This window comes from Protomyctophum bolini, assembly GCF_963924005.1.
Source record: "Protomyctophum bolini genome assembly, chromosome: 3".
Taxonomy (NCBI): domain Eukaryota; kingdom Metazoa; phylum Chordata; class Actinopteri; order Myctophiformes; family Myctophidae; genus Protomyctophum; species Protomyctophum bolini.
The window spans coordinates 39,418,940-39,557,596 of NC_137864.1; the positions used below are offsets into that span (position 1 = coordinate 39,418,940).

General features: G+C 43.2%; 10 protein-coding genes across 15 annotated transcripts in view; 5 read left to right on the forward strand and 5 right to left on the reverse strand.

The window, feature by feature from the left end:
- The window catches only part of LOC308312428 (putative ATP-dependent RNA helicase DDX5), a 26,663-nt gene extending 6,246 nt beyond the window's left edge, over nucleotides 1-20,417 (reverse strand). The window contains exons 1-11 of the mRNA XM_080759034.1: nucleotides 20,190-20,417; nucleotides 18,599-18,770; nucleotides 17,767-17,863; nucleotides 17,268-17,401; nucleotides 17,082-17,147; nucleotides 16,054-16,195; nucleotides 11,874-12,034; nucleotides 8,805-8,977; nucleotides 7,038-7,148; nucleotides 5,640-5,701; nucleotides 4,538-4,597 (exon numbers count right to left, since the gene is read on the reverse strand). Of these exons, the coding sequence (XP_080615160.1) occupies nucleotides 4,538-4,597; nucleotides 5,640-5,701; nucleotides 7,038-7,148; nucleotides 8,805-8,977; nucleotides 11,874-12,034; nucleotides 16,054-16,195; nucleotides 17,082-17,147; nucleotides 17,268-17,401; nucleotides 17,767-17,863; nucleotides 18,599-18,770; nucleotides 20,190-20,239 (1,228 nt within the window). The 5' untranslated portion in view covers nucleotides 20,240-20,417. The remainder of the gene's footprint in view (nucleotides 1-4,537; nucleotides 4,598-5,639; nucleotides 5,702-7,037; nucleotides 7,149-8,804; nucleotides 8,978-11,873; nucleotides 12,035-16,053; nucleotides 16,196-17,081; nucleotides 17,148-17,267; nucleotides 17,402-17,766; nucleotides 17,864-18,598; nucleotides 18,771-20,189) is intronic.
- A 1,661-nt stretch (nucleotides 20,418-22,078) lies between these two features.
- On the forward strand, nucleotides 22,079-37,920 carry ntan1 (N-terminal asparagine amidase). 2 transcript variants are annotated; one of them, XM_080756663.1, is made up of 11 exons: nucleotides 22,079-22,283; nucleotides 23,209-23,314; nucleotides 24,300-24,365; nucleotides 25,092-25,200; nucleotides 25,728-25,801; nucleotides 26,436-26,489; nucleotides 26,583-26,636; nucleotides 32,986-33,083; nucleotides 33,478-33,591; nucleotides 34,214-35,303; nucleotides 35,336-37,920. In XM_080756663.1, the coding sequence occupies exons 1-10, from the start codon at nucleotides 22,200-22,202 to the stop codon at nucleotides 34,379-34,381; spliced, it is 927 nt and encodes a 308-aa protein (XP_080612789.1). In that variant the 5' UTR covers nucleotides 22,079-22,199; the 3' UTR covers nucleotides 34,382-35,303; nucleotides 35,336-37,920. The 2 variants fall into 2 exon arrangements, with proteins under 2 accessions (XP_080612789.1, XP_080612790.1); XM_080756664.1 differs by having other exon boundaries at nucleotides 34,214-34,335; nucleotides 37,105-37,920.
- A 636-nt stretch (nucleotides 37,921-38,556) lies between these two features.
- LOC308313047 (mpv17-like protein) lies at nucleotides 38,557-46,266 on the forward strand. The gene is made up of 4 exons (XM_080759928.1): nucleotides 38,557-39,044; nucleotides 40,904-40,974; nucleotides 42,087-42,116; nucleotides 43,429-46,266. Exons 1-4 carry the CDS (start codon nucleotides 38,741-38,743, stop codon nucleotides 43,801-43,803), a joined length of 780 nt encoding a protein of 259 aa, XP_080616054.1. The 5' UTR covers nucleotides 38,557-38,740; the 3' UTR covers nucleotides 43,804-46,266.
- A 3,231-nt stretch (nucleotides 46,267-49,497) lies between these two features.
- Nucleotides 49,498-56,297, forward strand: bmerb1 (bMERB domain containing 1; the record flags this gene model as incomplete). The annotated part of the gene is made up of 6 exons (XM_080759538.1): nucleotides 49,498-49,591; nucleotides 52,949-53,069; nucleotides 54,971-55,044; nucleotides 55,205-55,319; nucleotides 55,422-55,504; nucleotides 56,173-56,297. 6 exons carry the CDS (start codon nucleotides 49,498-49,500, stop codon nucleotides 56,295-56,297), a joined length of 612 nt encoding a protein of 203 aa, XP_080615664.1.
- A 6,705-nt stretch (nucleotides 56,298-63,002) lies between these two features.
- Nucleotides 63,003-71,407, reverse strand: ppp3r1b (protein phosphatase 3 (formerly 2B), regulatory s1ubunit B, alpha isoform, b). Of its 2 annotated transcripts, none has more exons than XM_080759473.1 (6): nucleotides 71,275-71,407; nucleotides 69,966-70,005; nucleotides 69,164-69,340; nucleotides 68,440-68,499; nucleotides 66,146-66,330; nucleotides 63,003-65,094 (listed from the first exon to the last, which is right to left on the reverse strand). In XM_080759473.1, exons 1-6 carry the CDS (start codon nucleotides 71,275-71,277, stop codon nucleotides 65,047-65,049), a joined length of 513 nt encoding a protein of 170 aa, XP_080615599.1. In that variant the 5' UTR covers nucleotides 71,278-71,407; the 3' UTR covers nucleotides 63,003-65,046. The 2 variants fall into 2 exon arrangements, with proteins under 2 accessions (XP_080615599.1, XP_080615600.1); XM_080759474.1 differs by lacking the exon at nucleotides 63,003-65,094 and adding an exon at nucleotides 65,939-66,034 and having other exon boundaries at nucleotides 66,067-66,330.
- A 4,459-nt stretch (nucleotides 71,408-75,866) lies between these two features.
- On the reverse strand, nucleotides 75,867-79,585 carry cnrip1a (cannabinoid receptor interacting protein 1a; the record flags this gene model as incomplete). The annotated part of the gene is made up of 3 exons (XM_080756060.1): nucleotides 75,867-76,031; nucleotides 77,130-77,274; nucleotides 79,404-79,585. The coding sequence occupies 3 exons, from the start codon at nucleotides 79,583-79,585 to the stop codon at nucleotides 75,867-75,869; spliced, it is 492 nt and encodes a 163-aa protein (XP_080612186.1).
- A 972-nt stretch (nucleotides 79,586-80,557) lies between these two features.
- On the reverse strand, nucleotides 80,558-86,175 carry fbxo48 (F-box protein 48). The gene is made up of 5 exons (XM_080759344.1): nucleotides 86,089-86,175; nucleotides 85,032-85,123; nucleotides 84,000-84,196; nucleotides 82,760-82,877; nucleotides 80,558-81,843 (listed from the first exon to the last, which is right to left on the reverse strand). Exons 2-5 carry the CDS (start codon nucleotides 85,095-85,097, stop codon nucleotides 81,682-81,684), a joined length of 543 nt encoding a protein of 180 aa, XP_080615470.1. The 5' UTR covers nucleotides 85,098-85,123; nucleotides 86,089-86,175; the 3' UTR covers nucleotides 80,558-81,681.
- A 445-nt stretch (nucleotides 86,176-86,620) lies between these two features.
- aplf (aprataxin and PNKP like factor) lies at nucleotides 86,621-120,355 on the forward strand. 4 transcript variants are annotated; one of them, XM_080759925.1, is made up of 13 exons: nucleotides 86,621-86,717; nucleotides 89,288-89,384; nucleotides 89,744-89,815; nucleotides 90,423-90,592; nucleotides 91,614-91,764; nucleotides 92,802-92,858; nucleotides 109,740-109,821; nucleotides 111,532-111,662; nucleotides 114,708-114,791; nucleotides 116,054-116,391; nucleotides 116,808-116,936; nucleotides 118,541-118,587; nucleotides 119,655-120,355. In XM_080759925.1, the coding sequence occupies exons 2-13, from the start codon at nucleotides 89,292-89,294 to the stop codon at nucleotides 119,873-119,875; spliced, it is 1,575 nt and encodes a 524-aa protein (XP_080616051.1). In that variant the 5' UTR covers nucleotides 86,621-86,717; nucleotides 89,288-89,291; the 3' UTR covers nucleotides 119,876-120,355. The 4 variants fall into 4 exon arrangements, with proteins under 4 accessions (XP_080616051.1, XP_080616050.1, XP_080616052.1 ...); XM_080759924.1 differs by having other exon boundaries at nucleotides 86,624-86,717; nucleotides 89,281-89,384; XM_080759926.1 differs by having other exon boundaries at nucleotides 86,624-86,717; nucleotides 89,281-89,384; nucleotides 111,535-111,662.
- A 2,722-nt stretch (nucleotides 120,356-123,077) lies between these two features.
- Nucleotides 123,078-128,791, reverse strand: snrpb2 (small nuclear ribonucleoprotein polypeptide B2). Its single transcript, XM_080759936.1, has 7 exons — nucleotides 128,680-128,791; nucleotides 127,430-127,503; nucleotides 127,121-127,293; nucleotides 126,351-126,488; nucleotides 125,370-125,405; nucleotides 124,847-124,935; nucleotides 123,078-124,525 (listed from the first exon to the last, which is right to left on the reverse strand). Exons 2-7 carry the CDS (start codon nucleotides 127,491-127,493, stop codon nucleotides 124,366-124,368), a joined length of 660 nt encoding a protein of 219 aa, XP_080616062.1. The 5' UTR covers nucleotides 127,494-127,503; nucleotides 128,680-128,791; the 3' UTR covers nucleotides 123,078-124,365.
- A 1,308-nt stretch (nucleotides 128,792-130,099) lies between these two features.
- The window catches only part of kif16ba (kinesin family member 16Ba), a 43,025-nt gene continuing 34,467 nt past the window's right edge, over nucleotides 130,100-138,657 (forward strand). Inside the window, exons 1-9 of the mRNA XM_080760437.1 lie at nucleotides 130,100-130,285; nucleotides 132,064-132,133; nucleotides 133,499-133,615; nucleotides 134,264-134,380; nucleotides 136,042-136,139; nucleotides 136,438-136,547; nucleotides 136,941-137,083; nucleotides 137,724-137,892; nucleotides 138,361-138,495. Of these exons, the coding sequence (XP_080616563.1) occupies nucleotides 130,239-130,285; nucleotides 132,064-132,133; nucleotides 133,499-133,615; nucleotides 134,264-134,380; nucleotides 136,042-136,139; nucleotides 136,438-136,547; nucleotides 136,941-137,083; nucleotides 137,724-137,892; nucleotides 138,361-138,495 (1,006 nt within the window). The 5' untranslated portion in view covers nucleotides 130,100-130,238. The remainder of the gene's footprint in view (nucleotides 130,286-132,063; nucleotides 132,134-133,498; nucleotides 133,616-134,263; nucleotides 134,381-136,041; nucleotides 136,140-136,437; nucleotides 136,548-136,940; nucleotides 137,084-137,723; nucleotides 137,893-138,360; nucleotides 138,496-138,657) is intronic.

The following is a 138,657-nucleotide window of genomic DNA, read 5'->3' on the forward strand; positions in this document are numbered from 1 at the left end:
CAACCGTCACAGTGTTAAAACTCAAAGTGACGTCAGAATCTGATCCAAGAACGAACCAGAAAATACAAATAACTTTTAACTAATTACTATAAAGGCTTTGTGTTTAATAATGTTCATAATCTGAGTAGGAACCAAAGTGTCCTGGGTAGGAACTAAAGAACACAGGAGTCCGTTTCTCATTACAGAGGACACGGGGCTCCGACCGAACTGCCGAGTCCGACAAAGAAATAAGTCCCCCCCCCCTAAATACCAATAGGTTGGTCACGTGACCAATAGATTGGTCATGTGACCCGATAGAAATGAGCACTCAATGAAAGTCCAAAAACAATGAAGAAGTCTACACAATTAGAGAACGTAGCATAATTGACAGTTTGACCACCAATGCCTGTTATCTCTCCTAAGGGTACCAACATCACTACAGCATGGAGTTGTGGACAAAATCTCATCCAACAACAACATATTATAAATCTTGGTTCTGAGGCTAAATGTCATCAAATGGTGGTCCGTGGCTCAGATGGGTCTGAGAGGCTAAATGTCATCAAATGGTGGTTCCGTGGCTCAAATGGGTCTGAGGGGCTAAATGTCATCAAATGGTGGTTCCGTGGCTCAGATGGGTCTGAGAGGCTAAATGTCATCAAATGGTGGTCCGTGGCTCAAATGGGTCTGAGAGGCTAAATGTCATCAAATGGTGGTTCCGTGGCTCAAATGGGTCTGAGAGGCTAAATGTCATCAAATGGTGGTTCCGTGGCTCAAATGCCCAATAAAATAACGGACCTGGATATGAATAGGGTTTGGGGGAATAAATAAATAAACCTGGCTCTACTGTGGTCTTGTCATTACCCTAAATGTAACCGTGTTCTCATGGAGGATTAGAGGGTACAGTAACATTACCCTAAATAAGGGTGGTGGTCTTATGGAGGGCTTGGAGAGGGTACGGAGGGTGAGGAGGTACTTACCCCTGTCCGTCCGGGGGAGGGCCTGTCCTGGTCAGTCCTGGTTCTGTCGGAGGAGCAGGAGAAGGGGGGAAGGGGACAGGAGAGAGGAGGAACGCGTGGGCCCCCCTCGCACCGTGTTCCCCCCTCGCCATAACGCACACCAGCAACGTCGGACGGGAGCAGAACCGTTTGGAACCGCACGAAGACCACCACGGTTCTGTTTGCTCTCTCGCCGGGTTGCAGGAGCCCTCCTCCTCAGAGACCCTCTGGCCCAGGACTGGATCCAGACGTCACCCTCCAACTCTCTCTGTCTCCCGTCTTGTGTCTGCTTTTTTGGGCTTTTGTTCACGGGCGGATGGGGCAGACACACAGGAGACACCTCAGGCTGGGCCCAGGGAGAGGCCGTTGGACTTAGACACTTGCTGAGAGGGGGTGGTGGGGAAGCTACACGGCCCAAACCGGCACCAATGAGAGGGGGTGGTGGGGAAGCTATACGGCCCAAACCGCACCAATGCAACTCCTTGCTACAAAACAGTTTTAAAAAGACATGTCCCACCAATGCAACTCCTTGCAACTGACATAGGGGATAAGAATGGTTTCATGCGACTGCTATTCGTCTACTCGCAAACCGTTTGGTTGCAAGGAGATGCGTGGCAAATCGTTGGTGTGGTTTGGGGAATCTTATGGTTATGGAAGGGGCCCCGATTCCTCCTGAACCTAGCAGCGACGCATCGACCTACATGTGGCCAGAGTAAGGGTTTGTGGCCCTGAAGTCCTAAACCGTGGCAGAGAGCAGGGTTTGAGGCCCTGCAGAGCAGGGTTTGTGGGTTTGTGGCCCTGCAGAGCAGGGTTTGAGGCCCTGCAGAGCAGGGTTTGTGGCCCTGCAGAGCAGGGTTTGTGGCCCTGTGGTGACAGCAACACAGCAGACTGCCTGTTACAGCCGCCATGCGCTGCCCGACCCTGAGAGAAGAGGGAGAGAGAACAAGGAGACGGTCACTGTAGAAGGATGAAACTGACTCCACTTCTTCCCCCTTCTCACTCCTAACAGCTTCTCACTCCTAACAGCTTCTCACTCCTAACAGCTTCTCACAGCTAACAGCTAACACAAGGAAACTAGTCTGTCTGATTGAAGTGTGGGGTAACTAAACGGATGCGTTGTTTCACACTCAACATTTTAAAATAATCAATAATTAACATTAACAGCAATGTTTAGAGTAATAATGAGAACGCATTGACACCATGGGAGACATGAGGGGGGTTTAGTGAAGGGACTGTCTGTCCCAACACCCCTGATGCTTTAGGAGGGGAGGTGAAGGGTAGGGACCCCTGATGCTTTAGGGGGGGCAGTGAAGGGTCCCCGGGGACCCCTGATGCTTTAGGAGGGGTGGTGAAGGGTCCCCGGGGACCCCTGATGCTGTAGGAGGGGCGGTGAAGGGTCCCCGGGGACCCCTGATGCTGTAGGAGGGGCGGTGAACGGGGGGACCCCTGATGGTTTGGGAGGGGCAGTGAAGGGTGGGGACCCCTGATGCTTTAGGAGGGGCGGGGGGGTACTGCTTTCAGGCAGTGTGCCAAAGAGCCCTGATGGAACTTAACTACAGTAACAAGAAACAGACCGTCGGACCGACAGGGAACCAGAAGACACGAGGACCTCGACATGGATGTCAAGGTTTACCAGAATCTATTTCTGGAGCTATGCTGCGTGCGTGCGCGCGTGCGTGCGTGCGTGCGTGCGTGTGTTTGTTGTCATGATTTGTCACGAAAAGAGTTGGCTTTGTCCACAGCGTAAACGTCTATAAATAAATACTATGAGAAGAATTAACGGGGAATCATTTCCTGGGCCCTGGTATGGGGCGGGACTGGGCCCTGGTAGGGGGCGGGACTGCGATGCTCTATAGCTCAGAGACTAAAGTATCTGCCCAGCACTGCAGAGTCTAGGGCTTTGACTCCAATGCAGTCTAGGGCTTTGACTCCACTGCAGTCTAGGGCTTTGACTCCACAGCAGAGTCTAGGGCTTTGACTCCACAGCAGAGTCTAGGGCTTTGACTCCACAGCAGAGTCTAGGGCTTTGACTCCACAGCAGAGTCTAGGGCTTTGACTCCACAGCAGAGTCTAGGGCTTTGACTCCACAGCAGAGTCTAGGGCTTTGACTCACTCCACAGCAGAGTCTAGGGCTTTGACTCACTCCACAGCAGAGTCTAGGGCTTTGACTCCACAGCAGAGTCTAGGGCTTTGACTCCACAGCAGAGCAGACCGTCTCCAGACCGTCTCTAAACAGTTAATTGGCCCATGTTTGGGGGAGGGTGACATTTATTTTACACTATGGCTGGGGGGGGGGGCATGTTGAGGGAGGAACAGGTCCTCCCGGTGAGGGCTCCTCACTACCTGTAAGGACCTCCCGGTGAGGCTCCTCACTGCCAGTAGGGTCCTCCCGGTGAGGGCTCCTCACTGCCAGTAGGGTCCTCCCGGTGAGGGCTCCTCACTGCCAGTAGGGTCCTCCCGGTGAGGGCTCCTCACTGCCAGTAGGGTCCTCCCGGTGAGGGCTCCTCACTGCCAGTAGGGTCCTCCCGTGAGGGCTCTTCAATGCCAGGAGGGTCCTCCCGGTGAGGGCTCCTCACTGCCAGTAGGGTCCTCCCGGTTAGGGCTCCTCACTGCCAGTAGGGTCCTCCCGGTTAGGGCTCCTCACTGCCAGTAGGGTCCTCCCGTGAGGGCTCTTCAATGCCAGGAGGGTCCTCCCGGTGAGGGCTCCTCATTGCCAGGCGGAGCCAGTAGGGTAGCACAGTGTGGCAGGAATTAATTGGCAGAACAAGTCAAAGTGATACAAATGATTGGCTATTCTAAATTAGTAAAAAAAAAAAATCAAAGGTGGAATGAAAAATTAAAGGTGGAAGCTTTAAAAATGAAAAATGTGTTATCAGATGAATATTCACCTGATGAATCATTTAAGATGTGGCAAAATCCAGCATGTCAATCACTCCTATCTCGTCACATAAAACATAAAACATTATGTTTTGATTCTCACCGCTAAACATCATGACAAATTATATTGAGAATGTCCAATAGAATTCATGAGCTAATGTCACTGGCATAAGGGCATTGTGTTATTAATATCTAGCAGGCTGGGCCAGAGGGAGTCTGAGTGGAGGAGGATGTTATTAATATCTACCAGGCTGGGCCAGAGGGAGTCTGAGTGGAGGATGTTATTAATATCTACCAGGCTGGGCCAGAGGGAGTCTGAGTGGAGGATGTTATTAATATCTACCAGGCTGGGCCAGAGGGAGTCTGAGTGATGGAGGATGTTATTAATATCTACCAGGCTGGGCCAGAGGGAGTCTGAGTGATAGAGGATGTTATTAATATCTACCAGGCTGGGCCAGAGGGAGTCTGAGTGGAGGAGGATGTTATTAATATCTACCAGGCTGGGCCAGAGGGAGTCTGAGTGATGGAGGAGTGCACAGGGTAATGAGGGAGTCCATCTCACTGGTAAAGTACGAGTGGAAATAGTGAAATATGTATCGCTAAATGGAGAGAAATCTGATGTTCTATGTACAGCTATGCACATTCTGCGTGTGTGTGCGTGCGTGCTATGTGTTAATGTGACATACCCAGACCACGTGAGGCCACATCAGTGGCGATGAGTATGGGAGCTTTACCGCTACGGAACTCTGTGGAGGAAAACAGAGCATTAGGGAGGACTCTAGAAAATGAATTCTGTGGAGTTAAACATTAAGCATTAGGGAGGACTCTAGAAAATGAATTCTGTGGAGTTAAACATTAAGCATTAGGAAGGACTCTAGAAAATGAATTCTGTGGAGTTAAACATTAAGCATTAGGGAGGACTCTAGAAAATGAATTCTGTGGAGTTAAACATTAAGCATTAGGGAGGACTCTAGAAAATGAATTCTGTGGAGTTAAACATTAAGCATTAGGGAGGACTCTATAAAATGAATTCTGTGGAGTTAAACATTAAGCATTAGAAGGACTCTAGAAAATGAATTCTGTGGAGTTAAACATTAAGCATTAGAAGGACTCTAGAAAATGAATTCTGTGGAGTTAAACATTAAGCATTAGAAGGACTCTAGAAAATGAATTCTGTGGAGTTAAACATTAAGCATTAGGGAGGACTCTATAAAATGAATTCTGTGGAGTTAAACATTAAGCATTAGAAGGACTCTAGAAAATGAATTCTGTGGAGTTAAACATTAAGCATTAGGGAGGACTCTATAAAATGAATTCTGTGGAGTTAAACATTAAGCATTAGGGAGGACTCTATAAAATGAATTCTGTGGAGTTAAACATTAAGCATTAGGGAGGACACTGCCAGTTGTTCCTCAGATATTCATTCTGACCGTGTTTTGATTAATTTATTGACAACAAGCACATGTCGGAAAAACAACGATTTTAGTCAAAATGATCACACAATACACCCTCTCGTGTAATATTGCAATTATACAACAGTTACCCTTAAAACTAAGGAAATCGCTGAAATAATATATTTATTTAATGACAGATTAAAGTTTGCTGCGCTCTGGGAAAACAGAGCAGCTGAATTCTTTGTTTTGATTAGGTGGTGAATCGTGCTGGTTTAACCCACGGCTAGAAGGCTGTTTCAACCAATCAGATTGCTTCCTCGAAACGACCCGAGGTATAATTATAGGACGAGTATACCTGCGATTAGCAACAACAAGGAAGAAAAACAACTCTCACCTGCGAGAACCCAGTCTCTTTCTGGCTGCGTCTTGTCTCCATGGATACACATGGCTGGCCATCTGCTAACACACAGAGTATTATTTTTGTTATTATCATTATCTATAATACGGAACCACAGTATTATTGGACTTGAGTGCCCTGAAAGGCGCCTTATAAATAAAATGTATTATTATTATTATTATTAAATGCACAGTATGTAAAATATCCTCCTGGAGAGAGAGGGGGAGGGGGAGGGGGGAGGAGAGAGAGAGAGAGAGAGAGAGAGAGAGGGGGGGGGGGGGGGGGGACAGAGAGACAGAGAGAGCGAGAGAGAGACGTAAAGTGTTCCCATTCCAAAGAATAAGAAAGCGGTGTAGCGCGAGGCCGTGTAAAGTCAGGCTGTAGGGGGCGCTGCGTGAGTAACTCTCCACCACCCGGCCGACAGCCTGATGTCATTTCATACGATCAGATCAGTCCCAAGACGAGACCAGGACAGATGGAGGGCGAGGGCGAGACCAAGACGAGACCGAGACAACGGAAATTTGACAACAGAAATGTATTGTGATTAATTAGACCATACTATGACATCACTACAGTGAAAAGTCTAAATACTTAATTGTTTTTTTTTTTTTTTTTCATTGTGGGACTGCAATTTGAACCGAATCGGTAGAATGGCCCATATTATATGCTTATTGCTTAGATGACTTATATTATATTAGCATGTTGTTCGTGGTTGTTTTTGTGGTTTTTAAATGAACTTGTGTTTTTTAATGTTTTACTGTAAAGCACTTTGGTACAACGTTGTTGTTTTAAAATGTGCTATATAAATAAAGATGGTATGGTATGGTATGGTATATTAGAATAAAGTTATATAAATAAAGAATAAAGACGAAACGGAAGTGGCGAGGAGGCTCCACTTCCGCTTTATATTTTACTCATGATCAGAGCTTCCGTTGCTCCAGACTGTATGACGGAAGCATTTATATTTTACTCATGATCAGAGCTTCCGTTGCTCCAGACTGTACGATGAAGCATTTATATTTTACTCATGATCAGAGCTTCCGTTGCTCCAGACTGTACGATGAAGCATTTATATTTTACTCATGATCAGAGCTTCCGTTGCTCCAGACTGTATGACGGAAGCATTTATATTTTACTCATGATCAGAGCTTCCGTTGCTCCAGACTGTACGACGGAAGCATTTATATTTTACTCATGATCAGAGCTTCCGTTGCTCCAGACTGTACGATGAAGCATTTATACTTTAGTCATGACAGCTCTTCCGTTGCTCCAGACTGTATGTACAGTAAGTACAGTGTACTCTTCCGTTGCTCCAGACTGTATGTACACTAAGTAAGTACAGTGTACTCTACTGTACGATGAAGTCGTCAACAGTCTGGCAACGTCTCGTCTCACCCGTCTCGTCTCATCCTCCTGGTCAGCTCGTCGCAACGCTTCTTGGTTTCCACGAAGATGATGGTCTTGTTCTCCTTCTCCGCCATGATCTCTTCCATCAGCTGGAGGAGTCTGCAGAGAGGAGACACAGGGAGAGACGTCTTCATGTGAAAACATAGGAGACACAGAGGAGACACAGAGAGACGTCTTCAAGTGAACACATAGGAGACACAGAGGAGACACAGGGGAGACACAGAGGAGACACAGAGAGTTGACACAGGGAGAGACGTCTTAATGTAAACACAGAAGAGACACACAGAGGAGACACAGAGGAGACAGAGGAGACACAGAGAGAGACGTATACTGTAGTGGTCTTACTTGTTGTCCTTGTCGTGCTCCAGACACACGTCCACTATCTGTATAATGTAGTGGTCTGTGTGTATACTGTAGTGTTATATTATGTATACTGTAGTGTTATATTATGTATACTGTAGTGTTATATTATGTATACTGTAGTGTTATATTATGTATACTGTAGTGTTATATTATGTATACTGTAGTGTTATATTATGTATACTGTAGTGTTATATTGTGTATACTGTAGTGTTATATTATGTATACTGTAGTGTTATATTATGTATACTGTAGTGTTATATTATGTATACTGTAGTGTTATATTATGTATACTGTAGTGTTCTTACTTGTTGTCCTTGTCGTGCTCCAGACACACGTCCACTATCTGTATACTGTAGTGTTCTGTGTGTATACTGTAGTGTTCTGTGTGTATACTGTAGTGTTCTGTGTGTATACTGTAGTGTTCTGTTGTGTATACTGTAGTGTTCTGTTGTGTATACTGTAGTGTTCTGTGTGTATACTGTAGTGTTCTGTGTGTATACTGTAGTGTTCTGTGTGTATACTGTAGTGTTCTGTGTGTATACTGTAGTGTTCTGTGTGTATACTGTAGTGTTCTGTGTGTATACTGTAGTGTTCTGTGTGTATACTGTAGTGTTCTGTGTGTATACTGTAGTGTTCTGTGTGTATACTGTAGTGTTCTGTTGTGTATACTGTAGTGTTCTGTGTGTATACTGTAGTGTTCTGTGTGTATACTGTAGTGTTCTGTTGTGTATACTGTAGTGGTCTGTGTGTATACTGTAGTGTTCTGTGTGTATACTGTAGTGTTCTGTTGTGTATACTGTAGTGTTCTGTGTGTATACTGTAGTGTTCTGTGTGTATACTGTAGTGTTCTGTTGTGTATACTGTAGTGTTCTGTTGTGTATACTGTAGTGTTCTGTGTGTATACTGTAGTGTTCTGTTGTGTATACTGTAGTGTTCTGTGTGTATACTGTAGTGTTCTGTGTGTATACTGTAGTGTTCTGTGTGTATACTGTAGTGTTCTGTTGTGTATACTGTAGTGGTCTTACTTGTTGTCCTTGTCGTGCTCCAGACACACGTCCACTATCTGTATACTGTAGTGTTATGTATACTGTAGTGTTCTGTGTGTATACTGTAGTGTTCTGTGTGTATACTGTAGTGTTCTGTTGTGTATACTGTAGTGTTCTGTGTGTATACTGTAGTGTTCTGTTGTGTATACTGTAGTGGTCTTACTTGTTGTCCTTGTCGTGCTCCAGACACACGTCCACTATCTGTATACTGTAGTGTTATGTATACTGTAGTGTTCTGTGTGTATACTGTAGTGTTCTGTGTGTATACTGTAGTGTTCTGTGTGTATACTGTAGTGTTCTGTGTGTATACTGTAGTGTTCTGTTGTGCATACTGTAGTGGTCTTACTTGTTGTCCTTGTCGTGCTCCAGACACACGTCCACTATCTGCAGGATGTTGTGGTTGGCGCTGAGCTCCAGAGCTCCCACGTTGATCTGGACGTATTCCCGCAGGAAGTCCTCGGCCAGCTGGCGGACGTCCTTAGGCCAGGTCGCACTCCACATCAGAGTCTGTCTGTCTGGCTGAGAGACAGACAGGCAGGCAGTTAGACCACTACACATCAGAGTCTGTCTGTCTGGCTGAGAGACAGACAGGCAGTTAGACCACTCCACATCAGAGTCTGTCTGTCTGGCTGAGAGACAGACAGGCAGTTAGACCACTCCACATCAAAGTCTGTCTGTCTGGCTGAGAGACAGACAGGCAGACAGACAGGCAGTTAGACCACTCCACATCAGAGTCTGTCTGTCTGTCTGAGAGACAGACAGGCAGACAGACAGGCAGTTTGGTTTGGTTTGGTTTGTTTATTTAGCATATAATACAAAATGACAATAACATATAAAAGAAACAAAAATATAATGCATGGAAAGGAAGAAGCCTATGGGCTTATATGGAATCCTTTCCTAAAGGAAGTGGTTATTAGTTTAAAAGATTAAAAGTTCATTAAGAACAGAACATAAATCTAGAAGTTGTCAAAGGGGGGCAGCTGTGCAGTAAAGAAAATAAAAACACAGACTGCACAGAAAACAGAAATAAACAATACAACAACAAATACACAAAAGAAAATATAACACATCAAGGAAAAACATGAAATCTACAGAGACGAAAAAATAAGATATTTCTTAAGATGTTTTTTGAATATTGGTAAGGATAATGAGGATTTAAGTGAGGCATCTAGGGAGTTCCACAGATGAGGGCCTCTAAATTTGATGAAAGATTGATATTTGGACGTGCGACAATAAGGTAATTCAAAATGATCTCTTTGCCTTGTGGGGTAGGAGTGAATGTCCGAAGTAACCCGGAAGAAATTGTGAAAAGAAGACGGAAGGTCTTGTATGCATTTTTTGAATTTAAACATAAATAAACAGGTCTGGAAAACGTTTACTTTGTCGATGGGTAATAGCGAGTATTTAATAAAGAGCGGGGCAGACGGCTCATACCGATTTGAATGTGAAATCATTCTCAGAAACCTTTTTTGAATGATCAGTAATTTTGTGAGATTTGTTGAATATGTAGCAGCCCAGACAATATTACAGTAATTAATATGAGGGAAAATTAAGCTATAATAGAGTGTTAAATGACATGAAGGAAGAACAAAAGGGCAGATTTTTCTCAATATACCAAGCATCTTCATAGACTTCATACATACAGCATCAATATGTTGTTTCCAATTTAAATGTTCGTCTATAATGACACCCAAGAATTTAGTTTGGGGAACCTGGCAAATTTCAGAGCCATTGATTAAAATTCTAGGTTTTTCTTTGGGAAATGTTTTGTTTATATTACTAAAAATCATGAAGTTGCATTTTTTTATATTGAGGGTAAGCTTATTCAATTGAAACCATTTGAAGACATCCAACAATTCATCATTAACATGTTTAACGAGGGTGTTTAAATCCCTGTGTGAGGCAATTAGATTAGTATCATCTGCAAATAAAATAGGAAGAAACGTATTGCAGTTCATGGTTAAATCATTAATATAAATCAAAAATAATAAAGGACCAAGTATGGAGCCCTGTGGCACTCCGACTGATATTTTCAGCTTTGCAGATATACAACCATTGATACATACATATTGTTCTCTGTCCTCTAGATAATTAGAAAACCACTTGAGAGCAACATCCTGTAGGCCGTATCTATTAAGTTTAGAAACAAGAATTTGATGATTTACAGTATCGAAAGCTTTGGTTAAATCCAAGAAAACCCCAAGAGCAAATTTCTCGTCTTCTAGAGCAGAAGAGATATTGTTGGCAAGCTGTAACAGAGCTTGTTCAGTTGAGTGTTTCTTGCGAAATCCATATTGGTGGCAATAGAGGATGTTGTTCTGAAGTAAGTGAGCTGAGATTCTGGAGTAAATGAGTTTTTCCAAAATCTTTGAAAAACAGGGACCACTCAGTTAGACCACTACACATCAGAGTCTGTCTGTCTGGGTGAGAGAGAGACAAACAGACAGACAGACAGACAGACAGACAGGCAGTTAGACCACTACACATCAGAGTCTGTATGTCTGGGTGACAGAGACTGACAGACAGACAGACAGACAGACGGGCAGTTAGACCACTCCACATCTAAGGCCTCATTTAGACTGCAGTCACATCCAGTCAAATCTGATTTATTTCTCGAATCTGATCTTTTGGCCCAGCCGTTCTCACTGCTGTTTGGCAGGTGACCATGGGTCAGGTCTTACCCGTATCTGGTCCAGGACCATGGGGTCAGGTCTTACCCGTATCTGGTCCAGGACCATGGGGTCAGGTCTTACCCGTATCTGGTCCAAAACCATGGGTCAGGTCTTACCCCTATCTGGTCCAGGACCATGGGGTCAGGTCTTACCCGTATCTGGTCCAGGACCATGGGGTCAGGTCTTACCCGTATCTGGTCCAGGACCATGGGGTCAGGTCCTACCCGTATCTGGTCCAGAACCATGGGGTCAGGACCAGGTCTTACCCGTATCTGGTCCAGGACCATGGGGTCAGGAGCAGGTCTTACCCGTATCTGGTCCAGGACCATGGGGTCAGGTCTTACCCGTATCTGGTCCAGGATCTTGCGTATCTGCGGCTCAAAGCCCATCATGGGGTCAGGTCTTACCCGGATCTGGTCCAGGACCATGGGGTCAGGTCTTACCCGTATCTGGTCCAGGACCATGGGGTCAGGTCTTACCCGTATCTGGTCCAGGATCATGGGGTCAGGTCTTACCCCTATCTGGTCCAGGATCATGGGGTCAGGTCTTACCCCTATCTGGTCCAGGACCATGGGGTCAGGACCAGGTCTTACCCGTATCTGGTCCAGGACCATGGGGCCAGGAACAGGTCTTACCCGTATCTGGTCCAGGACCATGGGGTCAGGTCTTACCCGTATCTGGTCCAGGACCATGGGGTCAGGACTTACCCGTATCTGGTCCAGGACCATGGGGTCAGGTCTTACCCGTATCTGGTCCAGGATCTTGCGTATCTGCGGCTCAAAGCCCATGTCCAGCATGCGGTCGGCCTCGTCCAGGACCAGGTAGGTGCAGCGACGCAGGTTGGTCTTCCCCACCTCCAGGAAGTCAATGAGGCGACCGGGAGTAGCGATGACGATCTCTACACCTGGTACATTTAATATATATTTTTTTATCCCACGATTTTGTAACCCATTTTTCACCCCTGTGTCAATCATCTAATGTGATCCTGGGCTCTACACACCCTCCACCAACCTAGTACCCATATATGGGGGACAAGGGCAGAGCAACGGACTTGAACTCATGCTTCCTTCATGCCCGAGTGTCCAGGTTGCTCCTTTACACCTGACAGGGGGGAGTTTCCCTGGTTGGACGTATAGCGCGTGGAAGGAACACGTTATTCCAACCAGTACCTTTCCCCTCCATCAGGCGCCCCGGCTGGCCAGGGGGAGGCAGTTTAGTGACCAGGATTACTGCATGTTTTTTGTGAGGGTACCTACCCTAGGGGACACGGGGAGAACATTCAAACTCCACACAGAAAGGCCCTTTCGCCACACCTGGTACATTTAACGATACATTCACTACTTCATTAGACATAATAAACTACACCTGGTACATTTAACGATACGTTCACCATACACTACACCTGGTACATTTAACGATACATTCACCATAAACTACACCTGGTACATTTATAACGATACAGTCACCATAAACTACACCTGGTACATTTAACGATACATTCACCATAAACTACACCTGGTACATTTATAACGATACATTCACCACTTCATTAGACAGGATAAAATACACCTGGTACATTTAACGATACGTTCACCATAAACTACACCTGGTACATATAACGATACATTCACCATAAACTACACCTGGTACATTTAACGATACGTTCACCATAAACTACACCTGGTACATTTAACGATGCGTTCACCACTTCATTAGACAGAATAAACTATACCTGGTACATTTAACGATACATTCACCATAAACTACACCTGGTACATTCAACGATACATTCACCATAAACTACACCTGGTACATTTAACCATACATTCACCATAAACTACACCTGGTACATTTAACCATACATTCACCATAAACTACACCTGGTACATTTAACCATACATTCACCATAAACTACACCTGGTTCATTTAACCATACATTCACCATAAACTACACCTGGTACATTTATAACGATACATTCACCATAAACTACACCTGGTACATTTATAACGATACATTCACCATAAACTACACCTGGTACATTTATAACGATACATTCACTATAAACTACACCTGGTACATTCAACGATACATTCACCATAAACTACACCTGGTACATTTAACCATACATTCACCATAAACTACACCTGGTACATTTAACCATACATTCACCATAAACTACACCTGGTACATTTATAACGATACATTCACCACTTCATTAGACAATAAACTACACCTGGTACATTTAACGATACATTCACCATAAACTACACCTGGTACATTTAACGATACATTCACCATAAACTACACCTGGTACATTTAAAACAATACATTCACCATAAACTACACCTGGTACATTTATAACGATACATTCACCATAAACTACACCTGGTACATTTAACCATACATTCACCATAAACTACACCTGGTACATTTAAAATTATACATTCACCATAAACTACACCTGGTACATTTATAACGATACATTCACCACTTCATTAGACAATAAACTACACCTGGTACATTTAACGATACATTAACCATAAACTACACCTGGTACATTTAACGATACATTCACCATAAACTACACCTGGTACATTTATAACGATACATCCACCACTTCATTAGACAGGATAAACTACACCTGGTACATTTAACGATACATTCACCATAAACTACACCTGGTACATTTAACGATACATTCACCATAAACTACACCTGGTACATTTAACCATACATTCACCATAAACTACACCTGGTACATTTAACCATACATTCACCATAAACTACACCTGGTACATTTAACCATACATTCACCATAAACTACACCTGGTACATTTAAAATGATACATTCACCATAAACTACACCTGGTACATTTATAACGATACATTCACCACTTCATTAGACAATAAACTACACCTGGTACATTTAACGATACATTCACCATAAACTACACCTGGTACATTTAACGATACATTCACCATAAACTACACCTGGTACATTTAAAACGATACATTCACCATAAACTACACCTGGTACATTTATAACGATACATTCACCATAAACTACACCTGGTACATTTAACCATAAATTCACCATAAACTACATCTGGTACATTTAACCATACATTCACCATAAACTACACCTGGTACATTTAAAATGATACATTCACCATAAACTACACCTGGTACATTTATAACGATACATTCACCACTTCATTAGACAATAAACTACACCTGGTACATTTAACGATACATTAACCATAAACTACACCTGGTACATTTAACGATACATTCACCATAAACTACACCTGGTACATTTATAACGATACATCCACCACTTCATTAGACAGGATAAACTACACCTGGTACATTTAACGATACATTCACCATAAACTACACCTGGTACATTTAACGATACATTCACCATAAACTACACCTGGTACATTTAACCATACATTCACCATAAACTACACCTGGTACATTTAACCATACATTCACCATAAACTACACCTGGCACATTTAACGATACGTTGACCATAAACTACACCTGGTACATTTAACCATACATTCACCATAAACTACACCTGGTACATTTAACGATATATTCACCATAAACTACACCTGGTACATTAAACGATACATTCACCACTTCATTAGACAATAAACTACACCTGGTACATTTATAACGATACATTCACCATAAACTACACCTGGTACATTTATAACGATACATTCACCACTTCATTAGACAATAAACTACACCTGGTACATTTAACGATACATTCACCACTTCATTAGACAGAATAAACTACACCTGGTACATTTAATGATAGTCACTACTTGAAAAAAAAAAAAGGCTTCTAAGCCAGGGGCAGGTGGGCAACCCTTAGTGTTTTATTTATCTGCCAGGGGCAGGTGGGCAACCCTTAGTGTTTTATTTAGCTGCCAGGGGCAGGTGGGCAACCCTTAGTGTTTTATTTAGCTGCCAGGGGCAGATGGGGCAAACCTAAAGGTCATTACACACTGGCGAATTGGCGACGCGATATATTTGTGCGAATAATTCGCATTTAAAAAAAAACAATTGAAGTTCATGCAAGCTTCCACATCAGTGGCGAATGTGCGAATGTGCGACCGTTTTCGCTCTTTATTTGTTCGCTCTGGTGTCGTATTTTGCAGAGATTCGCAGGCGAACTGCAACATGCAATATTTCGCATTTTCAGATCGCTTATTCACATTGCGTCGCTAATTCGCCAGTGTGTAATGACCTTTAGTGTTTTATTTACCTCCCAGGGGCAGGTGGGCAACCCTTAGTGTTTTATTTAGCTGCCAGGGGGCAGGTGGGCAACCCTTAGTGTTTTATTTAGCTGCCAGGGGCAGGTGGGCAACCCTTAGTGTATTATTTCCCTGCCAGGGGGCAGATGGGCGACCCTTAGTGTATTATTTCACTGCCAGGGGGCAGGTGGGCAACCCTTAGTGTTTTATTTAGCTGCCAGGGGGCAGATGGGCGACCCTTAGTGTGTTATTTCCCTGCCAGGGGGCAGATGGGCGACCCTTAGTGTGTTATTTCCCTGCCAGGGGGCAGATGGGCGACCCTTAGTGTATTATTTCCCTGCCAGGGGCAGGTGGGGCAACCCTTAGTGTATTATTTCCCTGCCAGGGGCAGGTGGGCAACCCTTAGTGTATTATTTCCCTGCCAGGGGGCAGATGGGCGACCCTTAGTGTATTATTTCCCTGCCAGGGGCAGGTGGGGCAACCCTTAGTGTATTATTTCCCTGCCAGGGGCAGGTGGGCAACCCTTAGTGTATTATTTCCCTGCCAGGGGGCAGATGGGCGACCCTTAGTTTATTATTTCCCTGCCAGGGGCAGGTGGGCGACCCTTAGTGTGTTATTTCCCTGTCAGGGGGCAGGTAGGTCATATTTACCCCTCTCCAGGTCTCTGAGCTGCGGTCCTTTGGGCGCTCCGCCGTAGACACAGGTGCTCTTAATGCGAGACGACTTCCCGTACTCAAACGCCACCGTTTGCACCTGCTGGGCCAGCTCTCTGGTCGGAGCCAGGACCAGACACTGGTGGAGGGGGGAGAGAGACATTACGTCATTAGAGAGAGAGAGAGAGAGAGAGAGAGAGAGAGAGAGAGAGAGAGAGAGCTCTCCGTTTTTTGATTGATTGATTGATTGATTGAAATATGTATTAACAGTTTGTAGAATTACAGTACATTTCAAGCACAAACTCAATACAAAGACTGTTAACTGTGAGTGGACGACCCAATTAAGCATTACACTTGTTTACAACAGGGTCCACATTGTTCAATTCATCAAAACATTTAGAGACATACAAATAGACACCTCTATGTAGTTAAAGAACAGAACAGGAATTCATCATAAAGGAAGCAAAAAGGGAAAAGATACATATACAGTGAGGTGAAAGGGGGGGGGGGGTTGAAGGAGTCAAGGGATTCACATGTCTTCATTTATTTATTTTATTTATTTAAAGACGGTTACGCCGCGGACAAAGCCAACTCGGATCGTGACAAATCATGACAATGAACACAATGTTTTGGGCCGATCAAATCATTAGAAAGAAGAAAAGAAAGTCAGGAGACAACACTATTTGTTTTGTTTTTCGTCTTATGAATTATATGATCGGCCCCAAAACATTGTGTTCATTGTCATGATTTGTCACGATCCGAGTTGGCTTTGTCCGCGGCGTAACCGTCTTTAAATAAATTAAATAAATTAGTGCCGATGGGAGAATGCATTGGGTTTTCATTTCCTGGGCCACTCGTTTTTCTGAAAGGGGGAGGGACTGCGGCGCTCTATAGGGCGTTCCACATTTTGGTGGCATAGGAGCGAAAAGAGAGAGAGAGAGAGAGCTCTCCGGTGCACCGCAGCTCACCGGGTGCGTGTGTTAGGGGGACCATATTGGCGGTGGTATCTCTGGTATAATACTCACAATGGGTCCGTCTCCTCTCTCCAGATAGGGCTGATGGTTGATGTGGACGATAGCAGGAAGAAGATACTGGGATCAACAGAGACACTCAATTAATACAAATGCTAATTCACTTTATCTTAAGAGAATGTTAAAACGACACACGCACACACACACACACACACACAGAGTATATATGAACGTCCTTACTGCCAGGGTCTTCCCGGAGCCCGTCTGGGCGATGCCCACCATGTCTCTGCCGCTCAGAGCCAGAGGGAAGCCCTGAGCCTGGATGGCTGTCGGCTCCTTGAACTTCAGTCGCATCAGCGTGTCCATCACATACTCTGTTGGAAATGGGAAATAAATAGTGCATTGTGCCTTTAACCCAAGGCGCTTTACATAGACTGTGCATTACATTCACACACACATTCATACACCTTTACATTCACCCACACATTCACACACCTTTACATTCACCCATTCACACACCTTTACATAGATTGGGTGAATCCATTCACACACACATTCACACACCGATGGCGGAGGAAACCATGCAACCATTTTCTGGTTTTATCCTCGTAGCATTTTTGTTGTATTGACCTGTACTTTAGTTCTGAACCATTCTACAAACTGTTAATACAACAGTATCGTCTGTCAATCAATCAATCAATCAATCAATCAACCAACCAATCAAAACCTCTCTACTCACGAGGAAACTGTGCCTGGTGAAATCCGACCACAGCTTTTGGACATCCATTTCCTCTGATCGTGATCTCCTTCTTCCTGCGAAACTCCTCCATGTCGTACTGGAAACCAGATCAACAGAACATTAGTATTATCACTGCATTATTACTGTATTATCACTTTTATTACTGACACCATGTAGTACTGTTTACTGAACATTCTATATATTGGCCTATGACAGCCTTTATTTTTTATATATATTTATTTTTTATCCCACGATTTTGTAACCCATTTTTCACCCCTGTGTCAATCATATAATGTGATCCTGGGCTCTACACACCCTCCACCAACCTAGTGCCCATATATGGGGGAGAGCAACGGACTTGAACTCATGCTTCCTTCATGCCTGAGTGTCCAAGTTGCTCCTTTACACCTGACAGGGGGGAGTTTCCCTGGTTGGACGTAGCGCGTGGAAGGAACACGTTATTCCAACCAGTTCCTTTCCCCTCCATCAGGCGCCCCGGCTGGCCAGGGGGAGGCAGTTTAGTGACCAGGATTACTGCATGTTTTTTGTGACAGGTACCTACCCTAGGGGACACGGGGAGAACATGAAAACTCCACACAGAAAGGCCCTTTCGCCAACCCCGCCTTCGGGTATGGGCACTGATGACGCGGAGGAGGAAACACGCCGCCAGCACCCACAGCGTCCCGAGCGGGAATCGAACCCAGGCCCTTCTAGCTGTGAGGAGACAGCACTACCAACTGTGCCCCCGTGACCCCTATATGTGTGCGTGCGTGCGTGCATGTGTTCGTTGCTGCGTGTGTGTGCATGCATGCGTGCGTTGCTGCGTGCGTACCTGACTCATGCGCTGCACCTCGGGGTGCTCGGTGTAGAAGTTCTTCTCAAACTTGGGCAGGTCGTCCAGGTTCCATTTCTTCTTGCGGAGACGTTCTCCTGGGTTCCCAAACTTCATGGCTGGAGGGCCGCCGCCCCCTCCACGCCCCCCACCACCACCCCCAAACCTGGGCCTGACGGGGACAATGCATTGATTTGGTTATTATTCAACCCATTCTGACCCGAGATCAGATTCTAACGCACAGAAGAATGGTGGTTCTTTAACGCATTTTGACCTGAGATCAGATTCTAAAAATGTCTTAAATCCTGACAGAAAAACATGCAGGCCCTTTGGTTACTTCTACTCCACTACATCTCAGATCCAGCAAATATTGCGCCAAATACTAAATACCAGCGATGCACCGAAAGGGAAATTATTGGCCGAAACCGAATACCGAATATAGGAGGAAACAGTTGGCCGAAAACCGAATGCCGAATATGATTATTATTATTATATATCTTTTTTCCTACCATTGCACCTTAAAGCTACCTGATTTATGGCAAAATAAATTGTTATGGCAAAACTTAACTTAAATAATAATCACTATTATGGGGTCCATAAAACAATAGAGACTGTCAGACTAACTGAACTCTTACACTAATAAAATGCACTTTTATAATTTAATGCTGCTCAATTTTAATGCACTGCACTTTAGGATGTTATGCTTATTCTTATTGTATTGATTGGTTTTATATTAATATATTCACTCATTCACTGCTGGCCCTAGGGTGACCAGATGTCCCCTTTTGCGTGGGACAGTCCCTCATTTCCAAGATTTTTCAAGCGTCCCACAAATTGAGCCCTGTCCCACATTGTGACTGATGACAGGCATCAGTGTTCAAATGCCCTAATAGTTTAGTCCCCTAATAGTTGGCCTTCTGTTGTAAAGCTCTCTCATAGTCTCTTCCTGCAAGATGTGTTTTTAAGCCTGTTAAAATAGCATAAACATAAAAATAAAGCATGATTTTAAAACAAAATGTGAGACACCAGAGGAGTTTATAAATGATAGCCAATAGGCCTATGGTCGAATATGACATCAAGGCATTTAATAGCAACTCAAGTAGTAAGTTGCTAACTTGCTAACCCACATCATCCCACTTAATTGTCCCACACAAGCGATACTTCTGTCCCTCAAAAGAACAGTTTGGATCTGGTCACCCTAGCTGGCCCTGAGTTAGTTTGATATTAATATATTCACTGCTGGCCGTGAGTTATACGTTTGATATTAATATATTCACTGCTGGTCCTGAGTTCGTTTGTACTATAATATGTAAACATGTGGAAAATGACAAACCTTGAACATATCGCAGTATTTGATCATGTTTCACTTAAATAAATAAAAAACATTTGACAACTTTTCCCACCACTATTCCCATTGTTTGGGTAGTGCAGCTTAAGGGTTGTGTGCGTCTTATTGTCTCTCTCACACACACACACACACACACACACACACACGACGCACTTAATTTGCATCATGCTCATTTCACACAATAATAACAACAACAACAACAACAGTCAACAACACGGTAAATAAATGTGTGTGAATGTGTACCTGTCTCTGCCGCCTCGGTCTCTGTCTCCATAGGAGGAATTCCCTCTCATGTTTATAATTATACTGATGCAGAAATAAACAACACAATCTTTAATGTGATAAAGCTACACACTACTACAGCTAGACGCTCGAGCGTTTGCTAAAAGATCAACCAGACACAGGAATGCGTTGCTTCAGTTCGGTGAACAAAACAACCGAACCTCCAGTGAGAAGAATAATGTCTGTCTGTCTGAGAGAGAAATGGTTTGTTTATGCGAGCTGTTCTTCACACTGCGTCAACGTCACCAACGTTTTCTACGTAGCTTCATTCCTCTGTCTCGACGTTACGTTTTCTACGTGGTCTCCTCTGTGGATAGCGATAGCGCCACGTTACGTTTTCTACGTAGCCTCCTCTCTGGTTTGGCCGCCACTTTACGTTTTCTACGTAGCCTCCTCACTGGAGAGCGCCACGTTACGCTACGCGGTTAAACCAGAAAGGCGTTGGTGAATACGGCGTTACTACTCAGTGTTGCCAGGTCGTGTGAGAGAAATAAGCATCCAGGTCTGACTGGGAGGGACAAAACCAAACAAACTCCAAAACTCTTGAAATAAACTGTGGAATATTTTTGGGGGAAAATAAAGAAAGAAAGAAAGAAAGAAAGAAAGATTATTATTATTATTAATATTGTTGTTAATAATGTAATAAATTAATTAATGGAAAATATATAATAATTATTATTATTATAACACTAATGCTCCCTGCCTGGCACAGAACATTTTCCTAAAGATATTCTGAGAACCAGTAGTTTAAAATAATTATAATAAAATTTTAAAATGGAAGAAAGCCGTAATATTAGTAAAGAAAGCACACTTTAGAAACGCCGATATGGCAACACTGATATGGTAACATGCAATGGTACTTTCCCGCCGCTGGGTGGCGCTGCTGTGTGTAAATACCTTAGAGTATATATACTCTAAGGTAAATACACATTAAATGCGTAGAGGAAAAACTACAGGCTCCGCTCCGTTCCGTCAGCAGATATAAGGGTTCCGGTCCATGAGCGAGCAGGTATAAAGTTTCCGGTTGCGTTCAAAATAAGATTGAAGAAATTAATGTGTTTTTTTGCGTTTATATTGTCTCGGGTTCTGTTTAATCTAGAGCAGTGGTTTTCAAACCTTTAAACATGTATTATGCATTTAAACCATTTGATGACAAACTATTGATCAAAATAACAATTCTTCCACATTCTCTAATTGTGTAGACTTCTAGTAAATTAACTAATGCAGTTGTATAGAAATTATTTAACTCCATTTGGTTACCAAGTCTCCATCATTTAGCTGCATGGGGCCGGGGACCACCTGGAACCCCCTCATGGACCCCTGGGGGTCCCCGGACAACATGGGGACCACCTGGAACCCTCTCATGGACCCCTGGAGGGTCCCCGGACCACATGGGGACCACCTGGAACCCCCTCAAGGACCATAGTTGAAAACTACTGCTCTAGCCCAGTGGTTCCCAAACTGGACCCTAACGGGTCCATTTGGTTCCATTTAAATTAACATTGATTTTACAATATAAATGCGGTCTCAGAGATAGAAATTTCATTAAATGGGGGGTCCGTAGACTAATTCATGTCAAACTGGGGGTCCTTTAAATTAAACGGGTTGAGAATCACTAATAGAGCCGTAAACATCTGATCTTATGGGGGGCGGGTCCCTGGCATATCTTTTTAATTTGGGGGTCGATCCGCGGGGTGACGAGTGTCAATTTGGGAATCGTTGACATGAAAATGCTAGTTTGGGAATCATGCCGTGCTCTATAGAGGAGACTCTTATTTTGAGTCCAGAGGCAGTGTTCTGTGTGCCACAGCTTAAATCTGCCGAAGGAACAACCCAAAACAACAACCAGCATCACCAATGGCTTCTCCTGCCAGCCTATGACTGCTCTGACTGCATGACAACTAGAATAATAATAACACACTATATAGTTAATAGTTTACTATAGTTATTAGTCTCTCTGATATAGAAACTATGCCTCTGTTTATAGGAGGCATAGAGATAGAGAGAGCTCTCAACTCCACTGAGGAGCTGTTTGACAACCATCCACATCTGCAGGTTGGTTCAGTTGCTAATAAGCTAATGCTTTCATTGATTGATTGATTGATTGATTGATTGGAGAATTACAGTACATTTCAAGCACAACTCCATACAAACACTGTTAACTGTGGACGACATTTTACACTTGTTTACAAGAGGCTCCAGCAGTAGCAACACAGCTAATGTTGTCCTGGCTATAGTGTTAAAAAAAAGTTGTTATTACATTATAAACAGTACAGGCTATACATGATGCACGTGTGTGTTACATAATATGCTATAATAATATCATAGACTTTAATTAGCATGTTGACACTATATAGTCTTTATAGTCATTAATTGACATTGACGTTGTAATATAATAGGGGTGAAAGTGACTCTGCAGAACTGCATGCTTGGGATTTATAATCACACATTTGACCTTTTATTGGACCTTATTAATGCCGTTGTGTTGTAATTAACAACCCATAGTAGTATTTATGGAACTATAGCTTCACCTGTAAGTCATACGTTTTTAGGTGTGTGTGTGTGTGTGTGTGTGTGTGTGTGTGTGTGTGTGTGTGTGTGTGTGCTTGCGCGCGTGCATGAGGGAGAGAGAGAGAGAGAGAGATTATGATTAGTACTGTATTGTATGTCATTATAGTGTTGTGATGAATTGAACATGATGGACACCAATAGAAACTATCCATACTTAGGCTTTCATGCATGGGTTTTAAATCCTGAGTCTTAGCAGAGCTTGTATTGAACTGTACTTCCTGCAAAATGTTAACAAAGTATTAAATCAATGTTATGTAGTAGCCTACTTGTGGAATAACATCCGGATCCCGCACGCACACACACGCACGCACGCACGCGCACGCACGCACGCACGCACACAGTGTTTTCATATTGACCATTATCATTATCATGTTGGAAGTAACAAAGTTCATCCTATTTGCTATAACAGGAAACGGCGAGAGAGTTTCTCTCCAAGCCTCACGTGGATGACGTGGACCCAAAGTGTCTCCTGTACGTCCAACAGAGAGAGTTCGCTGCTACCACGCCCGATGACAGTAAGAATATGGCTTCACACCTGCATGCCAAACGAAGCGCACTTTCTCTGACAATGTGCAGCAGGATTTGTTTTAATCGCAGTAATAAAGCTTTCTGGTGTGAAGGCGACCTAAGTGGTTTGATGCTAATACCACCCCGGATGACAGTAAGTAGGAAGCAAGAAGCCTAACCGTTGTTGTAGTGCCCAAGTCTCTATGCCAGGCGCTACTGAGTGCCCAAGTCTCTATGCCAGGCTCTACCAAGTGCCCTAATTTGGGTCTGAAGGTCCCCGCACTATTGGGGGATGACTGGTCTAGTTATTTATTTAAGCAGCAGGTAGGCTGCAGGGAGGCTCGCAGGGAAAAAAATGTCCCGCGCTTTTGAGCCTTTGACGGCGCCCCTGACTCAAACGTCATTGAAGTAGTGTAACACTGATCATGTAAATATGTCCTACCATCCTTTGTCCATGTAAAGACGTCCTACCGTCCTATGTCCATGTGGACAACGCTCCACACGTCCCAAACTCTTCTCCCTTCTGGCTCCAAAACTGTGGAATGCACTTCCCATTGCAGTCAGAACTGCAGCATCACTCCCAATCTTCCGCCGTAGTCTGAAAACCCACCTTTTCAGACTCCATCATGGCCCATAGCACTTACCCCACCCCCTTAGATAGCAATTCTGTAGACTTAGATAGCATTTGATACAGACTTATAGCATGTTATGTAGACAGCATAAGTGCATAGTATGTAGTCATAGCACGTCATAGTACATATGTATATCATAGTAGTATAGATGCATAGCTTATATGTATAGTTTCATTATAGATATTCCACTGTTACTTTCTTAGCTTACGCATGTTTCATGATAAATGTTTTTATTTGATGTATTCCCATGCTTTTTTGTTCTTGCTTAATGTAAATCGCTCTGGATTAAGAGCGTCTGCTAAATGCCTAAATTGTAAATTGTATGTGACACTGACCATGTGTCTCTTCTCTGTGTCATCAGATTGTGTTTCCGTCCTCGGATGTGACGACGCCACCACCTGTCATTTAGTCCTGCTGCGACACACGGGTAAGTCCATCCATCCAGCCATCTTCAACCGCTTATCCATAGTCAGGTCGCGGGGGCAACAGCTCCACCAGAGAGCTCCAGACTTCCCTCTCCTCCAGAGCAACATTAGTGACTTCCTCCTGGGGGGATCCCGAGACGTTCCAAGGCCAGTGAGTCGATGTGTTTCCTCCATCTGGTCCTTGGTCTGCCCCGGGGTCTCCTCCCAGTGGAGATATAATCCATCTGGTCCTTGGTCTGCCCCGGGGTCTCCTCCCAGTGGAGATATAATCCATCTGGTCCTTGGTCTGCCCCGGGGTCTCCTCCCAGTGGAGATATAATATGCTTCCGTCATGCAGTCTGGAGCGACGGAAGCTCTGATCATGAGTAAAATATAAATGCTTCCGTCATACAGTCTGGAGCAACGGAAGCTCTGATCATGAGTAAAATATAAATGCTTCCGTCGTACAGTCTGGAGCAACGGAAGCTCTGATCATGAGTAAAATATAAATGCTTCCGTCGTACATTCTGGAGCAACGGAAGCTCTGATCATGAGTAAAATATAAAGCGGAAGTGGAGCCTCCTCCCCACTTTCCGTAGGATACATTCGCGCAAGTTTATCCTAATATAAATAGAAAACATTTAACCATATATGGCTTGTTGCTTAGCAGAAGTAATTGTCTGGCTATGCGAATAGCGAGACTAGGCTAACTGTGATGTTGTTAACAGGAAGTGCTGTGTTGTTAACAGGAAGTGGAGCAGCGTGTCTGGCTCACTGTGACGGCTCCAGCACATGGAGTGAAGTTCCTCTCATCGTGAACGCTGTGACGTCTCTGAGCGGAGATGCAGAGGAAGGCAGGTATGACGCACGCACACACACACACACATACACACACGCATACACACACACACACACACACACACACACACACACACACACACACACACATCCCTGACTGCCATACAGAGGAAGGCAGGTATGACGCACGCAAACACACACACACACACACATACACACACACACACACACGCATACACACTCACACACGCACACGCACGCACCCGCATACACGCACGCACACACACACACACACACACACACATCCCTGACTGCCATACAGAGGAAGGCAGGTATGACGCACGCAAACACAAACACACACACACACACGCACACACACACGCACACACACACACACACACACACACACACACACACACACACACACACAAAGTAAGAGATATAGTAATTCAAGTGTTTTAATATGTATGGAATATGTCTCTAGACTCTGGATAAGTAACCAGGGTTAGTAATGACTGCTAGACTCTCATAGTTTTGTAAATGTAAACATTCTTAAACATTCTATTATTAACATGTTTTCTTTCCAGACTTGAACTGCATCTTATTGGAGGATTCAATGATGAGTCAAGGACGTCTCATAAACTGAGCCTCAGCCTATTGGGTACGGTCTGTATGACATCATAAACTCAGCCTCAGCCTATTGGGTACGGTCTGTATGACATCATAAACTGAGCCTCAGCCTATTGGGTACGGTCTGTATGACATCATAAACTCAGCCTTAAAGCTGATTGGGTATGGTCTGTATGACATCATAAACTGAGCCTCAGCCTATTGGGTACGGTCTGTATGACATCATAAACTTAGCCTCAGCCGATTGGGTACGGTCTGTATGACATCATAAACTCAGCCTTAAAGCTGATTGGGTACGGTCTGTAGTGTATGACATCATAAACTGAGCCTCAGCCTATTGGGTACGGTCTGTATGACATCATAAACTCAGCCTTAAAGCTTATTGGGTACGGTCTGTATGACATCATAAACTGAGCCTCAGCCTATTGGGTACGGTCTGTATGACATCATAAACTGAGCCTTAAAGCTGATTGGGTATGGTCTGTATGACATCATAAACTCAGCCTTAAAGCTGATTGGGTACGGTCTGTATATGACATCATAAACTCAGCACGCAACACCACGTGACCCGTATAACTGTCACCAACAGAAGAGTTTAAGACAATAATTGATCAGAGCTCATTTTGGTTTCATGTCATGTCATGTTATGTCCTTCCATTTTGCAGCCGCATTCCAGAAGGAAAAGGAGAACATTAACCTAGAAACGTGCTGTATCACAGGTACTGTACAATACTGTATTAGAAACGTGCTCTCACCTATTATAATATAATATATATATATTCTAACCTAAAGCATTCCTTCCTTTACCATAGAAATGAACGACTCGGTTGTTGACGGGAATCACAGGCCTGTGATTTATGGAATAGGTGAGAAATGAACATTCTGCTAAAACTAATGATTTATGGAATAGGTGAGAAATGAACATTCTGCTAAAACTAATGATTTATGGAATAGGTGAGAAATGAACATTCTGCTAAAACTAATGATTTATGGAATAGGTGAGAAATGAACATTCTGTAAAACTAATGATTTATGGAATAGGTGAGAAATGAACATTCTGCTAAAACTAATGATTTATGGAATAGGTGAGAAATTAACATTCTGTAAAACTAATGATTTATGGAATAGGTGAGAAATGAACATTCTGCTATATCTAATATCGATACCTAGTCCTAGGGTGCCGATTTGATTTAGATCGACATTCTTAATTGTATTGTGATTCGATTTGATATTGCAAGTTATTGCGATTAATTACCCCCCACGTTACTTTGCTTTTTTTTTTTTAATACTAGAACATTTTTAATAATGTTTAAACAATATAAACCATGAAACGTTACGTCTTACTGACCTGGAACTCCTATTAGATATAAACCATGAAACGTTACGTCTTACTGACCTGGAACGCTTATTAGATTTAATATAAACCATGAAACGTTACATCTTACTGACCTGGAACGCTTATTAGATTTAATATAAACCATGAAACGTTACGTCTTACTGACCTGGAACTCCTATTAGATATAAACCATGAAACGTTACGTCTTACTGACCTGGAACGCTTATTAGATTTAATATAAACCATGAAACATTACGTGTGAGTGGTTGTTGCTCAGCGACACCTTTTCCATACTCGTGTATATTCCCTTGAGTATAAAAACTTCACAGGACTCCGTTGTAAAAAGATCACAAAAAATATTTATTCCATAAAAAAAAGTGTTCATTAAACAAAGGAAATCAAAAACAAGTTCTCAAACCCAAAAAATAGACTACGGTCAAAAAACCGTGTCGCTCTGATCTTGTCTTGTGCAAACTGACTGGCTGCTCTGCACACACCCTTTGTGCAAACTGACTGTGCTGCTCTGCACACACTCTGCCTCAGTCAATTAGCTGAATCTGCCCTGACCTGCACGCACTCAGCTGTTAGCAACTGCAATTAAGACCTCAGGCAACCAGAGCTCTCTTCTTAAAGCTACATTAACATCATAGTTTTTAACCTAAAGCACATCACCATGAATTAAACAAATAAACAGCTTAAGCTTTTAACATAGCTAATTTAACAATCATAATGCAAACACAAAAAAGCTGTAATTATTCAAATAATCACATTATTCAAACTTGGCTCCCACATACCGGCCCCTAATTGTACTCTTAACTGGAGACAATTACACAAAATATATAACACACATGGAGCCAAAGAACTTAAATCACTCTGTCTTCTTTCGTCATTGCTTGATCACCATCCATAGGCTGTGTGTGTAAGCGTGTATGAAAAGGGGGGGCATAGTCTGTATGTAGGACTTTGAAAGCACTGTCTCATTCAGCCTCTTGGAGAAGGCAAATCTTCGTGATTGGCCTGTCGAGCGAACTGGTTTTGGTCTTGATACGGACCTGACGTACCAGTCCATACTTGTCTGGGGTTGTCTGGATGATCTTTCCCATGACCCAAGAATTGCGTGGGGCAGAGTCGTCGACGATCAACACAATGTCTCCAGTGACGAAGTTGCGTGACAGACGGGTCCACTTGTGGCGCTCTTGCAGCTGTGGAAGATATTCTCTTGTCCAACGCTTCCAGAATATGTCCGTCATGTATTGGACTTGTTTCCACCTCCTACGTGCATACAGATCTTGTCTGTCGAACAGGCCTGGCGGTTGAGGCGGCTTGGTCTTGAGGAGCAAGAGATGATTTGGCGTAAGCGCTTCCAAATCATTTGGATCGCCAGACGTCTTGGTTATAGGCCGACTGTTGATGATGGCCTCTGCCTCACAAAGCAGGGTGTGTAGGCCCTCCTCGTCGAGAGTCTGTAGCTTAAGAGTGGTGCTCAGGATCTTCCTTACAGACCTGATCATTCTCTCCCAGACTCCTCCGTGGTGGGAGCCGGTGGGAGGGTTAAACATCCACTGGATGCCACTCTGACGTAGAGTGTCCTCGATCTTGGAGTTATTCCACTCTTCAATGGCTCTTTTAAGCTCGCGCTCAGCTCCAACAAAGTTTGTTCCATTGTCTGAGCGGAGGATTTTCACCTGGCCTCTTCTAGCTATGAAGCGACGAAGAGCATGTATAAAGGAATCGGTATCCAGTGAAGATGCTACTTCCAAATGTATTGCACGGACTGTCAAACATGTAAAGATGACTCCGTACCTTTTCACCACACTTCTTCCACGCTTTACTTCAAACGGGCCGAAGTAGTCCACTCCAGTGTTGGTGAATGGCGGTTCATCTGGCAGGATCCTGTCTTTAGGTAGGTCAGCCATCTGCTGCTGACCCGCAGATCCATGTGAGCGCCGGCAAACAAGGCACTTTGAAAGGATTCTCCTTATAGCCGAATTTGCGCCAGGGATCCAATACTTTGATCTCAACTTAGAGAGCACATGATTGCGACCACTGTGACCCAAGTTCTCATGGATCTCCCTGAGGATCAGGTTTGCGACATGATGATTCTTGTCCAGAATTGCCGGCTGCTTTGCCTCCTCTGGCAGAGCTGCCCTGCTGAGTCTTCCTCCTACTCTGAGGATGCCCTCTTGGAGGACTGGATTGAGCCTGCAAAGGCTGCTACCTTTCATTACGCCTTCGCCTCTTTGAAGTGCAGAGATTTCTTTAGAGAATGTCTTTTGTTGACAGTAGCGAAGGATCTCCTGTTCTGCTTCTGTAATGTTCTCCATTGTGAGCTTACAGGGGTCTGCTCTCAAGAGACTTGCCTTGAAGCCTTTCATCTCCCGGTCCACTTCGGGGGGAGAAGAAGTAGCATTCAACTCTCTCCTTTTACGCCCGAGGCTCAGTAGAATGCTCTTGAACTTCAGCATCCAAGCGACTGCCTTTCTAAGGCGAATCCAAGAAGAGAAGTACTGCATGAATTCCAGAACGGCATCTGCTTGATCTGTAACTGCAGTAGCACTGACCACGGCGTTCCTTACCTCTGGGTCCTCCGTGGTTAGGTCCCCAGGGTTGTCCATGTTCTCGGGCCATTCTCCCATAGGCTTCGTGAGAAATTCCGGCCCCTGTAACCAAGCGTGGGTCTGGATGAATTTCTCTGTCTTGAGTCCCCTTGAAGCATAGTCTGCAGGGTTCAGTGAAGTATTGACATATCTCCACTGGCCTGGTTTAGAGATCTTCAAGATGGTCTCCACTCGGTTCGCAACAAAAGTGCGGAATCTGCTTGTCCTATTTCCTATATACTTCAGCACAGTAGTGCTATCCGTCCAGAACACAGATTCTTCGAGTTCCAGCTGCAGCTCCGATCTCAACATCTTGTCCATCCGAGCAGCCATGGTAGCTGCAGTGAGCTCCATGCGTGGAATCGTCACAGGCTTGAGTGGAGCCACTCTGGCCTTCCCCATGACAAATGCACAATGCACCATGTTGCTGCTGTTCCTCAGTAGCATGTAGCTAACTGTCCCGTACCCTTCTTCGCTTGCATCAGCAAAGTGATGAAGCTGACAGAATAATGCGTCACCAAAGCCTGCAGGCTTGTAGCACCTTGGGACACTGATGTCCACCAGCAGGTGAAGCTCCATTTTCCATGCTGACCATTCACGAGCCATGTCATCAGGTATCAGGTCGTCCCAGCCTAACTTCAGTCTGCAAAGCTTTTGCAGGATTCCCTTGGCTGGTAGCACGACTGGTGCCAGGATACCCAAAGGGTCATAAACAGAACTAACTATGGATAAGAGGTTTCTCCTGGTGGGTACTTTGTCTGGTATGACAACCTTGAACTTGAAGCTGTCTGACTGGGTACACCAGTGCACTCCCAAAGCTCTTTCTATAGGAAGTGCGTCACAATCCAGGTCAAGCTCCTTAACTTCCGTAGCCCTCTCCTCTTCTGGGATGGCAGATAGCACAGCTCTATTGTTGCTTATCCATTTGGTGAGCCTAAATCCGCCCTTTCCACATACAGCTCGCAAGCTGTGGTACAACAACACTGCTCCTTCTTCTGACTGTACTGATTTTAGACAGTCATCCACGTAGAAGTTGTGTAGCACCGTGTCGACTGCTTGGGCGGTGAACTGATCTCTGCTGTCTTCTGCACATTTCCGCAGAGCGAAGCTGGCACAGCTTGGAGATGAGGTGGCACCGAACAGGTGCACAACCATCTTGTACTCCTCCATCTCCATGTTGATGTCGCCTGATGTCCACCAGAGGAACCGGAGAAGGTCAGAGTCTTCATCTGGTACCTTCACCTGATGGAACATCGCTTCCACGTCCGCCATGACTGCCACTTCCTCTTGTCTGAACCTGGTGATGACACCAAGTAGAGTACTTGTGAGATTTGGTCCCTGCAGCAGTTGGTCATTTAGAGTGGTGCCCTGGTAGGAAGCTCCGCAATCGAAGACCACTCTGAGCTTCTGCTTCTTGGGGTGATAAACCCCATGGTGTGGCAAGTACCAAACTCTACCATCATCACGGTTGAGGTCCTCGCTGGGTACCTTCACGGCATAACCCTTTTTAATGATGTCACCAACGAATGCTGAATACTCTGTGTGGAATTTTGGATTCTTCACAAACTTCCGCCGTAAGTTTAGGGCGCGCTGCTTGACAATCTTACGGTTGTTGGGCATTCTCATGTCCTTGTTCCTCAGTGGCAGGGCGATGCTATAATGTCCCTCCACAAGTGTAGCTGACTGTGTGGCCATGTCAATAAACTGGAGATCTTCTCTTGACAGCGCCAGCCATTCCTCTTGTTCACACTCCGGGAAGTCATTCTTGAACTGCTGACTCCAGAGTTCATCCAGTCTGGCGACTGATATACGGTTGGCTGAAACCTGTATCAGTCTACTTGTTGTTCTGTGTCCTGTGTATTCTCTGAGAGGTCCGTTGATGGTCCAGCCAAGCCGTGTTCTTACAGCATATGGGCCGTCATCCACACTGGCAATGACCTGCCAGGGTTCAATAGCCTTGGGTGCATTAGTCCCGATAAGCAGTCCTATCTTTGCATCGACCTTTTCCATTGTTTGAGCAAACTGGCTTAGCAGTACAGTCTGGTAATTAGCTTCCAAAGTAGAAAGAGGCTAGTAAGCTGGCTCGTTAGGTGAAACAACACCTGGCAGAGAGTTGAACATAAAAACTTTACTCACGACCACTTTAACTTGGAAGATTTGGAACTCCTCTTTCCTTGCGGTTTCCAATCCTTAAAGAAAGTCCGTTTTATCCAAGTGGAGCTGGTTTTTTGACTAATGTGAGTGGTTGTTGCTCAGCGACACCTTTTCCATACTCGTGTATATTCCCTTGAGTATAAAAACTTCACAGGACTCCGTTGTAAAAAGATCACAAAAAATATTTATTCCATAAAAAAAAGTGTTCATTAAACAAAGGAAATCAAAAACAAGTTCTCAAACCCAAAAAATAGACTACGGTCAAAAAACCGTGTCGCTCTGATCTTGTCTTGTGCAAACTGACTGGCTGCTCTGCACACACCCTTTGTGAAAACTGACTGTGCTGCTCTGCACACACTCTGCCTCAGTCAATTAGCTGAATCTGCCCTGACCTGCACGCACTCAGCTGTTAGCAACTGCAATTAAGACCTCAGGCAACCAGAGCTCTCTTCTTAAAGCTACATTAACATCATAGTTTTTAACCTAAAGCACATCACCATGAATTAAACAAATAAACAGCTTAAGCTTTTAACATAGCTAATTTAACAATCATAATGCAAACACAAAAAAGCTGTAATTATTCAAATAATCACATTATTCAGAATCAGAATCAGAATCAGAAGACTTTATTCGCTTATTAGATTTAATATAAACCATGAAACGTTACATCTTACTGACCTGGAACGCTTATTAGATTTAATATAAACCATGAAACGTTACGTCTTACTGACCTGGAACGCTTATTAGATATAAACCATGAAACGTTACGTCTTACTGACCTGGAACGCTTATTAGATTTAATATAAACCATGAAACATTACGTCTTACTGACCTGGAACGCTTATTAGATTTAATATAAACCATGAAACGTTACGTCTTACTGACCTGGAACGCTTATTAGATATAAACCATGAAACGTTACGTCTTACTGACCTGGAACTCCTATTAGATTTTAATATTGTAGTACAGTAGCTGCACAACGGAGTGATCTCATTGGTTGGTTGGTAGCGAGCTGAGACATAACTGTCTGTCTGTCTGTCTGTCTGTCTGTCTGTCTGTCTGTCTGTCTGTCTGTCTGTCTGTCTGTCTGTCTGTCTGCCTGTCTGTCTGCCTGTCTGTCTGCCTCAGGTGTAAATGTTAAATCGGGGGAGGTGTTTCCTGCCTCATTCAGTCATAAAGGACCAGCGGAGAAGCTGCGCTCAGCTCGGACGTTCACTGGAGGACAGGTAGTCATTTTATATATTTTTTTTTATCCCACGATTTTGTAACCCATTTTTCACCCCTGTGTCAATCATCTAATGTGATCCTGGGCTCTACACATCCTCCGCCAGCCAACCTGGGGAGAGCAACGGACTTAACTCATGCTTCCTTCATGCCTGAGTGTCCAAGTTGCTCCTTTACACCTGACAGGGGCGAGTTTCCCTGGTTGGACGTAGCGCGTGGAAGGAACACGTTATTCCAACCAGTTCCTTTCCCCTCCATCAGGCGCCTTGGCTGGCCAGGGGGAGGACAGGTAGTCATGTGACCTCTGTCTATAGATCTGTCTGTCTGTCTGTCTGTCTGAGATGGGCCGCCACGTACGACTCAATATAAACGCGTGAAATGTGTGTTTCTCTGCAGATGGCCGACATATACGACTGTAGTCGCGGATGTGTTAAAATCGGAGCCTGCAAATGGTCTCAGAACCTGGACATTGGCTTCTGGCTGTCGCAAAGTGACGACGTCATTTTAAAGGTAATTAATTAAGGCACCGGAGGAGATATTAATTAATTATAGCTGTCATAAATATAGGGTGATTATTATTTTTGAGTAAAACGTGAGTGTAAACATAAGAATCAGAATCACTGTAATTGTCACAGCACAGCTTTAGGGCGTAAAACTGTTATTGTCACAGCACAGCTTTAGGGCATAAAACATGTTATTCGTGAAAACGTGACGCAAATATTCGAATATATATTCTTTCACAGCAAACGTTTTTAGCTCATATAGGGAGGTCCCTGGAACAACATATTTTCAGATGGTGGATCGGCGTCCAAATATATTTAATTGTGGGGGGTCCCTTTCAGAAAAGACATTTCAGAACCACTGATGTAGAAACACAGGTTTTTTAGAAAACTAACAAGATTTAGAACTTAAGACATTCTGTAGAATCTGGTCTCAGGTCTTAAATAGGTTGAGTGTTCCACTGTCTCTCCACTCTACAGTACCTCTCTGTCTCTCTCTGTCTCTCTCTCTCTCTGTCTGTCTCTGTCTCTGTCTCTCTCTGTCTCTCTCTCTCTCTCTCTCTCTCTCTCTCTCTCTCTCTCTCTCTCTGTCTCTGTCTCTCTCTCTCTCTCTCTCTCCATCCCCCATGCAGTTCCTATCCACCTCGCCCATGGCAGAGCCTCCTCACTTCGTCCAACACATCAAGTCCACCATCCAGTTCCTGTTGGATCATCCCAGCGCCGACAGCCTGTTCCCCGGAGACCAGCCCCAGCTGTACGGCAGGACGGGCCAGGGGGACTGGGAGAGGGTTCTAGACTAGAGGACGGGCCAGGGGGACTGGGAGAGGGTTCTAGACTAGAGGACGGGCCAGGGGGACTGGGAGAGGGTTCTAGACTAGACCAGGGGGACTGGGAGAGGGTCTAGACTAGAGAGTCTGTTTGTTGTTGTTTTGTTTTTTTGTGCCAAATGCTCGTCCCAGAATATGAGGTTGGGGGCGTGTCATTACAGATGCAGATTTGTGAAAAACATAGAATATGTAAATATCATTATGGCGTGCGTATTTAGTATAAAATAGGGCATAAGTGGTTAATTGCCTTTTATAATTAATAGTGAGACACTGACCTCATCAGTGAGACACTGTGACTCATTAGTGACCTCATCAGTGAGACACTGTGACCTCATCAGTGAGACACTGTGACCTCATCAGCACAGTTAGGCCTCACTCACACTGTTGCAACATGCGTACAACATTTGTCTTGTGTCTTGTCAACTCTTTCAGTGCCACCTGGTGGTCACCTGTTTAGGCCCTGAGTGCCAATTCTCCCATTATAAAGAAAGAAAGAATTTGTCATTCTATTATGCATGTAATGTGCATGTCATCACCTGTACACCAGATTAGAGGAACTTTCAAAATATGGCATCCGTTACTTAATAGGCAATTAGACGTCTTGACGTTTATGGCTACTTTAATGGCCGCCCCGATGCATTTCCAATGGAAGTCACATGGTTTGACAAAACATTTTTGCGGCCATTAAACACGGACAAGACACAAGACACATGTTGTACGCATGTTGCGACAGTGTGAGTGAGTCCTGACTGTTACGGCCATATGCATGTTGTGTTGTTGTTGTTCATTGTGGCTTAACATTATTGGACAGTTTGAATGTGTGATTCTGTTTAAATAAGTATAAACACAAACAAGTCACATGGAATCCGCCTTGAGCCTCAGCCAATCAGAGGAGGTGTCACGTTGAGCCTCAGCCAGTCAGAGGAGGTTTCACATCTGATTTCAGGAGACCCATCTCAGTCTGAACGCAGTAGCCTGATCTAAATCGCATTCCTATGTGTCCTATGTGAGTTTAGACATATTTAAGCACATGGGATTCCAATCTTCATCTGGCACAGTTCAGGCTGGATTCAGCTGCCAGTCTGAACACACAGATCTGATTCAGCTGCCAGTCTGAACACACAGATGAGATCTGATTCAGCTGCCAGTCTGAACACACAGATGAGATCTGATTCAGCTGCCAGTCTGAACACACAGATCCGTTGTGGTCACTTGCAGATGCAGTGAGAACGGTCGGCCGGAAGATCAGATTAGAGAAATAAATCGGATTTGAATCAGATGTGACTGGATGTGAAATGTAAATTAATTTGATTGGATGTGAAATGTAAATGGATTTGATTGGATGTGAAATGTAAATGAATTTGATTGGATGTGAAATGTAAATGGATTTGATTGGATGTGAAATGTAAATGAATTTGATTGGATGTGACTGCCGTGTAAATGAATTTGATCGGATGTGACTGCAGTGTAAATGAATTTGATTGGATGTGACTGCAGTGTAAATGAATTTGATCGGATGTGACTGCAGTGTAAATTAATTTGATTGGATGTGACTGCAGTGTAAATGAATTTGATTGGATGTGACCGCAGTGTAAATTAATTTGATTGGATGTGACTGCAGCGTAAAAGAGGCCTTCTACCACAGAGTGCGCGCCTCCATGAAAGATTGGTTATTTTGTGCAAAATGTTAAAAAAAAAATATATATATATTTTTTTTTTAATATTGTCTTACACGATTAGAACAAGATTGAACATTCGACATTTAAGCCTTAATATTTCTACAATTGCCACGAAACTATGCTCACATCCTGTATACTTTACATTTTTCAAATATTTTTGGACAAAATTACGATATAAATTTTTCATGGAGGTGCCCAGTCTTCTTGTATCTGATCGTATTATACTATGCATTAATTTAGTCTTCCTGTGATCATCTTGCCTTCAAGTTGACCCTCTTCTTCTTAGGAATATTTACGTTCTAAGAACATTTCATGTTGTCTGGTTTGTAGACTCTTACACTCTCGAGAGTTAAATTATTGTTAAACGTCTCGCATCAGTTAATTTACAAGAAGTCGACACAATTAGAGAATGTAGATTCTTTTTTTATTTTGGTCGTTTGCCAAAAGCATTTAGCATTTGATGCTAAGGGCTCCCATTGCGCCACCCTTATCCATTATCCATTATCCCTTATCCCTAAACTCAATTGCCATTTTTTTTTACTATTTTGAAAATCATTTTAAAATAGTTCAACTAGCCGATCTACATCTGCACGTTGTGAGCTTGTAGATCGGCTATTTGAACTATTTTAAAAGGTTTTTTTAAATAGTAAAAATGTGTTTAGGGATAAGCCAAGGGTTAAGGGGTAGAGGGTTAGTTGGTAGATATAGCCCTAAATCTCATCAAATGTTGGTCCGTGGCTCAAATGGCGACTTAATACTGAGCCTTGAAATGAAGGACAAAATGGTCAGCCTGGGTGTTAAAAATACCACTTTTAATTCAGCATTTCATCACATGAACACTAGTAAATATAAATATATTAAATATATACAGTATTTCTGAAAGGCTACGAGGCCAGCATTGCTTCGGAACATTGGCCCAAATAGTCACAAAGTACTGATGATGTCATTCATCCATTCATTATGTCAGCATTATGTGTATAGAAACAGGAAGTTGGTTTGTCCCCTCCGCTTTCTTAGCGCACTTCCTTGATCCCGGCAAGGACTGTCTAAAGAGGACAGGAAGCGAAGACTGTACGGTGGACTCCACAGAAAGAATCTGTCCTGAGATACAAAGCCCACCTGTCTCACCCTCCTCCACCCCAGCTACCACCTGTCTGTCTCAAGGCTCATACATAGTCTGGATTTTCGGTGGTGAGGTGACCACCGAACTACAACATGACGTCACTGAGCCGCGGTGAAGAGCAAACCACCGCCACCGCTCCAGCCCTTCTCTCTGTTTTTACTCACCACCGCTCAACGTTATTTCAGCTCCGGTGGTCAGCTCACCACCGGAGCGGTGGTCACCTCACCACCGAAAATCCAGACTATATGAATAGGCCTTCACCCTCCTCCACCCCAGCTACCACCTGTCTGTCTCACCCTCCTCCACCCCAGCTACCACCTGTCTGTCTCACCCTCCTCCACCCCAGCTACCACCTGTCTGTCTCACCCTCCTGTGTGTGCGCGTGTGTGTGTGTGCGTGCGCGTGTGTGTGTGCATGTAAACAAAGACAAACAAACATGCAGGCAGCTTCAACTTTATTCTGATATATAAATACTGTATATTATATATGTGTGTGTATGCATATATATATATATGCTTCATCAGTGTGTACTGTAGTACAATATGATGCTGTTGTACGTCATGTGCTGTCTATTGATGTTATGCTGAGATACATAAATGAATGGCTGTAATAATAATATGCTTAGACTAACTGTTGGAGCATTGTAAAAGTATAAATAAATTGTAAAAGTATAGATAAATTGAACAAGGCTGTGCAGTGTACATACTGTATATGGGCTACTGAATAAATGCAAATGTGGCCAAATGTATAGTTTGAAATGTCTCCATTTCTTTATTTCAAGATAAAATGGAAATAACTTTTTTTTAGAGAGAAAGAATTATAATAGCAGGCCTAAAAAGATCAAAGTGTATGTAGGCTCCAATGAAACAGCAGCGTCTTCTGAAGTTCTGACTGAATGGATATTGAGCAGCTTGTCTGAGGAATGTCAATGATTAGTCTAGAGCAGTGGTCCTCAACCAGTCCCCATATACAGCTAAATGATGGAGAGTTTGAACAGAATGGACCCTTTCCATTTTTAATTTAAACATCTGCATTAGCCCTACTTAAGTCTACATACGTTAGTCTAGTCTCACTACTGTTTTCATGTTTTTTATACGATACGCTACGTCACGAGACCAGCGTCCAGTTCCAACATGACATATTACGCACATTACGCAGCGCTGCGCACTGAGCGCAGCAGCGGTGGGGCAGGAGAGGAGGAGCCCTATGACGTCACAGGACTGACTGACAGAGGGTAGGCTACACCAGCAGACGTCAGTCAGTAAACTATAACCTCGGCTGGACACACTTTACACTATTATATATATTCAGGATTCCGTCGTAAACGGCAGTCTCATTGTCGGCTACATTATATCCCATGTTGTACTCGTCCTTGAAGCTGCATTATTACTAGACTGTATGTTAATGTTTTCTGCGTGTGCGTGACTGACACGGACCCACGGCGGGACTATTATTTCAGCTGCGTTCTGTTTCCAAGTAGATTCGGGACGACCGTTAGTTCGTTTATTATCAGATAGTTAACCCTGAAACATGAGCAATGTGTTCCTGCGGACCGTCCGCCGCCATCAGTGGGTGACCAACGTCACGCTGTACGGCTGCCTGTACGCCGGCGGGGACGTGCTGTACCAGCTGGTGTCCGCCAGGGAGCGCGTCGACTGGACGCACACGCGCAACGTGGCCGCGGTGGCCTTCGGTTTCCATGGCAACTTCAGCTTCTTCTGGATGCGCTTCCTGGAGCGCAGATTTCCCGGGAACTCCGCCGGGATGGTGCTGCGGAAGCTGGTCCTGGACCAGAGCTGCGCGGCGCCGCTAGCGGTGTCCGTGTTCTACACGGGTAGGTTCGGTTGTACAGATCAGATGAGACGAGTAAGACGCGCGAACGCGGGAAGTGAACGCTCCATCAGCATCAGCAATCACTCAGCTCCATATATGGGCACAAAAGGGGCCAGGTCCACAACAAACAAATCACTGGCCCCTTTTGTGCCCATATATGGAGCTGGGGTACCTGGCCCCTTTTGTGCCCATATATGGAGCTGAGTGATTGCTGATGCAACACACTCCATATTTGGATAGCGGGACAGACACACGGACAGACAGACAGACGCACGCACAGACATGATCTGCTAGGTCTCATAGTAAGTGCTCACTGCGTTCGCAATAATATAGGCTACCCCCTAACCTAACCTGGCCTCCACCTCAGGTTGTAGGCCTACAGGACAGATTAGATAATATAGCCTACCCCCTAACAACCTAACCTGGTTTCCACCTCAGAGGAAAGCCTGCTCTGTGTGCCCAAATGGCCGTGTGAACCGGTCTGTATAGTGTATGGTAAAATGTCAATGTCATGTTGTAGTCAGTGTTTTGTAGTTCTCTCTGTCAGGAAACCACAAGGTGGAATCAGTGCTCTGAATGAACGGGTAGGCTACTACTTCTGATTCCGCCTTGTGGTTTCCTCCGCCATCTGTATATGAATGTAATGCACAATCTATGTAAAGTTGCGTGCGTGCATGCGTGTCTATAAAGTTGTGTTATAAATGCACCATTTACCATTTTCACCACCCAGATACCAGCCGTCTGTGTTCTACACCGGTAGGTCTATAGGATGGATGGATGGATGGAGGTAGGTAGATAGATCGATAGATCGATAGATCGATAGATCGATAGATAGATAGATAGATAGATAGATAGATAGATAGATAGATCGATATAGATAGATAGATAGATAGATAGATAGATAGATAGATAGATAGATAGATAGATAGATAGATAGATATACCTACCACCCTTCAACACCCAGAAAGCAGCTGTCTCTGTGTTGTACACATGGTAGTCAGGTACGCTATAGACTACTACAGCTATATCTGTCACCCAGAGCCCAGTAGACCTGTCCTTTCTGGGCAGTTAATCGTTAACAGATTCTGTGGTGGTCAGGGTTAGATTCTTATCTGTCAATTGGTAACCATTTATGTTGGTATAAACACGTCTCATAACCCTCAAAGAGTAGACTCTACTGGCCCGGACGGTTAGCTCAACCGTTTGGGCGACCATGAGACCCGTTTCTGAATCGGTCTATAGGGCGATACTTGATCAGACACACATTGCCTATAGAGCACCGCAGTCCCTCCCCCTTTCAGAAAAACGAGTGGCCCAGGAAATGAAACCCCAATGCATTCTCCCATCGGCACTTCTAATATAATTTATTTAAAGACGGTTACGCCGCGGACAAAGCCAACTCGGATCGTGACAAATCATGAAAATGAACACAATGTTTCGGGCCGATCAAATAATTTATAAGACGAAAAACAAAACAAATAGTGTTGTCTCCTGACTTTCTTTTCTTCTTTCTAATGATTTGATCGGCCCAAAATATTGTGTTCATAGTCATGATTTGAAGTGCCTATGGGAGAATGCATTGTGTTTTCATTTCCTGGGCCAATCGTTTTTCTGAAAGGGGGAAGGACTGCGACGCTCTATAGGCCTATACTTGATCAGACACACATTGTCTATAGGGCGATACTTGATCAGACACACATTGCCTATAGGGCGATACTTGATCAGACACACATTGTCTATAGGGCGATACTTGATCAGACACACATTGCCTATAGGGCGATACTTGCCCGGCTGTGAATTGCCACGCAACAAAAACAATTAAATAATACTGCATTTTGTCTTTTTTTTGTCTTCCTTTAGGTGTCAGTTTCTTGGAGGGCAAAGACGACATTCTACAAGACTGGAGAGAAAAGTTCCTGAATACATATAAAGTGAGTAGTATTTACATCTCCTAGTAAATACATACAGAGTGAGTAGTATTTACATCTCCTAGTAAATACATACAAAGTGAGTAGTATTTACAACTCCTAGTAAATACATACAGAGTGAGTAGTATTTACATCTCCTAGTAAATACATACAGAGTGAGTAGTATTTACATCTCCTAGTAAATACATACAGAGTGAGTAGTATTTACAACTCCTAGTAAATACATACAGAGTGAGTAGTATTTACATCTCCTAGTAAATACATACAGAGTGAGTAGTATTTACATCTCCTAGTGAATACATACAGAGTGAGTATTTACAACTCCTAGTAAATATACAGAGTGAGTAGTATTTACTATTTACATCTCCTAGTAAATACATATAGTGTATTTCTGTTTACCTTTTAGGCTTCATAATCACAGATTCCACATCAGGGCAGACATGACAATTAAAAACGTAAATTGCGGAAATAGCCGATCTACAAGCTCACAACGCGTCATGAAGTGATTTGTTGTGAGCTTGTAGACAAACTATACTTCTGCTATTTCCGGAGAAAAAAAAAGTGTGACAGGCCTATTTATGAATATTCAAACGTTGTGGTGTTGCAGTGTTGTTTTTGGCAGCAAATTTCTATTTTAGTTTTAGTCGTTGTCTCTTGAATAGTTTTCACTTAGTTTTAGTCACATTTTAGTCACCTGGAATGTTCTAGTGTTTAGTCTAGTTTTAGTCGACTAAATGTCATACGATTTTAGTTGACTAAATCGACAGTTGATTTAGTCGACTAAAATGTGTTTTGACAGGCCTTGATGTCGTTGTAATGACATATTTTACACTTTGGTTGGATCTCTTGTCCATGCACTAGTCCCTTCCTAACATTTTAGTCTAGTTTTTATTTGTTGACAAAATTGTCAGTATATTTAGTCTTACTTTTAGTCATCATAGATTCATTTTTATTTAGTTTCTATTTATTTTTAGTCAGTGAAAAAAGGTAGTCGACGAACATTTTTCGTCTTAGTTTCAGTCGACGAAAACAACACTGTGGCGTTGTCATAAATCAATGCTAATAATAATAATAATATAATAAATGTTGATGTAATCGTTGTGTTCTTTGTTCAGACAGGACTGATGTTCTGGCCGTTCATGCAGGTAAGAGACCAATCATTTATCTTTAGTGCAGTGGTTCTCAACCAGTGGTCCGGGGACCACCAGTGGTCCTTGAGAGGGTTCCATGTGGTCCCCATACAGCTAAATTATGGAGAGTTGGTTATAACGGTTACAATAATAACAAGTTAATGGTACCAATTATAGCAAAAAATGAGGGAGGTGGTGGGTCAGTTCAGAATAATAATCACTACAGAAATCAGTAAATATAAGCTTAACTGTGATTTATTAAATCAAAAGAAAAATCAAGTTCTCGATCACAAAATGTTCACTTAATCAAACCAACATGAAATAAAACTGTCTCAAAAGGTAGGGGTGTGAAGTCCAAGTGTCCTCCTAGCACTGTCCAAAACTAAAATCATGTGTCCTAAACTAAACTCAGGTGTCCAAAAAATAAAGCAAATCCAAACCAGTCTGTACAGTGTGGTCAGTCTCCTCTGGCCACCCTTAAACTCCTTTGTAAAGTCTGGTCCAAATCCAATATCCAAACTCCAGGAATGGGGAAGAAGGTCTCTAAATCCAAAGGTAGAATCCAATATTCAGAGAATAATCCAAAAAGGAAAGAATGGCAAGACTTGGGGAAATACTCAGTAGCCTGTCTGTCTCTCTGCTCCTCCACTCTGGACTGACAGAGTCAATCTCTCCAGGTGGCTCCAACAATGTGATTGGCCATCACTCCATCAGCCAGGTGAGCTGTGGGCGGGGCTTCCCAATCACTGCCTGTTGCCATAGCAACACACGTATCTAACTGGTTTCTCATGGCATATAGTCCAGCAGATAACTAGAAAACTTATAGCGTGGCAGATTGGTGGAAAATAATAAAATACATGAAAATGGTGCATAGTAAACAGAAAATGCATATAAAACAATGTGACTCTGGGCACAGATGTTACAGGTAACCAAATGGAACCTTAATAGATGTTTAACTCTTGAGAGTGTAACATTAAAATTCTATTTACTAATTACACTCTCAAGAATTAAATCATTGTTAAACAATGAATTTACTAGAAGTCGACACAATTAGAGAATGTAGAAGAATTGTTATTCTTTTGATCAATGTTTGCCAGTTATCTCCCCTAATGGTGCCAAGTCCCGCCCCCCCTCGAGAGACGTGGGAAAGAAATCCCAGTTAATTTTCCATCATAGACTTTTCAGAAAGTATGTATTTAAAGATGTTTACGCCGCGGACAAAGACAACTCTTGTCGTGACAAATCATGTGTGTGTTTCTGTCTGTCTGTGTGTGTGTGTGTGTGTGTGTGTGTGTGTGTGTGTGTGTGTGTGTCTGTCTCCATCCAGTTGTTGAACTTCGCCTTCGTGCCTCTGTACGTGCGGACCACCTTCACCGGTTGCTGTGCGTTCGTCTGGGCGACGTTCCTGTGCTTCTCGCGCCAGAGTGGAGACGGAACGGCCGGTGCTGCGCTGGCTTGGATGTCCTCGTCCTCCAGAGGCCTCTCCATGGAGACCCACCATGAGAAGATCTCCTCCTCCAGAGGCCTCTCCACGGAGACCCACCATGAGAAGATCTCCTCCTCCAGAGGCCTCTCCACGGAGACCCAACATGAGAAGATCTCCTCCTCCAAAGGCCTGAAGGACGAGAAGGAGGACGCGCCCAAAGACGACCGCCACACTGCAGACTCCGAGGAGAACGCAGCCGTGACCACAGAGACGTAAGAGCGTATACTTCAACGCACCACTATAGACTGACTGAGCCCCAAGACTATTTATTTATGGGTCATATTCTTTTGAGCGACTGACAACAAAGTCTAAATCTTGCACAGGTGTCCTGAATCATGAACTAACTGAAGTGTAATATGATCTATTAACCGGACAATTAGTGCAATATTTGGATCAAAGGAACGGTGCGTCTGACAAGAAGATGAATAACGGTGAATTTACACGTGCAGACCCCGTGGCAAGGAACTTCAACAGGGCACCAGGTTATAGTTTGACAAAGAGTTTATTTATAATGTGTGTGTGTGTGTGTGTGTGTGTGTGTAGTGGTAGCTAACTTTGTAGCTTAATCATTCTTTTTTCACTGTACAAATATGGCTACCATTGTCGATGTTTAAATCTCAGCATATCATCATTCATACCTCCTCTGGCAAGAGCTTGTGAGCATTTCCTGAACCTACATAAGGTTGGCTCACTGAAAATGGACAGCATATCAAAATCACTGGCCAATGGTACTGTAACGGTTTACACTACTGGCCAATGGTACTGTAACGGTTTACACTACTGGCCAATGGTACTGTAACGGTTTACACTACTGGCCAATGGTACTGTAACGGTTTACACTACTGGAGTTGTGTGAGAAAGGTATGAACATAAGAATGACGTAACTCGCTCATCCCTTCGATTCCCCTGGTTCTAAAGTCCTGACGTAACTCGCTCATCCCTTCGATTCCCCCCCTGGTTCGCGGAAGTAATTTCTCTATGGAGAATAACATGGGGTGATCTTAATATCGTCTACTATAAGCGTTGTGGTCCAAAAATAAACAAGCTGTCTCGGCGTTATTGTCAGGGAGGTGTCTCTGTATCGTTTGCGACAGTCAGTCACTCATATGATACAGTCTGCTTCTAGCGAAAATGTAACTAATTCAGTAGCAGTAACATTAGCGTTTTCTCTCAGTCAGTTGATTCTTCATATCCATATGAGTGAAGCGGCCGGGTGACATGTTTATTTTTCAAACACAGTTCTTATATGAAGCAATCTAAAAATCCTCCTATGGCGATTTAAATGCAACTAAACAAATACATGAACCTGGGGACTGACGCCCTCTACTGAAAGTGACGTCAGACTTCGGTGCTCTATACCAGTACCGTATACCAGCCATAGACTGTAAAAAATATGGACAAAGCGTTCCCCGGGTCTAACATGAACGTAAAATGAAGCCTGTCAGTCCTTGCAATGGAAGTCGCCATCTTTCTAGATCCGTTTTGGTCCAGCTGGCCATTGGCTGGCCCAGACAATGAGGCGGGACTTCCCCCCTTCTTCTTAGTTGTTTTTTATTTTGACTCGAGTGGGTGGGGAATCCCGATCATAGACTGATCATAGCCACGCCCCTCAGAACATACGCGACTTTATGGTCATTTTTTTAATTAATGGGACCATAATTTTCCAAAAAGAATATTATGACATTAGAAATGAGACTTTAAACTAGTGACTGGAAGCAAAAAGTATTCATGACCATGTTTATTAAGGTAATGCAGTCTAGGTGAAGTTGGGCCCAAATACATGGACTTCTATGGGGCTATGGGTTTTTCTGGGTCCAATGACAGCGCCACAACAGGGCATTATATGAACTTTCATTTCCTTAGTGGCTTCACAAAATATCTGTCTGACTGCCCCCCTGATACCAGCACAGCTGTGGTAGCTTCCACTGTGACAACTATATTTACAAGGTAATGGTTGACAACAGTTCCAGTAAAATAAACATATCATGGCAGCACAACAGTAATATATAACATATTCACAGATGTACAGCAACATGGCTAACAGTAACATTCTCCTTTGGCTCATAGTAAATCACTGCAGGGATTTAGCATTCTTATTTTCTTTATCGCTGTTTATAGCCACTCTCATTTAAATTCCTGAATCAAGTTTGATATTCAATTAAATATTTAAATGTAGCCTACAACACAGTAGTGATATTTGTGCAGAGACAGATGTCAGCATTATAATGATATTTGTGCAGAGACAGATTACATGTGCATTCCTATTCTCATCTTTTTACTGTAAGTGAAGTGCACATATTGGTAACTATACAGTCGTGTCGTTAGGCTATAGTACAGTAGTCATATTATCTTCTTACCAATGCTGACTGTCTGCCAAGTATACTTTATACCATGTCTCAGTAAATGTGTATACTGTATGTGGGGAAACTTCAAACTGTACTGTACCTCTGAGGGTATAGTGTGATCATACTGTGTACGGTACAGTACGGTACAGTACAGTACAGTACAGTACATTAATTATTCAAGTTCTGTTGACTTTATACTGTCATGACTGATCATGATGGACGACTATAAAGTGTTGAAGTGGTTGAAGGACTAACTTTTATTAATATATATTTTGCACTATAATAAATTGTTGCAAGTCTATCTTATCTCTAAGATATTAAATTATTGTTTAATAAAAACAGAAGATCCAACTGATTATTGTGTCCATTTCTGTCTCTTGCTCAGTTGTTGATGTTTTAGGATTTCTCACATTTAAACACAAATGCAACGAAACAAACTATTTATCCATCCCTAAAACGTGTCTGTAGCTAAATGCCTGTGTCTGTGTTTTGATTGATTGATTGATTGATTGATTGATTGATTGATTACTTTATACACACACACACACACAGAATAATAATAATAATATACGCAGACTTTAGTTTTCGTTCGCATTCCATCGTGACGGTTCCTATAACTTTTTAGATTCGCTCTCCAGAAATGCACAGAAATCTATCATGGCTTACTGTTGACAATAGATTACATTCACGTATTCTTGCATTTTTCAGAAATGTATTAATGGACAAAAACCCACAGTATTTCTTTGAACAGGTAGCACATGTAAGAGACGAACATATATATATGACTAGACAAGCCAGTTCGGGTGTTTTGGTGGCACCTAAACCAAGAACAAATATTCTTAAATCTATTATCTATAGAGCAGTAATAGGTTGGAATGCACTACCAAAGTGTATAACCAATACTAATACAAAATCCATCTTTAAAATCAAGTTAAAAGAACACCTTATATAAACCATACTGCAGTAACCCTGGGAAAATAATAATTCAAATGTATAATGTGTTGAAAGTGATATTTTGCTATGTTTCTTTGTTTTTTTATTTCTCCTATGTTTTTTATTTTCTTATATTTTATTTTACTATGTTTTATTTTTAGTTAGTGTTTGTAAACAATTGTAAGTATTGCCTGTTAAATATTTGTCTGTGTCGGACCCCAGGAAGACTAGCTTTTGTCAAGGCAAAAGCTATATGGGGATCCTAAACAATAAACAATAAACTTCCTTTATAAATATATTATATATATTTATAACTTCATAGCTTTATTGTTGCTTCATAAATATATTATATATATTTATAACTTCCTATAGAGATGTATTGTTGCTTGTAGCTTAGATACTTTAGGCTTTACTACTCAATCAATGCTTGTTTTGTTGTTATGAATTATTATTATTATTTATTGTTATTATTGTTATTATTATTATTAGGTGTTAAGCTCCGTTCACATTGAAGAAGCTGCTTTAAAAAGCAGAAGCAGAACTCTAAAAGACGCAGCTTTTTTTTGAGAAAGTGGGCGTGTACAAGGTACCTGTCACTCAAGCTGCCTGGACTGGCTGTCTGGCTTTGAGACGAGAGACGGGCAGTTTGAGCAGATGCGCATTTGAAAGTCTAAAATGTAAAATAGCGACTGTAGAGGAGACATACTTATATATTTAGTTACATCATAACCTATGTATGGATGAATAAATAATATAATCTTGGTAAACTTGTTTGTAAATAACCGAACGGACGGGATCTCAATCCTCCGTCTTCAGTGCTCATGTCTCCCCCCCCCACTCCGCTCTCGTCTCCCCCATGCCACGAGCGAAACCCTCCGGGCATTGTTTTAAATGGCGGCTCTGTATGTAATGTTAATGTTGATTTAGAAAGAGCATACCGTAGAAATACAATTGTATGTATCCAGCACGTCGTAAAAGCAATTAAAACAGCTTATGTTTACGTGTGATTTCCGGACATTCAGTCCCAAGTCTCCCGTGGAAGGGAGCTCCTATCTCGGCGCTGTCTGAAATGATTCCCTCAAATAAATATATGCGATTGGTTTATCGATTCAGAACGCAGCAAACCAATCACAAAACATGGGCAACATATTGCATAAATAGAGGGGGTACATACAACTGATATAAAGGCTATTAATTATTTTTTAAAGGTATGATTCACGGTGCCCACGTTTCAACAATCAACATACAATGCAGCGACACACACACACACACACACACACACGAAAGTGGACCGACTTCTGGACCCTGTGGCCCGGCCCGCGGAGGACCCCCTAAATTGAGACTGGGTGTCGAGGAGCGTACACCAGTGGTCAACTCCCTGTGCTCAGGGCGAGGTCCCGCGACAAGGGCAATTAATTTTAGTGCGAGGAAACGTCCAGCAAAACACACGAGGACCGGCACAGAAACGCGCTGACAGCGGGCTGCTGTTTTTGGGAAAACTCCGACACAATATTGTTTAGTTGTTTGTCTATCTATCTATATCTGCTAATTTATCAACCGTGTGTGTGTGCGTGCACTGTTTAGTCCACAAACAGTCCACAAGCGACGGATAGCGTTCTGGAGAGTTCAGTTCAGTAGTTCATCCATAGCTTCGATGAGAACCGGAGGGGGGGGTGAATGCACGATGACTTGTCCCCAGAAACGTGACACTCGCGACGGCACACGGAACACAACCTGTTTTCACCGCTTCGACAACTTGTTTCTCATATAAACTTTAATTTCTATCACAAAATATGCTATGGTCTTGCCAAATATCCATTCATATTTCATATACAGCCCATATTCAAAAAGTTTCTTTTTTAATGCGGACAATTGGGTCGGACAGCTTTCCAGAGGGTTTTCGGTTTTGTAAAATGAGCTCAACTCCGCCTCCTCAAACCACGCTGTGCTCTGATTGGCTACACGCAGATTTTTAAAGCTCCAGCTTTTAAAAGCTGCTTTAAAGTTAAGCTCCGGTGAGCAAAAAAAAAAGCAAAAACAAAAAAAAGCTATTGTTCCAGCTTTTAAACGCAGAAGCTGTTCAGCATAGAGATAACATGGGACGAAGAAGCAGAAGCTAGCTTCTGCTTCTTCGGTCTGAATGGGGCTTAACACATAATATTTGACGTATAGTGGACCTGCAGTCTCCCATGCGCGCACTGCGCATGCTCCCTGTATCCAGCTCATTGTCTCGTGCAGGCTGCAGGGTTCAGACCGCTCGCTCAGACTAAACATCTGATTTATAGTTTTATACAGATCTGATTCTCATTTAAATAACTCTACAGATCTTATTGTATTAATATAATAGCTGTATGTGGTAAACATGCCGCAGATCGTCTGGGCTCACTGGAGCCGGATTCACACGGAGGAGACGAACTGAACACCATCATCTGTCTGGAATATAATCTGCTCCATTAAGGCTTGGTTTCTGACAGAGCAACAGCACAGCCTTTAGGTTCAATATATAACAATAATAATATTAATATCTAGGCCTACATGAGAAGCTTCCTGACAGAACAACAGCACAGGCTCCTATAGTTTTAGGTTCAATATATTATTAATAATAAGGAATTTAATTCCTTCCAGCGATCACATGGAACTGAAGAAATCCATGATTTCGGACACGGAGCGCGCGCTGAGGAGCTACGGAGCGGTGTCCCACACGGCACGGAGTCCAGAACACAATGGTATGTTTTATTATAAATAATACTAATAATATGATAGTGTTTTATTACTGCCGTGTCCCAGACACGGGCATGGAGTCAAGACAATGGTATATGTTGTATTATAAATAATATAGTGTCTTAATTATCTCTCTTATTATAATAAGATACTATTCATAGCCGTGTCCCAGACGCCGCATGCAGACAAAGGTATTAAAATATGTTTTAAAGGCTATTAGTGTTTTTTATTAGAGCCGACCGTTATTATAAACATAGTGTTTTATATTGTATTATAATAATCCGTGTCTCAAACCAATTAAACGGCATGGCCAGCAGACAAAGATAGGTGAGCCTCGTGCAGGACATTATATGTTTTATTTAGCCTTACCTGAAATGGCCGCTGTTGTTTGAGACTTTAACATTATATATACGCAAAAAGGTAACAGCTAATAATAATAATAATAATAGGCCTATAGTTGCACCTATAAGCAGTGCACAATGTCTACCATGTCGATCTATAAGCTCATGAGTAGCCCCTGTTGTTATATGTCTGTTTATAATATTAATCTATCAATTAAAAACCGTGGAGTTCTGGCCTATTTTATTTTGTATAGTTATTTTGAAGGGTTTTGAAGAACTGTGATGGATCTCGAGGCTGTATGTAGCCTATTATAATATAATATGTGCCTTTGGTGTGTTTTATTAAGTTCTGAATTGCACCTATATTAAATAAAAAGACGCATGGAGTCAGTTTATAGACTTTAATAATGTTTGTAAGGAATCAGCATGTCTGAACCCCGCATGAGGGGGGCAGTGTGTGTGTGTGTGTGTGTGTGTGTGTGTGTGTGTGTGTGTGTTGATTGATTGATTGATTAACAGCAGAAGCACATGCATCAAAGTATTGTAGCCTACAGTTCAATGCAAGTTCTGAGGATTTTAAGAAAGTGACAGCCCATACATCCACACAGAAAAGTCCTGTCTGATTGACAGCCCCATACATCCACACAGAAAAGTCCTGTCTGATTGACAGCCCATACATCCACACAGAAAAGTCCTATCTGATTGACAGCCCATACATCCACACAGAAAAGTCCTGTATGATTGACAGCCCATACATCCACATAGAAAAGTCCTATCTGATTGACAGCCCATACATCCACACAGAAAAGTCCTGTCTGATTGACAGCCCATACATCCACACAGAAAAGTCCTATCTGATTGACAGCCCCATACATCCACACAGAAAAGTCCTGTCTGATTGACAGCCCATACATCCACACAGAAAAGTCCTGTCTGATTGACAGCCCCATACATCCACACAGAAAAGTCCTGTCTGATTGACAGCCCATACATCCACACAGAAAAGTCCTATCTGATTGACAGCCCATACATCCACACAGAAACGTCCTATCTGATTGACAGCCCCATACATCCACACAGAAAAGTCCTATCTGATTGACAGCCCCATACATCCAAACAGAAAAGTTCTATCTGATTGACAGCCCCATACATCCACACAGAAAAGTCCTATCTGATTGACAGCCCATACATCCACACAGAAAAGTCCTATCTGATTGACAGCCCCATACATCCACACAGAAAAGTCCTATCTGATTGACAGCCCCATACATCCAAACAGAAAAGTCCTATCTGATTGACAGCCCCATACAGCCACACAGAAAAGTCCTGTCGGATTGACAGCCCATACATCCACACAGAAAAGTCCTATCTGATTGACAGCCCATACATCCACACAGAAAAGTCCTATCTGATTGACAGCCCCATGCATCCAATCAGAAAAGTCCTATCTGATTGACAGCCCATACATCCACACAGAAAAGTCCTGTCTGATTGACAGCCCATACCGTACATCCACACAGAAAAGTCCTATCTGATTGACAGCCCATACATCCACACAGAAAAGTCCTATCTGATTGACAGCCCATACATCCACACAGAAAAGTCCTATCTGATTGACAGCCCATACATCCACACAGAAAAGTCCTATCTGATTGACAGCCCCATGCATCCAATCAGAAAAGTCCTATCTGATTGACAGCCCATACATCCACACAGAAAAGTCCTGTCTGATTGACAGCCCATACCGTACATCCACACAGAAAAGTCCTGTCTGATTGACAGCCCATACATCCACACAGAAAAGTCCTGTCTGATTGACAGCCCATACCGTACATCCACACAGAAAAGTCCTGTCTGATTGACAGCCCATACATCCACACAGAAAAGTCCTGTCTGATTGACAGCCCATACCGTACATCCACACAGAAAAGTCCTATCTGATTGACAGCCCATACATCCACACAGAAAAGTCCTATCTGATTGACAGCCCATACATCCACACAGAAAAGTCCTATCTGATTGACAGCCCCATACATCCAATCAGAAAAGTCCTATCTGATTGTCAGCCCATACATCCACACAGAAAAGTCCTATCTGATTGACAGCCCCATACATCCACACAGAAAAGTCCTGTCTGATTGACAGCCCAACCATCCACACAGAAAAGTCCTATCTGATTGACAGCCCATACATCCACGCAGAAAAGTGTGGATGTATGACTTTTCGCAACCTACTGTAATGCTGATGTTGTGTCTTGTGTGCGTGTGAGAGCGACAGACAGACAGACAGACAGACAGACAGACAGACAGACAGGCAGGCAGGCAGGCAGGCAGGCAGGCAGGCAGGCAGACAGACAGACAGACAGACACTGGCTTTAAGCCATGTGGTTTATCACATGGTGTCATTGACCTCAGCTATTTTAGTCGACTAGATCTCAGTGCCGTTATGACACCTGGACGGGTCAGAGGTCAGAGGTCAGAGGCCAGAGGGAATGTTTACCTTGACTCAACATCTGTCGTCAGCAGTGATGATGATGATGATGCAATATTAGTATGCCAATGAGCTGTGTGTGTGCGTGTGTGCACGTGTGTGTGTGTGTGTGTGTGTGTGTGTGTGTCCGTCTGTGTACAGCTAGGAAAAAGATAAGTACAGTATTACAATTTACAATGTAGGCATTTATCAGACGCTCTTAATCCAGAGAGATTTACAGTAAAGCAAGAACAACACATGGCGATACAGTGGGATATCTCTCTATATATAATGGAGAAAAAGTGTTAGCACTATATGTTATGCTTTATAGCTATTGAAAAATATCAGATCTACAAGCTCCTAGCGCGCTACGAGCTTGTAGGTCTGCTATTTTTTTTAAATCGAACAACGACTGACACATAGAAACATAGCTTTTTCAGAAAACTGTCATTTTCAAACAGACATTTTTTAGAATCTGATCTGGGGTCAAAACAGTACATTTTTAATTATCTCCCTCTCTCTCTCTCTCTCTCCCTCTCTGTCTCTCTCCAGGCCAGGGGGACGTGTCCATGGCAGAGAGCTCCATGTCTCCTGACGACATGGAGATGGAGATGGTTCGTATTCAGCGTCTCAGAGAAGTCCTGGTGCGTCGAGAGTCTGAGCTGCGCTTCATGTGAGTATCTCTGTTGTTTTTACAATTTACTGACTTTGATCGTCCATCTATCTATAACCCGTTCTGACCTGAGATCAGATTCTAAAAATGTCTTCTATACATCCTGACAGTTTTCTGAAAAAGCTATGTTTCTATGTCAGTCGTTCTTCAATTTTTAAAAAATAGCAGATCTACAAGCTTGCGCTATACGAGCTTGTACAGACAGACAGACAGACAGACATGTTCTGCTAGGTCTCATAGTTAGTGCTCACTGCATTCGCAATCACAGAGACAGATTCCATAACATCACACACAATAACATCACACACAATAACATCACACACAATAATAATAATAATAATAAAACTTTATTTGTATAGCACCTTTCATGACATGAAATGCAGCTCAAAGTGCTTTACAGAGCAATGGAGAATAAAAGAAAAAAACAAGCAGTAATGCAATACCGTGAGGACATGAATAACAAAAATAAATAAAAGATCAATTAAAAGCAATGTTGTAGAAGTGGGTCTTGAGCTGAGCTTTAAAAATGTCTACAGAGGCTGCCTGACGAAAGTACAGTGGGAGTTTGTTCCACGTCGTCGGCCCGTAGAAGCAAAAAGCTGCTTCCCCATATTTTTTAGTTGCCATTTTTTTAGGCAAAGCGAGCAGGCCAGCAGTGGAAGACCTTAGGGGGCGGTTTGGGACATATTTAGGCAGGCGGTCATGTAGGTAGGAAGGTGCGAGACCATTGAGAGCTTTATAGAGAAGTAAAATAATTTTAAAATCAATCCTAAAAATAACATAACATCTTCAGGGCTGGTGGATGCATTGCAGCATGATGACCTCAGTGAGTCTCCATCATGACTCCATCTCTGTCTATTGATCAGTGCATGCCTATAGATCAATGAGTCAGCATGATGAACTCACTGTGTTCTGATCAGCATAACGTTTCAATCAATGCTAGGGAAGACATGCCTTATGACCCCCCCCCCCCTCTCTTCCTTCCAGCCTTATCCCTCATGGGTTATATCATTATTCTATCATCTATTATATCATTATTCTCATCCATTTACAACATGAATGTTGTGTAAATGGTGCATTTATCAAGGCGCTTTACATAGACTGTGCATTACATTCACCCATTCACACATACACATTCACACACCTTTACATAGATTGTACAATTTACAATTTACAATTTTACAATTTAGGCATCTAGCAGACGCTCTTAATCCAGAGCGATTTACATTAAGCAAGAACAAAAGCATGGGAATACATCACATACAAACATTCATCATGAAACATGCGTAAGATTGCGTAGATTGTGCATTACATTACATTACATTACATTACACATGCGTAGATTGTGCATTACATTCACCCATTCACACACACACACACACACACACACACACACACACACACACCCACACACCTTTACATAGATTGTGTATTACATTCACCCATTCACACACCTTTACATAGATTGTGCATTACAATCACCCATTCACACACCTTTACATAGATTGTGCATTACATTCACCCATTCACACACCTTTACATAGATTGTGCATTACATTCACCCATTCACACACACACACACACACACACACACACACACACACACACACACACACACACACACACATTTACATAGATTGTGCATTACATTCACCCATTCACACACACACACCTTTACATAGATTGTGCATTACATTCACCCATTCACACACATTCACACACCGATGGAGGAGGAAACCATGCACCAACCTGCACATCAGGAGCAATCAACTGCAACCTAATCAAACATCAGAATCCTCTGTGTGTTTCGGTGGTTTTGAGCCAATGGGAGGCCAGAATCATTGTGTCCTCTGTGTGTGTGTGTGTGTGTGTGTGTGTGTGTGTGTGTGTGTGTGTTTCAGGATGGACGACATTCAGCTCTGCAAAGACATCATGACTTTAAAACAGGAGCTGAGACAGATCGTTGCAGTGCCAGGTATAGATACCGCACACGCACGCACGCACGCACGCACGCACGCACGCACGCAGTTAAATGTGACACACACCATGCATAATGCCCTGCTGAATATCTCTCTCTCTCTCTCCTCTCTCTTCTCCCTCTCTCTCTTTCCGTCTCTCCCTCTCTCTCTCTCTAGAGAAGCAGAAGAGTAAAAAGCAGAAACAGAGAGAGGAGGAGCTTATCCTGAACATCCACCAGGTGGTGCAGAAGAGAGACTTCCTGGTTGAGGACGCCGAGGTGGAGAGACTGAGGTACATTAATACTCCTGTCTATGAGAGACTGAGGTACATTGAAGCGCAAATAAATAACATGCATTTTAAAACTGCTTTTAATATCATATTGTCTATCCACAGGGAACAGGAGGAGGACAGGGAGATGGCGGAGTACCTCCGACTGAAGCTGATACCTCTGGAGAAGTTGGCTAAAGTCACACAGAGTGAGTGTGATTTCATATGACATGGATTTAAAGCCATATTGCACGAGAGCGTGTTCTTTATCGTCATTAATGCACCTCCGCGATACCTTTCGGAACTCGCCCTGTGGGCCCTCGAGTGTAATATTGCTATTGTACAACAGTTATCCTTATAACTAAGAGAATCGCTGAAAAATAATGTGTTTTCAATGCCCCTACGACCACAAATGCCCCAATAAACTAGCTAGCCTAGCCACCCAGTCTGCTGGACTCTGGGAGAACAGAAACTATAGCTAGCCTAGCCATCCAGTCTGCTGGACTCTGGGAGAACAGAAACTAGCTAGCCTAGCCATCCAGTCTGCTGGACTCTGAGAGAACAGAAACTAGCTAGCCTAGCCATCCAGTCTGCTGGACTCTGAGAGAACAGAAACTAGCTAGCCTAGCCATCCAGTCTGCTGGACTCTGAGAGAACAGCACGGCTGAATTGTTTGTTTTGATTAGCCGTTGAAATATCGCGGTTTAAGCACGGCTAGAAAGCCGTTTCAACCAATCAGATTGCTTCTTCAAAACGACCCGTTGTATAATCTTGCGTAATGCACGCCAACACAGGCTAAACATTTCAGGGGGCGATCTCATTTCCTTTATCTCCTTTTCTCTGTTTCCTGTTTCCTTTCTTCATCGTCTGCTCAAAGATCCTCCGAAGTCCCAGAAACAGAAGCTGGTCCCTGAGCCGCCGCCCAACAAGCCGTCCGTCACCAGATCGGGAGCGGCCATCATTAAAGACTGCTGCGGCGCCACCCAGTGTGCCGTCATGTAACCACACGCTGCCTGGTTTACACCTCGTCACACCATGTCAATGCATCATGTTTTTAGTTGAATCTCAGTTATAGGCCAGACGTCATCTGCCAGGGGGCGATATGCATTGAGAGGGGCCAGACTTCATCTGCCAGCCTGGGGGCGATATTCATTGAGAGGGGCCAGACTTCATCTGCCTGGGGGGCGATATGCATTGAGAGGGGCCAGACTTCATCTGCCTGGGGGGCGATATGCATTGAGAGGGGCCAGACTTCATCTGCCTGGGGGGCGATATGCATTGAGAGGGGCCAGACTTCATCTGCCTGGGGGGCGATATTCATTGAGAGGGGCCAGAGTGTATCTTCCCCCTGGGGCGATATGCATTGAGAGGGGCCAGACTGTATCTGCCCCCTGGGGCAATATGCATTGAGAGGGGCCAGACTTCATCTGCCAGCCTGGGGGCGATATGCATTGCAAAGGCAGATGAAGGTTGGCTATACGCGAGGCTAGTGTGAGATGTGTCCCAAAACCTGAGGTTTTCCATCACTTCCTGTGAGGGGGGAGATAACTTCCTGTGAGGGGGGAGGTAACTTCCTGTGATCGGGGGCTCAGCTTTTTGGTGTCATTAATAAGCATTTATAAGTTAGTAACACAGCATTTATAAGTTAGTAAGTCTTAACTTGAGATTGCTTAAAGCTGCTATAAGCAATAATGTGTCAAAACTTTAATGACTTTTTTATTTTTTGGTATTCAGACAGCCAGCAATGAGTAAAACGCTCCCAAAAACGTTAGTCTATGTGACACCTCTAGGGGGGCACAATCTGCATTTCAAAGATGTTCCTAGAAGCTTTGTCATTGGTCGAAAGAAACCCGGTCGAAATGACTAACCAATCAGGAAGTAGACAGGCAAATTGACCAATGACAAAGCTTCTAGGAAAATCTTTGAATGCAGATTCCCCTAGATGTGTCACAGAGACTACATTTTTGGGGGGGAGCGTTCTACAAATTGCTGGCTGTCTGAAGAAAAAAGAAGAAAAAAAAAGAAGATCATTAAGATTTTTACATATTATTGCTTATAGCAGCTTTAACAAAGTATAAAGTTGATTGTGCAGGAATATAAGAAAAATAATAAAGATATGAAGTGAAATGAACAGCAAGGTTAATGTATATAGTATATGGGTTTATTCAGAAGCAGACAAATGCGGTCACAGCATCAGGTAAACACGTTAAGATGGCGTGAAGGTGTCGCCCCTGAGTGGAATAGACATTTCAACAAAACTATAAGCACAATGTCCCCCAAGTTGACTACATATCCCAGGGTGCTCTCTCCCCCAAGTTGACTACATATCCCAGGGTGCTCTCTCCCTCAAGTTCACTACATATCCCAGGGTGCTCTCTCCCTCAAGTTCACTACATATCCCAGGGTGCTCTGTCCCTCAAGTTCACTACATATCCCAGGGTGCTCTGTCCCTCAAGTTCACTACATATTATCCCAGGGTTCTCTGATTTAGCTGATTTACAAGATCACATTGTGGCACGAAGCGATGTGTTCTGAGCTTGTAGATCTGCTATTTTCACAATAGTTTTGGGCAAACATCACATTCCCCTTTTGGGTCTCGGTCTGAAAGGTTTGGGAACCACTGAGGGGTCAAGTATGGACTAATAACTGAGGGGTCAAGTATGGACTAATAACTGAAGTGCATGATTAGAACAAAATTAAGGTCTAAGACCTGTAGATATTTGTGTCCAGTTAAGATCATAACTATCTCAGACGGTGTTCTTTGACTAGAACGTCACAATAGAGCACCCAAGTCCTGACGTCACTCGCTCTCGTCCCCCCCCCTGGTTCACGGAAGTAATTTCTCTATGGAAAGCTCATCTTAAAAATCGTTTCATTAATTGTGGTCCAAAAATAAACAAGCCGTCTCGGCGTTATTGTCAGGGAGGTGTCTCTGTATTGTTATATTGTCAGGGAGGTGTCTCTGTATCGTTATATTGATAGGGAGGTGTCTCTGTATCGTTATATTGTCAGGGAGGTGTCTCTGTATCGTTATATTGATAGGGAGGTGTCTCTGTATCGTTATATTGATAGGGAGGTGTCTCTGTATCGTTATATTGTCAGGGAGGTGTCTCTGTATCGTTATATTGATAGGGAGGTGTCTCTGTATCGTTATATTGATAGGGAGGTGTCTCTGTATCGTTATATTGATAGGGAGGTGTCTCTGTATCGTTATATTGATAGGGAGGTGTCTCTGTATCGTTATATTGTCAGGGAGGGGTCTCTGTATCGTTATATTGTCAGGGAGGTGTCTCTGTATCGTTATATTGTCAGGGAGGTGTCTCTGTGTCGTTATATTGTCAGGGAGGTGTCTCTGTATCGTTATATTGATAGGGAGGTGTCTCTGTGTCGTTATATTGATAGGGAGGTGTCTCTGTATCGTTATATTGTCAGGGAGGTGTCTCTGTATCGTTATATTGATAGGGAGGTGTTTCTGTATCGTTATATTGATAGGGAGGTGTCTCTGTATCGTTATATTGTCAGGGAGGTGTCTCTGTATCGTTATATTGATAGGGAGGTGTTTCTGTATCGTTTACGACCGTCAGTCACTCATATATGATTTTTCTAGTGGAAACGTAACTAATTCAGCAGCATAGTATAACAAGAGCGTTTTCTCTCAGTCAGTTGATTCTTCATATCCATATGAGTGAAACGGCCGGGATGACATGTTTATTTTTCAAACACAGTTCTTATATGAGGCGATCTAAAATCCCCCCAATGGGGATTACAATGCAAATAAAAAGTACATGAACCCGTGAATTTGAGCCTTCTAGCGATATTGACGTCAGACTTCGGTGCTCTATATTCCAAGCTGAAATAAGGATAAACGATATGGACTCATCCTTTTTAGTCTACACTCCTTCCTTTCAGGTCATATTGTTTTAAACATGAGATGTGATTGTTCCGTTATGTATTTCTGATGTGTTCAGTGCCACAGTAACCTCAGTTACAGTAACAGTTTATCAGCCACTGGGAAATAAATCTAAATAAGAACAGAGGAATATAGTCCGGCATGCAGTCGAGGTGGACGGGTGGGAGATTTGGTATAATTTATAGTCTTTTTATTGCCCTAAAATATTGTCTATGTACATACTGTACAATACTGTACATGCATTCATGAATCCAGATTGTCAAAAATGTCAATCTTTCCTGATGCTTTATGTAGCATGTGACATGTCAAACTAGGGTTTTTTCATGATCCATTCCAAGCATTAGTTTTGCACAAAATACACTCCTTGGGCTAAAAGCAGCCATAAGCACTTGCCCAAATGTGCTGACCTCATCACATATGGCATGACGTCTATGTCCGTTATAACCCAAGGAGTGTTTTTTTGTTTTGTTTAATATTCTACTTAACACTATGACGTTGGAGCAGCCGTTCTGACCGGATTTGAGATTTAAAAGTTTATTTTCTTAGCCCATGGAGTCCAGAGAAAGTTCCCCTTGCATGACTTTGTCTAAATATTCAATTGAAATCATCTCTGTTTTTTTCCCCATTTGAAACGTTTTGTAAATATGATTTTAGGCATATATCTCTTACTCTGTCTGGCTATTATCGGCACAATCGACCGCGCTGCTTGATAATGGTGTCTTTTATAAACCGATTCCCCGACATTTCCTTTTCACTTGATATCGTTTCGTAGAGAGGGCCTACACAACCGATCTATATACCAAATGAAAGCCTGATTACATGGTATTTTGAGTTTTTTAAAATGAGCAAAAAATTAGCGAGTTATGATTTAAAGAAAAGAGGGGTGGAGGAAAAAAAAGAACACACATGCACACAGACAGCTAGCAAAAGGAAAATTTGACATTTTTGCCTGCCATAGGATGTTAATGGTATAGGGTCACAAGAAACCCCAATAAAACAAATGCCCAATAGTGACAGCCGGTCAGCAAGTGGATTCATGAATGTATGTACAGTGTGTGTGTGTATAGACAATATTTTAGGCCAAAATAAAAAGACTATATACCAAATTTCCCACTTGAAACAAAAGAAGCCAGTCGGCAGCCAGACCACTATATGCTCGAGCAAACGGATAATGCCAACAGAAGAAGCAAACCTGCATCCAGTGCATTTAGCCTCGCTTTTCCCTTCTTTTAATAAAACCATGAAATGAACGCAGTTCTCTTGTAAATGCCACAGATCCTAATGTTGGAATGAAGTGCATTTCAGGGCATTAGTGACTAATATGTAAACTAAACTAAACTAAAGCCTAAAGTGTTGATCTTTGTCACACTTTATCTTTCCTGCTACCTTGGTATACATTAAAGGTCTGATATTACTGCATACATTCTGTTTAGTAATACATTAAAGGTCAATTACTGCATACATTCTGTTTAATACAGTAAAGAAGGTCTGATATTGCTGCATACATTCTGTTTAGTAATATACAGTGAAGAAGGTACCTGATAATTATTATTGAATGCATAAAGTATATGCAGACAATGAGCTGCAGCTTCCTGTATATATGTTTAAATAAAAAAGCATCTTTCAGGCTATATGGTGGATGTGTTGTTGTGAAGGTAACAGGTACGGTCGCCCCTTTTCCATCTGAAACATTGTAGCCTATAACTGCCATGACCAAATCCGTAAAAAGTAACTTTAACTGTAAAGCCGAGGAAAACAAAAGCAATCCTCGGGAGCTCTGGAAGCTACTAAACAACCAGCTATGCTGTGGTCAGAAACTAAAAACCAGGTTTACAAACATAAACATAAACATCAAAACGAACGACACCCGGCCTCATCACTGACAAGCTTGATGCGGCCACAACTATTTAAAACGTCTTCTTTACAAACATTGCAACAATGCTGGTTGACAAACTGCCCTCCCACTCTGGGCGTTTTGGTGTAGAGCACATCAAAGCCTTCTACAAAAACCTATAGGTGTTTGTAAAGATGATTTTAAAGTGGAAATGGTACTTAAAAGACTGAGTGCTATTCAACCCCACTTGCAATGACAATATTATTCTTTCCAAATATCTCAGAGACTCGGCCATCTCTACACCTCCAATCATCACCCACATAATAAACCTCTCCATCAAACAGGGACAGGACAAGATTTAAAAATGGCCAAAGTAACCCCCCCCCCCCCCCCACACAAGAAAGGGAGCAAATTAGACCGTGGCCCCTACCGCCCTATTTCTATTCTAAGCTCCATCTCGAAAGTGATGGAAAAAAATAGTCTATGAACAGGTTGAAAAGTATCTTGCCACTAATCAATGAATGTACAAATTCCAATCTGGCTTCAGAACGTCCCACTCCACTGACACAAGCCTCCTCTAAGTATTTGCAGTTTAGAAAGTGCTCGTTGGATATCACTCTACGGCCCAGGCGTACCACCCGTTTTGAATTTGCACATAACGCAGGAGGCAGCAGGACGTGGCTTTACTGAAAACGAGTGCTTCCAAACTCCGATGGCAAGACGGCCACCGATATCCTGCTCCGCCCTTAGGCTCCGCCCTCTCCTCACTGACGTGGACAACCAGAGATACTCGTCAAAGTCTTTAAAACAATAAAGATTTGACAGTGTCTACTCTAGTCTCTCAGTGAAGAAGCGTATGAAGACTTTGGTTGTACAACACAATTTACAATGTAGGCATTTAGCAGACGCTATAGCTCTTAATCTTACATTAAGAACAAAAACATGGCAATACATCACATACAGTACATAAAGACTAGTTGTCATGAATCATACGTAAGCTAAGAACATAAGTGGAATACTGTATCTATATAATGAAACTATGCATATATTATAATATATATACTATATAGTGCGGTCTACATAAACGCTATATATAAGGTCGACTTCACACCAGAAAGCTTTACTGCGATTAAAACAAATCCTGCTTCACATTGTCGGAAAATGTGCTTCTATGGCAGGTGTGAAGCCTCATTCGAATCCTAACGCGCATCAAAGAACCGCATTCTACTCCACCAATCGCTTCCAATCGCACTTGATTTGGATTCGGTGCAGGTGGGAATGCAATCCGCATTGTTGGAGTTGGAGACGGAGAAGGGATATTTTACGCAGCGCTAAGATGTCCCCTTTACCGTAAATAGACGTGATCGAATGAGGAGACCGAAGCCCTCATCGAAATATGGTCATATATTATGAGCACATGAATCAATTGCTTAAGGAAACACATAAAAACACAGCAGTGTATTCTGTCTGTGCGTAAACATATGAGGGCAGTCACTGTGTGCTGGAGACTTTCTTCATCTTGTTTAAATATAAATACTGCAAAAAACGTCTGTCACCATTACACACTTCTGTTGTCCATTAATGGTCACACAAATAATTGTGATTAACGGTTTAATTGTGTTCTGTATTGAACATTGGAACGTTACGTGTATTTCTGTTTGCCTTTAACCAATTCTGGGCGGGAACCCTTTTTGGCGTTTTAAGCATTATGTTATGCTTTCGCTATTTAAAAATAGCAGATCTACAAGCTCATAGCGCGGCACCGAATGACGTGCTACGAGCTTGTAGGTCTGCTATTTTTTTAAATGTGATACAAATCTTTGAATGTATGTTTTCAGAGCAAACGTTTTTAACTAAAATCTTTGCTTCTGTTGAAGCCTCAAAGTCATGTGGTTCAATTTGCCGACAGGCCAATTGTGACAGGCCTATAATCACTGGAACAGACGTTATTATATTATACAACCTAGTCCTCGTTCACATCTTTTAATAGTTTATTACATTATTCCTCGTTCACATCTATAATAGAGTTTATTACATTATTCCTCGTTCACATCTATAAAATGCTGACATTTACGTAATGCAAAAGTCTGATGTTAAACAAACGACCAATAATGTGTACATCAAGCAAAACACCCTGGAAATTAAATCTGACTGAATATAATAATTATTATTATTAATAACAATAATATAGCACCCCTAGAAATAATTAATAAAACAGCAGACGTGTGTGTGGTGTGATATATATATATATATATATATATATATATATATATATATATATATATATATATGAGATATGGCACTTCATTCAAGCTGTGTCTGTGATGTGACCCACCCCGAAAAACCAACAAAATAATCACACGTTTTCAAACGAAACAAAATTACCCGACGACAGAAAAATAAATATCACAAAATCCCCAACGCTCCGCTGAACGATAACACCCATGTCTAAAACGTAATGCTATGTCTAAAACGTAATGCTATGTCTAAAACGTAGCGCTATGTCTAAAACGTAGCACTATGTCTAAAACGTAGCGCTATGTCTAAAACGTAATGCTATGTCTAAAACGTAACGCTAACGTCCAAGACGGGCGCATATCTCTGGTCAGACGTCCGACACTGCAACACATCCTAACTTAAAGGAGAATTTCGGACTAGAAGGCTTTCTTACCTTTATTTGTAGTTGTTACGTCCCCACCAAAGAGGTCCAGGTGTTATTTGTAATCGTTACGTCACCACCAAAGAGGTCCAGGTGTTATTTGTAATCGCTACGTCCCCACCAAAGAGGTCCAGGTGTTATTTGTAGTCGTTACGTCACCACCAAAGAGGTCTAGGTGTTATTTGTAGTTGTTACATCCCCAACAAAGAGGTCCAGGTGTTATTTTGTGCAAAAGTTCATTATTTCCCCTACCCTAAGCCCTCAATGGTGGGGACGTAACAACTACAAATAACACCTGGACCTCTTTGGTGGTGACGTAACAACTAGAAATAAAGGTAAGACAGCCTTCTAGCATGGAATCCATTCACCCTAATGTCCTAACAGCTCGACACGCTACCCCAAACCGCACACGGAAGCCATGAGTGACTCTTAACCAGCCACGCATGTGTCTTAACCAACCGGCCGCGCATGTGTCTCAACCGGTCACACATGTTGGAGCCACGGGGGATGTTGCATTCACACGAGCAGACGCAAAGATCTACAGTCTACCATTCACTGTCAATGGAAGCCAGCGACATGAAAATACAGATCTACAGTCTACCATTCACTGTCAATGGAAGCCAGCGACATGAAAATACAGAGATACAGTCTACCATTCACTGTCAATGGAAGCCAGCAACATGAAGATACAAAGATAGTCTACCATTCATTGTCAATGGAAGCCAGCGACATGACATGCAAAGATATAGCTGCTCCAAATGATAGTCCCATTGCGTCTTCCCGTGTGAACGCACCATGGGTTGGTTAAACATACCAACAGTCCTACAGTCATGAGCCACGACACGCTACCCAAAACCTGACCGCACGCGGCCCCGCCCCCATGGGTGATTCTTAACCCGCAGCACATGTCGGGAGCGACGGGTGATTTTTAACCCGCAGCACGAGTGATTTTTAAGCTGCCACGGGTGATTTGTAACCCGCAGAACGGGTTAGTTGTAACTGGCAGCGCATGTCGGGAGCGACAGTGTTGTCAGACTAGTTACTGTAGGACTAAACAATGTCTAACCGACCCATTGGACTAGTGACTGTAGGACTAACCGATGTCTAACCAACCCATTGGACTAGTGACCGTAGGACTAACCGACCCGTCCAAAACACAACGCAATGTCCAAACCGTAACAATATTATTGTTTTTGAGAGATCCACTGAAAATGTTTTTAGACTTTTTTTTTTTTTTTTTTTTTGAGACGATGTGGTCGAGAAGAAGATCCTCAGATATGGAGAAGATGAGCAGGTCTCCTCCCGTTGGGTCTCCTCTCCTCTCCTCCTGCATGCGCTCCTCACCTGCTCACACGTCCACCACCATCTTTTTGTGTATGTCTAGTCCTCCCACGACCTTCAGGGGGAGACAAACACAAACACGCACAGACATAACTTAACCCACTAGACCCACTCCCACATGGAGATCTCTGTGTCTGTCTGTCTGTCTGTATCTAAAGAGGGCAAACTGACTGACTGTGAAAAGTGGACTGGTTAAGTAGGCTAATCAATTTGCAGGTGTGGGGTTGCCATGGCAATCAATTGGCTGAGGCAGAGGCACAGGTGACCAGTGCCTTTTGTGATGGTTCTGGAGAACCGTGGGTCCGACCGACTTGAGGCCGGGAACAGTTGTGGCCCCCGGCCTATTCTAGTGGAATACCTCTGTTCTAGATTCTACCTACCTACCAGAACTTTATGGAGGTACTGCTACCTACCAGACAGAACGGGCCAGAGCCCGACTACCTACCAGACAGAACCCAGACAGAACGGGCCAGAGCCCGACTATACCTACCAGACAGAACCCAGACAGAACGGGCCGGAGCCCGACTACCTACCAGACAGAACCCAGACAGAACGGGCCGGAGCCCAACTACCTACCAGACAGAACCCAGACAGAACGGGCCGGAGCCCGACTACCTACCAGACAGAACCCAGACAGAACGGGCCGGAGCCCGACTACCTACCAGACAGAACCCAGACAGAACGGGCCGGAGCCCGACTACCTACCAGACAGAACCCAGACAGAACGGGCCAGAGCCCGACTATACCTACCAGACAGAAACCAGACAGAACGGGCCGGAGCCCGACTACCTACCAGACAGAACCCAGACAGAACGGGCCGGAGCCCAACTACCTACCAGACAGAACCCAGACAGAACGGGCCGGAGCCCGACTACCTACCAGACAGAACGGGCCAGAGCCCGACTATACCTACCAGACAGAACCCAGACAGAACGGGCCGGAGCCCGACTACCTACCAGACAGAACCCAGACAGAACGGGCCGGAGCCCGACTACCTACCAGACAGAACGGGCCGGAGCCCGACTACCTACCAGACAGAACCCAGACAGAACGGGCCGGAGCCCGACTACCTACCAGACAGAACGGGCCAGAGCCCGACTACCTACCAGACAGAACTCCTGGAAGGAGATCTTCCCGTCTCCGTCGCGGTCGGCGTTGATGATGGTCTTGTCGACGATCTGCTGCAGCTGCGTGTCCTTCAGGTTGCTGCCCACCATCATCTTCAGAACCTGGAACAGCTCGCCGTTGGAGATGTAGCCGTCCTTGTCCATGTCGTAGATCCTGAAGGCGACTGTTTGGGGGTCGCACAAGGTCAACACGGGGGTCAGGGTCAGAGGTCAACTTTAGTCGTTTTCAACCAATGTTCATGTTTCAGGTTGTTGTTAGAGAAAGGAAAAGATGAGTGTTCGTTTTCATTTTTTTTCTTCATTTGCTGCTTTCTTTGGTTTTAGGGATTTTAGCTGTTTTTGACAGGGGGGGGGGGAAGGCCGGGGTATTCAAATGGTCGGCCCCCTCTAGTGGCCTAGACGCAAGAGCTGTGCACAAAATGTATTTACATAAATCATTGTGTTTGAACACAAAATCCATTTTTGAGAACGCACACATTTTCTCCGGGGGGCGCAAGCTGTGCGTCCCCCCACACACACACTCACTCTACAGTTGTGGCCCCCGGACTAATCTAGTTAAGGCCTAGTCATACTCCAGTTTTAGGTGATAAGGTGACCACCGAAAACTACAACAATTAACAATTTAAAATGTACAATTTAGACATTTATCAGACGCTCTTAATCCAGAGCGATTTACAGTAAGCAAGAACAACACATGGTAATACATAATAGTCATGAATCATACATAAACTAAGAACCTAGCAGTGGAATCTATATAATGAAACTATGTGTATACACTATAGAGCGTCGCAGTCCCTCCCCCTTTCAGAACGACGAGTGGCCCAGGAAATTATTCTCCGTTCATTTTCTCCATAGGCTTTTCAAAAAGTATTTATATAAAGACGGTTACGCCGCGGACAAAGCCAACTCGGATCGTGACAAATCATGACAACAAACACAATATTTTGTGCCGATCAAATAATTTGAAAGAAGAAAATAAAAGGCAGGCGACAACACTATTTGTTTTGTTTTTCCTCTTATAAATTATTTGATCGGCCAAAAACATTGTGTTCATTACAATTTACAATTTAGGCATTTATCAGACGCTCTTAATCCAGAGCGATTTACATTAAGCAAGAACAAAAGCATGGGAATACATCACATAAAAACATTTATCATGAAACATGCGTAAGCTAAGAAAGTAACAGTGGAATATCTATATAATGAAACTATACATATGAACTATACATATTATACTACTATGCTATACATATGTACTATGGCGTGCTATGACTACATATACAATGTAATTATAGCGCTGTCTACATAACATGCTATAAGTCTGTATCAAATGCTATCTAAGTCTACAGAAATGCTATTTAAGGGGGTAGGGTAAGTGCTATGGGCCAGATCCTGTGATCCTGTAATCATTGTCATGATTTGTCACGATCCGAATTGGCTTTGTCCGCGGCGTAACAGTCTTTAAATAAATACTTTTTGAAAAGCCTATAGAGAAAGTGAATGGAGAATCATTTCCTGGGCCACTCGTCGTTCTGAAAGGGGGAGGGACTGCAACGCTCTATAGAGTGCTATGTCTACATAAAATGCTATCTAAGTTACATAAGTTGAGCCTTTGCATACGCCTGTAAGGTGGTCGAGGCTAGGGGAGGGGCTACGGGGCTAAGGTGGGTTTTCAGATTGCGGCGGAAGATTGGGAGTGAATCTGCAGTTCACCCAAACACATCTCTCTGTTTTTAATAAAATAAGTGCTCACTGCGTTCGCAACTACAACATGACGTCACTGAGCCGCACTAAAACTACAACATGACGTCACTGAGCCGTGGTGGTAAGAGACTCACAGCTCATTTAAGGCGGTATTACTGTGATAGGTGTATATAAATACATCTATCACAGTAATACCGCCTTAAATACACCTAGTCCACGTATTAAAATAATAATTAAGTAATTAATTAAAATAAAATTGTTGCTATAAAGCAACACTGGGTCTTAGAGGGTTAAGGTGGTATTTACTGTGATAGGTGTATTTAAGGCGGTATTACTGTGATAGGTGTATTTAAGGCGGTATTACTGTGATAGGTGTATTTAAGGCGGTATTACTGTGATAGGTGTATTTAAGGCGGTATTACTGTGATAGGTGTATTTAAGGCGGTATTACTGTGATAGGTGGATTTAAGGCAGAATTACTTATAGGTGGATTTAAGGCGGCATTACTGTGATAGGTGTATTTAAGGCGGTATTACTGTGATAGGTGGATTTAAGGCGGTATTACTCACAGCGTAACTTCATCTCTTTGTCTCCTTTCACACTGAACTGGGACACGCCCTCGATGAATTCTGGGAAGAGGACAAAGGTCAAAGGTCAGCAGTTAACATTTACAATGTAGTCATTCATCAGACGCTCTGAATCCATTTAGACCCGAGGACCAATCAGACGCTCCGAATCCATTTAGACCCGAGGACCAATCAGACGCTCTGAATCCATTTAGACCCGAGGACCAATCAGACGCTCTGAATCCATTTAGACCCGAGGACCAATCAGACGCTCTGAATCCATTTAGACCCGAGGACCAATCAGACGCTGTGAATCCATTTAGACCCGAGGACCAATCAGACGCTCTGAATCCATTTAGACCCGAGGACCAATCAGACGCTCTGAATCCATTTAGACCCGAGGACCAATCAGACGCTCTGAATCCATTTAGACCCGAGGACCAATCAGACGCTCTGAATCCATTTAGACCCGAGGACCATTCTACAAATCCTACTATAAATGCATCAAGCGCAATTTTAATTGTAAAGTTGGAAATCTCCTACTAATTTCATGTGACACAAAGACACATCGTTGATGTAGGCGACCGGAAATAGGCCAATGTAACGGCATAAAACTGCCCCAAAACAGCAAAAATGTTGCGCGAGCGTGAAGGGGGGACCCTTCGAGCTTCAGTGCCTCAAAGGTGTTAATCCGGCCCTGCTAGCTGGCCCCTTGATCCGGACCTACCTTTGAAGTCGACCTCTCCGTTCCCGTCCGTGTCGAAGATGTCGATGACCCTCTGGACCAGCGGGTTCTGCTGCAGCTCGGGCAGAGACATGAACTCCTCCACGCTCAGAGAACCTGAGTTATCCAAGTCCAGCTTCTTGAAGCGCTTCCCCAGACGCTTGATCTCATCAGCGTCGACTAGAGAGAGATAGAGAGACATTACGTTAACTAGAGAGAGAGAGAGAGACATTACGTTAACTATAGAGAGAGAGAGAGAGAGAGAGAGAGAGAGAGAGAGAGAGAGAGAGAACTAGTCTGCTGCAATCTGACAGTTTTAACCAGTCTGCTGCAATCTGACAGTTTTAACCAGTCTGCTGCAATCTGACAGTTTTAACCAGTCTGTGACTAGTCTGACTCTGAATAAGTCTGTTAGTTAACTTGTGGAGTCACCTTAACCCATTTAGACCTGAGGACGATTCTACAAATGTCTTCTAAATCCTGACAGTTTTCTGAAAACAGTGGTTCTCAAACATTTTCACGTCAAGGACCCCAGAATTATATGTATAGGCCTAATTGGCTGCAGACCCCCATCTGACAATATGTCGTTCCAGGGACCCTGAAAGAATATATTCCACATTTGTGCCACATTTTTATTTTTTTAATAGCAGATCTACAAGCTTGTAACGCGGCACTATGAGCTTGTAGATCTGCTGTTTTTCAACAGCTAAAGCATAACATAATGCTTAAAACACCTTAATTGTAACGTATTGTTAGTGTGACTGTGAAAGAAAGAAAGAAATAAAGAAAGAAAGGTCATACTTACAGTGTGTGCACATCTCCAGTGGAAAACTAGCTTCATTTCCCTGTAAAACACAACATAGTTTAATTTCCCTGTAATGGGATTATAATCCCTTTTATCTAAAGCAGGGGTCTTCAACAGCGCGTCGGGGACCCCTAGGGGGTCCTCAGAGTTACTACACCTTCATAAATCTGGCAGAGTTGTGTATTCACCCAAAGAATAAGATTTGGAGTCAGATATTGTCCTCTGGTTTCACATCCATGTTAAAGTTATGGTTGAAAACATGTGTTTAGTAGCAATTTGCAATTTCCAATTTGCGTTTGGATGAGTGGGGAGTCCAGGAAGGAAGTGAGCCCAGTGTCCATGAAATCATGGAGCCCATGGACACTTTGAAATACTAAAATATCAACAAAACAAACACACATATTACCCACATTAAAAACCTCCAGGAAAGTGTTTCTTGTCTCCAATACATCATTAAAATAAGATCTGGTTGCAAAAGGGGTGAAGTGGCCCTTTAATATTGCTTAAATCTGCAACAATCTTATACAACATGCAGGCTGTTTTATCTGGCTCTCAGCTAATGGGTCTTTGAGCTGAGAAACGTTGAACACACTATAGCAATTTCATGATTACTGTCCCAATATAGAGCTATTTAACACGGTTACTGAACACACTCTATAGCAATGATTACTGTCACAATATAGAGCTATTTAACACGGTTACTGAACACACACTATAGCAATGATTACTGTCACAATATAGAGCTATTTAACACGGTTACTGAACACACACTATAGCAATGATTACTGTCACAATATAGAGCTATTTAACACCGTTAATGAACACACACTATAGCAATGATTACTGTCACAATATAGAGCTATTTAACACTGTTAATGAACACACACACTATGATTACTGCCCCAATATAGAGCTATTTAACACCGTTACTGAACACACTCTAGCAATGATTACTGTCACAATATAGAGCTATTTAACACTGTTAATGGACACACACACACACACACACACACACACACACACACACACACACTATGATTACTGTCACAATATAGAGCTATTTAACACCGTTACTGAACACAGTAACACACACTATAGCAATGATTACTGTCGAGCTATTTCACACTGTTACTGACCACACATTATAGCAATGATTACGGTCACAATACAATGCTAATAATACATAATAATAATAATAATAATAATAATAAACCCATAACAGTAGCATTAGCTTCCATGCTACACTGTTATGTGTAATACATTACACATATAGTGACTACTATAGTGATAAACCGTGCATGTGTCTTACCATGGCGTCGGTCGTTCTCTTCCACACGTTCAGGAATTAAAGTTCATTTGAAATGTTTGAACGATTTGATCTGTTTGGTTTTCATTCACTGCACACTTCCTGCTTCAGAGACGGAGGTTTACACTGATAGTGGTGACCTGTAAGAATGTTGTTTCCATTCACTGCACTTCCTGCTGTGGGGGGGGGGTTAATCCGACATTGGTGACCTGTAGAATGAATTTACTTGGTTGAGAGTTAACTGGTGGCTACCATATATGGTTGGGGCTCAATGCTTTAAAAACAGCGCCCTCCGAAGTCACTGAATTCCACAGGTGAACACTTGTGGTGTGACGCGTGGCTTATCTTATTGGCGCAGAGGATGGAACCTTTGATGGAACCGTGGAGTCAAACCCCACTAAGAATAACACACTTCAGAATAAAACCCAGAAAATAAGAATATTATACAAGATAGACTGTAAAAAAAATATATATATATATATATATATAAAAAGCCCTGAAAACTTCTCTATATTGTGATTTTTACCTGAAAATAACAATATAGGCTATTAACGATTCTGTTTTTATTTTGTAGTGGAAATTCTCGTTAGCTTCCACTTAATTGTTTCTGTCATACAACAAAACCTAAATAAATAATTCATATTATATTATTTCGTTTTTGTGAATAAAAGAAAGCCCTGGGATGTTTCTGTTGTTGAATGATAAAATAAACACTATTTCGTACAATAAATAATTTTAATCCAAGCAGTGAAGCAGATCATTTTGCTGATGTTGATATGACAGTTGTATATGCCCAGTGGTTGTCAAACTGGGGTCCGAGGACCCCGGTGGGTCCTTGAAGGGGTTCCTTGGGGTCCCCAGAAACATGTCGGCTATTTTTAAAAGATTGTGAAAGGCCAGTGAGTCGAAGTGTTTCCTCCACCTGGTCTCCTCCCAGTGGGACGTGGTCCTTGGTCTGCCCCGGGGTCTCCTCCCAGTGGGACGTGGTCCTTGGTCTGCCCCGGGGTCTCCTGCCAGTGGGACGTGGTCCTTGGTCTGCCCCCGCGGTTTCCTCCCAGTGGGACGTGCCTTGAGGACCTCCCTAGGGAGACGCCCGAGAGGCATCCTAACAAGATCCCCGAACCACCTATTAGCTGCAGCTCCTTTCCAGAACCACCTATTAGCTGGCTCCTTTCAGAACCACCTATTAGCTGGCTCCTTTCCAGAACCACCTATTAGCTTGCTCCTTTCCAGAACCACCTATTAGCTGGCTCATTTCTGAACCACCTATTAGCTGGCTCCTTTCCAGAACCACCTATTAGCCATGGCTCCTTTCTGAACCACCTATTAGCTGGCTCCTTTCCAGAACCACCTATTAGCTGGCTCCTTTCCAGAACCACCTATTAGCCATGGCTCCTTTCTGAACCACCTATTAGCTGGCTCCTTTCCAGAACCACCTATTAGCTGGCTCCTTTCTAGAACCACCTATTAGCTGGCTCCTTTCTGAACCACCTATTAGCTGGCTCCTTTCCAGAACCACCTATTAGCCGGCTCCTTTCCAGAACCACCTATTAGCTGGCTCCTTTCAGAACCACCTATTAGCTGGCTCCTTTCCAGGCGAAGAAGCAACGACTCTACGCGGCCGAGTACTAGATCATTAGTTAACCCATTCTGAACGGGAACCCCTTTTGGTGTTTCAAGCATTATGTTATACTTTAGCTATTGAAAAATAGCAGATCTACAAGCTCATAGCGCGGCACCGAGTACCACGCTATAACGAGCTTGTATAGGTCTGCTTTTTTTTTTTTTATCGTGAAAATGTGGCCCAAATGTTTGAACATATTCTTTCAGAGCGCACAGTTTTTAACTCAAATCTTAATTGCTTCTGTTGTGGGGTTCCCTGGAACAACATATTTTCAGATGGGGGTCGGTACGTGTTCAATTTACATATCATTTTTGGGGTCCTCGACAATATTGAGCACCACTGATATAGAAACATGAGGTATTTCAGAAAACGTTCGACGTCAGGCCTAAATATGGGTTCCCATGTTACTTGTTATTATTTGTTTATTGCGTTGTTGTTGTTGTTCAAGTTATACGGCATCATTTTTTATTCATGTACACAGTGTATACTCGTTCCAATAAATATAAGAAAAACAGCACATTGTTTCATCATATAATTATCAATACATCTTTGTAAAACACAAAACATTTTTCTTTTTTCTTCATTTGTTTTTGTTTTTAAGTCAAAAAACTATTCCAGCCACCATGCGCTTCAACATAACAGGAGAGACACAGAAAATAGAGAAATTACACTAAAATAAAATGAAAAACAAAATGATGACACGATGCTTCCATTCGGAACCCACACGCACATACGCGTCTGCACACACACACACACACACACACACACACACACACACACACACACACACACACACACACACACACACACACACATGCACGCTCGCACGCACACACACGCATACACACGCAAGCATACACACACACACACACACACACACACACACACACACACACACACACAGTAATATTAGATATGATTATTTCCAAATGAAGGTGCAGTCTTTGACCCCAAAGTGTCCTGCAGCTGTTTCGCCACTAGGGGTCAGTGTTGTCCCACCTTGGAGGCTATCCTTCAGCCTTGCTGTAATCATGAGAATAATGACATCTTATTGGTCCTCTCCTTCGATGGAGGCGTGGCTTTTAATTAGAACATGATGTCTTTTTGGTCCTCCTCTTCAAGGGAGGCGTGGCTTCTACGCTGATGATTGGTAGATCTGGTATTTTTATAGATCAGGATGAGAGAAAACAAATCACACCTGTTTGAAGTGAGGGGCGCTCCCCATCATCCTACATCATCTCATTCTGGCCAATCGCAATTTGCTTCCTCACTTTTCCGTCTTCACTTTTGTGAAGGGGGGGGGGGGGGGGGGCTAGCGTCCCTCAAAAACACATGTTCTAAGGATGACACACCGGCCCCACCAAGCCTTGAATTCAACGAGATTCTTCTTTTGAGGGCCTATATTCTGCTTGTAGATTCTTCTTTTGAGGGCCTATATTCTGCTTGTAGATTCTTCTTTTGAGGGCCTATATTCTGCTTGTAGATTCTTCTTTTGAGGGCCTATATTCTGCTTGTAGATTCTTCTTTTGAGGGCCTATATTCTGCTTGTAGATTCTTCTTTTGAGGGCCTATATTCTGCTTGTAGATCCTTCTTTTGAGGGCCTATATTCTGCTTGTAGATCCTTCTTTTGAGGGCCTATATTCTGCTTGTAGATCCTTCTTTTGAGGGCCTATATTCTGCTTGTAGATCCTTCTTTTGAGGGCCTATATTCTGCTTGTAGATTCTTCTTTTGAGGGCCTATATTCAGCTATAGTGTAGATTTTTGACATTAAATGCCATTGACAATGAATAGATAATTTACGTAATTATGTTTCTGAGCAAATGATGATGGTGTACGATGATAAGAGCACCCCTCACTTCACATGGGTGTGATTTTTTCCCCTTCACATTCCTGAGCCAATCATGTGTTGACCGGCAGATGCATTGGAGGCCTACTTTTTTTCTTTTAAAGAATCACACCTGTGTGAAGTGAGGGGTGCTCTTATCATCATGCATCATCTCATTCCGGCCAATCGCAATTTCCGTCTTCACTTTTCTGCCCTCACTTCAATATGTACTTAGTACTTTGCTCAGCCAATCAAATCCTAGATATGGGGTGATCAGCCAATCACAAGCCAATGTTTGTGTGTACACAAACACGGATCTGCTATTTTAGAAAATCTGGCGCAAATCTTTGAGTATATATATATTCTTTCAGAGCGAACGTTTTTAACTCAAATCTTTGCTTCTGGGGAGCGGGTCCCAGCTGGAACCACATACAGATATTATTGGCGTCTGTCAGGAATTAGAAGGCCTTCCTAGTGTATAGAGTTGTGTCCTAGTGTTTAAAGGTGTGTCCTAGAGGTGTGTCCTAGTGTTTAGAGGTGTGTCCTAGTGTTTAGAGGTGTGTCCTAGTTGTAGAATGGTCGTCGGGTCTAAATGGGTTTAGAGGTGTGTCCTAGTGTTTAGAGGTGTGTCCTAGAGGTGTGTCCTAGTGTTTAGAGGTGTGTCCTAGTGTTTAGAGGTGTGTCCTAGTGGTTAGAGGTGTGTCATAGAGGTGTGTCCTAGTGTTTAGAGGTGTGTCCTAGAGGTGTGTCTAGTGTTTAGAGGTGTGTCCTAGAGGTGTGTCCTAGTGTTTAGAGGTGTGTCCTAGAGGTGTGTCTAGTGTTTAGAGGTGTGTCATAGAGGTGTGTCCTAGTGTTTAGAGGTGTGTCCTAGAGGTGTGTCTAGTGTTTAGAGGTGTGTCCTAGTGTTTAGAGGTGTGTCCTATAGTGTTTAGAGGTGTGTCCTAGTGTTTAGAGGTGTGTCCTATAGTGTTTAGAGGTGTGTCCTAGAGGTGTGTCTAGTGTTTAGAGGTGTGTCCTAGAGGTGTGTCTAGTGTTTAGAGGTGTGTCCTAGAGGTGTGTCCTAGTGTTTAGAGGTGTGTCCTATAGTGTTTAGAGGTGTGTCCTAGTGTTTAGAGGTGTGTCCTATAGTGTTTAGAGGTGTGTCTCAGTTGAAAGCCTCCTTGTTGATCCACATGAGGCTGCGCGTCTCGTTGGGTTTGACCTCGTACTCGATGTCGCTGAACTTGTTGCCACACTGACAGTGTTCTCGCTTGTAGTAGTTGTAGAACTTGACCTGCCACACCGTCTCGAACTGACCCGCCACTGGGAACTGGAGGGGGGGGGGGGGGGGGGGAGGAGAGAGAGAGAGGGGGAGAGAGAGAAGGGGGAGAGAGAGAGATAGGGGGGAGAAAGAGAGAGGGGGGAGAGAGAGAGAGAGAGGGGGGAGAGAGAAAGGCGGGGGAAGGGGGGGGGGGAGAGAGGGGAGAGAGAGAGAGGGAGGGGGGAGAGAGAGAATCAATCACAGCAATTGATTGATTGATTTTGATTGATTGAAACAAGTATTAACAGTTTGCAGAATTACAGTACATTTAAAGCACAACTCAATACAAAGAGACTGTTAACTGTGGAGAGAACCAATCACAGCAGCACAGAAAACAAAGAGGACCAATCACAGCAGCACAGTAAACAAAGAGGACCAATCACAGCAGCACAGTAAACAAAGAGAACCAATCACAGCAGCACAGTATAAACAAAGAGGACCAATCACAGCAGCACAGTAAACAAAGAGAACCAATCACAGCAGCACAGTAAACAAAGAGGACCAATCACAGCAGCACAGTAAACAAAGGGATAGAATAAAGAGTTAAACTAACAGTAACATATTATGTTCCATATATACAGCAACAAATCACACCTGTGTGAAGTGAGGGGCGCTCTTTTATCATTATACATCAAAATTGACCTCATTTCTCCTTTCATTGTCAGAATTGTCTATGACATTCTGACCTCTACGACATTCTGACCTCTATGACCTCTATGTCCTGGACAGGCTGCTATAGAGCGCCGCAGCCCCGCCCCCTTTCATGACGACGAGTGGCCCAGGAAATAAATCCCGAGGCATTTTTCCCATAGGCATTTCTTAAAGTATTTATTTAAAGACGGTTACGCCGCGGACAAAGCCAACTCGGATCGTGACAAATCATGACAATGAACACAATGTTTTGGGCCAATCAAATAATTTATAAGAAGAAAAACAAAACAAATAGTGTTGTCTCCTGCCATGTTTTCCTTCGTTCTAATTGTTTGATCGGCCGCAAAATAATGTGTTTGTTGTCAACGCTCTATGCTGACCTGGACAGGCTGCTATTGGTCAGTATCCTCACCTCTATGCTGACCTGGACAGGCTCCTATTGGTCAGAATCCTCACCTCTATGCTGACCTCGACAGGCTGTCTGTCTCCACTCTTGGTGTGAGGAACTCCCTCGGTGTCGTACTGACCCTGATAGGTCACCTGCTGCTCGTCTTTAGACTCCTCCTCCAGAGGGAAGACCACGCCTCCAATGTTCATGTTTCTGCAACAAGAAGAAGAAGAAGAAGAAGAAGAAGAAGAAGAAGAAGAAGAAGAAGAAGATCACAATATACTTTATTACATGGCTTGGCTCCAAATCAAACTAAAAAGGTGTCGTCTTTTGTCTGATCTTTTTTTAAATATAAATTGTTATGTTGTTAGTTATGTCTGCCGTTAGGCCAAGAGGGGGCGCCAGTACACCAGACAAGGTAGACAGTATAGGAAACATATAAAAATATTAAAAACAAAAATTACACCAGCCCAAATTATGAGATTTACGGCACAATTCAGCACAAATCCTGCAGCACTAAAGGAATGACACCATTTGTATTCATAGGTACCAAATGGACCCTTACTCAGAGAGGAGGAGAATCATTCGTTCAGACGTTGGACATAAGTTAAATATAAACAATATTGTTTGATGATCTTTAGGCTATATGCTAGACTAAAACTATGATGTTGTGAGGTTCACAGTCACATACTGGACAACCGCGCCCCGTTTAGCCTTTTGGACCAACACTGGTTTTATCCTCCCTGTTATTGTGGCCCCTTTTCCACCGGTTGGTTCCCGTTGGGAACCGGTTCAGTTCTTTCCACCGGTTGGTTCCTGATGGGAACCGGTTCAGTTCTTTTTGGTTCTTAGTCCATGAGCGAGCTCCAAAATTGGAACGTTAATGATGAACGAGTGGACAAAACTATACCTATATTAGATTGTTATCACCATGAAATTTCCCCAATTGAGTAGGCTACTTCAACGAAGACTGTATTGTATTGTATTAAAAATGTTACATTTTTAAATATGCAAATTACGCATTATGTAGGAAAATATGCAAACCAACCGCTGGAAAAAGGGTCTGTGTGTAATACTGTGTAACCCAGTTTCACTGTAATTCAATGTTTATACTTCTCCCTGCACATTCATATTCATAATATAACCGATACGGGTTGTTACCCGACCATACGGGTTGTTTGTGTTCCAAAATACTTCCTATTGTTTCATTAAGACCTGTGTTTTAATCTGTCCGTGCCTGCATGACGTTCCCTGCATTCCTCAACGAGTGAAGTGGCGCTGATGAAGCAGGCGGGATACGGTATTACACTCCACGGGAACCAGAATTACCATGGCGTTCAGGCACAGGCGAGATGAAAACATGTCTTAATTGAACAATACTGGATGTTACGGAACACAGACAGTCCGTACCGTCCGGAAACGTCCGTAGCTTCAGCAACAAGTGCTTTATATTTAGGATGTTTACCTTGACGGGGAAGTATACGGACATTAAAGACGGAGTAGCAGCGGCTATTTGAGAGTATTGTCCGAGACTGACAGACGCACACATGTCAGAACCAAAGTGGAGGTCCATAATAACGGTTGTATCATAACAGACCACGCCCATCACGGAAAGCACTTTCACCATCTTTACACACACACACACACACACACACACACACACACACACACACGGGGCGGCGACGGCGCATGGATGAATTAGACATGCACGCGCAGTGCGCAGCGTCAACACACAGCATCATCATTTATTAAAAACCACAACAAAAAGCGCCTCTCATGTAGGCTATATAGACCTGCTGTCTGTGCTGGAATGAACACACATTATTCTACTGTAGACTAAACCTACTGAATTAAGTATAACACATATAGGCCTTATTCTACTATGTAGGCTAAACGTATAAGCATATAGCATCGTTCTCCATAGCTAACCTATACGAATTGATCCTGCATGACTTATTGCTCTATCATCGCCGGTTCTTATAAACGCCATTCATCCATCCATCCTATAGCAGAGGACGTGTGTTTCCTTACGGCTCGGTTCATTATACAGCTGTCCTGTTATACAGCCAAGCAGCGGCCTGATATAGTCACAACAACAGACTATACATTTACACCAACATGTACACTAGGCTGTACATTTAGAGCAGCTGTCCTATGTCATAGGCTACATGGTCCTTATATGGCCTGGACGTTGAATACTGTACAAAACCTTTTTAAAAACATATTGTAGGCTTCATCATGGCATTATATCATATTAATAATCATTAATTCTTACGTGGCCTGCGCAGGTTCCCATGCAGCCTTCTTGACATTACAATATTAATAATATTAAAAATTCTTACGTGGCCTGCACGCCCGATCCAGGCTTCATGACCACCTGGATGCGGTACTTGGACCCGGTGAGCAGCTTGATGGTTCGGTTCTGGCCGAAGCGCGTGCCGTCCACCTTGTAGAACACCGGGCCGTCGTTGGGCTGGATCTTCAGGGAGATGGACAGCTGGATCAGCTCCGGGACCGAGTCCATTATTAGCTATACTACTAATATATGAATATATGATGTATAGTAAGTAGGCCTAATCTATTGCTGTGATCCAGCGTATAATGTTGTGTTGTGAGGTTAAAATCAGCACAGCGGCAGCTATAGAGCCGTTTCTCGTCCAGCAGGAACACAAAAAGAAGAGACGAGGATAGGATAGGATGCTGCCGTGATGTGATGTGATGTGACGTGACGTCACATGCCGGTGCACGCATCGACGCACGCATGAGCGCGCGTGGCGTACGTGCACGAGCTGGTTAATGGATTACTATAGGTTGACAATAGTAAGTCAGCCATGCAGCTGTTGATCTATTGATTGGAGCAAATAAGATAACCGCGCGCGCGCACAGGCACAAACACACAGGCAGTCAGGCACAGACACACACACACACACACCTGTCTGTCTGTATACCCAAAGACAAAGATTTACAGTAGGCCTATGGTAATCTTTTGAAAAAACAAACAAAGAAATTCCATACATTAGTAGAAAGAAATAGCAGATCTACAAGCTCACAAATCATCTGATTGAAGGGCGCTATAGCCCCTCCTATATATGCCCAGCTGTGTGTGTGTGTGTACGTGTGTGTGTGTGTGTGTGTGTGTACGTGTACTGTATGTGTGTGTGTGTGTGTACGTGTGTGTGTGTGTGTTTGTAACCCTAGCATGGAATGTATTATGAAAAGATAAGAGCGCCCATCACTTCAAGTGTGATTTTCTTTCATGAATGCGGTACATTAAATACAATCTTTCTAAATAATTCCATAAACACATGTCGAGAGACACACACACACACACACACACACACACACACACACACACACACACAAAGATGAACCTTTCCCAAAAAATAAAGCACATGTTTTTATCATTTCTTGGAGTTCTAGTTCACACAAAATCAAGTCTAAAAGGTTCAATGTGTATTTCTATTCACAGTATACTGTCTGTAGCAAACAGCTGTGTTCAGAAACACCAACTTTAAATCATATTATTCAAATTAATTAAATCATATATTATATTATTCACATTAATTTAAATCATATTATACAAAACATTGGAAATTAGCCACTGTGTGGACTATACAGCTGCTGGCATTCATAAAAAACACAAATATATAAAAAAAATATATATATATATATTCACATTTTTAAACATTTGTAAAATAAGTGCTTTGTAACATCCTATAAGGCAATATTTTAACACGGCAACCGGGTGAGCAGTGTGGGTTAGCGCCCCAGCCTGTGTCCTCCGTGAGGAGGTGAGCAGTATGGGTTAGGGGCCCAGCCTGTGTCCTCCGTGAGGAGGTGAGCAGTATGGGTTAGCGCCCCAGCCTGTGTCCTCCGTGAGGATGAAGCCCAACAACCCTCGGTGAGGCCTTTAGGAGGGCCATGCAAGCAGCAAGCGGAACCGCAGCACCATGACCCTGCGGAACCATTGCCCACCACTCCTGAACGAACTGGCTGGTGCTGGGACTCTGGTGCAACGCACAGGTCCTCGCTCTGGTGAGAGCAGGAGTGGACCTGGTGAGACATAGGAGGGTCCCGGACAGGAGACAACCCACAGAGCCTAGTCCCTCCTTGTGCCAGAAGTGTACCTCCCAGCCCTGGCAGAGTAGTTCTGGAGTAGTTCCAACGGATTGTGTGCCCCTGGTTTTTCCCTATTGGGACTGATTGAGGGTAGCTATACTGGGACGTAAGTCGGGACTTGATCACTTCCGGCTGGGTCGCCTGAGTGAGGGGTATGATGTTGCCAGACCCGAAACCCCGTTGACCTCAGGATACATCACTGAGGATACGTTCCAGGTGCATCCGTGCGATGTTTTTTGTTATAGTAACTAACGTTTTCAATTAATTGCACTGGAGTTAAAGTACAATATTTGACTCTGAGATGTAGTGGAGTAGGCCTAGAAGTAAAAGTATTGGAAATACTCCTGTAGAGTAAAAAATACATCAACATTGTACTTAAGTACAGACAGTACAAGCCGTTAGCTTGTAGCGATAGCCATTAGCTTGTAATGACAGCCGCTAGCTTGTAGCGACGCGACAGCGGTTATCTTGTAGTTGCTTAGCTCCGCCTATATAAGGTGTTTATCTCTCTAGCTCCGCCTCCAAGATCTCCCCCCAGGTTTCCAGGTCCAGGGGACACCACTTCCTGTCGCGCAGCTCGTCTGATGACATCACGTTGCTATAGCGACCTCTCAGCCAATCCCTCTTCAGGAAGCTCCGCTGATAGTTCCTCACCAGGGTCACCTGGTCAACGAAAAGGGTGTGAATTAAAACCTTCAGGGTTCCTAAACATTACTGTCACAGACCCAAAAGATACACAAGGTATCTAGGTAGGTGGGTTAACGCGCGACCGGATTAAGGTTGGTGAGGGGTGTGTTAAACCGACCGGATTAAGGTTGGTGAGGGGTGCGTTAAGACGACCGGATTAAGGTTGGTGAGGGGTGCGTTAAAACGACCGGATTAAAGGAGAATTCCATACTAAAAAGCTTTCTTACCTTTCTTTGTAGTTGTTACGTCCCCATCAAAGAGGTCCAGGTGTTATTTCGTGCAAAAGCTCCTTATTGGCTATTTCCCCTACCATAAGCCCTAAATGAATTGCATTGAATTGAATGGGATGTATGGGGTGTTGTGCTAATTCGCTTATTTCCATCGAAATAAGTAGTAAAGTGTGCCGCTTGGGTTATTATTTACATTATGAAGAGAGGATATATACAAAGAAATTATAATTTTGAGCGATGGAAATAAGCAAATTAGCACAACACCCCATACATCCCATTCAATTCAATGCAATTCATTTAGGGCTTATGGTATAGGGGAAATAGCCAATAAGGAGCTTTTGCACAAAATAACACCTGGACCTCTTTGGTGGGGACGTAACAACTACAAAGAAAGGTGAGAAAGCCTTTTAGTATGGAATTCTCCTTTAAGGTTGGTGAGGGGTGCATTAAGACGACCGGATTAAGGTTGGTGAGGGGTGCGTTAAAACGACCGGATTAAGGTTGGTAAAGGTCTTGTTAGGAGGTATCTCCCAAATACTATTTCCATCCCATCTCTGTTCTACCGGGACCTGCTGATGGTTTTATCTACCTTCCAGGACCTAAATATAAATAGAGCTACACTCACCTTCCAGGACAGATTGGGTATAAAGTGGTCTACTCACCTTCCAGGACAGTCCGTCTGTCCTGTCGCGGTCCACCTCTCTCTGACAAAAGGTCCTGACAGAGAGACACGGCTTCTTCCACAGAGCGTCCACTTCCTGGACGAGACGGTTCCACAGCCTGCAGATATAGGGGGGGATACGTCAGATATGTATCACCATATCACCCTGCAGGTCAGATATGTGTCACCATATCACCCTGCAGGTCGGATATGTGTCACCATATCACCCTGCAGGTCAGATATTTATCGCCATATCACCCTGCAGGTCAGATATTTATCACCATATCACCCTGCAGGTCGGATATGTGTCACCATATGGCCCACCCTAGTCTCGTGTAACCAGACAACTATTCCACTATTCTGAATGTTAAATAGAGTCTGGAACTACTGTACACCTAATCCGAGTAATCTGTTTGTCATTTCCATTCACCAAAATATATAGTTTAATATCTTTATTTCCATTTCTGCTAAGCATCAAGCTAATTTATATATGCCTAGATGGTATAAATTTATACTAGGATAAATGTGCGAGACTGTAAAGACAAGACAGAAGTGGGGAGGAGGCTCCACTTCCACTTTATATTTACTCACGATCAGAGCTTCCGTTGCTCCAGACTGTACGACGGAAGCGTTTATATTTTACTCGTGATCAGAGCTTCCGTTGCTCCAGACTGTATGACGGAAGCGTTTATATTTTACTCATGATCAGAGCTTCCGTTGCTCCAGACTGTATGACGGAAGCGTTTATATTTTACTCGTGATCAGAGCTTCCGTTGCTCCAGACTGTACGACGGAAGCGTTTATATTTTACTCGTGATCAGAGCTTCCGTTGCTCCAGACTGTATGACGGAAGCGTTTATATTTTACTCATGATCAGAGCTTCCGTTGCTCCAGACTGTATGACGGAAGCGTTTATATTTTACTCATGATCAGAGCTGCCGTTGTTCAAGACTGTACGACGGAAGCGTTTATATTTGACTCGTGATCAGAGCTTCCGTTGCTCCAGACTGTATGACGGAAGCATTTTATATTTTACTCATGATCAGAGCTTCTGTTGCTCCAGACTGTACGACGGAAGCGTTTATATTTTACTCATGATCAGAGCTTCCGTTGCTCCAGACTGTATGACGGAAGCGTTTATATTTGACTCGTGATCAGAGCTTCCGTTGCTCCAGACTGTATGACGGAAGCGTTTGAACATTGCGAGAGGCAACAGTCTGCCACACGAGGCCCAGTCTTACCTGCAGGTCAGTGCAGCGCTGACCAGGCTCTGAGCGTCCAGCTCACTGAATATCCTCACGCTCATCTCCGGAGGCAGCCTCTCTGCGAAGTTGGACCGCGGTGACCGTTCGGCCGAGGTCAAGAGGTCACCGGAGGACGATGACCCTTCAGCAGAGGTCAAGAGGGTACGGGAGGTCGATGACCTTTCGGCGGATGACTGTGGAACAGGCGAGAAACATTACGTTTCCCTTTTCACATCAAGGTCCTTTATTTATTGGGCATTTGAGCCACGGACCACCGTTTGTTGACATTTAGCCTCTCAGACCCATTTGAGCCACGGACCACCGTTTGATGACACTTAGCCTCTCAGACCCATTTGAGGCACGGAACCACCATGTGATGACATTTAGCCTCTCAGACCCAAAACTAAAGAATTGGCGGTGGATAAGGTTTAGTCCACATTTCCATGCTGTATTGATGTTGGTACCATTAGGAGAGATAACAGGCAAACGTTGATCAAAATAACAATTGTTCTACATTCTCTATAATTGTGTGGACCTCTTGTAAATTAAGTAATGCAGATGTTTAACAATAATTTAATAACTCATTTTACACTCTCAAGAGTTAAAGATTATTATTAAGGGGTCCACTCTCCATCATTGAGCTGCATGGGGACCACCTGGAACCCCCTCAAGGACCACCTGGAACCCCCTCAAGGACCCCTGGTGGTCCTACAACTTAGGATGACTTCTGCTCTCGTAGATGAAATAGAAATTGTTTTATAATTATTTATATATATATCAAAAAAGAGAAAAACCTTCCAAGGAAGGGACTGCACACTCCAGGGAACATCATAGCACCTGACGAAGCTCACGGCGAAACGCGTCGTGCTAATAAATAAGTTTGATGCAGTAAGTTGTCCGTCTCTGTTCCCTGGAGTGTGCAGTCCCTTCCTTGGAAGGTTTTTCCTCTTTTTTGATGTCTATGCCTGCTAACTAGACCTCCTATACGGGTCTATTTGGATGTTTTTTTTTTTTACAATTATTATAAACCTTTAGTGGACGACTCCTCCTCTCGTAGATGTAATAAACATTGTTTGGGTTCCTCTGATGGGGCATAGCAGCACGCGGGGAGACAGCACCACCTGGGGGAAGGAAATACAATTGTACATTACATTACATTCACCCAGCCACACACCTTTACATAGCTTGTGCATTACATTCACCCATCCACACACCTTTACATAGCTTAGTGCATTACATTCACCCATTCACACACCTTTACATAGCTTAGTGCATTACATTCACCCATTCACACACCTTTACATAGCTTGTGCATTAGGCCTACATTCACCCATTCACACACCTTTACATAGCTTGTGCATACATTCACCCATTCACACACCTTTACATAGCTTGTGCATTACATTCACCCATTCACACACCTTTACATAGCTTGTGCATTAAATTCACCCATTCACACACCTTTACATAGCTTGTGCATTACATTCACCCATTCACACACCTTTACATAGCTTGTGCATTACATTCACCCATTCACACACCTTTACATAGCTTGTGCATTACATCCACCGATGGTGGAGGAAACCATGCAAGGCACCAACCTGGACATCAGGAGCAATTATAGGGTTCAGAGTCTTGCTCAAGGACACTTCGACACTCTGGGGGAGCCTGGGTTTGAACTGTCAAACTGGCTGCTAAAGCAGCTAACGCCATCTGTACGTCTATACACATACTAAGAATTGATCTGTACGTCTATATACACATACTGTACTACTAAGAATTGATCTGTACGTACACATACTTACTAAGAATTGATCTGTATACGTACACATACTATAGTAAAGTATTGATGGCTACATTTCAAACGAAAGCACGAGTCAATACAACAAGTAACATCACCATGAAAAGCTCCATAAGACCTGACACACATCGGTCCACGTGCATGAACTCTATTATACAGTAGGTACTGGACCGAAGCATTAAACTACTGTACGACTGTCCCCACACACACACACACACACACACACACACACACACACACACACACACACACACACACACACACACACACACAGTAGATCTTTACCTCTCTCGTCGTGGATCGATCAAAGGTATATTTATGTGTGTGTTTATATTGTTGTGACAGATCTGCTGATGATGACGCGTTTAAAGCTCTCCTTGTTGTTTACACACGCCGAAGACGTCACTGCACTGAGTACTGCGCATGCGCGCTCCGGTCATGCCCTTTTGTATCCGTTTGAAAAAAAAAAAACATTTACATTTATTTACAGATCATTGAAAAACATTCATAGGGACATTCTTAGATTGTATATATTTTTGCTCTAATGTATAACTAATGCTATATAAACTAATGCTCCAATGTATAACCGTTAATAAACCGTCCAAAATACAAAATACATGACGTTATGAATAATAGTGTTTATTATTATTATTATTATTATTATTATTATTATTATTATTATTATTATTATTATTATTATTATTATTATTATTATTATTATTATTATTATTATTTAAGAGACACACATCTCCACAGGCCACCGATTTCGATGTAACACTGGCTGGATGTGCTGCTGCTGCGCATGCTCAGTGGATTCAGGAAGTGTTTGCAGCAGGGAGAAACAAACAGTTTGTTGTTTATTTTCGTCACAAGTTTGATTAAATAAAGTCCTGCATTCTGCTACACACTGACAGGTAGGAACACATGGTGACGTAACGCCCTGTCTATGACGTATAACTACATGTGCATGGCGTAACATTTACACACTGCAGTTCTGCAGAATTTATTATTATTTATTATTATTGTTCATAACTTTATGTATTAACGGCTTGACGTCATGGACACCTCCGATGCTAAACTGGCAATTTATTACAAAATGTTACAAAATACAAATATTTCTAAAATGTTATTAAGTGTTGATGTAAAGTAGTTTTCCACCTTTTCCCCATAAGGTCCATTATTTATTCAGCAAATGGTGGTCCGTAGCCCTACAAGCAGAACCCAATGGTACTGAAGTTTCTGACATTTTTTAGACGGTCAGCCCGGTTCGGTTCGGATTGGGCTGACCCAGGGGGTTCCGAGAGGGGATAGGTGGTCCGTATGGCTCAAATGACATTTAGCATCTCAGACCCATCTGAGCCACGGACCACCATGTGATGACATTTAGCCTCTCAGACCCATTTGAGCCACGGAACCACCATTTGATGACATTTAGCCTCTCAGACCCAAAACTAAAGAATTGTCGTTGGATCATATTCTGTGCACATATAGTTCCATACTGTATTGATGTTGGTACCATTAGGAGAGGTAACAGCATAGGTACACTTTGATCAAAAATAACAATCCTTCTACATTCTCTAATTGTGTTCAGACTTCTAGTAAATTAAGTAAACAATAATTTAACTCAGGGCGTAAAATGAAATCTACCAGCTCTCCATCATTTAGCTGGGGACCACCTGGAACCCCCTCAACGACCACTGGTTGAAAACCACTGATATACGTGTGAATGAATGAATGAATTAATTAATTAATTAATCTTTATTTTCGTGTCTTGTCGTTAAGACCCATCCCTTACGGGATTATAAGACACCAACAACATAAATAAACAATATCACGTTCACTTCTCACACAGAAGCTACACCAAGTATTTGATAAAAAACAGAACAGAAATAAGCAAAAACATACAAATAAAAATAAAATGCATCACATATAAGTTGTATATGTCCCAAGCTTTCTCTATATATTCTGCTAATGCAAATATCTTCCGTTCGAAAATCCATCTCAGTCGCTCTGCATCACTTCACCACATCAGATCTATATTTTTACATCTGTTAAATAACTTTTGACGTAGCTCATGATACAACGGGCAATAGAAAATAAAATGGAACTCATTCTCAATAGAGAATGAGTTCCATTTAGAGAAAACAGTAGGTGCAAACACGCTCTTCTTCTGTAACTCCTCTATACCTCCCAGTCTCAAGGTGCAAGATCCCAGAACCAAGTTGGGCACATAGGGATCTTTGTCTTTTGGATAATGGGGCACAAACATACTTTTCACTAGCATAACAGCTTTTTAAGTGGCACAGTGGCACAGTTGGTAGTGCTGTCGCCTCACAGCTAGAAGGTCCTGGGTTCGATTCCCGCTCGGGAGTCGGGACGCTGTGGGCGCTGGCGGCGTGTTTCCTCCATCATCAGTGCCCATACCCGAAAGCGGGGTTGGTGAAAGGGCCTTTCTGTGTGGAGTTTGCATGTTCTCCCCGTGTCCCCTAGGGTAGGTACCCTCACAAAAAACATGCAGTAATCCTGGTCACTAAACTGCCTCCCCCTGGCCAGCCGGGGTGCCTGATGGAGGGGAAAGGAACTGGTTGGAATAACGTGTTCCTTCCACGCGCTACGTCCAATCAGGGAAACTCCCCCCTGTCAGGTGTAAAGGAGCAACTTGGACACTCAGGCATGAAGGAAGCATGAGTTCAAGTCCGTTGCTCTCCCCTTGTCCCCCATATATGGGGACTAGGTTGGTGGAGGGTGTGTAGAGCCCAGGATCACATTAGATGATTGACACAGGGGTGAAAAAATGGGTTACAAAATCGTGGGATAATTTTTTTTATTAAAAAATAACATATTTTTATCGTAACAAATGTTCTCAGCTTTGGTTTGTACAATATGTCCTGAAATAAACTATAAAGTGTGTCTTTAACCGTGGAGATGTTTACAACCCTGTTATTTAGAAAACTGTCATGTAACCCAGTTCTTAAGAGTGTCCTCTATAGAGCGTTGCAGTCCCTCGCCCTTTCAGAACGACGAGTGGCCCAGGAAATGATTCTCCATTCATTTTCTCAACAAATCATTTATAAGAAGAAAAACAAAACAAATAGTGTTGTCGCCTGCCTTTATTTTCTTCTTTCTAATTATTTGATCGGCCCAAAATATTGTGTTTGTTGTCATGATTTGTCACGATCCGAGTTGGCTTTGTCCGCAGAGTAACCGTCTTTAAATAAATACTTTTTGAAAAGCCTATATGGAGAAAATGAATGGAGAATCATTTCCTGGGCCACTCATCGTTCTGAAAGGGGGAGGGACTGCAACGCTCTATTGCACTCGCCCATGCACCTTTTACTGATACGTCCCAGTTGAAAATCTTCCCTAGCAACTCTGTTCTCTGGCAGTCTGATTAGTCGGTTCCATAAGGCCCTGTGTGTGTGTGTGTGTGTGTGTGTGTGTGCGCGTGCTCGTGTGCGTGTGCGCGCGTGCGTGCAGTCTACAGTTCCATGTCGTGGTTGGAGCTGGTTCCTCTAGAGGGCGGGGCTCCGATCAGCCTCCCTGACGGACAGACTGTGATTGGACGAGGTCCTTTCCTGGGGGTGAGTCTGTCTTGCACACCTGTGTGTGTGTGTGTGTGTGTGTGTGTGTGTGTGTGTGTGTGTGTGTGTGTGTGTGTGTGGCTCAGCCGTCTGGGCCCCTAGAGGCTGCTGAGCCAGGCTGACGGTTAGCTCAGCCGTCTGGGCCCCTTGAGGCCCCATGTAGATTTGGTCATACTGATATTGGGAAGCCTGGGCAGTCTGTCTGACACATTGCATACATGTTATACATCAGTATATATTATACATTATGATCACCAGTGGGTGCATTTCATGGTAGTCAGTGCTTTCTTGTGGATGTTTCTCATTCTATATTTCTATATTATGTGTATACTGACACTGTACATATTTCTGAATTTCAGGTCAATGACAAAAGAGTGTCCAGAAACCATGGAGTTCTGGAGAACCTGGACGGACGGCTTCGTCTCAAACCAGTAGGTTGTTCTTAGTTAGACTGAACCAGTAGGTTGTTTAATCCAGAGTAATTTACAGTAAGCAAGAACATCACATACATAAATATAGTCATCATGAATCCTACGTAAGCTAAGAACCTAACAGTGGAATATCTATATGATGAAACTATGCATATATATATATACTATATAGTGCTATGTCTACGCTAACATGCTATCTAAGTTACATAAGACTATATATAGTGCTATGTCTATGCTAACATGCTATCTAAGTTACATAAGACTATATAGTGCTATGTCTACGCTAACATGCTATCTAAGTTACATACGTTGAGTCTTTGCATACGCCTGGGAGGTCGTCGAGGCTAGGGGAGGGGTTACGGGCTAGGGGAGGGGCTACTGTCCTTAGTTTGACTGAACCAGCAGGTTGTTCTTAGTCAGGGAGGTGCCGATGAGACATTTTGGCCGATATCTGATATCCGATATAATTAATTGTTGTTATGGCCGATAACCGATGTGGATATGATCTTTTTCTGTATTAAAACATGATCATAATTGTACTGTCATCCATATTGTTTTGTTTCTCTCACTCTCCCTCTCTCTCTCTCTCTCTCTCTCTCTCCCCCAGACTCACTCGAACCCTTGCTTCGTGCAGCCATCGTTGGAGGACGCCCCGCGGGCCGCAGAGAGAGAGCGCTGGGTCTCCCTGCGTCACGGAGACATCTTCTCTCTGCTGCCTGGGAGGCTGATGTACCGCGTGGAGGCTGTGGGAGGACCAGACAACACCCCTAGTCCTAGGTTAGTACCCCTAGTCCTAACCCTAACCCCTAACCCCTAGCCCTAACCCCTAACCCCTAGTCCTAGGTTAGTACCCCTAGTCCTAACCATAGACTGTAAAAAATATGGACAAAGCGTTCCGCGGGTCTAACATGAACGTAAAATGAAGCCTGGCAGTCCTTGAATTGTACATCGCCAGCTTTCTAGATCCGTTTGGGCCCAGCTGGCCCATTGGCTGGCCCAGACAACGAGGCGGGACTTCCCCCCTTCTTCTCCGTTGGTTTTTATTTTGACTAGAGTGGGTGGGGGATCCCGATCATAGAATGTAACGGTAGCCACGCCCCTCAGAACATACCGGTACGCGACTTTATGGTCATTTTTTTAATAAATGGGACCATAATTTTCCAAAAATAATATTATGACATTAGCAATGAGACTTTAAACTAGTGACTGGGAGCAAAAAGTATTCATGACCATGTTTATTAAGGTAATACAGTCTAGGTGAAGTTGGGCCCAAATACATGGACTTCTATGGGGCTATGGGTTTTTTTGGGCCCAATGACAGCGCCACAACAGGCCATTATATGAACTTTCAGGAAATCCCAATTTCCTCAGTGTCTTCACAAAATATCTGTCTGACTGCCCCCCTGGTCCTAATAATAATTATACAATATATACTATATATATTTTGTGGTTGCTTTACTGTGCATGTGTGGTTGCGTTACACCATCATTACACCACCATCATGCGTGCGTGCGTGCGTGCGTGCGTGCGTGCGTGCGTGCGCAAGGTATAAGGCATGGTTCCCCAATTAATTTTCCTCAAGGGCCATATTTTGACTACGGTACCAGGCTGGGGGCCGAGTCGGCACGCGGGAGGTCGAGGTCTTGCCCTGAAATTAATGTTCAGGGCAAGAGACCCCATTTGAAAAGGTACCCCAGTTTGACATGCAGAGGCTACTGACCCCCATTTAATGCCATTCTAATTGGGGAACCCTGGTATAAGGACTAGTGTTAGTAATCCGTGTACTGATGCTTCACAGAAGCAGTCAGGAGGATGACCCAGAGGAGACTGCAGAGGATGGGGGTCCTCAACCACCTGTCTCACTCTCTGAGGACCACAAAGAACCTGTCTCACCACCCGTCTCACTCTCTGCGGACCAGACACAACCTGTCTCCCTCCCTGTCTGTGAGGTAGGGCTGTCTGTCTGTCTGTCTGTCTGTCTGTCTGTCTGTCTGTCTGTCTGTGTGTTGTCTGTCATTTCATTTGGTGGCTTAAATTGTCGTTGAGATAATTTCAGATTTAGATTGAATAGTTCCATGTGTTTTCAGATTTAGATTGAATAGTTCGATGTGTTTTCAGATTTAGATTGAATAGTTCGATGTGTTTTCAGATTTAGATTGAATAGTTCGATGTGTATTCAGATTTAGATTGAATAGTTCGATGTGTTTTCAGATTTAGATTGAATAGTTTGATGTGTTTTCAGATTTAGATTGAATAGTTTGATGTGTTTTCAGATTTAGATTGAATAGTTTGATGTGTTTTCAGATTTAGATGGAATAGTTCCATGTGTTTTCCTGTTGGGTCATTAATTACGACACATACTATTTCTGTTTGGCGTTTAAACTAAAATCACACTGGCACATCTCAGTGAAGTGAGCGGCGCGCAACTGGGGGCCACGCAGTAAAAGGTAAATTAATCCACAAAACTAACGTTGTTTGTATTGTTGACCTATTTCAAAAATATTAGTGCAACTTTCACACGGAACTATGTTTTTTGTGTCAATATCACTACGCCCAAAAAATAGTTCCATGTGATAGAGGCAGGGGTCAAAGTTGAACGAAAGTCGCGCTAATATTTTAGAAATAGTTCAAATTACAAATTATCGTGGATTCATTTACTTTTACTGCGTAGGCCCCAGTGCCCCCCACAAAATGACCAGAACTACTTAATATTCACTAAAACCAGAGCAGACGTCCCACCACGGGACTCGGGCAATCAATTAATACAGTTGCAACCACTATATTAATGGCAAGTATTTCATACAACAAAAATCTGAACTATTTAATTATAATATGAATTAATATTGTTTTAATTGTGACAGGTGAAGAATGAGAAGGATATATTAATTATAATATTCATTCATATTGTTTTAACTGTGACAGGTGAAGAATGAGAAGGATATATTAATTATAATTATGAATTATAATATTGTTTTAATTGTGACAGGTGAAGAATGAGAAGGAGGAAGAGGAAGATGATGAAGATGACAGCAGCATCAATAAGGTGAGCTGTACGGATGTAACTAAATACTGAACTTAAGTACCATTGAAGTACTTACTTAAGTACCGTTGAAGTACTTAAGTAAGGTTAAACTTACTTTACTATGCCCCCCCCCCCCCAAATAAAAAATAAAAATAAAACATGGGGTTCTCTGTTTGACCTTAATTCATTTTAACCTGGTCAGATGATAATAATAATAATAAAACTTTATTTGTATAGCACCTTTCATGACATGAAGCTCAAAGTGCTTTACAGAGCAATGGAGAAAAAAAGAAAAGAAAAGCAAGGCAAGAGCAGTACAGCAATACAGTGAGGACATGAATAACAAAAAAAATAAAACATCAATTAAAAGCAAGGGTGTATAAGTGGGTCTTTAACTGTGCTTTAAAAATGTCTACAGAGGCTGCCTGACGAAGGTACAGTGGGACCATAGAAGCAAAACGCTGCTTCCCCGTATTTTTTAGTTGCCATTGTTTTTGGCAAAGCGAGCAGGCCAGCAGTGGAAGACCTTAGGGGGCGGTTTGGGACATATTTAGGCAGGCAGTTGTAATGATATTTGGTCCACCATATACATATATTCCTTATGACATGATTGAATGCATATCAATTAATAATTAATATCCATTCCTCATATACATTCAGCAATATACTCTATGATTCACAAATCATATGAGTTCTTTTCTGACCTGCAGGGTCGTATATATATGATTCAGATAGGGTACAGTTGACAATATAAACTCAAGAGAATTTGTTTCCAATCAAAGAGGTTTATTAACTGTTCTTATAGAGAAAGACAATCGGATAAATGAATCGGTATGAAAATAAAAACGAGCCTTGTTATGAAAAGAAGGAGAGAGAGAGAGAGAGAGAGCAATTATATCAACATCGATTGCTATGCTATCACTATATACGTGGTCTCAATGCCATGAGTGATACAAAGTGACAGACCTGGGAAGCGATAGGTGACGTCGCTTCGTGGTGACAAAGTTGAATAAAAGTTCCTCTGATATCTTTTCCGTTCCTTGGACAGGCTTTGACAAATGACGGTGTTTTCTTCGCCGGACAAGGCTAATGACGTGGTAGATCGATCTTCACCGGACAAGGCAAAAATGTCACTTTTCTTGTGGTTTTGATTCAAGGCTTAGAAATACCTTAACCGCTCTGGTTGTCGTGCGGTCCTTTGTCTTCTTTTAGATGTCCTTTGATGGAGTTGACCAGTGTGGTTGTCAGCTCTGCTGGTCACTCGTTACGCAGCTATGATTTCTTTGAATATATTGTTAAGAATTAGCGTAGGGTCTTCTCGTCAGCTTTGCCCACACCACTCTATTTAACAATATCCTTTTGGTTCCAATGGTTTAAATATCACAACACTGCAAGTTCCAAACGTACAGATCTATATATCTCTGTACGTCTCGCTATCAAACTTTAGCGAAGTTACACACTCACACATACATGTAACAATTAACACGCCTCAAGACTAGCTTGGTCGGGACTCAAACTTCAACTAACTTTGAAAACATGTAGTGGTTTGGTATATGCTCACACTGCCATCTCATTTGCATATGGGAGTCAGGTTACGCCTTGGCAGAGTCTCAGTTATTAACACGGTTGGGTGAGAAAGAGATAGAAAGAAAAAAGAGAAAAAGAGGAAGAAATAGTTTCCATCACAAACGGCTCTGATCTGTTATAAAAACAGTTATATGCATTTTAAACAAATGAAAAGTTACGACAGTTTATTATGAAAACAAAGTATTATTTCAAACACATAGTTCTCTTTGGTAACATGAAACACCTGCTACGTTATCGGTCAACTGTCCTTGACAACTGGACTCCCCCTTTCCCCTACTGCCCCTCAAGGCTTAAAAGAATGTAGGGTCCGGAGACAAAAAGGAGCCCGACGGTCCATCCATCAACTGGTTTGTCGGATAAGCACTTTCCCAGTCTCTTGCAAGATTATTTCAAGGTCCATGCTCCTCTTTAGGGCATGTGTTCTGCTATATGCAGAGTATGTCCTTTTTGCAGTAAACAAGTGTGTTGCCAGGCAGTATGAACTGGTCACCCTTGAGGTGAACAGGCCCGGTTGACTACTACAGTCCCCCATCGGCAAACTCATGGATGTTTTCCATTCTTGATTTTGACGAAACTAAGGATGACCGAAAGAGTCTGTAGCACTTATTTCAGTATCATGCACTTTGATCACATAATTCATGGCAAGAGAACACTCTAAACCTTCATGTCTAGTTTTATTAATAGAGTAGAGAAGGAGAGAGAGAAAAAAAAGAGAAAGAGAGTACGAGGTAGATTATATTGTAAACACGTGACTTGAGGTAGTGAGAAACTAAGTGCACTAAGACTTTTTGTAAACTTAACTCAATGAAACAACGCAAACAATCTAGATTGAATTATTCTGACTGACTCATGCTAAGTCTTTGGTCAAGTTCTAGATTAACAATCTTCTTTTGATGGTAATTGAGAAGCACTCTTCAAACAAAAAGGACTAATAGGATAGATATATATATATATAGCACGAGGCTTTTTTTTTTTTATATGCAAAGCTGCGTGCTTTCAACTGGAAAGAACATTATTACAACTAAGGTTTTGCTAATGAAACTGCAAGGTTATTAGTTGTTATGGACCTATAGGTGTTTAGGTCTCAGCGGTATTGGCATTGGTGGACTTTAGACGGTTGTCACGAGAGAGAAGCGTCTGGTTTTCGACCAACCTTTTGTTGGCTACGCGGAACGTACCAAATCGCTTTACGGCCCAGCAAGTGATTGCGATTACCACTATGTAACTGAGAATCAGGAGTGCGAATAGCAGGGAATCAGGGGTGGTCCATGAGGATCCCACCAGGGTGAGTACACTGTTGCTTACATAGGGAGTGGTTTTGAGGGCCTGGTCAAGGGCAGTGAGGTCAACCTTCTGGACTCCTGTCTGGACCAGACGCTCAGTAGCGGGGTCTATCACTACCCGGTGGTTTTGGAAGAAGTCCGACATTTCGATGTCGGAAGCATAGATATCGTCTGGTAAATGGTACAGCACGAGATCATCCACCTGGACCAGAGTGTTCTCAGGGATGTAGAGCAGAAAGGTTTGGTTTGGGAGGTCTACCTTTGTGGAGGTGTCATGGAGTTCATACCGTACCGTGGCCACTCGAGAGGGAGTGTGGATCAACCACTGGTCCCCCAAGATCTCAGCTTGGGTTTCGGAGACCTGGCTCCTTGGGGTAAGTTCTGCGCGGCACTTTGAATGGTCTGGCATAGACTGGAGGCCACAGATTCCATTAGTCGAGTCGGATATGAACGGTTTAGAGGGACATAGGTAATGGGCTTCCTTTGTCAAGGTGCACAGATTTAGATTGGGTGCCAAATATAGGCCTGGGCTAATGTCGTGGTAAGCTACCACTGGTGGGGTCATTATCCTGACATGGGTGTCGCCTTCCCAGGAACCGACATTGACCACATCCTTCATACGATAGATGTTTCGGTCGTCAATCACTGGGAGGGTGAGGAGGAACACAAGTTCTCCCCTTTGGGGATCTACGGACAGTGGGATTGCCCCTCCCAAAGAGTAGGCAAGGTGGCTTTGGAGGTCACCTGGTTTCTCCCCAGTGCTTTTCTCAATAATACTTTTAATCAAAGCTAGGGGAGTGATATAGGGAGGGATTCTTCCCATAGCTAGGGCGTCTATGGAGGAGCTTACTTCCCTAAGGAAATCAGTCATAAGCATGCTGGTTATGCTAGAGTGAGCCATGTCGATTCCCAATAGTTTTTTGTTTGAATTCATGCCGCGGGCAGTTTTGTTCAAAAGGTCAGATTGGGAGTTTACTAGGAGTATGGTGTCTCTAAGTGTTGCGCCAATTGTATGGATTTGGTCACCGTGGAAGTTCACTGCCTGTCTAAGGGCAGGGAGGTCACGTTGGATTTCACCGACTTGCTTTCTCAGTGTTTTAATGCTTATTCTGTTCATGCTTGTTGTTCCGAGGTTGAACAAGGTGCCGAAGATGTTTGCTACTGTGAGTAGGGTGCCTACGAAGCGCTTCTTTCGCACTGGTAGTTCTTGGTTTTTTCTTTCTTCACGAGTGCGTGAGTGTACGGCGTATCCCGTAAGATCTTCACGTGTCACTGTGACCTTTTCCAGTTCGGTTAGCATGTGGATGATGTCGTCACTTGCGTGTTGGAGGATGTCCTCCACCCAGATTTGCCCTTCCGGTTCCAACTTTTTTTTTGAGAGCGACAGCGCTGAGATGTGTTTGGTACAGCATTGTAGCGTTGAATTGAATGTAGACCTTCTGGGATATGGTCTTGCAGTTTGTGATCAGTAGGCCATGTGTTTCTCGCAGGGCTATACCCGCATCAGGGCCTGGTTTGAACTGCGGTTGTGCCGTTGTCATGATTATGGTCATGCAGAGTATTTCACATACCAGTAGGTTCTTCATCCTGGAACAAACCAACAAAATGCGTTTGGTTAGTGGGTTGTTATGTTATTATTATTAAAAAGAGACATTTATTCAAACCAAAACAATTTTATTATTCACACGAGATTAATGGCTTTCTTAGTGGTTCATGCGGTTAATGGGTGCTTAACTACCAAAAAAAGAATATTTTGGTGAATTTCTTTAGTCAGACGGCGTCTCTGGCGCGTCTGGTTTTTCGAATCTCGGAGGCGGCTTATGGGGACGGATTTGGTTTCGATGAACCCATTTGAGTATTGGTTCGCTGTGTGTCTTTTTGATACGGATCCGATAAGCAACAGGAGAAAGCTTCTCTACTATTTCGTGAGGCCCAGACCAATGTGGTAGGAATTTCTTTGAAAGTTCTCCCGATGCGGTTTGTGGGACGAAGATATAATACCAAACTTTGTCTCCTGTCTGGAGTTCGTCGCTGGACGCCCGTTTGTCGTAGTACGCTTTGCGTCCTTCCGCGGTGGCTTGCAAGTGTTTTTGTGCAAATGAGAACGCGTACTTTAAGTGTGCATGGAGATCCGTTAGGTACTGATGCGTAGTGTATGCCGTGGCTAAGTTGAGGTCTCCCGGCTGGTATAGTAAATGAAGTGGAAGAGTCATTTGTCGCCCAGTCATTAGTTCGAAAGGAGATACTCCTGTTGAGGTATGGGGCGTGGCACGCATGGCCATCAGTACCAGTGGGAGTTTAATATCCCAGTCTTTTTGGTTTTCTGCTACAAACTTTTTGAGGATGGTCACCACGCTTTTGTTTGCCCTCTCTACCGTTCCCGAACTCTGGGGGTGATAGCTGATATGGAACTTACATTTGATCCCCAGCAGCTTCCATATTTCTTTCATAATGTCTGCGGTGAAATGCGTTCCTCTATCACAGTCCAAGAAAATTGGGAGACCAAACCTTGTGAAAAGGTGGTTCAGTAAGAGGCGAGCAGTCGTTTGTGCTGAGTTATTTGTTGCCGGAAAGCACTCTATCCATTTTGTAAAGTTGCAAATTACGTTGAGAATGTAGGAATGGTTTCTCGAGCTCCGTTTCAAAGGTCCGATCCAGTCTATCTGGAGGTCTGACCATGGGAACGTGATACCTCTGCTTTGCAGCGGGGCTCTGTGAGTAGGGTTTGCTGGTTGAAATTGGCAACAGGTTAAACACCCTTTTATGTAGTCTGACACGTCTTTGTGCATTTCAGGCCAAAATACCACTTGGCGTAGTTCATCCATTGTTGCCTTGACTCCCCTGTGACCTGCTGATGGTAAGTCATGCGCTAATGATAGCATAGTCCCCCTTTGTGCCCGAGGGACTACCAAGCGAGGAGATAGGTATTCATTGGGCACATAGACCAGTAGACCATCGGCCAGATGCAGGTGGTTTTTTAATGTCACCAATTGGCGTAAATCAGGGGAAGCTTCCAACTCGTCTGCGGAGACAGGAGGTGCACAAGGGTCAGATAGCATGCGGCACATCCTGGAAATGTCAGAATCTGCGGCCTGCATTGAGACCAGGTCTTCGGACAAGACTGATGCGGAAGCCGAGCGCCGTGCCTTAGCCCTGGGTGGGGGTATGGGGGCGTTCGGACTTGTCACGGCATCAGCTGCTTTACTGCGTGTGATGACCGAAACTGAAGGAGCTGGAATATCGGATGGTGGGTCATGTGGAAATTCCCATGGGCGACCTGTAAGAGCAGCCTCTTTAGCAAGAGCGTCGGCAAAGTCGTTATAAGTCTTGTCCGCGCCAAGAAGGCGTGAATGACCCCTAACCTTTTTCCAATAAACTTGCATGTCCGTGGACTTAACCAAACGGTCGCACGCTACGATAAGTTCCTTATGCTTGACCGGTTTGCGAGCCGCGGTCATGAAGTCGTTTTGTCTCCAGACGGGTAAATGGCACGTGAAACTCAAACGTGCATAGTTGGAATCCGTACACAGGACAAACTCTTGCACCTTGTGCTGGGCAGCACATTGCAAAACGATCAAAACCGCGGCAATCTCGGCGTATTGAGAAGTCATTGGACCCAATTTGAATCCCTGTGGTTCCGCTGGGTTATTTTTCACCCATAACATTCCCGCCCCCGCTAGCTTTTCCACCGGATGGGAGTATGAACACCCGTCCACATAAGCTATGCGCATGCCGTCACACACGTTTTCATCAAAGTAATGATGATTCGTGGGTAGCAGATCGACTGGGACATGAGAGACGTCGTTATTGTCAGCCGGATCTTGCGTGCATCTAGTGCAAGTCGCAAGCCCTGTTCCCAGGGGTGCTTTGTTGGTCTGTGCATAACGGACGTCAATGTTGTGACTTTGGAAGGCCATGAGCCATGTTGCAATGCGTGCGTTCGTGACCACTCCTTCCCTAATGCGCTGACTGTTCAAGAAGGTGACAGGTTGGTGGCATGTTTCAATAATGATCTTTTGTCCACTAACGCAGTCAGAGAAGTGGGTTACGGCCCAAACGGCCGCAAAAAGTGCCTTCTCGCAGTCCGAGAACTTTTGTTCCGCCGGACTGAGCATCTTGCTGGCGTAAGCGACCACGCGCTTGTCCTGGTCGTACACCTGGTAGAGACCAGCGCTCAGGCAGTAAGCGGAGTAACCTATTTCAAGGTAGAAGGTCTTGTCTACGTTAGGATAAGCAAGACAAGGAGCTGAACATAACTGTTCTTTTAAAACTTTTACCGCCTCTGCGTGGGCATCGCCCCACACAAAAGGGGTATCCTTCTTGAGGAGTTCCGTAAGAGGGCGTGCAATGTCCGCATAACCCTCAATGAACTGTCTAGAGTAATTGCAGACGCCCAGAAAACTACGTACTTCTGTTAGGTTCGTCGGATCTTTAAGGTTTTGGATACCTTGGACACGCTTGGCCTGAGGCGAGATACCCCCAGGTTCTATCGTGAGTCCCACGTAGTTTACTTTCTGGCGGAACCATTGTGCCTTTTTGATCGATATTTTGGCCCCTGCTGTAGAAAGCTGTGTCAAAACATAGTCTAATTCGATTAAATGGTCTTCCGCGGTCCTAGTACGGACCAAAATGTCGTCCACAAAGATCACCGTCCCGCGCGTAGAAGCGTCGGGACAAGCCTTTGTCAAGAAGATATTGAATTCCTGGGGGCTATTACAGAATCCAAAAGGAAGTCTATTCCAGGTGAACTGTCTGTTACCAAAGGTGAAAGCCAGACGATATTGAGAACTCTTTTCGACACAGATCGTCCAGAAACCTTGACTAATGTCCAATGCCGTGAAGAATTTGGCGTCCGTCATTTTAGGAAGCTCCTGGTCCAGACGGCTGGAAGGCCATCTTGATAACGGTACCTGACGGTTCAATGCACGATAATCCACGGTCAAACGCCAGCGCGTAGGAGAGCTTGCGTCTGACGGTGGCTTCTTCACCGGCCATATAGGCGAGTTGAAAGTGGACTGACACGGGCGAATTATACCCCTTTCCAATAGTTCCTCAATAATCTTCCGCACTGGTTCCTGAGAGGCGAGCGGGATCTTGTATTGCCGAACAAAGGTAGGGGGAGCGTCTGGATTTGTGGGGATACGGACTGTATGGATATCCGTTTTCCCACAATCTAAAGAGTCTTGAGCAAAAATCTTGCCATGCTTATATAGCAATTGATGGAAACGGCTCTTGATATCGTCCCCTTCCGTACCTTCGGTCAAGGAAAGGACGTCCTGCACCTGTGATTCAAACCCCGGGTATGGTTCATCTTTGCCCGGAGGTGGTTCGGCCGGAGAAACTGGTTCCACCGAAAAGTCAGACACGCCTATGCTGTAAATCACCATGTGGTCTTTATCGTCCATTCCTATTCTACCAACCGATTCCGGATCGATCAGGAACAAAGACGTAATAGTTATCAGCCCAGTGGGCATGGTATACGCGGCGTCAGCAGCCGCCCGATATGGTTGTAGATTTTCCGGCAGTTCACCTATAACAGGAATCGTTAAACCCAGGTCACAAAGGCCAGTGCTAATCAGGGATCCCAACGGAGTAGTAGGTGGTATGACGATGTCATCCTGGGAATAGTTATCCACCAATAAGTAGAAAGTCCTACCCACTACCTCCATTATGGGAATGTCCACTAAGGACAGTCCCAAACCCAACAGCACGTTAGAAGGCTGAAAAGCCACGGTCGGTTGCACCAAGCATTGCCCCGGTAAGAGAGACAGCTGTATGGAGACCTCAGTTGTCCTGGCCGGGATGGTCACTTCCTTGACGTTCCTGGTTATGCAAACTTCAGGAATAGTTTGTCCCGAAGTCAACTGAGCAATGGAGTAACGACACGGGGCAGTTTGACCCTTGTTTCTTGACCACAGCATCCCATTTAGCGTGTCCAGCACAACCGCCAGTCTTATGGCCAGGTCAGCTCCTATATACAAATCCCATGGCAAATCGGCGACAACGAGGAAGGCATGTAGGCAGTTCCTTGTTCCCCAATGTAGATTAAGAGCGCTTATTCCTTGTGCGATAGCCGTGGTTGGCTTATACGTACCCAACTGGAAACGAAAGGATTTAGGGACCATTTCGAGGCCCCAATTAAGGCTTCTCAATTGTTCAAAGAGTTTCAAACTTATTGCCGATTTTTCCGACCAGAGTGCCAGAACTGCGTTAGTCACCTGAACCTGGTTGACTCTGACCCCGCCCAAAATTGTTGGCTTATACGTTTCCGGACAAGTGGTGGGGCCCAATTTGCATAAGAATGATCTGGAATTACTTAAAGTGTCAGCAAAGCCCGGCGCCTTGGTGGCACCGACGCAGACGACAGGGCCCAAAGGATCTGAAACGTGGGACGTCTGGTGTTTCACCAGCAGACAATCCGATGTCGTGTCTAGATCAATTTCCAATGGTCTTGGTGTTCGCACCGTCATATATAGTTTCAAACCTGGTACATCAATCAGTGGCCCGAAGCGGTTCAAAAGGTCTATTCCTAGTAGCAAAGGGACTTCATTTATCTGACTAATATAGAATGGATGATAAACCTCCTCATTCCCTATTTTCAGGTGACAGATGGCGAATTTCTCGACCCTCGTTATCGAGGTGGCGTAAGCTTGAAGCTTAATGGGCTTTGAACACAACTTGAGTTCACAATCGGCCTGTCTCAAACGGTCTTGGAGGACGTTGAACAAATCCATGGACATCAGGCTAACATCCGCTGCTGTATCCACCAGGCCTTCATGGACGAGGGTGTCTTCAAGCGTTATTTCAAGATAGAGCTTTCTTGCCACGCCCCGGGCTGTTAAGTTGGAGAGCAACTGAACGAACGGAGGGGCGACGCCCGGCCCCAAAGAAGTAGACGGTAGGTCATTGTTCATTTCTATGGTCAGTACGGCACAGTTGTTACCCGTGGAAAGAGGGAAAGGGGTCTCAGAGGAGACCAAGTCCCTTGAACCGACACAGACCGTTTTGGGAGCTGGTCCTTCAAGGGCACCACCGTGGGTGGAATGTGCGACTGATAGTATAGGCTGTATGAACAAAACTGCCTTCTGGTCTTTATCCTTTTCATTTGGACTTGGGGGCGACCGGTTGCGAGGGGGCGTGACTGACTTACCCTTCTTCTGTTTCCAAGCTTTACGCGGAGTGCCCTTTGGCGGTGGTGGTGCGGTCTTGGCGGCCTCCGCTGCCTGTCGTATGGTATTGGCGAGCGTAGCCATTTCCCCAATTAAATCCACCACCACGCGTTCTGAGAGGGGCGCAGGTTTTTCTACGGCACTGCTGCGTTCCGGCTTATCCCTAGAAAAGGAACGAGGTGAGGGAGACCTGCCCCCATACGGGCGCGAAGATCTGCCGTCGTCATCCTCGAAGCGGATTGTACGGTAGGGGGGTGGCGGCGTGTTCCGATCCCTATTGGGTGACCTGGAGACGGGGCGTGACTCACTACGTGAACTTGTATCATACGCCCCTTCCAGTTCCTGCACCGCCAAAACCTCCCTATTTGGAGTTGAAGACTTTGGATTGTCGGTTTGGTTCTCCATTTGTACCGTATTTGCAATCTCTTTGATCTGATCCGTGGTAGTGTCCGGAGTTACGCGATTCCGTAGGGGGTTACGCACGGAGGAGAGCATGTTCGTAATGAACATCTCCCTGAACGCTCTGTCGTTTTCCATTCCTGCGTCCAGCCTCTGTCCGAAGTAAGCCCTCCGTAGACGGTTATAATAAAGATTAATTGCTTCGCTGGTTTTCTGTTTGCATGCCATAGCCCCTGCTATACTTCCGAAGTAGTTCGGGGGCGTAAATTCTACAAAGATTGCCTGTTTTATGGCCGCGTAGTCCGTAAGTACAGCAGGTGACTGTTTCAGCAAGAACTGTCTTACCATTGGGCTGGCTGTGGCATTTATCAGGTACAACCTCTGAGCTATGGTTGCGTAAGGATAGTCGGACAAACGGCTGTCTAGATCGTGTAAATAGAGCTGGGTATATCTTGAACCGCTCTCGGGAGGGTCGAACTTGTCTACTGTCTTGGCAATCTTATCCAACGTGAGGTTCGTCAGTGGCGGAACGGGATGTTGATAGGGGTACTGCATCTGCTGATAACCCCCATGCTGGAGGAATGGTGGTTGAGACGCACCAGATCCTCCATAGGACGAGTAGGGATCCGTAACACCTGGGAAACCAGGAGGGCCTAGTCCCATGGTCTGCGACCCTGGTGGGGCATAATTCCCACCTGGGTATTGACCCGCGTTACCTGTCTGTCCCGTCTGCACCTGTTGTGGGTATTGGAAAGATTGATATGGCGTAGTTTGTCCCCCCCTTGTAGGTCCAGAATAACCAGCACCGAGGTATGACGTAGACATCCGTCCTTGGTACGGATTCACTCCTGGGTCAGGGGGATAGTGACCCTCCACAGGAAGTGACACATTTCTTTTTCGTGACCAGGGTTCGCCTGTATCGGGCTTGGTTTGCGAAGCCAACCCAGGACCTCTCTGGATAGTCCCTGATACGGAAGCATCTCCAGAGGGTCTTTCGCGATGAGTTGCCTCTTGCGTGGAGACCGGGTGAGGCCTTGTCTCCCTTTCCGGTGAGGGTGGTCCCCTCCCTGTTCGCTGAGGTGGAGGGGGGGGTGAGGCGTCGTCTCTCAACTGCCCTTCCCCGAAAAGCATCAATTTCAGCTGAAAGATCTTTTCAGTTTGAGCGTTCAATTTGGTCTCCGCCTTTTCCATTAACTTTGCTGCCTTGTCCTCACGTTTCCGTGAAGCGTCAAGGTCAGCCCGAGTGTTTATGAGGGCGAGATCGTTAACTTGAACGGTGTGTTGTATGCCGTTGATAGACTCTTTCAGTTCGATGCACCTAACATCGAGGTCATCGTGTTGAATCTTCAACTGCTTATTTTCACTTTCGCGTAGATCAGCACGACGTGACTCTGCGGCTGCACTGACCAGGTGGGCCTCGCACGACTCCTCTAATTCTCTGTTTTTATTCTCAAGGAAAGTCAATCGCCCTTCCATTAGGTTTCTCTGATAGTTCGCAGCGTCGAGGTCATTACGCGCGATGGAAACCTCACCATCTTGAATTTTACAGAAACGATGCATTGCTAGCAGAAGATGTTGCATGACCTTAGCGTCTATCTTTTTTCCAGAAGACAGTTGTTTGGCCAAGCTTGCCATTTCTACCGAAATGTCTTCCGCTGTGGCATTATGAATTTCTTCCAGCTTTGCTCTATCGAAGTCTGGAGTAAGCAGACCCATCACCGTCTGTAATTGGTCGAAAGCATCTGGTTTATCCACTGCACTTTTATCCGATTCAGACATGGTGATACTTGAAAATAGGAAAGTATGGGTTGAATTATTTTGATTTAAACCTGTAATTCAAGTTTCCAAAATCCACTCTACTATTGCTGATTGTAGACCAGCATGGGAATAGACTTGCCCGTATTTCAACAAATGGTAGCCTGTTCTGTTTGGTTTTCTAATTTATTTGTAGAAAATTTCTTTTTATAAAAGAAAAACAAAATTTTGATTAAAAAAAAAAATTAATCCAAAAAAAAAATTGATTAAAAAAAAAAAATTTTTGATATCGAAAAAAAAAAAAAATTATTAAAATATTTTTTTTCAATTTAAAAATAAAATTTTAATTAAAAAAAAAAATTGTTTGATCAAATCCAAATAAATTATGAAAAGTAATTCAAGCGGTAAATTAAACTTAGTTATTTTAATCCAGCTTGTTGTTCCTTATTTGGGGACGTATTACTTATTAATAGGCTGTATATTTCAGCATAATTATCACTTAACGCTGAATTATACTTTTGTTGGTTAAAAATGGGTAAGTTACACAACGTTGTTAATCTGTGCCTGATTCCTTGCAATGCAAAGATGTACTATTAATCACACTTTCTTCAAAAAGTTGTTAATTGTATCTCAAATGCAGTCACACAGCATACTTTAGTCGTATTTCAAATGTAGAGTTGATTATTTTCAAGCAATGTTTCTACCCAGCCAGAGGAGGGCAGCAAAGTACAAGAAACCTCCTTCTAGGATTCCAAACTCCAAGACTTGGAGTGATGTCTCAAGAAAGACCAGAGAGGGCGCCAAAGGACAAGGCAGTCCTGGTATGGCTTTCTGGTAGAATTCACTGTGATGTTCCTGTATGACCAAGAGGTGGCACTTCTGCACCAAGCTTTCACCCTGTTCCCCACCAGTTGTTAAGAACTGATCTGAAGTCAGTGTGGCTCCTATTTCAGTATTTAGAAATGGCTGTACTGCTTTTTGCCCAGATGGGGAGCTGCGGGGTGCTTTGTGGTTCTTGACCACCTTCTGGGGAACTACAACTTCCGGATCAAACCACTACGCTTCCTCCTTTGGATAAACTACAAATCCCACAGTGTACTTTAAAATTAGCGACTGGTACACGGGACTGACGCTTATCCAAAATATCTCTGCCTGGGTTTTGTTGTGATAATATTATAGAGCACCACGTTATTGACGCGATGCTCTATGACAGCGTTTTTGTTCGCGCTGCAATAAATACACTGAAATTGCGGCCGCTATTTCAGTGACACAACCTTTTACCACGCGGAGATAGTATTTTTACCCGACAATTTTCACGTGATAATTGTCCTGGCAAAAGTGTCGCTACTTAATGTATCTTGCGATACAAACACGTTAACGTTAACTTGACTATTTTTACCTTTCCAACTAACGTTCCACAGTCCCAATTAAAGATAGGGACAACACAATGCCAATACCTTGCATTTATTTAATAGGCTAACCAGTCACGTACTTTTGATACGGAGCGCTATTAAATTTGGACGTTAATTAGATCGGAAAGCATCGATCATGTCTGACAGTCTATATTCAAACATATGCTTTATGAACCACTAAGGAAGCTTTCCTAAGCGGTTATGGATCCAAATATATTTTATAACAAAAATCGTTTGATATTTACAGTGAGCACAGCGATATACATTACCATCAAAACAAGGTTATATTGCCACTGTTTGAATTCATATCACGATTGCAGTTCGTCGAAAGCAGTGCCTCCACTATGTAATGATATTTGGTCCACCATATACATATATTCCTTATGACATGATTGAATGCATATCAATTAATAATTAATATCCATTCCTCATATACATTCAGCAATATACTCTATGATTCACAAATCATATGAGTTCTTTTCTGACCTGCAGGGTCGTATATATATGATTCAGATAGGGTACAGTTGACAATATAAACTCAAGAGAATTTGTTTCCAATCAAAGAGGTTTATTAACTGTTCTTATAGAGAAAGACAATCGGATAAATGAATCGGTATGAAAATAAAAACGAGCCTTGTTATGAAAAGAAGGAGAGAGAGAGAGAGAGAGAGCAATTATATCAACATCGATTGCTATACTATCACTATATACGTGGTCTCAATGCCATGAGTGATACAAAGTGACAGACCTGGGAAGCGATAGGTGACGTCGCTTCGTGGTGACAAAGTTGAATAAAAGTTCCTCTGATATCTTTTCCGTTCCTTGGACAGGCTTTGACAAATGACGGTGTTTTCTTCGCCGGACAAGGCTAATGACGTGGTAGATCGATCTTCACCGGACAAGGCAAAAATGTCACTTTTCTTGTGGTTTTGATTCAAGGCTTAGAAATACCTTAACCGCTCTGGTTGTCGTGCGGTCCTTTGTCTTCTTTTAGATGTCCTTTGATGGAGTTGACCAGTGTGGTTGTCAGCTCTGCTGGTCACTCGTTACGCAGCTATGATTTCTTTGAATATATTGTTAAGAATTAGCGTAGGGTCTTCTCGTCAGCTTTGCCCACACCACTCTATTTAACAATATCCTTTTGGTTCCAATGGTTTAAATATCACAACACTGCAAGTTCCAAACGTACAGATCTATATATCTCTGTACGTCTCGCTATCAAACTTTAGCGAAGTTACACACTCACACATACATGTAACAATTAACACGCCTCAAGACTAGCTTGGTCGGGACTCAAACTTCAACTAACTTTGAAAACATGTAGTGGTTTGGTATATGCTCACACTGCCATCTCATTTGCATATGGGAGTCAGGTTACGCCTTGGCAGAGTCTCAGTTATTAACACGGTTGGGTGAGAAAGAGATAGAAAGAAAAAAGAGAAAAAGAGGAAGAAATAGTTTCCATCACAAACGGCTCTGATCTGTTATAAAAACAGTTATATGCATTTTAAACAAATGAAAAGTTACGACAGTTTATTATGAAAACAAAGTATTATTTCAAACACATAGTTCTCTTTGGTAACATGAAACACCTGCTACGTTATCGGTCAACTGTCCTTGACAACTGGACTCCCCCTTTCCCCTACTGCCCCTCAAGGCTTAAAAGAATGTAGGGTCCGGAGACAAAAAGGAGCCCGACGGTCCATCCATCAACTGGTTTGTCGGATAAGCACTTTCCCAGTCTCTTGCAAGATTATTTCAAGGTCCATGCTCCTCTTTAGGGCATGTGTTCTGCTATATGCAGAGTATGTCCTTTTTGCAGTAAACAAGTGTGTTGCCAGGCAGTATGAACTGGTCACCCTTGAGGTGAACAGGCCCGGTTGACTACTACACAGTCATGTAGGTAGGAAGGTGCGAGACCATTGAGAGCTTTATAGACAAGTAAAATAATTTTAAAATCAATCCTAAAAACAACCGGAAGCCAGTGCAGTGAAGCCAAAACTGGAGTAATATGTTCTCTCATCTTTGTTCTAGTTAAAACTCTGGCTGCTGCATTTTGGACAAGTTGTAATCTGTCAGTTGTTTTCTTAGGCAGTCCTGAAAAAAGTGCATTGCAGTAGTCAAGCCGAGAAAAAACAAAGATGAGGCTGTATTAAAGGACAACTTTAGTTTTTTTCAACCATGGTTCATGTTTTAGGTTGTTATTAGAGAAATTAAAAGGTGAGTGTTATTTTTTTCCCCATTTGCTGCTTTCTTTAGTTTTAGGGATTTTAGCTGTTTTTGACAGGGGGGCGGGGGCATTCGAGCATGGCGCTAAATAGGTATTATTTTACAAAATATTATGGCCATTTATTATTTGCTATAGTCCTACTAGACCCCAGGAAATTTCATCTGGCCACAAAAAAATTACAGTATCTACTGAATGTGAAGGTAGCCTACTAGGGGGAAGCCACACTGTGTGTCATAGGCTCAATATGTCAGTTTGACACATTCAGTAGAACTCGTGATCTTTTGTGGCCAAATGAAATTTCCTGGGGTTTATTAGGAACTATAGTAAATAATTAAAAAAGAAATTGCTATAAAATGTTGTAAAAAAATACATATTTAGCCACATGCTCGAATGCCCCCGCCCCCCTGTCCAAAACAGCTACAATCCCTAAAACAAAAAAGAAAGCAGCAAAAAAAAAAAAATAACACTCATCTTTTACTTTCTCTAATAACCTAAAACATGAACCTTGGTTGAAAAAAACTAAAGTCGTCCTTTAAATACCATTGAATTAAGGTTAAACAAAAGGTTTACTATGCCGCCCCCCCCCCCAAATAAAAATAAAAATAAAATGGGGTTCTCTGTTTGACCTTAATTTATTTTAACCTGGTCAGATGAGGCTGTATTAAGCATTTTGTGCGATAGACTGCTGTTACAGTCTATCGCCACAAGATGGCTCCTTTTGCCTGTAGGGTTGATTATGCTCCATTTTCATGTCAAGGAGCCCCAGAAATATCTGTATTTGGCCGCTTTCCTGGGGTTTATTAGGGCTATAGTAAATAATAAATAAAAAAAACTCCATAATATTTTGTAAAAAAATACATATTTAGCCCCATGCTCGAATGCCCCCGCCCCCCTGTACAAAACAACTAAAATCCCTAAAACAAAAGAAAGCTAAAACATGAACCTTGGTTGAAAAAAACTAAAGTTGACCTTTAAATTTCGGATCGGACAGTAAATGGTACCAGAAAACTGAAGAAAGGATAATGTTCAACAAAAATGAAAATAAAACTGTCTGTTTCTCTGTCTAGACAACCTGTGAGGACAGAAGTTCTGCTGAGGAGAAGAGACGAGTTTTACCAGCATGGATGAAAACCTCCTCCACTTCTAAAGGTCTGTGACTTGTCTGTGAACGGTGTTCATAGAAAACGGCAAAATAAAGCATCGTTTGCTGGTGTCCCTTTAGACGAGAACGGCGTTTTCAGGAGGTGAAAACACGACGAAGTGAAACCACCTTCCAGAGTGGAAATCTTTGAGAACGCCGTTTTATCCCTTCTCCGTGTAAACAGGCAAAACGGTGAATCCGCAAAACTTATGACATCATGGCTCACGTTGGCTCACAGCGCATATGTTTATTTACATTAATGCAGAGCCATACATAGATATGATATAATGGAGTTCCTGAACAAGCCTCCCTCCTCCAGTGTTGTTTTGGGCAGCAAATTTCTATTTTAGTTTTAGTCATGGGTCTCTTGAATAGTTTTCACTTAGTTTTAGTCACATTTTAGTCACCTGGAATGTTCTAGTGTTTAGTCTAGTTTTAGTCGACTAAATCTACAGTTGATTTAGTCGACTAAAATGTGTTTTGACAGGCCTTGATGTCGTTGTAATGACATATTTTACACTTTGCATGCTGAAAATAGCAGATCTACAATCTGCGACGCGTTGCGATGGTGAACGTAAAACCATGATGGGCAGTGAACGTAAAATGGTGAACGTAAAACCATGATGTAAATAAAAAGCCTTGTGATAGACGGGGCACGGTGGCACAGTTGGTAGTGCTGTCGCCTCACAGCTAGAAGGTCCTGGGTTCGATTCCCGCTCGGGGCGCTGTGGGTGCTGGCGGCGTGTTTCCTCCTCCGCGTCATCAGTGCCCATACCCGAAGGTGGGGTTGGCGAAAGGGCCTTTCTGTGTGGAGTTTGCATGTTCTCCCCGTGTCCCCTAGGGTAGATACCCTCACAAAAACATGCAGTAATCCTGGTCTCTAAACTGCCTGCCTGCCTGCCCCCGGCTGCCTGGCCAGCCTGATGGAGGGGAAAGGAACTGGTTGGAATAACGTGTTCCTTCCCACGCGCTACGTCCAACCAGGGAAACTCCCCCCTGTCAGGTGTAAAGGAGCAACTTGGACACTCAAGCATGAAGGAAGCATGAGTTAAGTCCGTTGCTCTCCCCAGGTTGGCGGAGGGTGTGTAGAGCCCAGGATCACATTAGATGATTGACACAGGGGTGAAAAATGGGTTACAAAATCGTGGGTTCTTCTTCTTGTATGTGGGTGACTGGTCTAGTATTTGGCAGCCTGTTACCGCCAACTATATCGACGTTATAGCGTTTTCATGAAGTGTGCGTTCTCGTGTAAAGGGTCAATAAAAATTAGGACGCAACAGGACTTTGCCGTTTTTTCTGGAAATGGTCGCCGTCTAAAAGAGGCATGAGAGTGTAACACATGGAACCAAATGGACCCTTAGGGGTCTGTGACTCTGAGAGTGTAACACATGGAACCAAATGGACCCTTAGGGGTCTGTGACTCTGAGAGTGTAACACATGGAACCAAATGGACCCTTAGGGGTCTGTGACTCTGAGAGCGTAACACATGGAACCAAATGAACCCTTAGGGGTCTGTGACTCTGAGAGCGTAACACATGGAACCAAATGGACCCTTAGGGGTCTGTGACTCTGAGAGTGTAACACATGGAACCAAATGGACCCACAAGGATCCAATGTATTCTCTCAGAGTTGGTCTTTGAAATTAAAAGGTTTTAGAAGCTGTGTTTAATTTAACGAGTGCATTAATTAATTAATTAATTGCTTTTTGTTCCAATCAGCAGCAGTGGGCGGAGCCAGAGCCCCCAAAAGACCCAGAGCCAATGGGGGGACGCCGCCAGGTCACATGTCTAGACCCAGAGCCAGTGGGGGGACGTCGTCAGGTCACATGACCGCCGGCCCCGCCCCCAAGGTAGGGCGGTCACGAATCACCATTACTCATTTACGCTGACCATGAATCGTTATAGAAATAATCGCTATTGACGATTTAATCGTGTTTGTTTGTTTTTGGACATTGGACGCGATGAATCAGAATAAAATGTCTGGGCGGGAAAACCCTTTTGGTGTTTATAGCATTATGTTATACTTTAGCTGTTGAAAAATAGCAGTTCTAAAACGCTTAGTCCCAATACTTGATTCTGATTGGCTGGTTACCGTCACGTGACCGATAATCCACACCTTCAATCACTTCATATCATTCGCAGCTGATTCCGCAGCTCTGTAGCTGAACTGGGGAAGGGGAGCGCTTGATTGCCTTACAAACCCATGCCGTGCGGGCGTCTATAAAGCACCGCCCGGCTCATACAACTGTGAATCCTCTGAATGTGTGGCTCCAGGCAGCCCCGTAAAGACATCAAGCGCTATTCTCCCGTCACATACAGTAGTCTACTTGCCGAGCACAACAAGGAAGTGATGTGGCTCGCTCTGGTGGCGCAAAGCGTAGCTACTTTTATGAATTTAATAGTATTATTAGGTTAATATTGCTATATGTTTGTAACCGTTTTAGAAAAGCAATAAGCCACTCGAGGCCCCCCAGCTTACCGGGTATTTTACAATGGGTGAGAGGGTAGAAGACCCTCTGCACCTCCCAGCCAATACCCGATAACCTGACACCTCTCGTGGCTTATTGCTTAAATCTACAAGCTCATAGGGTGGCACCGAGTGCCGCGCTATGAGCTTGTAGGTCTGCTATTTTTGAAAAATCTTGAAAATGTGTCGCAAATCTTTGAATATATATTCTTTCAGAGCGAATGTTCCCTTGAACTACATACAGGTCATACTCAAAAAATTTGAATATCATGCAAAAGTTCATTTATTTCAGTAATTCAACTTAAACAGTCAAACTAATACATTATGTAGACTCAGTACATGCAAAGTGAGATATTCCAAGCCTTTATTTGTTATAATTTTGAAGCAAAATCTCAGAAAATTAGAATATTGTGAAAAGGTTCCATATTGTAGGCTCAAAGTGTCACATTCCAATCAGCCAATTAATCCAAAACACCTGAGAAGAGTTCCTGAGCCTTTAAATTGTCTCTCAGTCTGCTTCAGTAGAATTCACAATCACGGGGAAGACTGCTGACCTGACAGTTGTGCAGAAAACCATCATTGACACCCTCCACAAGGAGGGGAAGCCTCAGAAGGTAATTGCAAAAGAAGTTGGATGTTCACAAAGTGCTGTATCAAAGCACATTAATAGAAAGTTAAGTGGAAGGGCAAAGTGTGGAAGAAAAAGGTGCACAAGCAGCAGGGATGACCGCAGCCTGGAGATGATCGTGCGCAAAAGGCCTTTCAAAAGTGTTTGTGAGCTTCACAAGGACTGGACTGAGGCTGGGGTGAGTGCATCAAGAGCCACCACACACAGAAGAATCTGTGGAATGGGTTTTAAATGTCGTATTCCTCTTGTCAAGCCACTCCTGAACAAAAAACAGAAGCGTCTTACCTGGGCTAAAGAAAAGAAAAACTGGTCTGTTGCTCAATGGTCCAAAGTCCTCTTTTCGGATGAGAGCAAATTTTGCATCTCATTTGGAAACCAAGGTCCCAAAGTCTGGAGAAAGACTGGAGAGGCACAGAATGCAAGATGCTTGAAGTCCAGTGTGAAGTTTCCACAATCTGTGTTGGTTTGGGGAGCCATGTCATCTGCTGGTGTTGGTCCACTGTGCTTTATTAAGGGTAAGATCAGAGTCAACGCAGCCGTCTATCAGGACATTTTAGAGCACTTCATCATCTTCATGCTTTCTTCAGCAGACAATCTTTATGGGGATGCTGACTTCATTTTCCAGCAGGACTTGGCACAATGGCACCTGCCCACACTGCCAAAACAACCAAAACCTGGTTCAATGACCACGGGATTACTGTCCTTGATTGGCCAGCAAACTCGCCTGACCTGAACCCAATAGAGAATCTGTGGGGCATTGCCAAGAGAAAGATGAGAGACATGAGACCCACCAATGCCAAAGAGCTGAAGGCCGCCATTGAAGCATCCTGGTCATCCATAACACCTCAGCAGTGCCACAGGCTGATAGCATCCATGCCACGCCGCATTAAGGCAGTAATTCATGCAAAAGGGGCCCCAACCAAGTACTGAGTACATATGCATGATTATACTTTTCATAGGGCCAACATATCTTTATTTAAAATCCCTTTTTATTTTTATTTCACGTAATATTCTAATTTTCTGAGATTTTGAATTTGGGGTTTTCAGAAGCTGTACATCATTAGCTTCAAAATTATAACAAATAAAGGCTTGGAATATCTCACTTTGCATGTACTGAGTCTACGTATTAGTTTGACTTTTTAAGTTGAATTACTGAAATAAATGAACTTTTGCATGATATTCTAATTTTTTGAGTATGACCTGTATTTTCAGATGGGGGTCGGCGGCCAAATACATATAATTCTGGGGGTTCTTGACATAAAAAGGTTGAGAACCGACTGACATAGGGCCGATTCATACTCCTATTTTAGAGCTGAATAGAAGTCGGTCCGACTCTGTAGTGTAGAGCCTACAATGTGACGTCATTTGGCTCTGTAGAGCCTACAATGTGACGTCATTTGGCTCTGTAGAGCCTACAATGTGACATCATTTGAGGTTCGTGGGGGGCGGGTACCGTCCTAAAGTCGACTCTTCGGTGCTACTGAAAATCTCTGACGAGCCAAAATAATTTCGGCACTACAGCGCCGAAACAGCGGTAAAACAGAAAACAGTTCTTTAATAATCAGCCTAATCGACTAAATGGTTTACGGCCTCCTAATAAAAAAACTAATGTAAAGTAAATGAATGACACAATTTTATACCTATTTTTTAATACAAAATAGCAGATCAACAAGCTTACAATGTGTCACTTTAGATCTGATATTTTAGCTTATTTCTTTTTTAAATTGATGATCATGACGATTATGCAAAAATAACTGTGATTTTCTCCGATAATTACGATTGTGTCCTAATTGCCCCAAGGTGAGGAAGACCACTGATGAAGGTCACATGACCCCCGAGGTGAGGAAGAGGAGCGATGAAGATGCACGCAGACCTTCTCAACCGGTCAGTTCTTCTAATTTATCATTTCAGTAGCAAGAGCTTCAAGATGTCTTCTAGATCTAGTCTACCAGGCCTGCAGTAGGCTATGCACTGGACACATGTCTTCTAAATCTAGTCAACCAGGCCTGCAGTAGGATATGCACTGGACACATGTCTTCTAAATCTAGTCTACCAGGCCTGCAGTAGGCTATGCACTGGACACATGTCTTCTAAATCTAGTCTACCAGGCCTGCAGTAGGCTATGCACTGGACACATGTCTTCTAAATCTAGTCTACCAGGCCTGCAGTAGGCTATGCACTGGACACATGTCTTCTAAAACTAGTCAACCAGGCCTGCAATAGGCTATGCACTGGACACATGTCTTCTACATCTAGTCAACCAGGCCTGCAGTAGGCTATGCACTGGACACATGATCATGACATTATTTAAATAAACTAGAAATATGAGTAAATTATGGGATAAATGTTCTTTTCATTAGTATTATTGCATCACCTGGGTGGATCAGTCGTGTAACTTTCCTGACGTTAAGCTGTGTGTGTATTCAACAACACAGCCATGACGTTAAGCTGTGTATTCTGTTCAACAACACAGCCATGACGTTAAGCTGTGTGTGTATTCAACAACACAGCCATGACGTTAAGCTGTGTATTCTGTTCAACAACACAGCCATGACGTTAAGCTGTGTGTGTGTTCAACAACCCAGCCATGACGTTAAGCTGTGTGTGTGTTCAACAACACAGCCATGACGTTAAGCTGTGTGTGTGTTCAACAACACAGCCATGACGTTAAGCTGTGTGTGTGTTCAACAACACAGCCATGACGTTAGGCTGTGTGTGTGTTCAACAACACAGCCATGACGTTAAGCTGTGTGTGTGTGTGTGTTCTGTAGAGTAATTTGTAAGACACACATACACACAGCTAAACTGAGACGTCCCAGGGTGACACACAGACCAGCTAATGACGCCTGGACATCACTAAATACCATGTGTGTGTGTGTTCAACAACACAGCCATGACGTTAAGCTGTGTGTGTGTTCAACAACACAGCCATGACGTTAAGCTGTGTGTGTGTTCAACAACACAGCCATGACGTTAAGCTGTGTGTGTGTGTTCAACAACACAGACATGCAAAATAACTCTGAGGTGACGAGCAACAGTTGCTAAACTATTTAGATTGGCATTGATTGGACAATCACTTTTTGGGGTGGGGCTTAGCGATGGTGTTGGCGGGTTTAACTCTTTCACCGCCAAATGTTTAAATGCAGGCGTACAGACGCAGGCTGCAGAGTGACGAGGAGGAGGAGTCAGACAGCGTGGACACGCCCCCCGCCACCACCACAGCCAATCAGAAGCAGCATAGGGACACGCCCCCCACCACCACCGCCACAGCCAATCAGAAGCAGCACAGGGACACGCCCCCCACCACCGCCACCACAGCCAATCAGAAGCAGCACAGGGACACGCCCCCCACCACCACCACCGCCACAGCCAATCAGAAGCAGCACAGGGACAGCAGCACGTCGTCCACCAATGGGCAGGCGGGGGCGGAGTCATCGACGGGCGCAGGCAGGAAGGCCTGCCCCTATGGGCCGGGCTGCTACAGGTACACTGTGTGTGTGCGTGTGCGTGTGTGTGTGTGTGTATGCGTGCGTGCGTGCGTGCGTGTGTGTGTGTGCGTGTGTGTGCGCGTGTGCGTGTGTGTGTATGCGTGCGTGCGTGTGTGCGCGCGCTCTGTATTGACTATTATTGACATGTTTTACTGGACATGAATTGACTTTGTTTTTCATTGTTGTTAAAGCACTTTGTTGTGATCCTGTAAACAGCCTGTTTGACCAAACATGGCGAGCAGAAGAAAGGAGGGCGAGATAAAGGCATTTCTAAAATAAAATAACTAATCGGTAGCAAAATAAAAATAGGATTCAGAGATTGTGGAATAGTTGTCCTTGTCCGGCTATGCGAGACTAACCAGCATCTAAAGCACTTTAGTTTAGTGACTTCCTGTTTCCTGTGTCCTTGCAGGAAGAACCCGCTGCACTTCCAGGAGTTCAGTCACCATGGAGACCAGGACTACGAGGAAGACTCTGAGAGACATGATGATGAAGATGAAGGAGATCGGCCTGAATGTCCCTACGGAACTGACTGTTATAGGTCTGTTATTATTATTATTATTATTATTATTATTAATGTCACTATGGGACTGACTGTTATAGGTCTGTTATTATTATTATTATTATTAATATTATTATTATTATTATTATTATTAATGTCACTATGGGACTGACTGTTATAGGTCTGTTATTATTATTATTAATGTCACTATGGGACTGACTGTTATAGGTCTGTTATTATTATTATTATTATTATTATTAATGTCACTATGGGACTGACTGCTATAGGTCTGTTATTATTATTATTATTATTATTATTATTATTATTATTAATGTCACTATGGGACTGACTGTTATAGGTCTGTTATTATTATTATTATTATTATTATTAATGTCACTATGGGACTGACTGTTATAGGTCTGTTATTATTATTATTATTATTATTATTATTATTATTAATGTCACTATGGGACTGACTGTTATAGGTCTGTTATTATTATTATTATTAATATTATTATTATTATTATTAATGTCACTATGGGACTGACTGTTATAGGTCTGTTATTATTATTAATGTCACTATGGGACTGACTGTTATAGGTCTGTTATTATTATTATTATTATTATTATTATTAATGTCACTATGGGACTGACTGCTATAGGTCTGTTATTATTATTATTATTATTATTATTATTATTATTAATGTCACTATGGGACTGACTGTTATAGGTCTGTTATTATTATTATTATTATTATTATTAATGTCACTATGGGACTGACTGTTATAGGTCTGTTATTATTATTATTATTATTATTAATGTCACTATGGGACTGACTGTTATAGGTCTGTTATTATTATTATTAATGTCCCTACGGGACTGACTGTTATAGGTCTGTTATTATTATTAATGTCTCTATGGAACTGACTGTTATAGGTCTGTTATTATTATTATTATTAATGTCACTATGGGACTGACTGTTATAGGTTTGTTATTATTATTATTATTAATGTCCCTACGGAACTGACTGTTATAGGTCTGTTATTATTATTATTATTATTATTAATGTCACTATGGGACTGACTGTTATAGGTCTGTTATTATTATTATTATTATTAATGTCACTATGGAACTAACTGTTATAGGTCTGTTATTATTATTATTATTATTAATGTCCCTATGGAACTGACTGTTATAGGTCTGTTATTATTATTATTATTATTATTATAGATAATAAGATCTACAAGCGAGTGCCGCGCTATGAGCTTGTAGATCTGACCACGTCAGATATATTAACAATTTAGACCCGAGGACCATTCTACAAATGTCTTCTAAATCCTGACAGATTGAAGCTATAATAATTATGTTTGTTTCTAAATCCTGACAGATTGAAGCTATAATTATGTTTGTTTCTAAATCCTGACAGATTTAAGCTATAATTATGTTTGTTTCTAAATCCTGACAGATTGAAGCTATAATTATTACCGGTATGTTTGTTTCTAAATCCTGACAGATTGAAGCTATAATTATGTTTGTTTCCATCAGAAGGACTTCATGAAAAAAGGTTGTGTCACATCATGACATCATCATGATGACATCATGACAACATAAATGTCAACAAATGTTCCTGTTCTTCTTTCCAGGAGGAATCCTCTTCACAGAAAGGAGTTCAAACACTCTAAAAGACCAGGTATAAAGAGTTAAGGTCATTACACACTGGCGAATTAGCGACGCGATGCGAATAAGCGATCTGAAAATGCGAAATATTGCATGTTGCAGTTCGCCTGCGAATCTCTGCAAAATACGACACCAGAGCGAACAAATAAAGAGCGAATTCGCACATTCACCACTGATGTGGAAGCTTGCATGGACTTCAATTGTCATTTTTTTAAATGCGAATTATTCGCACGAATATATTGCGTCGCCAATTCGCCAGTGTGTAATGACCTTTAAAACACTGAAGTAACTATAGCAATGATTACTGTCACAATATAGAGCTATTTAACACCGTTACTGGAACACACACTATAGCAATGATTACTGTCACAATATAGAGCTATTTAACACCGTTACTGGAACACACACTATAGCAATGATTACTGTCACAATATAGAGCTATTTAACACCGTTACTGGAACACACACTATAGCAATGATTACTGTCACAATATAGAGCTATTTAACACTGTTAATGAACACACTCTATAGCAATGATTACCGTCACAATATAGAGCTATTTAACACTGTTACTGAACACACTATATAGCAATGATTACTGTCCCAATATAGAGCGCCGCAGTCCCTCCCCCTTTCAGAAAAACGAGTGGCCCAGGAAATGAAAACCCAATGCATTCTCCCATCGGCACTTCTTATTTAATTTATTTAAAGACGGTTACGCCGCGGACAAAGCCAAAAAAAAATCTTTCTAATGATTTGATCGGCCCAAAACATTGTGTTAATTGTCATGATTTGTCACGATCCGAGTTGGCTTTGTCCGCGGTGTAACCGTCTTTAAATAAATTTAATAAGAAGTGCCGATGGGAGAATGCATTGGGTTTTCATTTCCTGGGCCACTCGTTTTTCTGAAAGGGGGAGGGACTGTGGCGCTCTATAGAGCTATAGAGAATATAGAGAGGTTGTCCTTGACATGAAAATGTTTGAGAACCACTGACCTAAAAACACGAGGGTTTTTCCAGAAAACTGTCAGGATTTAAGACGACATTTGTAGAATCGTCCTCTGATCTAATCTAAACTGCAGCCAGGAGTTCAACCAGGGCTACGAAGCGACGCGGCGGCGACGACAATGACGAAGACGAGGAGTCGTGGGACGACGGGGACGACAGCTTCATCGACGACGACAGTGACGACGTCGGGAACGACTCGGACTACGCCCCGCCCCCTGCAGGGTCTGACGACAGCGACGGGGAAAACGTCCAGAGGCTTCAGAGAGAAGCCTCGGCCTTCATGAAGAAGATCTGATGAATATCTTGACTGACTACAGGTTATCTTAGAATCGTCTGGTGTTTAGTGGTCTAAAACCAGTAAAGGGTCCCGAACCGACCCTGTGGTGTGGTTTGGACTTTAAAGGACAACTTTAGTTTTTTTCAACAAAGGTTCATGTTTTAGTTTGTTATTAGATAAAGTAAAAGATGAGTGTTAATCTTTTTTCATTTGCTGCTTTCTTTCGTTTTAGGGAATTTAGCTGTTTTTGACAGGGGGGCGGGGGCATTCGAGCATGGGTCTAAATATGTATTTTTTAACACAATTTTATGGTGATTTATTTTTTTATGGTTTACTATAGTCCTAATAAACGTCAGGAAATTACATCTGGCCACAGAAGATCACAGGATCTACTGAATGTGAAGGTAGCCTACTGGGGGAAGGCTTATACAGTACTGTGTGTATAGGCTCAATATGTCAGTTTGTCACATTCAATAGATCCTGTGATCTTTTGTGGCCAGATGTAATTTCCTGGCGTTTATTAGGACTATAGTAAACCATTAAAAAATAAATCACCATAAAACTGTGTTAAAGAATACATATTTAGCCCCATGCTCGAATGCCCCCGCCCCCCCTGTCAAAAACTGCTAAAATCCCTAAAACGAAAGAAAGCAGCAAATGAAAGAAAATGAACACTCACCTTTTAGTTTCTCTAATAACAACCTAAAACATGAACCTTGGTTGAAAAAAAGTTGTCCTTTAAGCATTGTGGTCCAAAAATAAACAAACGGTCTCTGCGATGTAAGATCTGTATCGTTTATGACAGTCAGTCATTATTTGTCTGTTTCTAGCGAAAATGTAACTAATTCAGCAGCAGAAACAATAGCGTTTTCTATCAGTCAGTTGATTCTTCGCTTGACTTGACGTCACTGGCTCATATTATGATTTAAACCACCGGGATCCTTTACTCATTTTTCGAACACAATTCTCATTTGACACGAGATTTAAAAAAAGACCCAGGAGGGATGTGTACATTAGGTCAGACAGCTGTGCCTTATTGTTATTTTCTTGTTATTGTAATTTTATTCTGGTTATTGCAATTTTATTGTGGATTTTGTTCCTCTGGTTTGTAGTTCTGACTGCAGAACTCACAGCCGTCCTCTCGCTGAAACAAAGACATGTTTGAACCGATTTGAACAATTTAGTTAATAGTTTAAACGTTTTCTTAGTCGTTTAATTCTTTATAATACGAGCTGCGTTCAGTCTCTGCTGTAAATATGTAACTATGTTCAGCATCATTTAGCAATCGTTTGATTTGTTTCTATACTTACAGACATAAGACCGTTGGAATACTACTGTACATGTTATTAGTTAATAGCTGGTACTTAATTCAAATATACTTGTGACAAAAACAACGAATGTATTCGTTGTCTTAACATGCAGTGAAACAGCCTGGAAACTAGCCATGAACCACCTCACTTTTCATTTGGTTTTAGTCCCATTTTAGTCACCTGAAATGTTTGTGTTTAGTCTAGTTTTAGTCGACTAAATATAAGATCATAAGATAAAATGTGTTTTGGCGGGCCTTGATGCCGTCGTAATGACTGATTTGACACTTGCTGAAAATAGCCGATCTACAAGCTCAAAACGTGTCGCAAGCTTGTAGATCTGATATTTTTGAGCATGCAACCACGTGTAAAATTTATACTGGATCTCTTGTCCACAATAACAAAATACATACATAAATGGATGCACCTGGGACGTATCCTCAGTGATGTATCCCAAGGTCATCTGGGTTTCGGGTCTCGCAACATCATACCCCTCACTCAGGTGACCCAGCCGGGAGTGATCAAGTCCCGACTTACATCCCAGTAGCTACCCTCGATAAGTCCCATTAAACCAGGGCCACACAATCCGTTCCTCCTGAACTACTCTGCCGGGACTGGGACTGGGAGGTACCAGGCATTCTGGCACATGGAAGGACTAGGCTCTGTGGGTTGACACCTGTCCGGGCCCCTCCTATGTCTCACCAGGTCCACTCCTGCTCTCACCAGGCCCAGCCCCTGTGCGTTGCACCAGACTCCCAGCACCAGGCACTTTATTCAGGAGTGGCTCCACCTTTCCCTTGGTGGTGCCGCTTGAGGCTTGAATGGCCCGCCTAAAGGCCTCACTGTGGGTTTGTCCCTTCCTAACATTTTAGTCTAGTTTTTATTTGTTGACATCTACAGTATATTAGTCTTAGTTTTAGTCATCACAGCTTAGTTTGTCAGTGGAAAAAGGTAGTTGACGAACATTTTTCGTCTTAGTTTTAGTCGACGAAAACACTGCACACAAGAGTCTTCTGTTTGTCCAGATCTAACTATGATGTCATGGTTGAATTAGTCTCGCGTTCCCAGACTGTTGCCTCATGCATTGTTCAAATGCTTCCGTCATAAGCATTTAGATTTTTCTCGTGATCAGAAGCTTCCGTCGCTCCAGACTGTACGACGGAAGCGTTTATATTTTACTCGTGATCAGAGCTTATAAACACAGCTATACACAGTTCACCTGTTAATGTTCCTATTCTTTTATAACAAAAAACATTTGATTAATTTAAACTAGAGCTGGGACTCGATTAAAAAAATCTAATTAATCAGAGGTGTTGTAGTTAATTAATCTAGATTAATCACATTTTAATCGCATATCAATATTCAACCTGAGAACAGCGAGAAACCTTTTTTTCTAATGTTTTTTGGTATCCCAGTGAATCAATGAATAGTGACTACAGGATACAACTAATTTTCAACATTTTACTGTCATTAATATACCTGTTGTGGAAATAATAAGTCACCCCATTCTGTGTTGCCTAGAACTGAAAAATGTTGTAACAAGTACATCTCAGTGACATCACAAAGCTGTACTTACTTCATATTGTTACTGTTTTTTGTCAGACCTCCAGTTCTAGGCAACACAAAGTGACTTTTTATTATTTCCAGTTTTCAGTACTATAGAAAAGCGTCCAGTGAGAAACGTTCCGCGGTGAAAAAAGAAGTGCGATTAATTTATCTGTAGTTAATCGCGATACATTTTTCTGTAGTTAATTAATCTAAATTAAACGCAATTAGTCCCGGCCCTAATTTAAACCTTTTCCAGGTCTGGAAAACACCTTCTAAATATCACGTGAAAAGCTGTTTACTAGTTTGGGTCTCGGGGAAACTTCACATTTCTATTGTGTTACGGGCTGAGATGCCAGGAGACAAAATACACAAAAACACTTTTATTATCCATTCTTACAAAGAAAAGAAACAAACAAATAAAAATAAAACAAAGGTCAAAATGTAATCTTTTGAGTTGACGCCTCAAAGACGACACTGAAAAAAATTAAACAAATCAAAACCTCCATGAAAACGAAATCCTGCATCATTTTATATTAAAAAAAAGTATTTTCATAAACAGACGTCTCTCTAAGTCAGAGTCTCTGTGTTGTTCAGCTGGACTCAACGCTGTGTGGAACTACAACGCTGTGTGGAACTACAACGCTGTATGGAACTACAACGCTGTGTTGAACGGCATGTGGAACTACAGGGCACAGCAGTGGCGGACATTTTCTGGTTCCATCGTTTCAGACCCCGTTCATTTTAACCCACAGAGATTTCCCAAAATATTGATATCAATTATTCTAAGCCTAGAATCAAGCCGGTGAAACAAGACCTTATCACCTGGCCTTGATTCTGTGAGAAGGAACATTTAAAAGTCACAAAACAAAAGCTAATAATTAAATCCTGGATGTCTTAATTCTGGACTTAACACTTTTTTTGCCTGGGATTTTTTTCACAATAAAAGGCACTAGAGTGCCAAGCAGATTTTACTCTGAAAAGCCCCTCCCTTCCGTTACTACCTTACGCTGTCACCATCTGATCTCTCTCTAGAAGCGTTTATATTCCAAACGAGATGCTTGATTAAGTCAGAAATAAGGACAGAACATGGTTACGTACAGGGACGGATTAACCCCCATGAGGGCCCCTGGGCCGGTAATATTTGCAGGGCCCCCATAGCGTGCGCGCGACATTTTCGTGTTTTTATCATCTTTTTAACCTAAATTTAACAAAATCAACAGCCAATGTAGGGCCCCCAGAAGCCCTTTTCAGGGTGTCAAACCTAGTACCTCACGATCCAATTACCCCAAAGGGCCCCTGGGCCACGGCCCCACTGGCTAATTTGTCCCTGGTTACGTAGTAAAGAGACAGTTCAGTCGCGCCGTAAACAAGGAAGTGAATGGCAGTGTGCTGCAAACGCGGAAAGGTCTAGGATCGCTGAAAATGGCATGAAAACAATATTATATTTCTGCGATCCCGTTTGATACCATTAAACTCGCGGTTTGATTACAAAAGACGTGTTATACAAAAAATAAGTTGTTAAATTGATAGATTTTTTTTGGAAAACCTCTATGGGGAAAAAATGAATGGGATCTGAAACGACAGAACCAGAAAATGGCCGCTGCTGCTGCTGTGCCATATTTCTTGTGGCAGGTGTTGTTATTAGTTATCTGGTCATTTCTTGGCGTAGGTGATCTTCATGGCGCAGGTGGCGGTGATCCTGAAGCCCTGGAGGGCGTCTTTGGCCACGCCCGCCTGGCCGTCGCTCTCGAACTCCACGAAGGAGATGTCGTGTTTCCCAGGAACCAGACGCACCTCTTTGAAGCCGGGGAACCTGGGAGATAAAAAAAATAAAAAATACAAACAGGACAAGACTGGGTTAAACTTTATCCATTCCTTGTGTTTCAATCACAAGAAAAACACCAGTAGAACTCCATCCATCCATCCACCCATCCTTCAACCGCTTATCCGTAGTTGGGTCGCGGGGGCAGTGCCGTATCTCATTAACATAAATGTTTCTTACTGGTTGAACAGCATCGTCTCATTAACATAAATTATTCTTGCTGGTTGAACAGCATCATCTCATTAGCATAAAGGATTCTTACTGGTTGAACAGCATAGATAACATCATCTCATTAGCATAAAGGATTCTTACTGGTTGAACAGCATAGATAACATCATCTCATTGGTCTCCTCTGGCAGGTTGCTGAGGAACAGGATGTAGTTCGGAGGGTTGTCAGGAACCTGAGGAAGACATTAACATATCATTAATCTGGTGCCGGCCAATCTTTCAGAATAAAGGCACTAGAGCGAGCGCCACGCAGATGAGGGAGATTTTATTCTGAAAATCCCCAAAACCTCACGGTTTTGGTGGAAACCGTGAGGTTTTGGGGATTTTCAGAATAAATGAATGAAATCTTTCCATTACTACGTCGCTGGTAAGTCTGATCTGGCTTTAAAGCGTTAATATTCCAAACCAGATGCACGATGAAGTAAAAAATGAGGACAGAACATCAACGTTATTATTACAGTATTGTAATCATATTAGAGACCTGCGGGTGGAGTTTTTGTGTCGCCCGCAACCGCATTATCCTATTTATATTATCCGCAACATCCGCAGGTCTCCAATTCATATTGTTATGAAACGTATTACAGTATTATACAGATTTGCAGCTTACCTTTTCAGGAGGAGTGTGAGACTGGATGTTTGAACCCTGGAAACACAGAACAACACCACATTTTAGTCAAAGTCTTTAAAAAAAACTCTGTTTTAGCCATTTGAATTATTTTGGTTTGGTTCTAGTTTTAGTTTTTTCTTCACAACCAGACTTAAAATGACTTTAGTTAGTTCTACTGGTTCCACTAGTCCCTCCCTGACACTTGGTTCTACTGGATCTCTTCTCCACTAGTCCCTCCCTGACATTTAGTTCTACTGGATCTCTTCTCCACTAGTCCCTCCCTGACATTTAGTTCTACTGGATCTCTTCTCCACTAGTCCCTCCCTGACACTTAGTTCTACTGGATCTCTTCTCCACTAGTCCCTCCCTGACATTTAGTTCTACTGGATCTCTTCTCCACTAGTCCCTCCCTGACACTTGGTTCTACTGGATCTCTTCTCCACTAGTCCCTCCCTGACACTTAGTTCTACTGGATCTCTTCTCCACTAGTCCCTCCCTGACATTTAGTTCTACTGGATCTCTTCTTCACTAGTCCCTCCCTGACATTTAGTTCTACTGGATCTCTTCTCCACTAGTCCCTCCCTGACATTTAGTTCTACTGGATCTCTTCTCCACTAGTGCCTCCCTGACATTTAGTTCTACTGGATCTCTTCTCCACTAGTCCCTGCCTGACATTTAGTTCTACTGGATCTCTTCTCCACTAGTCCCTCACTGACATTTAGTTCTACTGGATCTCTTCTCCACTAGTCCCTCCCTGACATTTAGTTCTACTGGATCTCTTCTCCACTAGTCCCTCCCTGACATTTAGTTCTACTGGATCTCTTCTCCACCAGTCCCTCCCTGACATTTAGTTCTACTGGATCTCTTCTCCACTAGTCCCTCCCTGACATTTAACTCTACTGGATCTCTTGTGTGTGTGCGCATGCGTGCATGTGTGTGTGTGTGCGCATGCGTGTGCATATGTGTGTGCGTGTGACTCACGGGCACGGCAGGTTTCTTGCCAACGTTGGTGGACAGTTCCAGAGCCTTCTTCTTCTTCTCCTTCTTCTTGTCTTTGTCTCCATAAGTTCCTCTCATCTTAGAGATGACCTCCGAGTCTGTCTTAGCATACTGGATCCTCTGGAACAATATCAATATTATTATCATTACTGGATCCTCTGGAACGATATCAATATTATTATTATTACTGGATCCTCTGGAACGATATTAATATTATTATAATTACTGGATCCTCTGGAACGATATTAATAATATTATAATTACTGGATCCTCTGGAACATTAGTATTATTAATGTCGTGTTTGCGCTACTCTATGCCGAATTGAAGTGGACTTGGTCCCAGATTTTTTTTCTCTCCCTGGAAATAAAAAGGTCTGGGTTTTCCGAGGCTATATAAATGGTAAACAGTGCATTTATATAGCTTTACATTGACTGTGTATTACATTCACACACCGATGGTGGAGGAAGCCATGCAAGGAACCAACCTGCACATCGGGAGCAATCAGGGGTTCAGAGTCTTGCTCAAGGACACTTTGACACTAACTCTGGGGGAGCCCACAGGGATCGAACTAGGAACCTTGCGGTTCCCATCCGGTTGCTCTACCCCTGAGCCACCGCCGCCTACATGCATGCTGTTGTAGAACTAATAACCGTCATGCTACATGCTAACGTCGTCATGCTAAGCATACCATGGGCTTGTTGTAGAACTATTAATCATCATGCTACATGCCAATGTCGTCATACTAAGCGTACCATGGGCTTGTTGTAGAAGGGGAAACCCTGTAGTTGTCGCAGAGCGTTGGTGGCCGCAGCGAGCTCCTTGAACACCACAAAGGCCTGTCCTCTCATGGCCGGCGTCTTCAGAGCCACGATGTCCAGGATCTGACCGAACTGAGAGAACAGCGCGTACAGCGACCTCTTCAGCTCTGGAGCAGAAACAACACTTTATATAAACACACTGAGAGAACAGCAACCTCTTCAGCTCTGGAGCAGAAACAACACTTTATATAAACACACTGAGAGAACAGCGATCTCTTCAGCTGAATACGTCCACATTCTTACCGTCTTTCTTGATTTTATCATTTAGATTGTTGATGTAAATGGTGTGGTTTGGTCTGATGTCCATGATGATCTATCTGGAGACACAGAAACACACATTAACATTCCATCAGCATGATCATATATGTCATATTCATACTTATGACCAGCAGTGGTTCCCTATGGAGACACAGAGTCTCCTTTGTGTCTCTATAGAGAACATAGGGAGCAGGTCATCAATTATTGGCTTAGGGGGAAAAATCCATGAATTCAAGGGTGAGTAATTTATAGAGATAGTTATTTTTGGGGGTGAACTATCCCTTTAAGCTATTACGATTATTTTAAACTTTAGCTGTTGAAAAATAGTACGAGATTGTAGATCTGCAATTTATTTTAAATATCGTGGAAATGTGTCCAAATCTTTGAATAAATAATATTCTTTCACAGTTAACTCATACTGTAGTATATTTGCTTCTGGGCAAATATACAGGGTTAACATTATTATAGAGATTCAGTAGAATCTGGTCTCAAAATTGAAAATGGAGAATCCTGATGTAAACAAGTCTTGTGCTTTTCATGGTCTTGTCCAAAAAGTAGCAGTTTTTGTATTGACTTGTGCTTTGGTTTGAAATGTACCCATTCTACATACTGTGAAAATCTAATTGAGAAAACATTGTTAGCTAGCTTCACTCATTCAAAACAAAACAATAAGTTAAAATACACCCCCCCTCCTCCTCTATTTGTCCCGTGCATATTTGTTCAGATTAATTGAAAATGGAGGACCCTGATGTAAACAGTTAATAAATCAATCAAAAACAAGTCTCAGTGCTTTTTCTGGTTTTATCCTCAGTAGCAGATTAACATGTCCTGTACCTTCATTGATTGATTGATTGATTGAAATATGTATTAACAGTTTGCAGAGTTACAGTACATTTCAAGCACAACTGTTAACTGTGAGTTGGACGACTCAATAAAGCATTACACTTGTTTACAAGAGGGTCCAGACTCCACCTTGTTCAATTCATCAAAACACTCATCATTAATTGTAGTCCTTCTACAATCTGTTAATACCATTTCCAATCAATCGATCATTCATTGATTCATTCACAACGTTAGCTTAGCTATAGCAGCTAACATGCTAACCGGTGGCTAACACGCTTTTCATACGGAACCACGTGACACATTTATGCAGCGTTGTGGACATACAGGTGTGTATTATGATGTGTGTGTGTAATAATATTAATAATATCAGCGTGTGTGTGTGTGAGACTCACCTCTCCAGAAACAAACACACTTCCTAACTGAAAAGTGAAAACACACTGGACTCCTAACAGGAAACAACGTGTGTAGCGTTCAATAACTACATACCAGTGTTGCCAACTCTTGTGAGAGAAATAAGCCAACCCACCTCCAAAAACAAGCCCAAAACAAGCCAACTCTTAGCGAGATAAATTAAGCCAAATCTTCCCTCGGAAAAAGAAGAAGCCAAAACAAGCCAAATAATATCGCCATATAATACTAATACATACATATTTGATGCATTTATCATTATGAATACTGTCTATTTAAAACAGCAACTCTGGAGGGAAAAAAAACAAGCCAACATTGGCTGAAAACAATCCGACATGGCAACCCTGCTACATACAGCATTCCTCTACTGACACCTTCAGGCTGGCAGCAGGAACTACAACTACACGTTACTGCGTTATAAAATAATACTTTATTCTTTAACTGAATGCTGCTCGCTCCTAGCACGGAATAAAAATATTATATATTATAAGACATATTATGCGATATTAGAATACATATGGTTAAAGTTTACAACTATTCATAATATTATCTAATATCAATAATTACTGTTTTCATGCGTTGTTTCGCCCTTTGGACATCTAGTTTGTCCTCTCTGGGCATCCGTTTTTTCCCCGTTGGTTAGCATACGTTATATTTTCCCTCTTTAAATTTAAACGACTCTATATATTAATTATTATTATTATTATTATTATTATTATTATTATTATTATTACTTATATTATTTATATCTTATTATTATTATTCATTGTGTTTTTCTTTTTTCATTGAATATTTAATGTATTTCACTGTGTTTTGTATTTATTTCATTGTGTCTCTTTTATGGCATTAGAAGTACCTTGGGTCGAGCTGTCAGCTGATAGACGCCGCCTCCAGTTTGATTGTTTAGTGTCATCATCATGATGATGATGATGAGCTAACAGTTAGCAACTTAACGTGGGACAACAACACAGTCATTATAGATTTATAATCATCTTTATCTCTATCTGCTCCAGACTCACTGACTCCCTGTTGGACTGTCCCACAACCTCCCAGTAAGTAAGGTGACTGACTGGCTGCTTCCCTACACCGCGGCTAGAAGGACTCCTACACCGGCTAGTGAGAGACATACAGCCGGCTAGAGGGACTCACACACACACACACCCATCTACAGGGACTTACACACCCGGGGTGAGAGACTCATACAGCCGGGGAGAAGGACTTCATACATCCGGGGAGAGGGACTCATACACCCGGAGAGAAGGACTTCCTTCAGCCGGGGAGAGGGGCCTCCTACAGCCGGGGATAGGGACTCATACACCCGGGGAGAAGGACCTCCTACAGCCGGGGAGAGGGACTCATACACCCGGGGAGAGAGACTCATACACCCGGGGAGAAGGACCTCCTACAGCCGGGGAGAAGGACTCATACAGCCGGGAATAGGGACCCGGGGATAGGGACTCCTACAGCCGGGGATAGGGACTCCTACAGCCGGGGAGAAGGACTCATACAGCCGGGGACAGGGACTCGTACAGCGGCATGAGGCATGGCATCTGTCCGGGTAGCGGTGAGGGTTCGACCCATGAACAGACGGTGAGTAGTGACAGTAGGCTACTTAATAATGCTTTTTTTCTTTCTTTTTCGTTGTTTTAAAGCGTATAGTGCAAAGAGGTGGTTAATTCTTTCTCTAAGCACTCCCAAAATATGTAAACTTGGCTGTTTGTGTGAACATGTTTTGTGGCAGGGACCCCCCCCCCCCCATGCCCCCCCAGAAGACAAGATTTAAGAAAGAGAAAGACATAATTCTGCTATTAATTTGTATGACTAATACAACGCTAACATCTTGAATGACACATATAGGTGCTTTAATACCAGGTTTTAATGTTTTAAAGTTTAAGGGTAAAATTATGTATCAGTTTAAATGTGAAGTGGTCAAGTTTCAATGTTATTGATTGAATCATGTACGTCCAGTTTCACTGTGTCTCTCCTGATTGGATAAACGTGAGTGAAAGCCTGGGTATCGAGGCTGTGTTAATGTTATTCTGGGGTTATTTTAGATAATTGTCCACCTGTCTGTAGACAGCTGTCAGGTTAGCATGCTGTATCAACAGGATAAAACAACAGCTGCTTTGGGGGTCCCTGGCTGGGGTCCGCTGGCCATTAATTATGTAAATTAATGTGGAATGTTTTAGAAGACTGGTTCCCCAAACAGTGGGCCGGGGTCGCACAGGCAATTTCTTTATCAGTCCTTTTTATTAATTTGGTTTAAATACATGCATTCATTTTTCATGAATTAAAAACAAATTTAAATGTTTTTCAGTAATTCCATGAAGAAATAAATAAAAAAAATATTTCCCATTAGTGATCTATAAGCTCACAACGCCGTGCGAAGCGACAGTTTGTGAGCTTGTAGATCTGCTATTTTCACTAGTTTGAGTCTCAGGAAGACCTTGAATTTCTCTTTTGGGTCACAAGCTAAAAGGTTTGGGAACCACTGCTATATAGAAGCATCTTTATGCCTTCTAATGAATGTTAGACTCACTGAAAACACACGTCTCTGCTTCTGGTGGCTGATATTGTCCTTCTAATGAATATTAGACTGGTTGGAAACACACGTCTCTGCTTCTGGTGACTGATATTGTCCTTCTAATGAATGTTAGACTCATTGAAAACACATGTCTCTGCTTCTGGTGGCTGGTATTGTCCTTCTAATGAATGTTAGACTGGTTGAAAACACACGTCTCTGCTTCTGGTGACTGATATTGTCCTTCTAATGAACGTTAGACTGGTTGAAAACACACGTCTCTGTTTCTGGTGACTGATATTGTCCTAATGAACGTTAGACTGGTTGAAAACACACGTCTCTGCTTCTGGTGGCTGATATTGTCCTTCTAATGAACTAATTGAAAACACACGTCTCTTCTTCTGGTGACTGATATTGTCCTTCTAATGAATGAACGTTGTTATTGTCCCAGATCAGAGGGTTGTGGTACAAAGGTCAGTGTCAGAGGTGATGACTGATAACATCTGGACACCCGATCCTTCACACTGTGTTTGTGTCACTATCTCACATGTCACTGAATATTAACCCCCCCCCCCCCCCCCCAGCCCTTCACATCACTGGTTTTCAACCCTTTTCATATCCATTATTTATTCAGCATTTGAGCCACAGAGGAGACAAATGTGTCCGTGACCAAAGATCTGCTCTTGTCTGTGGCTTAATTCTATGAGATATATTTATTATTTATCTTTCTCTCCTTCAGGGAGAAGGACTTCTAACTTAGGGTCCATTTGGTTCCATGTGTTACACTCTGAGTCACAGACCCTAGGGGCTAAAGGTCATTCATCATAATGTATTTTCTGTCCTGCAGGGAGAAGGACCTGACTGCCAAGAGCATCATCAACATGGACGGAACCAAGACTAGCATCACCAACCTGAAGGTCTGTCTGTCTGTCTGTCTGTCTTGTCTGTCTGTCTGTCTGTGAGTGAGTGAGTGAACCCAGGGGAGGGAGTGTGGTGTTGATTTTAAAGTCTGTCGGATAAGCCTTTTTGTTGTACAAATATATAAGATCACACCTGTGTGAAGTGAGGGCCGCTCTTATCATCGTACATCATCATGACCTGAAATAGACACTACAGGCTCCATTTCCGTCCACGACTCCAGACACTATGACGTAACATTCTCCATTCATTGTTAATGGGAATTTATTGTTTGTGTAGGACAGAAATCACACCCGTGTGAAGTGAGGGCCGCTAATATATTAAAGTCTAACTCATGTTGATTAAGTGATGTAATGGTGATGTAAAACAAACATTAAACATCATTAACAATGAAGAGACAATATGACATAATTAGGGAAAAGATGAGTAAATCTTCCCTTTATTGTCAACAGCGTTTACAAAACAAACTTTGAACTAAAGACAAACATTGAACCTGTGTATAGGACAAGCTGTTCTGCATTGCTATATTGGTTACACATCCAGATGTTTAAACTGTGCTGCATTGCTATTGGTTACACATCCATCCATCCATCTTCAACCGCTTATCCGTAGTCGGGTCGCCGGGGCAACAGCTCCACCAGAGAGCTCCAGACTTCCCTCTACAGAACAACATTAGTGACTTCCTTCTGGGGGATCCCGAGACGTTCCAAGGCCAGTGAGTCGATGTGTTTCCTCCAACTGCGCCTTGGTCTGCCCCGGGGTCTCCTCCCAGTGGGACGTGGTCCTTGGTCTGCCCCAGGGTCTCCTCCCAGTGGGACGTGGTCCTTGGTCTGCCCTGGGGTCTCCTCCCAGTGGGACGTGGTCCTTGGTCTGCCCTGGGGTCTCCTCCCAGTGGGACGTGGTCCTTGGTCTGCCCCGGGGGTCTCCTCCCAGTGGGACGTGATCCTTGGTCTGCCCTGGGGTCTCCTCCCAGTGGGACGTGCCTCGAGGACCTCCCTAGGGACGGGAGACGCCTGGGAGGCGTCCTAACCACCACCTAAGCTGGCTCCTTTCCAGGCGAAGTTCTCCGCCTTCTCTCCGAGTTCTCTCTCGTGTGACTGAACTTCTCACCCTATCTCTAAGGGAGACGCCAGCCACCCGTCGGAGAAAACTCATTTTGGCCGCTTGTATTCGCGACCTCATTCTTTCGGTCATGACCCACACTTCATGACTGTAGGTGTAACCGTATGGATGGTTACACATCCAGATGTTTAAGCTGTGCTGCGTTGCTATTGGTTTCCACATCCAGATGTTTTAGCTGTGCTGCGTTGCTATTGGTTCCACGTCCAGATGTTTAAGCTGTGCTGCGTTGCTATTGGTTCCAGATCCCAGAGGACATGGGCGGGGGCGACTCCATGAGGGAGAGAACCAAGACGTTCACGTACGACTTCTCTTACGACTCCACGGAGCCGAAGAACACCTGCTTCATCTCCCAGGAGAAGGTACTGTCTGTCTGTCTGTCTGTCTGTCTGTAATGGTGATATAAAACAAACGGTGCAAACACGAACATCTGTCTGTCTCATGAAGTAATACCATGATAGAGACCCCCCTCGCTATTAATTTCAGTAGAAGTTGCTCAGTGTCGTTTTGAAGCACCCAGAAGACTGCCGGAAGTACAATTATAACTCAATGGCTCGAGCGAGCGAGCGGTAGTTTAGCCTAGCCTTTAGCCCCCGACCTCAGTTTTGACTGTAGACTATTGGCACCGGGTGAAAAACTAAATCATTGTGGATAAACTTGTAGACATTAAAACAAAATCACCCCTGTGTGAAGTGAGGGGCGCTCTTATCATCATTACATCATCACATTCCGGCCAATCACAATTTCCGTCCTCACTTTTTATCCTCAATACGTTCATTGCTCAGCCAATCAAATCATCGCTATGGGGTTCTCAGCCAATCGCTATGATTCACATAACACACAAAGCTGGGAAAAAATAATACATCTGTTGTGTCCTTCCAGGTGTTTATAGATCTAATAACGTGTCCTTCCAGGTGTTTGTAGATCTAATAATGTGTCCTTCCAGGTGTTTGTAGATCTAATAACGTGTCCTTCCAGGTGTTTATAGATCTAATAAATTGTCCTTCCAGGTGTTTGTAGATCTAGGATCTGACGTGCTGCGCTCAGCGTTCGAGGGCTACAACGCCTGTATCTTCGCCTACGGACAGACGGGCTCTGGGAAGAGCTACACCATGATGGGGAATCCCGTAAGACCATCCATACGCTTAACGATCTGATATAAACCCTCTGTTTGAATCTGTAAGACCATCCATACGCTTAACGATCTGATATAAACCCTCTGTTTAAATCTGTAAAACCATCCATACACTTAACGATCTGATATAAACCCTCTGTTTGAATCTGTAAGACCATCCATACGCTTAACGATCTGGTATAAACCCTCTGTTTAAATCTGTAAAACCATCCATACACTTAACGATCTGATATAATCCCTCTGTGTGTAAATATATCTGCTTATACATCTGAAAAACCTGTTGGTGTTCATACATCTGGTAAACTCTGGAACACCATCATGATATATAATAATATATATAATATTCTGGGCTATGGGATGTTGGTAATATTCTGGGCTATGGGATGTTGTTAATATTCTGGGCTATGGGGTGTTGTTGCCAGTGTTAATATTCTGGGCTATATGATGTTGTTAATATGCTGGGCTATGGGGTGTTGTTGCCAGGGTTAATATTCTGGGCTATGGGGTCTTATTAATATTCTGGGCTATGGGGTGTTGTTGCCAGTGTTAATATTCTGGGCTATGGGGTCTTGTTAATATTCTGGGCTATGGGGTGTTGTTGCCTGCCAGGGTTAACATTCTGGGCTATGGGGTCTTGTTAATATTCTGGTCTATGGGGTGTTGTTGCCTGCCAGGGTTAACATTCTGGGCTATTGGGTCTTGTTAATATTCTGGGCTATGGGGTGTTGTTGCCAGTGTTAATATTCTGGGCTATGGGGTGTTGTTGCCTGCCAGGGTTAACATTCTGGGCTATGGGGTCTTGTTAATATTCTGGGCTATGGGGTGTTGTTGCCTGCCAGGGTTAACATTCTGGGCTATGGGGTGTTGTTAATATGCTGGGCTATGGGGTGTTGCTGCCAGGGTTAATATTCTGGGCTATAGGATGTTGTTAATATTCTGGGCTATGGGGTGTTGTTGCCAGTGTTAATATTCTGGGCTATATGATGTTGTTAATATGCTGGGCTATGGGGTGTTGTTGCCAGGGTTAATATTCTGGGCTATGGGGTCTTATTAATATTCTGGGCTATGGGGTGTTGTTGCCAGTGTTAATATTCTGGGCTATGGGGTCTTGTTAATATTCTGGGCTATGGGGTGTTGTTGCCTGCCAGGGTTAACATTCTGGGCTATGGGGTCTTGTTAATATTCTGGTCTATGGGGTGTTGTTGCCTGCCAGGGTTAACATTCTGGGCTATTGGGTCTTGTTAATATTCTGGGCTATGGGGTGTTGTTGCCAGTGTTAATATTCTGGGCTATGGGGTGTTGTTGCCTGCCAGGGTTAACATTCTGGGCTATGGGGTCTTGTTAATATTCTGGGCTATGGGGTGTTGTTGCCTGCCAGGGTTAACATTCTGGGCTATGGGGTGTTGTTAATATTCTGGGCTATGTGGTGTTGTTAACATTCTGGGCTATGGGGTGTTGTTAACATTCTGGGCTATGGGGTGTTGTTAACACTCTGGGCTATGGGGTGTTGTTAACATTCTGGGCTATGGGGTGTTGTTAATATTCTGGGCTATGGGGTGTTGTTAATATTCTGGGCTATGGGGTGTTGTTGTTAATATTCTGGGCTATGGGGTGTTGTTGTTAATATTCTGGGCTATGGGGTGTTGTTGCCAGGGCGACGCGGGGCTGATTCCACGGATCTGTGAAGGTCTGTTCAGTCGCATCGCCGGAACGACCAGGTGGGACCAGGCCTCGTTCAGGACGGAGGTCAGGTGAGGTCACAGCCTGTCTGTCTGTCTGTCTGCCTGTCTGCCTGTCTGCCTGCCTGTCTGCCTGTCTGTCTGTCTGTCTGTCTGTCTGTCTGTCTGTCTGTCTGTCTGTCTGTCTGTCTGTCTGTCTGTCTGTCTGTCTGTCTGTCTGTCTGTCTGTCTGTCTGTCTGTCTGTCTGTCTGTCTGTCTGTCTGTCTGTCTGGTTCCCAGTACTCTGTATAATATCTGTTTCTGGGAAGAGCATAGTAGTGTTATTCAGAGCGCCCTCTACAGGTCAGTTCAAGCATTGCTGTCTTTCAGCTACCTGGAGATCTACAACGAACGCGTCCGAGACCTTCTGAGGAGGAAGTCCTCCCAGACGTACAACCTCCGCGTGAGGGAGCACCCTAAAGATGGTCCCTATGTGGAAGGTAACACCTAGCACCCTAACACCTAACCCCTAGCACCCTAATGATGGTCCCTATGTGGAAGGTAACACCTAGCACCCTAACACCTAACCCCTAGCACCCTACAGATGGTCCCTATGTGGAAGGTAACACCTAGAACCCTAACCCCTAGCACCCTAAAGATGGTCCTTATGTGGAAGGTAACACCTAGACCCTAGAGTAGCACTGCACTGCTACTGCTGTCAAACTGTCAACAACTGCTGTTGTCCTGCGACGTCCCCTTATCGTTCACTAAACTCACCCCACACACACAGCTACTGCTGCAATCTCACTGCTCTCTCTTTCTCTCTCTCTCTCTCTCTCTCTCTCTCTCTCTCTCTCTCTCCATGTGTCTCTAATGTCTCTCTCCCCCTCCAGACCTGTCTAAGCACCTGGTCCAGAACTACAGTGACGTGGAGGACCTGATGGAAGGAGGGAACATCAACAGAACCACCGCCAGCACCGAGATGAACGACGTCAGCAGCAGATCCCACGCTATCTTCACCATCAACTTCACACAGGTAGGAAAGGGTTAACTAGCTTCACACAGGTAGGAAAGGGTGAACTAGCTTCACACAGGTAGGAGAGGGTTAACTAGCTTCACACAGGTAGGAAAGGGTTAACTAGCTTCACACGGGTAGGAAAGGGTTAACTAGCTTCACACAGGTAGGGAATGGTTAACTAGCTCTCTCTCTCTCTCTCTCTCTCTCTCTCTCTCTCTCTCAATTCAATTCAATTCAATTCAATTCAATTCAACAGGCTTTATTGGCATGACGTTTTACAAGTGTTGCCAAAGCACAATCACAGATATGACAAACAACAACATAACAACGTAATATCAATGACATGAAAAAATAAAAAAAAAGAATATAAAAGAAAGCAGGTGGTGCAGAAAATAAAACATGGCATACTGTATGTGTGTCCTACTGGTTGTCGCTTTTCTTGTGACAGGAATTGACATATTTTGCAGCCAAAACGGCACATTCTTTCTGTTCCCCCAGATGGACTGGTAATCTTTCCCTTTCTGTCATACTTCGGAATTCTGGGAAATTTGTTTCAAATTTTGGGAAGAACTCTCTAATATTTGTGTAGTTTTTACATTGTCTCTCTCTCTCTCTCTCTCTCTCTCTCTCTCCATGTCTCCCTATGTCTCTCTCCCAGGCTAAGTTTGACTCTGAGATGCCGTGTGAGACCGTCAGTAAGATCCACCTGGTGGACTTGGCAGGAAGTGAACGTGCCGACGCCAGCGGGGCGTCGGGGATCCGCCTCAAAGAGGGCGGGAACATCAACAAGTCCCTGGTTACCCTCGGCAACGTCATCTCCTCCCTGGGTGGGTGTGGTCTATTTCATCTGGGTGGGCGTGGTCTATTTAACCTCCTCCTTAGGTGGGTGCTTAGAGTATATATGAATAGAGATGACATCTGAGTTCTCCTCCCATCCACTTGCATTAAGTTGCTCAAAAGCGCATGAGGGCGATTTCACTCCTCCTTCCGGGTAGGAACAGAGTGCATTCTGGGATAGATTGCAATAGTGAGGGGCCCCAAACACATGAACGCGCTGCCGTTGAACGCGCACGAGCGTGCTGCCGTCGTGAACGTGCACAATGATAGTCAACGGACCAGCGCGTTCATGTGTTTGGGACCAGGCTGCAATATCAAATTCGGCCACTATGTCCATTTCGCCTCAGTGTTTCCTCTGGGTGCCGTCTCTATTCATTGTATGATCCATTGTTTTCTATAACAGTTTTATACTGTTTAACTCTTTGTGTGTGTGTGTGTGTGTGTGTGCGTGCGTGCAGCGGACCTGAGTCAGGGAGGTGTGCACGTGTCCAACCAGAGGAAGCGCTGTGTGTTCGTTCCCTACAGAGACTCTGTTCTCACCTGGCTGCTGAAAGACAGTCTGGGAGGAAACTCCAAGACCATCATGATCGCTAGTGAGTACACGCAGGCACGCACGCGCACGCACGCACACACGCAGGCAGGCAGGCACGCACACACGCAGGCAGGCACGCTCCCACGCACACACGCAGGCAGGCAGGCAGGCAGGCACGCACACACTAGAGCGAGAAGCTGTGATTTTCATTAAATATTTCCCT

Bases quoted from the DNA above. Each gene is read 5' to 3' on its own strand.
- ntan1 (XM_080756663.1), top strand. From the start codon at position 22,200: ATGCCTCTGTTTATAGGAGGCATAGAGATAGAGAGAGCTCTCAACTCC. The intron at 24,366-25,091 runs GTAAGTCCATCC...TGTTGTTAACAG, and splicing joins AGTCCTGCTGCGACACACGG to GAAGTGGAGCAGCGTGTCTG. The intron at 33,084-33,477 runs GTAGTCATTTTA...GTTTCTCTGCAG, and splicing joins GGACGTTCACTGGAGGACAG to ATGGCCGACATATACGACTG.
- LOC308313047 (XM_080759928.1), top strand. From the start codon at position 38,741: ATGAGCAATGTGTTCCTGCGGACCGTCCGCCGCCATCAGTGGGTGACC. The intron at 39,045-40,903 runs GTAGGTTCGGTT...GTCTTCCTTTAG, and splicing joins GGTGTCCGTGTTCTACACGG to GTGTCAGTTTCTTGGAGGGC. The intron at 42,117-43,428 runs GTAAGAGACCAA...GTCTCCATCCAG, and splicing joins TGTTCTGGCCGTTCATGCAG to TTGTTGAACTTCGCCTTCGT.
- ppp3r1b (XM_080759473.1), bottom strand. The intron at 69,341-69,965 runs GTAAGTATGACC...ATCTCTCTCTAG, and splicing joins ACTGGAGATGTGCACACACT to TCGACGCTGATGAGATCAAG. The intron at 68,500-69,163 runs GTAGGTCCGGAT...TCCTCTTCCCAG, and splicing joins CGGAGAGGTCGACTTCAAAG to AATTCATCGAGGGCGTGTCC.
- fbxo48 (XM_080759344.1), bottom strand. From the start codon at position 85,097: ATGCCCCATCAGAGGAACCCAAACAATGTTTATTACATCTACGAGAGG. The intron at 84,197-85,031 runs GTTTATAATAAT...CCTGTTCCACAG, and splicing joins GGAGGAGTCGTCCACTAAAG to TCATCCGCCGAAAGGTCATC. The intron at 81,844-82,759 runs GTGAGTAGACCA...TTCGTTGACCAG, and splicing joins CAGACGGACTGTCCTGGAAG to GTGACCCTGGTGAGGAACTA.
- aplf (XM_080759925.1), top strand. From the start codon at position 89,292: ATGTCGTGGTTGGAGCTGGTTCCTCTAGAGGGCGGGGCTCCGATCAGC. The intron at 111,663-114,707 runs GTAGGGCGGTCA...AATTGCCCCAAG, and splicing joins CCGCCGGCCCCGCCCCCAAG to GTGAGGAAGACCACTGATGA. The intron at 116,937-118,540 runs GTCTGTTATTAT...TCTTCTTTCCAG, and splicing joins TACGGAACTGACTGTTATAG to GAGGAATCCTCTTCACAGAA.
- snrpb2 (XM_080759936.1), bottom strand. From the start codon at position 127,493: ATGGACATCAGACCAAACCACACCATTTACATCAACAATCTAAATGAT. The intron at 125,406-126,350 runs GTGAGTCACACG...CTGTGTTTCCAG, and splicing joins GCAAGAAACCTGCCGTGCCC to GGTTCAAACATCCAGTCTCA. The intron at 124,526-124,846 runs GTAAGAATCCTT...TTTATCTCCCAG, and splicing joins TTATCTATGCTGTTCAACCA to GTTCCCCGGCTTCAAAGAGG.